The 144,179-nt window shown below is 44.5% G+C and overlaps 3 protein-coding genes across 8 annotated transcripts; 2 read left to right on the top strand and 1 right to left on the bottom strand.

Annotated features, from left to right (window-relative positions):
- The first annotated feature begins 64,540 nt into the window (after window positions 1-64,540).
- TCF21 (transcription factor 21) lies at window positions 64,541-69,471 on the top strand. The gene is made up of 2 exons (XM_077352377.1): window positions 64,541-65,104; window positions 67,534-69,471. Exons 1-2 carry the CDS (start codon window positions 64,655-64,657, stop codon window positions 67,621-67,623), a joined length of 540 nt encoding a protein of 179 aa, XP_077208492.1. The 5' UTR covers window positions 64,541-64,654; the 3' UTR covers window positions 67,624-69,471.
- A 7,307-nt stretch (window positions 69,472-76,778) lies between these two features.
- On the top strand, window positions 76,779-88,735 carry TBPL1 (TATA-box binding protein like 1). Of its 5 annotated transcripts, none has more exons than XM_077352335.1 (7): window positions 76,779-77,074; window positions 81,566-81,753; window positions 84,711-84,793; window positions 84,861-84,951; window positions 86,391-86,494; window positions 86,583-86,677; window positions 88,194-88,735. In XM_077352335.1, the coding sequence occupies exons 2-7, from the start codon at window positions 81,619-81,621 to the stop codon at window positions 88,271-88,273; spliced, it is 588 nt and encodes a 195-aa protein (XP_077208450.1). In that variant the 5' UTR covers window positions 76,779-77,074; window positions 81,566-81,618; the 3' UTR covers window positions 88,274-88,735. The 5 variants fall into 5 exon arrangements, with proteins under 5 accessions (XP_077208450.1, XP_077208443.1, XP_077208478.1 ...); XM_077352328.1 differs by having other exon boundaries at window positions 76,781-76,981; XM_077352363.1 differs by having other exon boundaries at window positions 76,787-76,981; window positions 84,888-84,951.
- Window positions 88,736-91,196: 2,461 nt separating this feature from the next.
- SLC2A12 (solute carrier family 2 member 12) lies at window positions 91,197-127,576 on the bottom strand. Of its 2 annotated transcripts, XM_077352304.1 has the most exons (5): window positions 127,126-127,571; window positions 110,459-111,769; window positions 98,084-98,206; window positions 95,770-95,902; window positions 91,197-91,418 (listed from the first exon to the last, which is right to left on the bottom strand). In XM_077352304.1, exons 1-5 carry the CDS (start codon window positions 127,235-127,237, stop codon window positions 91,319-91,321), a joined length of 1,779 nt encoding a protein of 592 aa, XP_077208419.1. In that variant the 5' UTR covers window positions 127,238-127,571; the 3' UTR covers window positions 91,197-91,318. The 2 variants fall into 2 exon arrangements, with proteins under 2 accessions (XP_077208419.1, XP_077208428.1); XM_077352313.1 differs by lacking the exon at window positions 95,770-95,902 and having other exon boundaries at window positions 127,126-127,576.
- Window positions 127,577-144,179: the final 16,603 nt, after the last annotated feature.

Raw genomic sequence — 144,179 nt, 5'->3', positions numbered from 1 at the left:
ATGCCTCCTACTAGGACCTGGTGGGACAGGAGGCTTTAACTTGCTTCCTACACATTGCTTAGGAGCTGTACTTGTAGATTCCTAAAGGAAAACAGTATTATTAATTCATTGATTCATTTGTTCAATTTATATACCGCTCCTCACTATGACATTTTTTGGCCTATGCCAGGATACTATCAGTTCTGCTCCATGAAGAACCATCCTGTCCAAAGTATACCATTATACAGTGAGCAAAATTAGAAGGACAATAATTCTTGATAAGAAGGATGGCTAGAGAGATATTTCTGATAAATATTACAAGATTACTACAAAATCTCAGGGCCATTCCGCACAACAACAAATGTTGCTAAATGTTTGCAGTATTCAGAAACTCTATATTTAATAGTGGAATTTTGTCATTCCACACAACTTCAATTCTAGAGGAATATTGAAGTCCCAGTAGTGGACTATTCATTCATCATAGGTTTCTGGTCTCGCTGGAATCGCAACAAAGGAGGCAATATATTTGCACGCTTCTTCCTGCCCCTGGCTGTCAATCAAACAGAACAACCAATGAAATGTTGTGTTCATGCTCCCGAAAAACCCCTTTGTCATGACCCCCCTGGTTCATGCCATCCTGTTCCCGAATACTCTTGCATATTTTACTTTCTCAGGCCTCTTCTCACCCAAGGCCATAAAGCAATAAACCTGTCCTCTGAGATGTTCCCTCCCTTCCTGTTCCCAGCGGGCGAGGAGGCCCAACAACTGTATCAATCTCACTGTAAGTGTCCTTGCGGAGACAGCCAAATCTCAACAATGTGCCATCTCCCCGATAAGGCACCTGGCCATCTGGTAGCCTGAGAACAGGACCCCTTTTTGTCTCTCTACCCACTCTCCCGCCGAATCTCCTGAGCACCCCTTTCTTATTTGGCGTGCCCTATATCTACCCCACCCGTTTCACTTGTACTTTGTTATTATCAAGATCTTTGCTTAGGAAGATCTTGGCCTGCTTTAGCTTTCTGTGGACTTTGCCTAATAAAGCTCTGCTTTGGAATTTGCAACCGACTGTTGGATTCTTGATGCGCTTTCATTTGGGACTCCACAGGCTGGGCTCAGCCTGATTCCTGACAAATTGATAATAACCACTTCTCCCTGTTAATCCATCCGTTGGTGCGCCTCGCTTCCCATGGCCGCGGCAGCCCCGGAGGACTCAGGGTTAGACATCGTGGAACAGTCCCCGGACGGGGGCCGGCAACGCCTGATCATCCACGTTCCCATCGAAGAGCGGGCGGAGGACGGCGCCACCACGGTACCGTTGACCACCCCCCCAGACGCCGGAGCCGGAGACGCCCCCCCCGACACCGAGGACCACCGATCCCCGCCATGCCAGAGCCCCACGAAGGAGTCTGCGAGTGCGGCGGGGAAATCGCCCCCACCCTCCCTCGAGGAAGAGGACGAGGACCCTCCCAGCGACCCAGGAGATGCGGACCGTCTGGTCGAAATGGGGCGCCAGGTGGGGGTCGACTTCACCAGAGAAGGACCCCAGCAATTTGTCCCGATCGAAGAACTCGAGAGCCTGATGCTACGCGTAGGGGACCAACGGCGAGAAAACGAAGCCCTTCGCCGGGCCCTGCGCCAAGCCGAATCCCGTCGGGAGCATTGGAGCGCCCCCCCCGACTCCGAGAGGGAAAAGAGAGGCGGACTCTCCCTTCCCGCATCACTACCAGGCAATCCAGCTGCCCAGGCCACCCGAGCTGCTATGCGCCCCCCTGTGGGCCCCGCTGTCAAGCCCAAACACCACAGCACCCTGTCTCTGGGGTACGGGACTCTAGACACCCTAGGGGGACCGCGACCACGGGTCTGATCTCGACGTTCGCCCCCCCCAAACACCTGACCTACTCCCGTCCAGCCGGAGCCATGACCTGGCTGGAGGAGGAAGATGTCGACACCGGACCCGAGCTCGAGCCGGGACCCGATCGGGGCGCAGCCTTCGCAGAGATCCCCCCTCACCACGAACCTCGTCGTCGGAGGAGGGATGCCTCACCATCACGTTCCCGGCCGGGGGGCCAGGATCCCGTCACGTTTCTGTCGGGCCCCTGGGGGGAACCCCCGACGAGAACCCCCACTCCCCCGAACCCGGCCCCACCGCCCCGCGATCGTCACCTGGCCGAGGATTGGACTCATCCGACAGCCCCGAGGAGGGGGACCTATGCTCCGCTTGCCGCAGCCGCCCCACCTCCCCAGCCCCAACCTCAACCGCCGCTCGCCCCGCCGCCCTCGCCGGTCCCCCTGCAGCCACCCAATCAGCCGAACAACGGGGCCGCCCGCGGCGGCCGCCACGACAATCTGGGGGGCCGGAAATTCAAGGTGAAGTTCGATGGTACTTCGGAGAGACTCACCTATTTTTTGATTATGGTGGATGGCTTCTTGGCGGAATGGGGAGATACGTTTACGGACGAGGCCGATTTAGTGCGCACGCTGGGCTGCAACCTAGAGGGCAAGGCAATGGACTGGTGGGTCACCCAGTACGAGAGGGGGACGGCGGCAGCCACCTCCTTAGAATCCTTCAGGGCCGCCCTCCGTACGGCTTTCCGCGACCCTTTCCGTGAACGGAAGGCGACGGAGGCACTAACCAAGCTGAAACAACGGGGGAGGCCCCTGATGGACTACGTAATTGACTTTCGGGCCATCTCGGACCGAATCACTACCTTAAACGAAACCCAGGTCATCAACGCCTTCCTGGATGGCCTGGACCGCCCAGTGGCCGACGGGATTTTCAACCGGGGGCCACCTGAGGACGGGGACCTCCAGCAGTGGATCGACGCCGCGGGAGTGATCGAAACAAACCTCGCGAATTACCGTGCCTACCAGCGTCGCCAGGAGGCGGCCCGCCTGCTCCGTTCGTCACGATCCGACAAGAACCCAAGTGCCCCGAAACTGTTGGCCTCGCAGCCTTCCCCGGCCAGTGCGCCAGACAGGGAGAGGCGCAAACAGTCGGGACTCTGCCACGAGTGTGGGGGGAAGGGACACTTCGCTTCGGTGTGCCCAACGCGCCTGGCGAGATCCAAAACCCCCTCCCAGCAGGATAAAGGCCAGCGCCCCTCGGACAAGCGCCCGGCCGACCGCCAACGTCCGTCCGACAAATCGGCGGGAAAGCCCGGAGGGACCCGGGCGCTCCTCGCTCCTGTCTCCCCCGCGACGGAGGCGGAGATTTCCTCCCAAACCAGCCCCGAGTCCTCCCAGTCGGACAGCTCGGGAAACGAGGACGGTCCGTCATGCCGGGCGCCCCTCGGCGGACCCTCCCTGTCGGCACTCCGGCGCCCCCAAGACGAATCCTACCCCCCATCCTCCTCCCGGCGGTACTAATCAACGAGGAGGCCGATACCCGGGTGGAGGTCCAGCTCTGCGTGGACTCCGGCTGTTCTACGTCTCTGGTGACCCCCGGAATCGCACAGGCCCTCGCCGCCCGCCAGGAGGACCTGGCCAAGCCGATAATAATGCGCCAAGTGGACGGCGCTCCGGTTGGGGGGGACGCCATTCGTCACGCCACCAGCGCCCTGGCCCTGAATCTGGGGTCCCACTGGGAACGAATCTCTCTCACGATCGCCCCCGTTGCCGGCTTCTCCATCCTACTCGGCATGGACTGGATGGACCTTCACCGCCCCGAGATCGATTGGGACGAGAAGCGCCTCGTTTTCTCCCACCCGAACTGCAAGCTGCACTTCTGGTATCGGGACCAACCCGACGCGCCGCCCGTGGCCGTCGCGGGGACCGTGGTCCCGTGGTCCGAGAGCCCAGCCATGCTCAACCCCTGGCTGCGGGCGATGGGCCTCTATTCGAACCCCGATGACGCCATCCCGGCCTGCTACCGCGACCTCGCTGAGGCTTTCTCGGAGGAGGAATGCAACCAGCTGCCCCCCCACCGCCCAACAGATTGTGCCATCGAACTGGTGCCGGGGGCCAAGCTCCCGAAGGCCAAACTCTACAACATGAGCCCGGCGGAACTTCGGGAGCTTCGCGCCTTCGTCGACAAGAACCTGGCCCGGGGCTTCATCCGCCCGGCCACCTCGTCCATGGCAGCGCCAGTCCTGTTCGCCAAAAAGACGGACGGCACCCTCAGGCTTTGCACCGACTACCGAGCGATCAACGCGGTCTCCAGGGTCAACGCCTACCCCCTTCCCCTCATCAAGGACCTGCTCAGCCGCTTGGGGGAGGGGCGCATCTTCACCAAACTGGACTTGCGAGACGCTTATTTCCGGGTCCGCATCGCCGAGGGGGACGAGTGGAAAACGGCTTTCAACACCCCATTGGGACAGTTCGAGTACCTCGTCATGCCGTTCGGGTTAAGCGGCTCTCCGGGCGTGTTCATGAACGTTATCAACGAAGTTTTGCATGATTTGCTGTACCGGGGGGTGGTGGTCTACCTGGATGATGTGTTGATTTATTCCCGGGGGGAGGAGGAACACACAGCTCTCGTCCGAGAAGTCTTACGCCGCCTGGCGAATCACAAGCTGTACGCCAAGCTCCCGAAATGTGAGTTTCACAAACCCCAGGTCGACTTCTTGGGCTACCGGGTTTCGGGGGAGGGAATTGGGATGGACCCCGCAAAGGTCCAAGCGGTCCTCGATTGGGAAATTCCCCGGACCCGTAGGCAGCTTCAATCCTTCCTCGGGTTTGCCAACTTCTATCGTGACTTCCTCCCAGGGTTCTCCAAGGTGACCCTACCCCTCACCGATCTCCTAAAGACCAAGGGGAAAGGGGCCAGGGACGGCCGTCCGGGGGCGCCACTACCGTGGACCCAGGACTGCACGCAAGCCTTCGAACGCCTCAAGCACCTATTCACCTCCGAGCCCATCCTGGCCCACCCTGAGATCGATAAGCCCTTCGTGGTGCAAGTCGACGCCTCCAACGAGGCGGTCGGGGGGGTTCTCCTCCAAAGGGGGGAGGGGGGCAAGCTCCAGCCCTGTGCCTACCTCTCCCGCAAGTTCTCCCCCACCGAGCGGAACTGGCCCATTTGGGAAAAAGAGGCGGCGGCGGTCAAAACCGCCCTATCCACTTGGCGGCACTTCCTAGAGGGTTCCCCCGTCCCCTTCGAAGTCTGGACCGACCACAAAAACCTCGAGGCCCTGCGGAAGCCCCGCACGCTCAGCGCGAAGCAAATTCGGTGGGCGGACTTTTTCTCCCGATTCGACTTCACCCTCGTCCACATCCCGGGGCGAAAGAATTTCATGGCGGACGCCCTCTCCCGCATGTTTCCGGGGGAACACCGCCCCTCCCGGGTGGACACGGTCTTTACCCCCAAGCAGCTGGGGCTCTTGGCTCAAACCCGCAGCCAGACCAAGGCGGGGCGCCCGGCCCAGGGCCCCCCCCCAGACCCGTCAGGACCCCCCACGGGGCCGCTCTCGATTCCCCTGTCGGAATTCCGCTCGGCCCTGGGCCCGGACCCGCAACTCGCCAACCTCCGTTCGCAGCTTCGTGCCCACGAGGGGGTCTGATACAAGGGGGATCGCCTGTACGTCCCCGCCTCGATGCGCAAGACAATCCTGGAATTGTGCCACGACAGCAAGGCTGCGGGCCATTTTGGATTCCTGAAAACTTGGGGGCTGCTTCGCCGCCAATTCTGGTGGCCGGGAGCCCGCCGTGACGTGGGAAAATACGTCGCGGGCTGCCCAGTGTGCCTCGCGCACAAGCGGGGGGTGGGTAAACCCCAGGGCCTCCTTAAACCCCTGGAGATCCCCGACCGCCCCTGGGAGATCATCTCCATGGACTTCATCACCGACTTGCCCCCCAGCCAGGGGAAAACGGTGATTTGGGTGGTGGTGGACCAATTTTCGAAGCAGGCCCACTTCGTCCCCTGCCCAGGGCTGCCCACTGCGCAGCGCCTGGCGGAGTTGTTCGTCACCCACGTGGTGCGCCTACATGGTTTCCCCCGCAAGGTGATTAGCGACCGGGGGGCACAGTTCGTCGCCAAGTTCTGGGGGGCCCTCATGGACCTGGCGGGAGTGTCTAGGGGGCTAAGCTCCGCGTATCACCCCGCCACAAATGGTCAAACCGAGAGGGTTAACCAAGTGCTCGAACAGTACCTCCGTTGCTTCCTGAACTACCATCAGGACGACTGGGTTTCCCTCCTGCCCCTCGCTGAGTATGCTTACAACAACGCCCCGCACTCGAGCACGGGGAAGGCCCCCTTTGAAGTGGTTCACGGCTACGCCTCGCCCCCCTTTCCCACTCTCGTGAAACCGCCGGGTGATCCCACAGCCTCCCCGCCTGGGGTGGACGAATGGGCAACCCGGGTGCGGGAGGCCTGGGGGGAGGTAACGGAATCCCTGAAAAAGGCCAAGGCTGATTTCAAGAAGTGGGCTGACCGCAAACGCCAGCACCCCCCCGCGTATGCGGTGGGGGATGAGGTATACATCTCCACAAAAAACCTCAAAAACAGGCGGCCGTGCAAAAAGCTGAGCTACCAGTTTGTGGGCCCCTTTAAGGTAACCCAAGTGCTGAACAAGGTCACCGTACGGGTGGAACTCCCGAAAACCTACCGCAAGGTTCACCCGGTTTTTCATGTCAGCCTGCTCAAAAAGGCTCCCCCACCTGATAAGTGGCACCCCCAGTCCCGTCCACCTCCCCCCGTCATGGTGGGGGAGGAAACGCACTACGAATTATCCGACATTGTCGATTCTCGCTTTTTCCGCAAGCAATTGCAGTACTTGGTTTCTTGGAAAGGCTTCCCTGACTCTGACAATGAATGGGTGGACGCGGAGGACGTCGCCGCCCCGATTCTCCTCCGCAAATTCCACTCCCGCTTCCCCGATAAACCGGGCCCTACCCCCGTAGCTGCAGGGGCTTGAGGGGGGGGGAGGCCTTAAGGGAGGGCGAGTGTCATGACCCCCCTGGTTCATGCCATCCTGTTCCCGAATACTCTTGCATATTTTACTTTCTCAGGCCTCTTCTCACCCAAGGCCATAAAGCAATAAACCTGTCCTCTGAGATGTTCCCTCCCTTCCTGTTCCCAGCGGGCGAGGAGGCCCAACAACTGTATCAATCTCACTGTAAGTGTCCTTGCGGAGACAGCCAAATCTCAACAATGTGCCATCTCCCCGATAAGGCACCTGGCCATCTGGTAGCCTGAGAACAGGACCCCTTTTTGTCTCTCTACCCACTCTCCCGCTGAATCTCCTGAGCACCCCTCCCTTATTTGGCGTGCCCTATATCTACCCCACCCGTTTCACTTGTACTTTGTTATTATCAAGATCTTTGCTTAGGAAGATCTTGGCCTGCTTTAGCTTTCTGTGGACTTTGCCTAATAAAGCTCTGCTTTGGAATTTGCAACCGACTGTTGGATTCTTGATGCGCTTTCATTTGGGACTCCACAGGCTGGGCTCAGCCTGATTCCTGACACCCTTTCCCTTTAAAAACCTGTAAACACCAGTAGCAACAAATATTTGTTCATTCAGTGTCTCAGAAAGGCCTTTTTCGCTGGTGTAGGAGCTGGCGCTTAATCGTTTACATGCTCTTCAAAAAAAAAATTCCCCCTGATGGGTGCAATTTCTGGCTGAAATTACGGGCAGTGTCGAACAGGGGGCTGTATTGCGCTCAGAAACTTTAAAGACAATTGCAGAAGGGAGCTTTGTTTTACTGTTAAGCACTTCTGTGGAGGGACTTCAGCCGAAGAAGTCTAGCTTATTTGTTGCTTTTGCCGGTTTAAGGAGAAAAAATGGCGAGAGCTAGGGAGGGGACATTCTTTCTACCACTATTTTGAGAATGCACATGTCTTTCACTGATGTGTTGCGGCTTGTGCTCAGAAGTGTAGTGGTTTTTTGGGGGGGAATCCACATTTCTGGATTTCCCCCTAAGTGCTATAAAATTCCGATTGTTGCTAGAGTTTGGCAGGAGTTTTGCAATTTGTTTACAACATCATGTGCAGCATTAAATTAATAGTGTTTACAAAAGGTAAGACTTCGGCTACATTTAAGTTGTGCGAAATGGCCCTTAGATTTCCTATGATATAAATGCTGGCATTATTACCCTGGGATCATTTTTTGTTTTCTTCTTGTGTCTTCAGTCAGATTTTCCAGGAAATGAAAGACAGGAAGTCATAGAAAAACGTACTACAATTGTAGCATAGTATATTCCTGAAGACTTGGGGATGGAGCCTGGGGAGGACAGAGACCACCCTCCAAAGCAACAACTTTCTTCAGGGGAACTGATCTCTGTAGTGTGGAGATAAGCTGTAATTCTGGGGACATCCCCAGGTCCCACCTAGAGGCTGGCATCTCTAAGGAAGACTCCTTAGACTGAAAGATTTACCTAAGTGGAGTGGTAATTACAGGTCTTGAGAGTACGTTTTCCATCTCCATTACTTTGGAAACTTAGAACCAGATAGATTATCTGTCTATTGCTAAGTTTCTATCATCAGGAGCAAGTAATTGTATTTGTCCGTGGTGTAGATCCCATGGCATGGTGACAATTTGGTTTCTGTCTGCACACAGCTAACTATGACACAAAGCAGACTGCATGCACCAGGGGCTGCATCAGCCAGGGTTAACAAACTCCAATTACCTATGCAAATAAACCATCAACATTAGCAGTGCTCATCTAGCAATGCTCCTATTGTGTGTGGAATTTCACCTGAGAATTATTGGTCAACCTAGGCTTTCAAGCCTTATAGAGGGAAGCAATCTTATGCATAACAGCTGTAGCCAATTTTCGCTAATATTTGACATTCTTGTTTGGATGGTAGCCAGTTTAAGCCATACCCAACACTTCTCCCCTGCTTCCTGTGGTTCCAAAATCCTTTGTAGCTGCTACTTGAGATTTAGATTCAGGGCAATCTGAGCCCCTTTCCTCCCCTTAATGTGCAGGCATCCCACCCTAATTAATTAACCCAACCGTGATTTCATCTTTATGTTTCCACAGCTTCCCACACTTTGCCCCCTCATTCAGCTCAAGGACATCAGCACATTCCTTACCTCATCACTTGTCAACTCCCTTCTGCCAAAGGCCAGTGTTCCCTTCCCGTGACCTACTTGTTGACTTGATCTTAATCAAAACTATCCTATTAGTGTTAGATGGCATAAATTTTTGCCTGCTGTAACTAAAGCAGAACAAACCTGTGCTGGTTTTTATTAATCTGTTTAGAAAAAGGATAGGTTCTATAAAATGAAACTGAGGCTGAAGCCATTAATCTGTTAATTGATTGATTGATTAATTGCCCTTTGTAAAACGAGTTCAGTCTTTTTATATTAAAACCACAGTCTTTAAACCACTCCTCCAACTAGTAAGTGCAAAGAAATTTCCCCCATCACAGTATAAACGGTTCCTGGAACTCTTGGCCATCTAGAAGTACAAAAACCAACATAGGGACGTGCATAAAAACACAATGCAACAAAGATCCCCAGAAACAATCTAGGCATTATTTTAAAAGCTGACAAATGATGAGCAGTGGTCATCATAGACAAAGCAGTACATTCAGGAAGCTAAAAGACAACTCGCCAATACTACTTTCTTCAAATTACTATTTTCAAACCCTACTCAGGAACACCAAAAAGAACTAAATAGGAAGATAAAGAATAATTTATCCTCAGACATACAGGAGCAGATCTGCGTATATGGCCATTCCGCATGACATTGCCCACATCCAGCATCTGGCCAGCTTACAGCTCGTTACATCTGCCATTTTAAAGCATGAATTCGGGAATCACATAAAGTGGATTCACCAACCTAAAAAGTGTGATTCACCAGCAGGCAATCAGCAGAAGGAAGATATGGAGGCTCAAATGCATTAAAATTGCCTGCTTCATCCCACCCTCACACCCGCCTCCCTCTCCCTTGTTCCTGGGGATGGGAACTTGTACAAGTACTCAAGAATGGTTCTGATTTCTGAATGGCTTTGCTGACCTGTGAAAATGACCTAGCACACAGGTACAAAATGCAGCATAAACACAAATTCCAGTTCTTCTATTTTCTGCAAAAGACTGTTAGCTTGAAGTCTGATATCACCTTTCCCATTAACATCAGAGTACGAATGACTGAGGGCCTCAGTGATAGCCCTGTAGCTTTCTAAAATCATTTCTGTGACTTTTCCATGTGCCTTTTGCCTAGTGTATTTAGGCACTTTTGACTGAGGTTGCAAATTTTAGAATCTCTTTGTGGAGGATGAAAAGAAGGTATATATTTCATTGATAATGCCAAAACAATTCACTGCATCAAGGCAGCAATCAAAAGCCGAGTGGCCCACCAAATTTAAAGAGTGACCAGCATATGGAATAAATCTTGCAAATTTGTTTTTTTTAAATAATTTTTGTTGCATACCACTAGGTTACAATACTTTTGAGTTTAAGCCAGTATTATACTGAAATGAAGTGCATGGAAAATTACTGAAGGGTTGTTTAGAGCAGTATATTATGACAGCATGTGTAAAAAACGGTCTATGGCAGTATCAGAAATATTATACACCTTGTCTGGAGGCCCCCTAGAATTTGAGGTCCTAGGCTTCAGCCTCCTTAGCCTATCAGTAAATAGGTAAAAGCCTCTTGTTGTGCAGGGTGGTAAGGTAGCAGACATGCAGTCTGAAGCTCTGCCCATGAGGCTGGGAGTTCAATCCCAGCAGCCGGCTCAAGGTTGACTCAGCCTTCCATCCTTCCAAGATCGGTAAAAGGAGTACCTAGCTTGCTGGGGGGTAAAAGGTAATGACTGGGGAAGGCACTGACAAACCACCCCGTATTGAGTCTGCCATGAAAACGCTAGAGGGTGTCACCCCAAGGGTCAGACATGACTCGGTGCTTGCACAGGGGATACCTTTACCTTTACCTTTACCTTTACCTTTACCTTTACCTTTACCTTTACCTTTACCTTTACCTTTACCTTTACCTTTACCTTTACCTAGGCTTCAGCCTCCTTAGCCTATCGGTAAATCTGGCCCTGCACCATGTATATGTGTGGCACCACAGGGTGTCTGAGAAAAATACCATCTTGCCTTAACACATACCCATTAACATATGACATGTGTGCTGTGATGTATTCCTACCCCCTTTGGAGAAGACAAACTGTGATAATTGGACATAGGAGTTTAGCTACTACACCATACACTGCTAGATTATCTCATTCTGACTCCTCCATCACGCACACTGTATCTTTGGCTAAGGAATAAGAAATAGCCTAGAGAACTGGAACCTCCAGGATTTACTGGGCTGAATAGCAGACTCTGCCCAGTCAATCTGACCAGTCAACCTGACCCAGACTGCAGTTCCATGGAGTACACTTATATTTGTGGGGGGGGGGAGTCTTAAATTGAGTAAACTGCATACAACAATTACATCTGACTTGTTTTAATGTTGCCCTGGTACTACATTCTTCTGGTTTAAATTAAGGTTTTTATAAGATCCCCAGGGCTACAAAACAAACACAGCACTGGACATTTGTTTTAATGAGGAGCATCCACAAGTGATGTGCAAATACAAGTGTTGGCAGAAAGCCAGCAGGAGAAGCATGAACATGTTTCACCAAGAATCTACTTAGGGCCCTTATAACCAGTCACAACAGATGATGAATGGAATCAGAAATATAAGTATGGACATAAATTTATAATGCAGGAGCCATTTTAGTTATAGAAAAAAATCAAGGTGTTTGCTCTGGTTACATCTGAACTAAACTACTGCAAAGTGCTCTACATGGGGCTTCCCTTGAGAAGCATTTGACGATCCTGCTGTTTTGTGATGTTTTACTGATGTTTTATGAGATGTATATTGATTTGTAAACTGCCACAAGCCAGCCATGCTGGGAGTGGCGGTAAAATAAATAAATAAATACGTCCCTTAAAAAAGAAATCTGGGCTTTACTCCCAAGAAAGTATCTTTGGAACTGGAGCCTAAAGATTCATGTAGGATTTTAAAAAGCTCAAAACCAACACCTTGACTTGGGCTCAGGAGTGGATTGCTAGCCAGTGTAATTGTTGTAATAGAAGGGTCACATGTTCCCATTAGCTGACTCCAAACACCAGTCCAGTAACAGCATTCTGCACTAGCTGCAGCCTCCAAAAAAATTTCAAGGGTGGCCCCAGGTATAGTGTATTGCAATAATTTGTCTACGTGTAGCTAAGACATGGATCATTGTGGCAAAATCTGCAGGAGCCAGGAATTGATACAGTTGATACAACAGCCAAAACAGAGCTAAAGGACTCTGAATTCTTGAATGCAAAGTTGTGATCATTTAACACTTGTTGAATATAATGAGACTTACTTTCAAATGACCAAGCATAAGATTGCATGCACAAATACTGTCTACAGTCCCAAGGAATGTAGGTAGCATAGTGGAACATGAAAAATAACTGTATTCACAATGAATCTTAATACATTTACAGGTCAAGTAATCATAGGTTCAGAAACTCCATTATATACACAGAGCTTTCCCAAATGTAATCATTTTTAATGTGGGACACATCTTCCAGTGTGCCTCATCAAACAGAAACGAATGTGGATGTGACGTCCATAGCCCTGCCCATGAAGTGTGCCAGAAGATGAAGAGGGGGCTAGGCAGCCACTACATACCCAGCAGGGGCCAATGCAGCGGCTTCCCCTCTCCCAAGGCCTTGGCAGTGACTGCACCAGCCCCAGGGACCTAGGCAGCTGCTGCTAAGGCCCCCACTGGTTACACAGTAGCTGTAAGGCCAGCTCCAAGGCCTTGGCAGCTGTCGTGCTGGCCTCAGGGGCCTAGGCAGTCACTCGCAGTGGTCGTGCTGGCCTCTGCACAACCAGCGGGAGCCTTAGCAGTGGCTGCCCCAACCCCAAGGCCTTGGCAGTGGTCGCGCCAGCCCTGGGGGCCCAGGCAGCCACTGTGTGACCAGTGGGAGCCGAGACAGTAGTGGAGAAGATAAGCAGAAAGAGGAAGGGGAAGGGGGAAGGGAAATATGTGTGTTTGTGTGTTTGCATGTTTGCTTGAGAGGGAGGGAGGTTGGGAAACTAACAGTTAAAGGGGGAAATGGGAGAGGGGAAGGGAGTCTGTGTTTGTGTGTGCATGTGTTTGTGAGTGAGGGACGGGGAAGGAACCAAGGAGGAGGTTGGGAAACCAACAGGTAAGGGGGGAAATGGGGGGAAAGGGAGTCTCTGTATGTCTGTGTGCATGTGTGTTTGCCAGGGAGGGAGTAGTCTCAGAGCAGGTATATGTCCCACATACCCTTTGAGAGTCAGGCTGTGAGTAAATTTTTTCTATTCATCTTAGGAGAACAACAAGTATGTAAGAACAATCTTCTTGTATCACACTAATAGCAATAAACGATGATTCGGGCTCACCTATGTGTAAGCATGATAGTAATGAAGTCATGTTTTACCCTCACCCATCTATAGTGATCTGTACCTAGTCTGTACTGCATTGATGCCTAGGCTCAGAGGAAATATGCTAAGGGTAAACTAAGGTAACCCATACAAGTGAGTCAAGGAATAATTTCTTATGCCTGATTGAGTTTGGAAGAATTCTGGTCTATGTTTTGGATCCTTGATACTATAATAAAATTGAAAGGGTACAGAGGAGAGCGACGAGGATGATCTGGGGTCAAGGGACCAAGCCCTATGAAGATAGGTTGAGGGACTTGGGAATGTTCAGCCTGGAGAAAAGGAGGTTGAGGGGGGACATGAAAGCCCTCTTTAAGTATTTGAAAGGTTGTCACTTGGAGGAGGGCAGGATGCTGTTTCGGTTGGCTGCAGAGGAGAGGACACGCAGTAATGGGTTTAAACTTCAAGTACAACGATATAGGCTAGATATCAGGAAAAAAAAATTCACAGTCAGAGTAGTTCAGCAGTGGAATAGGCTGCCTAAGGAGGTGGTGGGCTCCCCCTCACTGGCAGTCTTCAAGCAAAGGTTGGATACACACTTTTCTTGGATGCTTTAGGATGCTTAAGGCTAATTCTGCGTTGAGCAGAGGGTTGGACTAGATGGCCTGTATGGCCCCTTCCAACTCTATGATTCTATGATTCTATGATTCTAATAATAGTCCCAATAAAGAAAAAAACCTGTGATTTCAGTTATGGCTTAAGAGCAAATATATAAACAGAATTTTCTATCCACTAATTACAGGGCTGCAATTTCATAATAAATACATGTCAAAATTGGACAGAGACTTACATTATGTGCTGAAATAATTTCACACAGCTCAATAAGTAGTTATACAAAGTTTTTTTAATCAACTTTTTAACCAAGAGTTAACAATCAAAAACATCTTTATAGCCAAAAGTTATTAAAAATTATCTTATTTGCCTCAGCAACATAAAATTACTTGGTTTATATATATAATTGCATTTACTAGCAGTCCTGAAAATCAGCATTGGAGAATAATTACCTCAGGAAATAAGAGCTGGGCACTGGGGTTGTAATTGTTCTATCATAAACTTATTATTTGAAAGTGTAAGGGAGTTGTTTATAATAACCAGCTTAGATTACCAAACTGGTGGTTTAGTCATTCATCAGATGGCAACATGAAATGTGGAAGGCAGGGTGAATCTGTGTGATCCCTTCCCCCTCCCCCATCTGTGGGGTGTTCTAGTGGGTGACAGAGCATAGCAGTGCATTGCATTTGACATTATTAGGTTATCCTGAGAATAAATCACTTTGGATAGCCTAAAGAGTAAATAATTGAACACAGATTAGCGCTGACAAGTGAGAAGGAGGAATAAAATGAGTCTAGTCCAGGAGGCCACCAACATATAAAAGAGTCAAAAGTTTCCTCTCTGCTCGTGCTTTGGTCAATGAATATCATTCTTGGACTTATAAAAAATGTATCTTTGTGGTTCCTAAAAATTATTTCTGACACAATAAAAAACTGAAAATATAGCAGGCAATGTAATCTATGCCAAGAAAGTGATATCGCTTCCTAAAGCAATTTCAGTAAATTTTGAATAGGTGAAAGCAACCTACCTGTTCATCCATTCTTGCCCTCTTTCTAAGCATTTAAATAATCTGTAAAGCTCAGTACCCCAGATAACACATAGTGGATGGGTTGTTTTTTTTAAAGCTGTGTTAATTTATGACCATTATGATAACTATAATTACAAATTCATCCTACTTAGCAGAGATGAGTTTTGAAATTTTTCTGCCATTCATGGACATGTAACGATGCAGTCTTTTGATTTTTACACAGGACTGCAACACGAAAATCCTACAACTTTGCTTTGGATTAATTAATACAGAATATGTACCAGAATAACGACCTCATTCTGAATTAAGTAGCATAGAACATTCACAAATATGTCAACAAGCATTGGCATAGATAATGGCATTTGTTTTACTACTCTTACAGTGCAATCCTAAACAGAGTTATGCCTTTCTAAATCCATTGAAGTCAGTGGATTTAGAAGGCAGCAACTCTCCTTAGTGAGAATTAAATTACACTGATGTCCTTAAAGCATGTTTGAATGTTGTTTCAGTAGGAATTTCTGACCTATAAAACTCTGCTCCTTGGTTATGATCAATGCAGCTTCCCTTGCAAGGGCAATGATACAAGGCTTCTTTGGTTGTGGCACCAACTCTCGAACTGCTTCTTACAGTGATTTGCCAGCTGTGTTGTGTTTTGCATGCCAGAATAATACATTTTTAATCTTTCAGGACATTCGGATGAGTATTTTTCCCCTCTCTTTCCCTTGTTTTTTTTAAATCATATACTTGATAATATTTTAATTCATTTGATTTTGTTTTATGCTAGGTTTGTTATTGCTTTATCTTACTGTGATTCTATAGCAGTTATATTTTACTCTATATTTGTTTATCAATTTCAAGACTGATAGCTCAGGATTCAGGATATAATTGTGGAAGAAAGGAGGGAACCCACTGAAATCAGGTGCTCCCCATTCATTCTAAGGAAAGGAACTAATCCATATATGCAAAAATAAATATGTGATGTTTGGGTGCTAGTTGCTCGGGGTGGCGTGTAGCAGAAGGGGGAGGTTTCATTCTCTGTTCTCTTCCTATTCTTATTATTTCAGTCTGGGATCTATTGCTGGTTCTCTCTTGCCCTCTCCCCACCTATCAGTCCTGAGAACCTAGACCAAAAAAGTGTCATGGTGTTGGGCTCTGCAAGGCAAACTCAATCCTCTTCCCGACCAATTTCTTTGTTTGACTGTGTTTTCCTGTTCTGTATTATGTTCTGCTGAAAGAACAGAAGAATTTCCATATTCAAGTGGTGGCAGACAACTTACTGAGTATTGGATGCAAATGGCAACAACAAAATTGCTGCCAGAGCTCTAAGAGCATGTGCAAAGGAGAATTTTTAAAAGTTGGATTCAGGACTGGCTTTCATGGTACTTTGGATTATTTAATATTAAAATTAAAGAGTCTCTTCCATAGCTTGCAGTGAAAAGCACATTCTCGGGTACTACAGAATGTAGTTACACCCTTTAAGCCATTGGTTTTGATTGATTTAGAAGGATATAATTTGGATGGCACATCCTCCCACCACAACCCAATTGAGATAAAATTGTAATCCTGACCTATGACACCCTCTCTTCCAAACTTCAGGCAGTATTCCCATTGTTTAGTCAATTAAAACCCCACTCACACAGTGAGCAAAGGGAGGTATTAATTAGCATGTAAGCTCTTCCTCTTCCTTTCCTGGGATTCTCAAGCAGGGTGGGATGGGATCTCTCTTTTTTCTTTTTTTACTAGAATTGAGCAACTGAGAGAGGAAAACAAACCTCTCTCTTCCACTTTAACCTGTTTGGTTCTGGTCTTTCTAAATGTTCTCATGACCTGGCTGTCTTTCCGTAGACTAACCAGGAGTAAATAGGTTTCAGTTAGCGGATCACAGTGAGAAACAGTGGCATAAACTCCCTTCAGCTGTACATTCTAGCTCTGTTTATAAATAAACACAAACACTTCCTATTCAGTATGTGCATGAGCAGGTTTGTTCATAACACATCCCCCCATGGCTGCAACACTTTTAGGTACAATTTGTGTTCCCTTAGCCCGCTGAGGAGCCAACAGGGTCTGTCCAACAGCAGGGCCATGTGGACAGTGAAGAGCTGAGTCTTCCAGGGCCAGCTCCTCTCCTTCCTACGGTAGTGAAGAGGGGGCTAAAAATCCCCCGGATGTGTTTGCAGCATTTCACTATGGGGCGGAACAGGGCTTTTTTTATTTTGCAGGAAGGTGGGATTGTGTTCCACCATGCAAAATTGTCCTAAGAGAGTTCAGACTAGCATCAACAATATTGTCCTTCATAGACATCACTTCTAATGTCCTGCATAAGTCTCCTAAGTGTGTGTTTGCTTTTCACTCCCATGAGGTGACAAAGCCTTAAACTTCAGGTTCCTTTCGCCTTACTCTGAATGTTAGGCACTGGCAAAATGTGTATCAGTGAGGGGAGGGCAAAATCCTTGCATCTCTGTCCTTCATTTAGGGTTGCCAGCTCCAAATTGGGAAATTCCCCATGATGTTCTGATGGATAAATTGAAGGACTGCAATCTGGATTTTCAGATAGTCAGGTAGATAGGGAATTGGTTAGAGAACTGCACTCAAAGAGTTGTTGTCAATGGTGTTTCATCAGACTGGAGGGAGGTGAGTAGCAGGGTATCTCAGGGCTCAGTGCTTGGTCCGGTACTTTTTAACATATTTATTAATGATCTAGATGAGGGGGTGGAGGGACTACTTATCAAGATTGCAGATGACACCAAATTGGGAGGACTGGCAAATACTCCAGAAGATAGAGACAGAGTTCAACGAGATCTGAACACAATGGAAAAATGGGCAAATGAGAACAAGATGCAATTTAATAAATATAAGTGTAAAGTTCTGCATCTGGGTCAGAAAAATGAAAAGCATACCTACTGGATGGGGGATACGCTTCTAGGTAACACTGCGTGTGAACGAGACCTTGGGGTACTTGTGGGTTGTAAACTAAACATGAGCAGGCAGTGTGATGTGGCGGTAAAAAAGGCAAATGCCATTTTGGGCTGTATCAACAGGGGCATCACATCAAAATCACAAGATGTCATAGTCCCATTGTATACAGCATTGGTCAGACCACACGTGGAGTACTGTGTGCAGTTCTGGAGGCCTCACTTCAAGAAGGACGTAGATAAAATTGAAAGGGTACAGAGGAGAGCGACGAGGATGATCTGGGGCCAAGGGACCAAGCCCTATGAAGATAGGTTGAGGGACTTGGGAATGTTCAGCCTGGAGAAAAGGAGGTTGAGAGGGGACATGATAGCCCTCTTTAAGTATTTGAAACATTGTCATTTGGAGGAGGGCAGGATGCTGTTTCCATTGGCTACAGAGGAAAGGGCATGCAGTAATGGGTTTAAACTACAAGTACAACGATATAGGTTAGATATCAGGAAAAAATTTTTCACAGTCAGAGTAGTTCAGCAGTGGAATAGGCTGCCTAAGGAGGTGGTGAGCTCCCCCTAACTTACAGTCTTCAAGCAAAGGTTGGATACATACTTTTCTTGGATGATTTCTAGATGGCCTGTATGGCCCCTTCCAACTCTATGATTCTATGATTCTAAATATCTGGAGAGGAGGGGTGGAATCTGAGGGGGGCAGGACTTGGAGCATGATGCTACAGAGTCCAACTTCCAAAACAGGTGAACAGATCTCTGCTGCCTGCAGATCCATTGCAATAACAGGAGATCTACAGCCACCACCTGAAGATAACCCTGCCTTCAGTCCTGCCTGCCCACCAGCATGTACAGACAAAGCTTTTGCTTTGACTCGTGTAAGGTAAAGCAGGGAGATCAATAGGCCAATAGAATTGGAATGCTCCAAGTAAGCATCCAAAAACCAAGGGCAGACAATTGAGAGTTTTGTTGCAAAGCCCGGAAATCACAGTGGTTTAAATATCTGGAACCTGCTTTGCAGGCTGATGTAAAAGAAATAATGAAGGATCATATAGGCCATATTATTTACTCTAGTGACTTTGGCCTGTACATCCCTTATGTATGCATGTTTACACACATGTAATAAAGCGTGGCAAAGACTCACCGCAGCCGCTGGTTGACGCTGCGGAGGGCTGGCTGGAGGCAGGCACGACCTCCCCCGCAGCCATGGCGTGCTGCATGCTTGTAGTGCACAGAATGTAAAATGGAGAGGCGGGACCACGGTGCCTATAAAGACGCCACGTGTGCGAGTCCCAGCCTCTTCTCCAGGACGCTGTGGAACAGCTTCCCACCCTCCCACCCTATGTCAATGTTTGAGGTGAATGTTCTCTGTTAATATTTCATCACAGTTGCAGGCTTGCATGGGATGGAGCCTGTTGGCAGGGAGTCCGGTGTGCGAGCAGACTCCCTGGGGTTCGGGGCCTCCGTAAGAGGTGGCATATAAATGAGTGCGGCTTACCCTGCTGGGAGGCCAGGGGCTCGTTTAGCCAGGCGGCCTGGGGACAGCCGAATGAGGGGGACGCCTGTTGGCTCCCCTGAATAGGTCGCTTCCCTTAGGGCGAACTTCAGTAGGCAAGGGGATCTGCTCTCCCGGCTGGGAATGGTGTGGGTCCCCAGGGCGCCTCTGGACTTAACGGGTTGTGGGTGCAGTCTGCTGATTTCTAGGTCAGGCTCCCTCTCCCATGCTGCGCCAACCCTCCCGTGGGGAGGTAATAAAAGCTGTGGCCTTGTTTATCCCAACATTGGTGTGTCATGTCTTATTCCAGCCCAAAATGCCCTCCTGCAAGTCAACTAAATATATGGGTGTGCATATGAATAAAAGAATTGTTTATAATCCAGCTCCATTCACAGTTGCAATTTACAGCACTGTATACTGAGAGGTAGGAGACATTACAAACACATTATCTTTGACTGACCTAAAAATAGCCCAGGTCAACTGGAGCCCATTGCCTTAACATCTGACATGTGGGTCAGCACCCTGTTTAAAAATGCAGGCATACTGAAATCAACATTACAAAACACTTAAATGAAGCAGGAATCTCATTTCTGACCATTGCTTTGAAAAACCAGATCAAAATGCATATATTTTGCTATTTACTGATAGCAAGTTATTGGACTAGTAGTTTAACATAAATGGCAGTAACAGGTCATGAGGTGGGATATGAATGTTAATACATGTCCAACTCTCAACTCAAGCTTTAAAGAATACATATCAGCTCAAGTTCAAGTCCTTTATGGCATATGCCCATAACCTTTTAAGCACAAAATAGTGGGAAGCAGGACTACATGTAATTAATTAAGCAGCTCCAGAAATGTGTGAGCTTGCAATCACCAAGTCTATTAAATTGCTTTTAGGATTGATAATAAGTCCCGATGTTTTGGCTTGTCCAAGGCATAGGTTGGCAAGGCAGGAGAAAAGGGGAGATAACCTTGGAAACAAAATATTGGTTTTACACTGCAGGGTATCTATTACAAGAGAGTTTCCTCTGGCGCCATCAGGTATTTGAGCAGGCATTTGGATGGCTCCCCATGGGGGAAAAACTGAGATGGAATTTTGGGGCTCTTGGGATTAAGGCATTAAAGCCAGGATGAATATGTGAGAGTAAAGTGTTTGCTAAACCTATGGCAGTCAAAAGGTTTTGTCAAAAGGTTATTCTAAAATGAATGGAACAAGGAAAATAATGAACCACAATAATGTGGTATTCTAAATGCAAGAAAATCTTCATTGGATCAGTTTGTTAGTTCTGCCTTGCTAAAACAAAAAACATTCAAAATTTAATATGATTTCCAATTGTACAAAACTTAGAATTAGCAAGTTCAACTAGGAAATTTTAATTGTTTAATAGGCTTAATTTCCATTTGTATGAAAGTTGTTGAATCTCATTTTATGTTGACCAACAAAAAATACCATTGCCTGTCATCAAATATTAAATGCCATTGCATGTCAACTTTCCAATACTACCAAATATTAAATACCAGATAATACTATAGGATACTTTCATAAAACTAAATAAATGCATTGCACATTGACTAACAACATTTATGTCAGCATGAGCTTCTATAAATCAAAGCTGAGTTCTTCAGATCCTTCAGATAAGCTTTGACTCACAAAAGCTCCTGTTGATCTTTAAGGTGCCATTGGTCTTCTGTTTTACTATTTATAGCCGGTATACCATGGCAGCAAAAATTATACAAGGAAAGTAGTAGGGTCTCCACAGCAATTTTATCTAACAGACTACACCAAGCAAGCAGAGAATCATAGGAGGGATTAATTTAGCGCTACTATAAATGGACTCTTGTAGCCAGCATTTACTCCCTGTGGGTTTAGTGAAAAGGACCTTCATTGGAGGTCCAGAGGCTGATTCATTAGGGAAGAGCTGTCTGCTGATGAGCTCAGTAGAAACGTGTCTCTGATTTATTTGGGTTTGCCACTATAAAGGTCTGGGAGACAGTTCTTTATCTGATAAGATTTTGACAAATTGGGCACAGAGAGTTGGGGCTGGGCAGCACACAGGAAAGGCTGTCCCCGATTGCTCTTTGCTCAAGCTTAGAGGTAGAATAGTTAATAATGACTTCTTGCCCTGCCAGAATCACACAGCCTGACAAATCTCTGCTGTATAGCCTGCTCTGCCTACTAGTGCTTATATTGTACCACTGAATGTGCTTAACTCATATTCCATTTAGGTGGCAAGTCCAAGTGTTCAGAAAATGGTTAGCAGTGCAATAATTAATTACACCCAGAAAAGGAACTTGAAAATTGCTGATTAAAAATTGATTTTCCACATATGGCCAGCAGATTTTAGTCAAGGTTTTTAAAACTATTTCAGTGCAGTGCTACTTGAAACTTCCTATTTCACCTGCATTTTCAATGGAAATGGAAGGAGTTGAAACCACACAATAAGCTTTATTCAGTGGGCTTCAGGAAGTTTTTGCCATTTCTCAAGATGAGAATACAGATTTAAAAGAACTTGGTATCATACATAGAAATAACATATGGTGTTTCAAAAGAAACACATAGAATGTATTTGTTTTATTTATTTATTTTTCAGCTTTTATGAATAATATACTACCCTTCTTTGCAAGCAGATTTGGGCAGTGTACAACACTAAGTTAAAACAATTTGTAAAACAATTAAAACATCATAAAAACTAAAATTAACAACCCCCAGCACCACCATCTTCAATCCGGCCTGCAGAATTGGCAAGCTAACATATGCCAATCAAGAATGGGGGGGGGGGGACCTGAGATGAAAGGAGGGAGACACACATAATATTAGGCCACCATGGCCTCAACCATAAGCCTAGTGGGGCTGTCTTACAGGCCCTGGGGAACTGTGATAGTTCCATCAGGACCCTGATCTTGACCAGCAACTCAAAACTGCTAGAACCAGGTTAGAAAGCTGGGCTGGGATCTGGGAGACCTAAGTTTGAATTCCCACTTGCCACTCTGCCATTCTCTCACTATGGATAAAATGGAGAAGAATGATGTAAGCAGCATAGAAGGGAAAGGTTAATTCCGCTTATGCACAATTTATTGGGATTCACACAACTGTCTGTCTCCTACCAGTTTGGTGTAGTGGTTAGGAGTGCGGACTTCTAATCTGGCATGCTGGGTTCGATTCTGCACTCCCCCACATGCAGCCAGCTGGGTGACCTTGGGCTCGCCACGGCACTGATAAAACTGTTCTGACCGAGCAGTGATATCAGGGCTCTCTCAGCCTCACCCACCCCACAGGGTGTCTGTTGTGGGGAGAGGAATGGGAAGGCGACTGTAAGCCGCTTTGAGCCTCCTTCAGGTAGGGAAAAGCGGCATATAAGAACCAACTCTTCTTCTTCTTCTTCTTCTTCTTCTTCTTCTTCTTCTTCTTCTTCTTCTTCTTCTTCTTCTTCTTCTTCTTCTTCTTCTATCATGAAAAAGAACCATAAGGAGACATGCTCAATAACTATCCCTCATCATGTTTAGTTTGGCCCTTAGACTTAAATTATAGGTAATTAAACTTTGGTGTGTAATCAGTTAGCAGGTTCAGTAGACACAAACTACAAGTTCTTAAAAAACACAGGTCTTTTATTGAATCAAAAACTAACCAAATACCAAACAATAGCTTTTTTTGGGGGGGGGGGCACACAGACTTACATACAATTCAGTGGGCCCACCAAGAGCCCTATGCTTGGTCCATAGAGTCCAAGATTTAGAATCACTCATTGGTCCTTTTACAAGCTTTCAGTCGCATGATAGTTCATATTAGTACTGTTCTGTACATATCTGCACACAGCCCGTGGCGCCACGGGCGCCACGGACTGAATACAAGAGTAAGGGGTAGTGGGGAGGAGTTAGGGCGGGACCGGTCCGGGATAAAAACTCGGAGGGGCCAATCAGGAGCCGCGAAGCGGCTCCAGATTGGCCCCTCCGAGTGTCAATCCCGCTGCTTCACCCGCCCAGGGAATATGGCGGAGCGCCTCGGTGAGTGGCCCGGGAAGCCTTCTCTCAGCCGGCGGAGCGGCCTCGCAGCGTCGTAGACACTGCGAGGCCGCTCCGCTGGCCGGCAGAAGGCTCCAGAGAGCCTCGGGTGGGGGGTGGGCCGGGAAGCCTTCTCTCGGCCGGCAGAGCGGCCTCGCAGCGTGGTAGACGCTGCGAGGCCGCTCCGCCGGCCGAGAGAAGGCTCCAGGGAGCCTCGGGTGGGGGGTGGGCCGGGAAGCCTTCTCTCGGCCGGCAGAGCGGCCTCGCAGCGTCGTAGACGGGGCATCGTCGGCTCCTCGGGAAGGCCTCGGCGGCCATCTTCGATTCTTGCCGGGTCTGTCGTGCGGCTGGCAGGGGCTCCCTGCCCGGCGGCCTGACGACAGACCCGGCGCAGGCCCACCCGCCGCCCCGAAGCTCTCCCAAGCGTCCTCCCGGCCGGCGGAGCGGCCTCGTGGCGTCTTAGACGCCGCGAGGCCGCTCCGCCGGCCGGGAGGAGGCGGCCAGGCCCACCCGCCGCCCCGAGGCTCTCCCCAGCGTCCTCCCGGCCGGCGGAGTGGCCTTGCGGCGTGTAAGACGCCGCGAGGCCGCTCCGCTGGCCGGGAGGAGGCGGCCAGGCCAACCCACCACCCCAAGGCTCTCCCAAGGGCCCACCCCCCACCCGAGGCTCTCTGGAGCCTTATCTCCGCCGGCTGAGAGAAGGCTCCAGAGAGCCTCGGGTGGGGGGGTGGGCCGGGAAGCCTTCTCTCGCCCGGCGGAGATAAGGCTCCAGAGAGCCTCGTGTGGGGGGTGGGCGCTTGTTAGAGCCTTGGGGTGGTGGGTGGGCCTGGCTGCCTCTTCCCGGCCAGCGGAGCCGGCCGGGAGGACGCTGGGGAGAGCCTCGGGGCGGTGGGTGGGCCTGGCCGCCTCCTCCCGGCTGGCGGAGCGGCCTTGCGGCGTCTAAGACGCCGCGAGGCCGCTCCGCCGGCCGGGAGGACGCTTGGGAGAGCTTCGGGGCGGCGGGTGGGCCTGCGCCGGGTCTGTCGTCAGGCCGCCGGGCAGGGAGCCCCTGCCAGCCGCACGACAGGCCCGGCAAGAATCGAAGATGGCCGCCAAGGCCTTCCCGAGGAGCCGACGATGCCCCGCCGCCGCCGCCTGACCTCGACGATGCCTCCGCTACTCCCAAGGAGTCCCCGCCAGCGCCAAGACCCCGCCAGAATCGAAGATCACCGCCGCTGCCCGCCCTCTCTAAGGTCAGCTTCCTTGCACTGCCCTGTCCCTCCCTATCCCCCACATTCTAGCGCCCATTGTATTTTGCTTACAATGGGCTCTTTTACTAGTACATAATAATGTGGCTATTTGAAATAGAGCACTAACCTTTGTGGGCTATAAGTGAAATTGGCAAATGAAGGGAAAATTCAATATTGGACAGCAGCTGATCAAAGGCTGTTTTTTGGGGGGGGAGGGGGGTATATTAAAGGCTGCAAAAATGTTGTCGATTTTTAAAAGGATATATCATGCCTATTTTCTTTCTTATACCTCATAGTATCTTTAGCAATATCTCAATGTATTTGAAGAAAATGGTTTGTGTCTTCAGCTTGCAAACTTATTAATCCTTATATAAATATTTACAAAAACAGTTATTCATATCCAACAAGAAAGGGAAAAGATTGAGTTTACACTCATTTACAATACAATATTGGTGAAGTGCTGGGCTTAGGGGGGCAATTGACCCTTAAAACCAGTGTATCTTGCACCATATAATGGTCAGTTATACTGGTACAGGACTGCAGCACCACTATTCTACTTTGGGGCACTAGTACAATTCCACAGATGAGCTTGAAACATCATTTTGCCATTCAGTACATGATTCATAGCTGAACCATGAACCAAAACATGTTTCAGAGGAACCAGGAATACTCCTGTTTTCTGCTCTCCACCAAGCAATTTATACCTCTGCTTTCCATTCCCCATGGAAAGCTAGGGAAAGCAGAAAGCAGTGGTTTAAATGGCTGGGAGCCATTTAAACAAAACAGTGAGTGGCTGCTCAAGAAATCCTCTTTAAAGAGCTGAGTATGAGAGCAGTTTGCTCTGTGCAGCTCAGCTGTTTAAAGGGGTTTTCTTGGGCCCCAGGAGTATAGTTGGAACACTATGTCTGGGACAATGATGCTTTGTAGACTTGGTGCCTGTGGTCCACAGTTGGGCAGTAAATGGATGCATCTAATGCCTAGTAGAGGCAGGAGAGGCAGGACAGGCTGGACAGGGCTTGTGGAGAGAGGAGATTGCATTCAATATGATTAATGGTGGTGAGGCTCTTGTGATCCAGTCAGTCTCAAACTCACCACACATTTAATTACTCCCTGTCCCTGCAGTGGGCTCGCCTGTGTACGCGGCCCACTCCTGATGTGTTGTGCCCATCATGGGAGCAGGGAAAATGGGATGAAACCAGAGTTCCCCAGCTTCCCACAGTACTTTGCACTGTCTCCACAATCCCTTGTATGTGGATGGCATCTACACATCAACATCTGGCAATGGTAATTGCCACCATCAGCCTACCAAGGCCAAAGCTGAGAATATGCTGCTGTATATGTTGTTGAAGGAGCATGCAAGTAGAGCCCTACAGATATCAGAACTAGCTCTTCTACTTCATACTGCTGTGCCTTCAGGTATATGCCAGTGGAATGGATCTCTGCCCTGGAACATGCCACATATATGGAGATGTCCACCCTGAATAATTTATTTGGCCCTGCTGGGATTCTAAAAAAACAATATGGGGCCAGAATCAGGGGGAGGGCCATGCGGAAAGGCACCCTGGGAAGAAGAAACTGATCAATACACATATTTACAGAGACAATAGTACCAGTCTCCTGGTTAGCCGATAGTTTGAAGGCCATAGTTTTCCTTTTTAGGTTTATGTTTTAGATTTTGGGGAGGTCCATAAAATATCTAAGTACAGGTCTTCAAAAAAACATATCAATCATATAGATGACATACTCATAGGCTATTGTTTAGTAGAAAAATGGGCAAATGAGAACAAGATGCAATTTAATAAAGATAAGTGCAAAGTTCTGCATCTGGGTCAGAAAAAATGAAAAGCATGCCTACTGGATGGGGGATACGCTTCTAGGTAACCCTGTGTGTGAACGAGACCTTGGGGTACTTGTGGATTGTAAACTAAACATGAGCAGGCAGTGTGATGCAGCGGTAAAAAAGGCAAATGCCATTTTGGGCTGTATCAACAGGGGCATCACATCAAAATCACAAGACGTCATAGTCCCATTGTATACGGCACTGGTCAGACCACACGTGGAGTACTGTGTGCAGTTCTGGAGGCCTCACTTCAAGAAGGACAATAGGTTGTGGGACTTGGGAATGTTCAGCCTGGAGAAAAGGAATTTGAGAGGGGACATGATAGCCCTCTTTAAGTATTTGAAACGTTGTCACTTGGAGGAGGGCACTATGCTGTTTCCGTTGGCTGCAGAGGAAAGGATGCAGAGTAAAGGGTTTAAACTACAAGTACAACGATATAGGCTAGATATCAGGGGGGGGAAATTCACAGTCAGAGTAGTTCAGCAGTGGAATAGGCTGCCTAAGGAGGTGGTGAGCTCCCACTCACTGGCAGTCTTCAAGCAAAGGTTGGATACACACTTTTCTTGGATGCTTTAGGATGCTTTGGGCTGATCCTGCGTTGAGCAGGGGGTTGGACTAGATGGCCTGTATGGCCCCTTCCAACTCTATGATTCTATGATGCTAGAAGCACATATTCTTTGTATGTATAAAGTCCAAGGTTCAGTCTTTGGCATGGCTAGTTTAAAAAGATCTCCAATAACAATGATAGGAAAGGCTTCTACCTGGGATCTTGGGAAACCACTGCCAGCTAAAGAAGATCTTTCTTGGACTGCTTCCTTATGAGGGATTTGGCCACTATCACCGCCTCTTTGTGAGCAGGATTCATTCCCACTTCCTGATGGAATTGGGCTCAGTCCAGGGTGGTACCAGGCCGGGCCCAACTCAGGCCCTCAGTTGCCCAACTTTAAGGGGATGCAGATAAATTGGAATGTATGTCAGGCCTGGGCTGTGTATCAGTGGAAAACTAAGGCTGCCCCAGTCCTGCTTCTCCCACCTTGCTCCCTCACCCACCCCGAAATGCCTTCATACCCCTCCCCTATTGAGAGAACCCTATATCTGTTCTGAACTGACTATTGTTTGTGGTTACTATCAAGATCTTTGCTTAGGAAGATCTTGGCTCGCTTTAGCATTTCTGTAGACTCTGTTCTATAAAGCTCCCTTTGGATTTCAACTGACCGTTGGATCTTTATCACAGACTCTGCAGGCTGGGCTCAGCCTGATTCCTGACACCCCAAGAATCACTTCAGTCATCCTCCATTTTTAGGAAGAATTACTGTGTTATTATGCAGTAATTCTTTCTTTTAAAAAATTAAATGCACCTTGCAGCTCCCACACACAGATCTGACTGAAGCTGCATCCCGGCTTGCTTTCTATCCAAAGACTCCCCCCCCCCCAGGCTGACCCTCTCCTACCTGCTGTTTGAGGCAGCCAGTAGCCATAGTGGCATGTTCTCCAGGGGGGCCAGGCAGAACCTTCTTGAGGGAACAGATGATGTGTTGTATTCATGATGTAGCAGGGGCGACACTCTGCAGGTCCCCTGCAAAGCTCTAACCAAAGCCATGATGTGGAGCTGTGGGGGTCACAGGATGCATTTTTTTTTAAGAAATAGAAAGAGCTATTATGTGGCAGCACAATAACTCTTTCTAAAAAGCGGGGGTTTTTTTACAAAAAAATAAAATTTTGGACTTGGGAGTGCTCCGATGTGAAAAGATGGTGCTGGAAGGTGATTGGGAGTTTACACCACGTGACAATGAGATGTGGTCTGATTGACAAGTCAGTTTTTCAGGGCATAGATCTGGTAGCCCCCCCCCCCCAAGGAAAACACTTGCTACCAATTCTTTGACATCTTTGGTGGCAACCAGTTATTGCATCACCGTCACCCTCTAGATGGGCGTACCACTATAAAGGTAAAGGTAAAGGTATCCCCTGTGCAAGCACCGAGTCATGTCTGACCCTTGGGGTGACGCCCTCTAGCGTTTTCATGGCAGACTCAATACGGGGTGGTTTGCCAGTGCCTTCCCCAGTCATGACCGTTTACCCCCCAGCAAGCTGGGTACTCATTTTACCGACCTCGGAAGGATGGAAGGCTGAGTCAACCTTGAGCCGGCTGCTGGGATTGAACTCACAGCCTTATGGGCAAAGCTTTCAGACGGCTGCCTTACCACTCTGTGCCACAAGAGGCTCTGTACCACTATAGGATGGGGTTATTTTTATCACCATGTTGCCATTATATTGTTGTGCTTTTTAACGGGGTTTTAATGCGGGCTTTATTGGGGGTAGGGTTATATTGGAACCTATTTTTGTAACCCACCATGAGCTGGTTCGCCAGGAGTGGTGGGCAATAAATCCAATAAATAAACAATCAAACAAAGAGAAAAATCAGCTAGAACTCCTGACTTCTAGTCAATTGGCTGCCTCATGTGGGAGCACAAATCTGGGGCAAAATGGGGGAGGGGGTGAATCTAGCAAAAGGCTCCCTTTGCAGTCATGGGAAACATCAGGGCAACTAGCCCCAGACCAAAAACCAGGCAGCAGCATGGCATAACGCCTCCTGTGCAGTAGACATCTAGGTGTTAACATGGAATGAAGTAGGCAACTTAGAAGAGTGGTCAGGATAAAGTAGGTCAAATGTTCTCATTAGAAATACAAGACTGTACACAGTCCTCTATTGAGTATACAATCAGAGGTAAAATGGGATTTGGGGCTGTATCAAACGGAGTATCATGTCCAGATCAAGGGAGGTTATTATATTATTGTTGTTGTTGTTGTTGTTGTTGTTGTTGTTGTATTTATACCCCGCCTCCCCCCGAAGGCTCGAGGCGGCTTACATAACCCCGTCCCCTAAAACCATAAAATAACAATAAGATCCGATAAATTTACAATAGTGGCAACAACGATGGCTTAATCTACTCATTTGGCCTCCGCATCCCCAACTATACGGCTTTACTCTGCTCTGGTTTGGCTTCACTTGGAGTATTGTGTTCAGTTTAGGGGACCCCAGTTGAAGAGGGATGTAGACAAACTGGAGCGTGTCCGGAGGAGGGCAACAAAGATGGTGAGGGTTTGGAGACCAAGACGTATGAGGGAACTTGGGAGAGCTTGATCTGTGTAGCCTGGAGAGGAGACAACTGAGAGGGGATCTAATAACCATCTTCAAGTATTTAAAAGGCTGCCATGTAGAGGCTGTGGCAGAGTTTTTCTCTCTTGCCCCGAAGGGATGGACCAGAACCAATGGGATGAAATAAATTCAAAAGAAATTCCATCTAAACATCTGGAAGAAGTTCCTGACAGTTAGAGCGGTTTCTCAGTTGAACAGGCTTCCTTGGGAGGTGGTGGGTTTTCCATCTTTGGAAATTTTCAAACAGAGGCTGAATAGCCATCTGACAGACAGGCTGATTCTGTGAAGGCTCAACGGGGTGGCAGGTTACAGTGGACGAGCAATAGGGTTGTGAGAGTCCTGCATAGTGCAGGGAGTTGGACTAGATGGCCCATGAGGTCCCTTCCAACTCTATTATTCTATGGCTCTAGACTTAGAAACTGATGTGGGATTCTAGGATATTTTCTGCCATATCATATTTGGAATTATCCTTATCCTGCCACTGACCCTGTTTTGGTGTGAGCTACGGCTTCAAGTAAGTAAAGGTGGGGAAACCATTTGTAAATAACTCTGAGGACTTTTAATTAAAGCAGTGCCTCTCAAAATAAACAATTTATTTCTTAATCAGCACAACAATGCCTTATTGTGAAGAAGACTACAATTAGCAATTTCTACAGTGAATATCTTCTGTTACGTTAGACTTTTACTGGATTCAGCTTGGGGATTATATATTATGTTCCTAATATCAAGGGAAAGCTAAACTGTACTCAGAAAAAAAATAACATTCAGATGACTGCTAATTCATCATAGTACATTCCCTCCCCCACTCTGACACCACTACAATGTGTCACAGAGCCATTTTGCTTTTGGAATTTTTTTTTTTTGGGGGGGGGGGGGTTCTAATGAAAAACAATGAGTGTATTCTTCCAACCATTGCTTTTTTACTATTTATCTTTGGAGGGCAGAGAAGGGTTACTCTAAAGATAAAGGGTGAATGCACTACCCTATAGAGAATGTTGCACTTTTTGCAACCCATCTGTGATTCTCTACAAAGCCTTAGACATTAGAGATTTGGAAATGGATATACAAGCGAGTTTTAAATCAGACTAAAATGAGGTTTGCCTGTAGGTCCACTGCAAAGCCTTGTGCAAATAAACATGCTTGGCAGTAACGTTAAGGGTGCAATCAACAATTTCAGATTAATGGCATCTTTGAAAATGTAGCCCCAGTGAACTCAAGCTAGCAGTAAATTAGCAAAAGAAAAAATACAGGAAGTAAAGATGAAAGATGAAACTTTTTAAAATTTAAATTTTTAACAGATTATAATTTAACAATTCAAATTTTAAAAATTAACATTCTTATATGCATTTTTTCCTAAAGAGTGAAAACTTTAAATAAGCAATTTAAAGAAAGAACAAGAGGAAACAGAGGGGTAAGGCAAAGGGAAGAGTGGAAAAAGTAAGGAAATGGGGAATGGGAATGAAAGCAAGAGTGGAAGGAAAGAAAAAATAATCTGAGTCATAACTAGTTAAATTTTTGCCTGAGGGAATAATATATAATTGTGGCTCTTTATACTTTCATAGAAATTATTTTGGAAGAAAGGTGAATACGAAGATAAAAAGAGTAATAACGACACAAAATTTATTTTAGTCATGATATATTGCCCAAGATGAGTGCCTTACTTGTGTTATTCAAGTTATAGCTCTGACAAAAACTGTGATACAAGTTGACTACCAATTTGGTGTAGTGGTTAGGAGTGCGGACTAGTAATCTGGCATGCCAGGTTCGAATCTGCACTCCCCCGCATGCAGCCAGCTGGGTGACCTTGGGCTCACCACGGCACTGATAAAACTGTTCTGACCGGGCAGTGATATCAGGGCTCTCTCAGCCTCACCCACCCCACAGGGTGTCTGTTGTGGGGAGAGGAATGGGAAGGCGACTGTAAGCCAGTTTGAGACTCCTTCGGGTAGGGAAAAGCAGCATATAAGAACCAACTCTTCTTCTTCTTCTTCTTCTTCCTCTTCTTCTTCTTCTTCTTCTTCTTCTTCTACTTGGGATACAGAAGAGGACATTAATGGTGGATCATACTTGGGAGCAAGACAGCAAGCATAAGAGACTGGAAAACGATTGCCACCTACCCATTTTTCAGCCAGAAAGCACTGGAATTGAAGATCTGTGCCTGGTGCCTGGATCTGGAGGCTCAAATTCAGGAAAGTAACAGTGCAATCCTAAACAGTTACATCTGAGGATCATTTCTATACAAAAGCCATGTGGGGCAGGAACTACAGAAGGAGTAGGAATTGACTGAGATTCAGTGAAAAAAAGAACTGTCTGGATCCAGTCCAATGATAGTTCCTGATAGCAACAGATATGTGAGATTCATAAACTCCATAATGGACAATATTTAGACTGATGAACAAAGAATCTTCATGTTGATGCAATATATTAGCAAACTAAGATTTGCTATGACAAAAATTTGCTGCTTTGAAACTTTGATATGGTATAATGGTTACAGACTTCATTTTTGAAAAACCCAAACAATAATAATAACTTTGTTGTTGTAGCCTGCCCTTCCCAATTGGCTCAATAAAGTCAGAATATGCAAATAACATAAATTTCATAGATTAAAATAGTCATTACATATAAATTCAAACCTCACAGGGGGAGACTAGTTTATATGAGGCAGATCTGTTTTTTTGTGGGTGAGGTTCTTAGACGGAAGCCAGCCTTTCCTTTATGTTAATTTCCTGGCCTCAACCATAGGCCTTGCAGAACAGCATTTAAATTCTAGTTCATTTAAAAGATTAGCAGTAAAGCCCATGGTACAAAAAATACAATAGGCTGTAGGCTCCCCATACTTCCTTTCAGTACTCCCCCCCCTCCGCCCCCCGCCTGCCAAGGTAGGGAGGAATATTGAAAGGGACTACAGATTGCCTAACAGGTATAACACAGAGATGGGAAGTCCCTTTAAAAGCTTCCTGCCAGCCTGCCAAAACATTTAAACTGAGTAGGACCCCTGTGTTACAGTTTATCATGACAGCCCCACCTAGGCTGTCTTGAACAGCTGTAACACGGGGAATGGTCCCTTTAAACACTCCCCGCCAGGCTGCCAAGGTAGGCAGGGAGCTTTAAAAGAGAGGGGAACCCATGTTACACCTGATCATGACAGGCCCAGAGCTGTCATGATCGGCTGTAATAGGGTAGCACATTCCCTTTAAAAACCCCATATTGTCAATATATAAACAGTACAAATCTGAAAGATGACCAAGATTTCCCTCCCATGCTTAGAGAACACAGAACCTAAATATGTGGATAAGAAGAAATTGGTAGTAAAAGGACAGCTGGCCCGGAAGGAGTTCATGCTTAGACAGCTTCTTTTACTACAGTCCCACAAAAGTGAGATATGTCAACTTGGCTAATTCTTTTCTCTTTTCCTCTATAATTCTATCTCTTGCCTCAAACTTACTACAGGTCTTTTGCACCTTCTGGATTTGAATCATGCCCATAGTTTTTTTAAGGTTCATGACCAAGCTCTTGGAACAACTAAGGAACTCTAAATGCTATTGACTTTCCTATCAGTAGTCTTTTTTACTTTTGTTTATTCACGTGGAGGAGAGTGGAGTTCTATCTAGAGAGGAAAACAGAGAAACTGATGGTAAAGCAGGGGAAATATATGCTTCCATCCTGTCTGGTCCATCTTCTGCAAACCTTTCTTCTAGCTTTGGAAGATTTTTTTTTTTATATTTAAATCCCTAAATGATCTGGGTTCAATTATATTAAGAAGCAGATCCTCTTATAAACTATCACTCCCGCAATCAGAAATTTTCTGGAGAAATTCTGATCTGGATAACCACAATATTAACAGGGGCTCAACTGATAATTAAATATGTGGACTTTCTCACTGATGGTACCTTCATGTGGAATACACTGTTCTGAGAGCCATCAGACACAAGTTCCCTATACCTTCGCCATTCTCCTAAACAGTCTTTGGAATTGGAGGTTGATTTTAATGAGCTGCAAGTGCTTTGGGACACAAACTGATGTGATAAAGAATATTACTTTCATTCTGCGGCTTCCAGGATACCATGGGTGCCTGCAAGGGTTGGGGCAGGCTGCCGCTGTGCATAACTGACAGCACTGGGCCTTTCTGCCTGCCCGGCCCCAAACTACGGTATTCCTGTAGGGACACCACATGCCCCTGCCGGCTCCGCGGAGTAGCTGCCCCTGTGCATAATGGGTCAATGAGTTATAACAGGAGCTCAGAAGAAAAATAGGTCTGTAAATTTCTGCCTGATGTTTTAGCTTTCAGAATGGCAACTATTGTTGCTTCCTTGAATTATCCTGTCAGTGAGAAATTTTGCGAGCCAACTCCTAGTGAATGTGCTGTTGTTAACCAGGAACTCTTTATGGATGCAGTCAAGGCCTGGTGTGTTTCTACTTTTGATGTCTTTCTGTGCTTTGGAAATCTCATCAGCACTGAAATCCAATGACAGCTTGCAGTCTTCAGGGCAAGCGTGTTTCAAAATCTGGAATTTTTTAAAATCCTTTTTAAAATTCAGAGCTCTGGATAGGAATACCAATTGGCTAGGTACTTGGTTTGATGCTACCTGTGGAGTTTCTTGGAGATCAGGTGGGCTTACATCTAGTTTTTTCAACAGCCTACAGGTTTTTCTACTGGAATGCCTAACATCCAAATATGCAGTTCTTTCAGTCCATTTTTATATACATGCAGCAATTAGTTCAAGAAGTAGTTCATCTGCTATTTCTGGATCTTTTCTATTGAGGAAATTTGGATGAAGCCTCTCACTCTGATTAGCCTGGATCATATTCTTTCAGATAACCTTGAAGAATGGGAATCAGTAGTATTTATTACATGTTGGAAGGACACATCCAAGACACTTATCCAGATTTTCACTTAAACCTTCCCAATTTGCATTGTGGTCTTGGAAAATATCTGATAACTAGTATTTGAGTCCCTAGCTCGAGGATTAAAGGTCAATGCTGACTGTGTAGGAAGGCCTCAAGAATATTTCTGGATATAGGCAAGCTGGCTTCTCTGGTCAGATGAAAAGTGTTGAATGAGGATTGCACCCTCTATTTCATGCCACTGATCTGAAGGTGCTTCTGTCTTTCATCAAAGTACCTTGGCATAACCCTGGACATGACCTTGAGCTATAAACACCATCTTACAAATGTAGCAAAAAAAGGATACATGGAAAACTATATTCTCTAAAACAGGGGTCGCTTCACTCGCGGCCCAGCTAGCTTCTCGCTGTGGGGGGGGGGAAGGCAGGTGAGGTCGCCAGCACACCAGCGGACGCAAATGTGCATGTGCGGAGCTGCCACACATACACGTTTGCGGCCCCTGCTGATGCATACATGCATGTGCTGCAACTCTGCAGATGTGTGTTAGCGCCCCCTGCTGGCGCAAATACACATGCGCAGCAACTGCGCATGAGCGTTTGCATGCAGCTGCCACACGTGCACGGTGCCTGGGCCACCAACTCTCCCCCACCCCTAGAGGCGGTCCTCAACCACAAAAAGGTTGGGGGCCGCTGCTCTAAAAATTATGTGGTACAACTTGAAATGCATCTGTCACAACACTTAGATGGCTCAGCTTTGAAGTTGGTGTATAGTATTGCAGATTACAGTCTTTCAGTGTGGCTCAACAGCCCCCAAGTCTACAGACTTGATCTCCAACTCATTACAACAATGAAAACCATCATTAGTAAACCCACTCCAACCTATTGGCTGTATTAAACCCACTCTGGCCTGTTGGCTATCCATGTGCTAAATTGTTCCACTGTAATGCCAAAGACAAGATGTTCTTCTTTGTAAATATAGAAAGCTGGTCTGTCATACCCTTTGTTGAAACTTGGTTAGATATTTGATATTACTATGTGTGTCTCTGTAATATTCTGCCATACAGCAGTCCCCAACCTTTTTGCGTTTGAGGACCACCTCTGGGGGTGGGGGAGGGCCGGTGGCCTGGGCACCGCGCACGCATGGTAGCTGTGTGCAAATACGCACGCACGTTTGAATCAGCAGGGGCGCTAACGCGCATGCGTGGCAGTTCTAGGCATGTGCGTTTGCATCCGCCGGCATGCCAGCGGCCACACCTGCCTCTTCTCCCCCCCCCCTTGCAGCGAGAAGCTCGCCGAGCCGCGAGCGAAGCGGCCACTTTGCCGCTTCAGCGGCCGCTTCGCTCGCAACCAGGCAAGCTTCTCGCTGCGGGGGGGGGGGAGACAGGCATGGCTGCCAGTGTCCTGGTCCTGAGGCCTTCGCGGCCCGGTCTCGGGCTGTGGACCATGGGTTGACGACCCCCGCAATAAATAATAGTGTAGTCCTGTTAAACCAAATTGGTTTAAAGGGACTGCAGAAGTAGGTGGGAAGCAGTTTCTCCTCCTCTCAGTTATGATCTTTCCAGTTCCAAAAATATCCAGGTTTGGGGGGACGGTGGTTAAAAAAATCCTAGATACTTTTTGGATTCTGAAATATACCTGTAAAATACCAATAATGATTTTTTTTTCAGGTATATTTTTGGCTCAGGAAGATCCAAATGCACATTCCTAACAGACACTTCTGGCCAGGCAAAGGATTTTTAAAAAATATTACATCACATGTATTCCTTTTCCCCCCAGAAACAACATAATGCTGAGAAGTCAGCTTTTAGCATTTGCAAAAACTGACCCTGAAAATTCTGTCTCAGACATCTTGGAGTAGATGCTGTCAAATGAGCTTTGTTGCAGTTGCCACAACTAGTCAATACATCAGACGTGTTTTCTTATAGTACACATCTGGACCATTACGAGTACACAGAGACAAAAATATTCTTGGCCATCTTTGTACCCAATTAGGACCCTCAAGACAGTCAAACACTAAAAATATAACAAATCATTTTTTAAACAATACATATGTTTACAAACAACATTTAAAGATTCAGATTGTGATTTTTGTTGGAGCATTATGTGAGCTATATCAAAGATGCTACTCTTTGTTTTAAAAACTGAGTGATTCATTTCTCAGTATTAGTTTTATGTTGTTCTATTAGATAATTTATGGCTGTTTTGATTCAGTGCTGAGTGCTTAAATTAAGTTCCCTTATTTCTAGTTGCCAAATGAACATCTTCAGTATGTTAGGATTGTTGGATTGCTTAAAGATTCTGTATGAAGGTGGATTGGCTCTCTCACTTTCAGTGATGGGAATGGAGTAACTTTTCCACAGATCTTGGTCCTCACCTGATCCCCTCCCCTCCCACCCTGCAAAAGGATTCATCAGGATCCATGCCCAACAGCAGCCTCCAGGCAACCAGGCCTGGCAATGGCCATTGTATAACTCACATGAGTAACTTGATACTACAAAACTTATGTGACTTTCCCATACTTTCCCCAGGGGTAGGCTGCCAGGGGGAGGGAAGGAGGTAAACCTGATAAGCAGTATGGTGTACCGGTTAAAGTGTCAGACTAGGATCTGGGAGATTTCGATCCAAATCCCTACTCTGCCATGGAAGCCAGTCACTGACCCCAGCCTAACGTACATCAAAGGAGTGCTATGAGGATCATAAGGATAAGAAGTTGAGAATGCTACAAGCTGTTTTGGGTCTTCATTGAGAAAAGGTGGAGCACAAATGAAATTAAAAAAATTAATAAAGCTCCCACTGGGATGGGGCAGATCTTTAAAAGGTTGATTGATGAATGGGAATCAGAGAAGGAAGCAGAGAAAGGGGAGAGGATATGCGGCTGCCAGGCAAAGGAAAAAGGAAACGGTGTAAGGAGGATATACAGGGGGAAATGAGGTGACTCCCACAAACCCTTGAGAGTTGCCTGCTTGTAAAAAATATATATACTTCAACTTTAGCTTATCACAATGTCTTAGAAGGAATGAAATTAACACACCACTCACTAGGCAGGACTATCTTGTTCAGTTAATAAATGGCAAGATCATAGGACCAAGCCCTATGGGGAAAGGCTGAGGGAATGTTGGGATTGGGAATGTTCAGAAGAGGAGGTTGAGAGGGGACATGATGGCTCTCTGCAAGTATCTGAAAGGTTGTCACTTGGAGAGGGACAGGATTCCAGTGGGCTGCACAGGACAGGTCCTACAGTTATAGCTTTAAGCTATGTGTAGGACAGTACTGGCTAAATAGGGGGGGGGGAATTCACAGAGTAGTTCAACAGTGGAATAGGCTGCCTAAGGAGGTGGTGCCCTCACTGGCAGTCTTTAAACACTGGCTGGACAAATCTTTATCATGGATGCTTTAGGCTGATGCTGCACTGAGCAGTGGGTTGGTCCCTTCCAACTCGATGATTCTATTATTCTGTCTCTGGGATCTATAGGCATATGAACAATTTCAAAACGTGCTGGAAAAACAAAACAAAATTAGGTCTTCTGGGATGAGTTAATCTACAGTTACGCTGGTTGTATCAAAATTATTTTTAAAAGTCTTGTATTTTTCCACAGCTCCACCAGAAATGACAACACTTAATTTTTGACCACAGAATTTTCAGTATAAATAAGTATTAATTTTTTTTACCTTATCCTAAACTTTAGAGTTGAAACAGATTTAAAAGTCCTAAGAAATTGATAAAGTAATATAGCAAGAAGAAATGGGCATGCCTTCAGAGAGCTCAGGTACTCCCTTCTTTGTAGTTGCCATTTAAAGTCACTTTGTTGTATCAACTGTTCTCTTTGTCAGACTAAGTCCCTCTCTATACATTTCCACTATATCAGTTCAGTAACTTTCATTAAACCAACACAGTTAAACAATTGGTTTACATAATGAGTTTCCAGTCACTGACTGTTTCCAACATTGCACTAAAATTTGCACCACTTTACTTCTATAGGCAAGAAGAAAAGGGAACTTGAGCAGCAATCACAAAAGTATTGTAGGGTACATGTGTAAAACCTGAGAAGGGTGAGAATAGGCTGCATAATTATGTGTGCTGATGATGTACAAAACTCCTAAACTATCATTTGTAAAGTAACACTTTGATCATTATCCTGCGCAAACAGGCCTTATGCTGTGTGTCAGCTGTTCAGTCATTTGTAATGAGTGATTTTCCTTTGATATTGTGCAAAAAAATGCAGTGTTGAGTCTACTCTTACCAATAACTAATCTTCTTGAAAGCTTTCAATATTCTGCAAAATACTGTGGAGTAGAATCATGAGCTAAAAGATATTGCACTATTGTCTCTTATTTTAAATTCCCATTATCCTTTAGTTGGCAGTGGTTGGAGGGAACAGCACTATTTATGTTTGTTTGTAATTTATGTTTCTAAGACAAGATAGTGGGAGATCCATGGCTGAATCTCCTGCATCTTTTTAATAAGGAAAACAGAGTGGAGAAGCAGACTAATTTGCCCATCAGAGTGCTGTGGGGGAAAGGAAGTTAACCCTTTCATCTCACATCAGTTTCTAAGTCTAGAGCCATAGAATAATAGAGTTGGAAGGGACCTCCTGGGTCATCTAGTCCAACCCCCTGCACAATGCAGGACACTCACAACCCTATCACTCATCCACTGTAACCTGCCACCCCCTTGAACCTTCACAGAATCAGCCTCTCCATCAGATGGCTGTCCAGCCTCTCTTTAAAAATCTCCAAAGTTGGAGAACCCACCACCTCCCGAGGAAGCCTGTTCAACTGAGAAACCACTCTAACTGTCAGGAACTTCTTCCTGGTGTGTTTTTTTAAATATATATTTGTTTTATTTTTTATACAAGAGAAAGTAGAGGACACAGGGGTAGAATATCAAATATGGATGGGGGAAGGTAGAGGGGAGGATGCAGAACAAGTCCCCCATTTCTGATTTTAATCTTGAAATTAGTTGTTGATGCGTGAGCCAGTCTAAGTTCTTGTTTTCTTGTACTATCTGTGAATGACTCTTTATATGTCCTTGGGTAGTTATTAAATCTATATACTTCAATGCTCCCAGCTTCTGTTGTTGGCTCTGCTCCATGTTTGCCTCCACTGGTGATTTCAGTAGGGAGGTTCTGGAGGTTAGTCTTTCTTTATACTTTTTCCAAGTTTTCAGGAGGCTTACTCTTATCGGGTGAATTTGTTTTCTTGATTTTTCACGTCCTTGGGGCCAGAGCAAGTTATGTAGTCCTTGTTCTAGATTTATTCTCTCCAACAAGAGGTCTTTCTTTAGTGGATCATTAATCCAATCTATGACCCACATCAAGGCTGCAGCATGGCAATATAGTCTTAAATTGGGTATTCCGAGACCACCTCTTGATTTTTCATCCTGCAATATTTTGAATGCTATTCTAGGCTTCTTGTTGTTCCATATAAATTTATTTATCTCTTTTTGCCATGTTAGAATAGATTTTTTCCTTAATTTCCAAGGAGAGAGATTGAAAAAGAAAGTTCAGTTTGGATGAAACAGTCATTTTTATTGCTGCAATTCTTGCTCACCACATCAACCTCTGTTCATACCACCTGTCTAATTCCTGTTTGATTTGGTTCCAAATTTGGAGATAATTGTTCTGGATTACTTTCTTAAGATCCTTATCTAAATATACGCCCAAATACTTAATTTTTTCTGGATTAACATCACATGCTGTTGTTTCTTTCATTTCTGCAATTTTTTGGTTATTCTTTGTAAATAAATAGATCTTTGTTTTTGCCTTGTTGATTTTGTAGCCTGACACCCATCCAAAAATTTTAATATAGAATCATAGAATCATAGAAACATAGAATGATGGAAGGGGCCATACAGGCCATCTAGTCCAACCCCCTGCTCAATGCAGGATCAGCCCAAAGCATCCTAAAGCAATCAAGAAAAGTGTGTATCCAACCTTTGCTTGAAGACTGCCAGCGAGGGGGAGCTCACCACCTTCTTAGGCAGCCTATTCCACTGTTGAACTACTCTAACTGTGAAATTTTTTTTCCTGATATCTAGCCTATATCGTTGTACTTGTAGTTTAAACCCATTACTGCATGTCCTTTCCTCTGCAGCCAACGGGAACAGCATTCTGCCCTCCTCCAAGTGACAACCTTTCAAATACTTAAAGAGGGCTATCATGTCCCATCTCAACCTTCTTTTCTCCAGACTGAACATTCCCAAGTCCCTCAACCTATCTTCATAGGGCTTGGTCCCTTGGCCCCAGATCATCTTTGTCGCTCTCCTCTGTACCTTTTCAATTTTATCCACGTCCTTCTTGAAGTGAGGCCTCCAGAACTGCACACAATAATATGATTCATCACTGTTGGTTTTGATTTTTCTGGGTTTTGTAATGTTAATAATACATCATCTGCAAAACTTCTAATCTTGAATTCTTGTTTATTGGCTGTAATTCCGGTAATATTCTCATCCACTCTTACTTTATTTGCCAATATCTCCAATACGATGTTAAATAGTAATGGGGACAATGGGCATCCTTGTCTCGTTCCTTTGCCAATCATGATCTTTTCTTACGTCACCATCCCATTCACTAAAATTCTTGCTTCTTATTTGAGGTATATTTGTTGTATCCATTTTCCAAAGTTTGTTCCACATTCCATCTGCTGTAGGACAGTTAGTAGGAAACACCACCTAACATTATCAAAGGCTTTTTCTGCATCAAGAAATATGAACGCCGCTTCTTGGTCTTTTAGTATATCCATGGCTAGAGCATTTAAAGCCAATCAAATATTATCTTTCATTTGCCTTCCTGGTATAAAACCTGTTTGGTCTTCATAAATAATTTCTGTGATGCCTTTCATAAGTCTTTTTGCTAATATTTTCATGAATATATTGTAATCTGTGTTGAGTAACGAGATTGGCCTGTAAGACTGCGGACTTTGCATATCCACTCCCTTTTTTGGGACTAGGGATATATACGCCTGTTGCCAAGATTCTGGAAATGCTTTCACTTTATCGTCTATGATTTCTTTTATTGTCTGTTCTACAGGCAATGCTTCATCTTTTTTTAAAAATTCTGCTGGAAGTCCATCTATCCCGGTGCTTTCCAAATTTCAGAGATGATATGGCATCGTCAAGCTCTTGAGCTGATATTTTTTGATTTAGAAGTTTTTGGTATTCTTGTGTAAACTTTTTTATTGGGACTCCCTGCAAAAATTCAGTTATCCCAACATCTTCCACTTTTGGAGCTGCGTATAGTTCTTTGTAATAATCCAGGAGGCATTGCTGTATCTTTTCTTCTGTATTCTTTTCTTCTGTATTATATTCCTGGCCGACTCTCATTGATGGTATGGTTTTCTTAGCTATTTCTTTTCTTAGTCTATATGTAAGCAGTTTCCCAGGTTTCTCTGCAAATTCAAAGGTTTTTTGTTTCATAAAATTTAGCTTTTTCCTCATTTCCTCGGTCTCAAGGAGGTCTCTTTGAGTTCTGAGATTCTTAATTGATTTCATTATCTTTTTGGATGGAGTTTTTTGATGTTTAGTTTCCAAATTTTGTAATTGATCCAGGATGCCAGATATGATATGGCAGAAAATATCCTAGAATCATAGAATCATAGAGTCGGAAGGCACCTCATAGGCCATCTAGTCCAATCCCCTGCACTATGCAGGACTCTCACAAACCTATCGCTCATCCACTGTAACCTGCCACCCCATTGAGCCTTCACAGAATCAGCCTCTCCATCAGATGGCTATCCAGCCTCTGTTTGAAAATGTCCAATGATGGAGAACCCACCACCTCCCTTTTAAATACTTGAAGATGGTTATCAGATCCCTTCTCAGTTGTCTCCTCTCCAGGCTTAACAGACTATGCTCCCCCAACTTTTCTTCATACATCTTGGTCTCCAAACCCCTCACCATCTTTGTTGCCCTCCTTGGAGATGCTCCAGTTTGTGTACATCCCTCTTCAACTGAGATGCACAAAACTGAACACAGTACTCCAACTGAGGCCGAACCGGAGCAGACTAAAGGGGTACCATCACCTCCCCTTCTAAGATGAATCCTACATGTAGTTTTCCCTCTGTCAATAGATGTTATTGAACATGTACAGTATTGGAATGTATATAATATGCACATCCACATTGTTAATATTTTCCACAACATTCAAATACACAAAATGTGTCTGTATGTGTTATATTTTTATATATACCAGCCTTCCCTTGTGGGTTCGGGGCAGTTGACAAATATATAATAAAACATAGTCACAGTCCTAAAAACAGTATGTTGCAATGGTCAAAATTATTTAAATTATTAAAATAAAATCCTGCGTTGTAATATAATATCCCGGTACTAGTGTCATGTAGCCCCCTGGGCTACATGCCTGCTTCTTCTAGGGACCCTTACTTTAGTCTTGTGGTGGCTGTTAGCCACTTTCTGTTCCCTGCCCCCATTTTTGGTTCCCAGGTTGTTCAGCTCCTTTGTACTGTTATCTGTATTGGCTTTTCAGTTTTATTTAAAGGCCAAATGGTTGTACCAGTTCATTGGCACTGGGGTGTCAACTCTCTGCTCCTGGTTTACTTTGAAAATAAGGAACTGTGTTCTGTGGGCAAGTATTTTGGCATGCAAGATGTATGAATGGAGGGGGAGGTTGTCTATATGAACCCTAGGTTTTGCTTAGCAACTTGTTCTTAGCAATGCTTTGCTATCATGAAGTGACCTGTACAATCTCTGCAGAATTCAATAAACAACTTTTGGACTTTTAGAAGATGTGTCTCAGCTTGTTTTATGTCCTTTGGAAGTACATTCTGGGTTTGTGACAGCTAGTTCACATTTGCTTAGGAGTATATGCCTCCCTCAGGAGTAGGGATGGGAAGATGGTAACATGCCTGTAAAATACCTTAGTGGCATATGGTGTTATAATCTTATCTACCAATGTAGCTAAGTGCATGTGTGGAAGGAGGCCAGTACCTTTGATGTTATATGGACCTCAACCGTGGGCCTGACAAAGCAGCTTTATCTTGCAGGTCCTGCAGAACTGTTTAAAATCCTGCAGGGCCTTGATCTCACTTGGCAGGTTGTTCCACCAGGCTGATGCCAGGGCTGAAAGAGCCCTAGCTCTGGTGCCAGGGATCCTCAGCGTATTTTGTGAGCTGGATCAAAGGCTCCTTTGAGAGGCATAGTGGAGAAGGCAATCCTGTAATACAAAAGTTCCAAACCATTTAGGGCTTTAAATATGAGTACAAATACCTTGAACTTGATTTGGTCTTCAACTTGGAGCCAATGCAGTTGGGTGAGCACTGGTCAAATGTGCACTCTACATCCCATTCACATGAGTAGTCAGGCCACTACAGTTTGAACCAGTTGAAGTTTACAAATCAGATACAAGGGTAGCCCTGCACAGAGCTCTTTGCAGTAGTCCAGTCTAGAAGTGACTGATACCTGGATCACAGTGCCAAAGTCAGGTATCAGCAGATAAGGCACTTGCTGTCATACCTGGTGCAGATGATAAAATGCATGGTGTGCAGTAATTGTGACCTGGGCCTCCATAGATAATGTGACCCAAGCTCCTAACAGTGGTTAGATTTGTCAGTTGGACCCCATCAAGAGCTGGTAATTGTAGCTCACTGATCCAGCCAAAGAACCTCTGTCTTATCTGAATTTAATTTCAGCCAGTTCCACTTGAGCCAGTTCGTCACCACCTCACCAGCTGGCCAATACACGCGGGGGGTGCAGACAGTCCATTAACAGGTACAGCTGGGTGTCATCCACATACTGGTGACACCCTAGTCTGAAGCTCCTAATTAAGTGAGCAAGGGGCTGGATGTAGATGTTAAACGGTATTGGGGAGAAAATTTGACAGTGTCCAGGTTATATACAGCCTAGTTTTGATTACTCAGGATTTACTAATGATGCCACAGATGACAGTTCAAATTCCCTCCTTAGTTCCATAGCTGCTGGGGTGGGGTGGGGCCTTGGATTCAAAATTCTGGGCACCTGAGTTCACTTGGTGGCCTGGTGATTGGGCATGGTGTCCCTGAGAGATAGTAGCAGTACACTAGTTCTAATCAAGCATCTTGTATATGTTCTTTTGGGGGACCCAAAGGAAGTCTATGCCCAGAGTGTTGTGGTGGCTCTTTGAAACCCTTCTTAGTTCTCTGATGTAAGTTTTGTAACAGCATTTCTAGTTCTATGAACAAGTCATAATTATTTCTAGATCCAGCATCTCCTGTTGAATAAGACAACTATCATAATACCATATTTTCTCCTCAGATCAGATTTAAGGAATTATTTATATTTTAAAAAATAAGTGTTGACAGAAGAGGTTACTTCCTCTTTTCTTAATGGCGTCATAATCTAATTCATGATTTTCTGCAGTTGCTTTGTTAATTACCTGAAATAAGAGAAGGAGTGGGAAGGGAAGCTTTGAAAACACTTTGGAGCATCTGTGATTTTCAGCTGTGGTCAAAAGAAATTACGCAAAGGTTAATTTTGTACTGGGGTATAACAGCCTAAGAAGCAACTTTCCTGCCCCTTTAAAAGAGGCTTAATGTGTGGAAATCAGCACTTGAAGCTTTTCATTACATGGAGATAAATTATATCATCTGATGAATAACATTTCCACAAACCCTCTGTTAAGGCAACAGAACAATTTTCCTCCAGGTGGTTGGCAATCTTACCTGAGGGTTATTGCTATTACAGCATATTAGATATTAGCTGTATTTAGTTTTTTGTTGAATTTCTTTTACCTCCAATAATTTACTGCTTGTCATTGCTTCAAGATAGATTTGCATCTCCTTAATGATAAACATAGAAGTTACCTCTAGGTAAAGAGTAAAATGTGTATACAAACACTAAATTATATCCTAAAATTAAATCTCATTTTAAGACACTGTAGAGTCCCAGAATGAACAGTCTTGTAGGATAGAAACAGACTAAAAGAAAGTGAGAAAACACCATAAACTAGGACAGATTTCCTCTGGGATACCAGAGTCATCCGAGTAGAAGGACTGCAGGAAACTTTAAGTAGCATTTTCTTTTTCTTCCTGGGAAGCAGACGGACTTCACAGTAATTTAGGTTAAGTTTATTTGCTCTTTGTGCTATAATGTCTCTCTTATATCATTTTATTCAGTTATACATCCAGCTTTAGTCTAAGTATTCTAATTAGTTTGTGGCGTAGATCAACCTGATTTTTATTTAGGGTATTTATGCAGTTCTTGAGATTATATCTAGATCTATGTATATATTCAAACGTATTTTACTTAACACATTATCCTCAGAACCCAATATCAAAATACACATGTCCATAAATGAAACACTTCAACAATGCAGTCCTAAGCAGAGTCACGCCCTTCCATATTAATGAGCTTGGAATGGACTTAGAAGGACATGTCTCTGTTTAGGACTACACTGTAAATATATTCTCATCCTGTTTAATAATGATACTGTATTCAAAATCAGCCACCAGCGAGAAAAACCTTTCCTTCATAAAATGTACTTTAATTGGATTGATCGTTCAATTTTGAAGATGTTACTATTGCCATCTTGGTCCTCAACCACCCTGCATCAAGATCTACCAAACACCAAGAAGGGCTGGTTGTTTTACAAACCTTTACCTTCCCCACCATCCTTTCCTTTGAAATTGATTTTTAACCATTTTATGTCACCAGCAAAAGCCTCCCTTGCCACTCCTCCTCACATTTATACTTCTCCTCCCCAGCTCTTTTGTACAACAGAAGATGGGGGAACAAGTTTGCAGAGGGGGAAGAAAACAAAGTCTGTGAGCCTGTGTCTCCTCTCCCCCCATCTGTATCACTCAGCTTCATCTGTGCTGTCCTTCAGCACTGGCTCCCTTCAAGCAGCGAAGCAAATCAGCCTTCAGCCAATAGGTGTTTGAATAATATGAAGTCAGCTCACATGCCAAAATCATGAGTCAAGTGACACTAACTACAAAACATAACTCCTAGAAAGTTTGGAACTGTCAATAGAAAGGCCAGTCAAACAGAACACTAGAAAAAGAAAAGGTGAAGACGCATCTTGCTAGCTAATCCTGGACTTACAACAAGGCCTCATCATTCTTCTTCTTAAGAAATGGGTTCAAGATGGAGCATCCTAGTACACTTGAACAAGGCCTGCCATTGATGTGAGCTTTTTGATACTGAACTCTAGTCCCAGCTAACAGTTTGATAGGTTTTTTCTTTACTCTGATGTTTTCCTTGGTTATTCAATCAAGATATCTATTAGGCTCCTTCAACAGAATGGACAAATGGTGAGATGAGTCTAGGATATACCCCCTTGGGGGCTGGCAATCCCAAGCATCTGGGGTTCCAGCAGATATGTTAGTAAAAGGAAATTTGACAATAGAATTGGAACAAGTTATATATGTCCAAACAGTGTTGATGATTGGGCTTCCAAGACCCACCTGAAGTATGGACAGGCTCACTGACCCATCCTGTGGAATTCAGGGGCTGAGGCTAAGGGAGATAACCCATCTTCGACACTGACGTGTAACATCATTAACAAGTCTTGGACTCTACAATCATATTTTGCACAGCACAAGGTGGATTTGGCTTGTGTGACTGAGACTTAGGTAAGAGAGGGTGAAACACACACCTAAGTCAGCTAATTGGGCTTTTCCCCACCTCCCTCTTACTGCCCTCACAACTGCAGAAGACCAGAAAACAACATAATCTGTGCTGATACTTTGTTAACTTTGTCTTAAATGTGTTAATTTTAAATTATGTCATGTTATGGATTTTATTGTTTTAACTTTTATGTAATTAATGTCTTTGGACTCCATGTTGTGTACCGCCTTGAGATGGCTAGTTCAAGAGGGCAGTATAAAAGTCAAATTCTAAATAAATAATCAGGAAGGTTGTTCACAGAAGGACAACCATCTCATGCCAGGGGGGCTATAGGAAGGAGGAGGAATCCGTTACTGGCATGACACCAGAGAGAAGAGGAGGTATTTTTCTCTTGGAAGGGACTGCTATGGTCCTCTCCAAGGCAAAGAGCTATGTGGCCTTGAGGAGTTACAGAGCCATATAGTGGCCAGCAGAGGAACAGCAGCAGGCCCTATCAGGCTGTACAGCTTCTCATCAAGAGCAGCTGGATCTGGAGGAGTGGGAGGGTTGTTAGCCTTGGAGTGGTCCAGGAGGAGACCTTTGTCCCATTGTATACGGCACTGGTCAGACCACACCTGGAGTACTGTGTGCAGTTCTGGAGGCCTCACTTCAAGAAGGATGTAGATAAAATTGAAAGGGTACAGAGGAGAGCGACGAAGATGATCTGGGGCCAAGGGACCAAGCCCTATGAAGATAGGTTGAGGGACTTGGGAATGTTCAGCCTGGAGAAAAGGAGGTTGAGAGGGGACATGATAGCCCTCTTTAAGTATTTGAAAGGTTGTCACTTGGAGGCGGGCAGAATGCTGTTCCCGTTGGCTACAGAGGAAAGGGCGCGCAGTAATGGGTTTAAACTACAAGTACAACAATATAGGCTAGATATCAGGAAAAAAAATTTCACAGTCAGAATAGTTTAGCAGTGGAATAGCTTGCCTAAGGAGGTGGTGAGCTCCCCTTCACTGGCAGTCTTAAAGCAAGGTTGGATACACACTTTTCTTGGATGCTTTAGGATGCTTTGAGCTGATCCTGCATTGAGCAGGGGGTTGGACTAGATAACCTGTATGGCCCCTTCCAACTCTATGATTCTATAATTCTACCTGGAAGAACACCTCAAAGAGGGGGATCTTGGGAGTGGTCTCTTTCCTGGACTCATTTTTAGACCGTAGTTAGTTGGGAGGGTGGGTATTGGAGTGGGTCGGTTGGGTTGGAGGCAGAGAGGGTTGGGAGGGGTGGAGATTGTATTGCAGTTAGCTCTGGGGCTAGATTATTAGGATGCCCAGATCAGGTCATAGATGCTTCCCAGGGGATGGGGGAGCCAATAGAGGGGCCCTACCAGGGCTGGGGATCCCAACAATAATGGGACAAGGGAGATATCATGGTGGTTGGGACAGAAGAACAGGGAGCTACAGAGGTCCATTAAGGCCCTAACCATGGGGTTCCTATGGGTGGGTGCGTGGATACGCTAGCTGCTATTCTAACATCCATACCATCCCCAAGCATGTGAGGGTGGAGGCTAGGGAGGAGACAACACTGACCTTATGTAACATCAGTTCAATTAACAAGTCCTCTACCCTTCAAGATTATTTCATAGGGCAGGGAGTTGACCTGGCATGTGTGACCAAAACCTGGGCGCACAAGGGTGAGACAGTCGCCTTGAAAGATCTAGCAATGCCTGTTGTTTTTTTGTTTTTTTTTTACTAATTTGTTGGTAATCCCTAACACCACATATGTGTGCCTAGTCAAGGTCTTTTCAGTCCTGACTCCTACTTGGTGGAATGAGTTGCCAATGGAAATCCAGGCCCTGACAAAGCTGTCAAAGTTCTTCAGGGTCTGCAAAATGGACCTCTTCCATCAAGGTTTTGGCTTTGACCATGGCAGACTGAAATTAGATGGTCTCCCTCAATTTACTCGCCCCCCCCACACTCCCTGCATTTTATCTCCAGTCTAGGTAGCCAGTGGAGAATTTTTAGTTGGGGGGGAAAGGGACCTTTCCTGGATGGTCTGGAATATCTTTTAAATCAGTTTTAAACTGTATTTTATTATGATAGTTATTATTGTAAACTGCCATGAGCCTATTTGCAGGGAGGAGGAGTTTAAAAATCAAATACATACACCTATTTTTATATCTCTATACAAGACAAGGGATATCTTTATGGCCTGGCCCTACTAGATCAATCGTGCTGACAAGAATTCCATTCATTTGGCTTTTGGGTGTTTTATCATGTACTCCAGGGTTGAGTACTAAAAGCCAAATGTATTCATTACAGGGTCCAAATATTTTCCAGGATTTCAGAATTATTTGGCTTTCATTACTCCCTATGTGTGACTTTTTCTAGAAGGGAGTGGGATATGGAGTGGCTGCTCTTAACCAAGTGATACAAAAATTGCAGGGGAATTAGTGCTGCTTGTCCACTAAACAGTATCTCAAGTTTCAACTGAATTGGCCTAAGGGATCCAATTCTATGGGCTCCAAAAAAGGTGCCCCCAGCCATCCTCCTTGAAGGGGTGCAGACTGGGAGGAAAAAACAGATCTAGAAAAGGGCTCTATCCTGAAAAGGAGGCAATAAAGGGGAAGTAGCCAGATAGATCTGAAGCTCTGACAGGCTCTGCACCTGGCTTGCACCAGCCAGAGGTTATCTTCTCCAGAGTGGATATTCAGGATTAAAAGCAGTCTGAGCACAAAAGCACAATAAAGGTAGGGTTACACCGGATCAATCCTTCTTGCTGCAGAAGGAAAATTAAAATCGCCCAAAATCCAAACAGAAATCGCATCCTGTGTAGAGGCAGGGACTGAATCGATCTGGGGTTGGAATAAAAGCTCCGTGCAGTTTACACCCAGGTTTAGAGTTAGTATTTCTTTAGTGTTATTTAAGAAGCCAGAATTGTCTTTCCGAACCTTACTCAAGTCTAATTATTAGAAAGCAAACCAAAGGAATCATTATTTATCAAGCAGTTTCATCATGTTCTTTAACCACAAAAATGTAAAGGATTAGCTAATGAAGAAACAAATGTAAAACGATTAAAAATGAAAACACTTCAGTCTTTCAATGATAAACCCTTATGAAACATTGCTTTATTTCTACTACTCATCTGAATATTTGGAAAAGGGAACTACAACATTAACTTTCAATGAAAAATACATAAATGTGAACCACTTCTAGTTGTTGAAGCTGCACTCAGTATAATGCAGGACTGGAGGCAGGGAGACAACAGGCGCTAGCATGCACTCCTGCACTGTGGACTTCCTGTTGCTGCCCCTACTCCCCACTCGAGTTCCAGTGAGGTGTAGTGGTTAAAGAGTAGTAGGCTCTAATCTTGAGAGCCAGGTTTGATCCCCCAGTCCTCCTCCATGTACAGCCAGCTGGTTGCTAACCCCCACCTGGGAGCCTAGAAATCTTCAGGAATAATAAGTGATCTCCAGGCATCAGTTCCCCTGGAGAAAACAGCTGCTTTGGAAGGTGACTGGCTGCTGCTGCTGCTCTCTGGAGGCAGAGAGGGTGGGACATCTTTTGCCCACCCAAACAAAGAGCACCATGGCAGAAGGCCATCAGATCTTGCTGCAGCAGAGCAGACCCTTCCTTCCCTCCCCCCTCAAACCCATGCACCCCACCACTTTCAGGAGACCAGGAGGGATGGGAAACAAAGCCTTAGCAGGCCAGCAGGCCTTGCTGCAGCAAAATTAGCCCTTTTATCTCTCTCCCACCACCCAAGCACCCATGCATCCCATCCCTCCCAGGAGACCACGAGCAAAGGGAAATTATGTCATAGTAGCCCAGAAGGTCTTGCCTTAATGAGATGGGCCCTTTCCTCCCTCCCTCCCCACCCACACACCTAACCACTCCTGGGAGACTAGGAGGGGCAGGGAATAAAGCCATGGGAGACCAGGGTGTAAACTGCATGGAGCTTTTATTCCAACCCCAGATCGATTCAGTCCCTGCCCTCTACACAGAATGTGATTTCCGTTTGGATTTTGGGTGATTTAAATTTTCCTTCTGCAGCAAGAAGGATTGATCCAGAGTGTCCCTACCTTTATTGTGCTATATCTCAGACTGCTGTTAATCCTGAATAAAGAAAGCTCCGTGGTAGAGAACCTCTGATAGGCTACACCTGGTCATGTGACATGCTAGCCTTAAAGGAGAAGCCCCTAACTTCTCTCAACTTCTGTTGGTCCTGGATTTTTCCTCCCTCCTCTGCCTTTTTCGATCCTCTCCCCCTCCCCTCCAAGAAAAGAAAGAGGCTCCCTGCCTGGCTTCTCCCCCCCCCTTCAAGAAAAGAAACAAAGAGCCCCCCCCCCACCTTCTGAGCCTCCCTAACCATGTGCAGAAGACTTTCTTGTTTCAATGGGGAGGAGGGGGGAGAGGAAGACCCGAGCTCAAAGCTATCTGAATTCAACAGGATTGACAATGGAATAAAGAAAGTAAGTGCAGACTCTTCCAGGAGTTCTTGCCCTGGTTAAATGGGCCCACCCCTCCCCTCAATCCCCCCCCCAAGACTATCTATAGGCCGTAAGTGTAGCCAGGTAAGAAATAGTATCATGGCAGGCCCTCTGGCTGGGAAAATTCACCATCAATGGACTCTATTTCTGTCCTGTTTACTGGCCAGAAGTAAGTAAGCAGGAGTAGTGTGAGGAGTGTGGGGAAGCTCTGATATTGGCCCTCAGTGGGAGAGTGGCCACTCCGTCTTGAGGCATACCCCCACTGAGGTCCAATCAGGTAGGGTGTATGTCATTTACATACCACCCAACTTTATTATGGGATCAGATGTAATTCAGAACAGAACTGAAATAAACCTGCATTCCCAATTCACTATATTTACATCAGAATTTTCTGTGCACAAAGCATATTATTATTCACCACCACCACCCCATTTGCCAATCATCGTTAAGATTCCCACAGCTGGGGACAGGCTGTTCCCACATAACATGACTTCAAAGTAAAAGCCATGTTTATTTGAAACCTGAAAATATGGCTGGTCACAATGCCAACTTTACCATATTGATGAAGATTTCAGATATGGAATTGGCATGACAGGAAAAGATTTCCCATACCTAATTATGCCATTAGCCCTGTTCACACCCAATGCACATACACCCTGTTAAACAGAACCAACAAGTGTTCACTTTATAGATAAAATCAACAGGATTTCTCCAGCTGATTTTGCACCACCCTCCTGCTCTGCATGTCTCTTTCTGAAGCAAGGAATGTTACACAGGTGATAAGCATGAAAGCAAAGTTTATCTGCAAGTCTCTGTAAGAGAAAGCATCCATAGACAGGTCAACAAAACCCAACCCTGCTTCATATCAAACTAAGAAAGACAGAGAGGAGTGAAGTAGCGTTGTCAGGTCCTCCAGTGGAGGTGAGAATCTCCAACCACCAATCCCTGTTCCTTGGCTACTGATCAGCTGGTCATCAGGAGAACTTGCCAGAAAAAAGTGGAAAGCCCAGCCCACATTGCTGGTGTTGCACAGGAAGTGACATCATTGTGACAGTGACCTCTGGACAACACTGGAACCTGGGCAAAAGCTCTATGGTAGAAGCTGGTTTTACTGTAGAGTTTTTGCCCAAGTACCAGAGTACCACTCAGAAGGCACTGACATGATAACATCACTTCCTGTGTGATGCCAGCAAGGTGGCCTGGACCTGCCCTGTGCCTTTATCTGGTAGCCAATGCCATTGAAGTCAAGAGGCTGTGCTTCCTACAAAAGGTGTTTAGGGTTAGAGCTATTTCAGTCCTTTCTGTCTTCCTGCCAGCTTTTCTGTCTAATTAAGGCTTTGATTTTATCTTATAAATGCACTCATGGAAGTAACACATTGTCTCTTATCCCTACATCATCTGCTAACATTCCCATTAGACCTTATACTGTGATGAATACAGTCACTCTTGCTCAAAGTCATGAAGGACCTTGGTTGGATATTTCTGTCACCTCCCTCCCCACACACAAGCCAGGAGAGACTCCTTGCACAAGTTTATGCTATCAATCATTTGGACCATAAATCTTTGCTATGGAAACAGCCGTTTAGGAATCCACCTGCACAAACATCAGGCACAAAAAATAAGAAAGTCCATAAATCTCAGGTCTGATGATTAGAAATTTTGGGGATCTGTAACAAAGGATAAGCTAAAGTAACAAATCCAAATAATTAATTAAGCTTGAAATGCTGACAATTTGTTTAGTTTACAGGGCAGAAAAGTACAAACAGGACACAGTTCATGAAACATGAAATTAGGATAGTGAATTCCCAATAGGGCATAGGGCTGTAGATGTGCTTTCTTAATGTATATGTGTTTGAGAAAGTTCAAATTAATGGCTTCTTCAGCTTTCTAGAACTGAATGCAGACAGAAAGACTTCCATTAGTTATTACTAAGAAGGGGAGATCAATAGTATACAACAGTCTTTCTCTCAAAAACAGAAGGCTTTTCATTTATCCTAAGTCAAGATTCTCATGGAACTTGGTCTTAGAGAGCCTTAAAAGATCTTGCTCTGCCTTGGCCCTCGGTCCTTCCTCAGTCTTGGGCTTTAGTTGTGTGTGGGGAAGTGGCAATAGTGGTCCGTGATGATTTCACCTGCAGGGCTCTCCCAGCACTGCCAATCCCAGGGGTGGAGTGTATCAGTCTAGAATGGGACTTAGTTGAGAACTTGGCCATCTGGTTGATGTACTGTCCACTCAACACACCACCAGCTGCCCTGTCAGGCCTACTGGAGGCAATGATCACCTGGAGACTGCAGTTCCCCAAGCTTCTGGTCTTAAGAGACTTCAATGTCCAAACGGAGTTACAGGCTCCAGGACCAGGCTTGGACCTGGTGTCAACCACGGTGAGACTGGAGTTCTTGCAGTCTGCTTTCAGTTCCACCAATGAGGTTGGCCACACCCTCAACTTGAACTTTGGTGCCAGGATATAGGTAGATCTGATGGTGGTTACTCCCATTCCATGGTCAGATCACCATGTCCTGAAGACCCAGATTCAAGTTCCACCCCCTCCCTTTTTGGGCAGCCGGCATCTTTTAACCTACCTGCAGAATTATGGATCCTGATGGATTCCTGAATGCATTAAGATCAAGTGATCAGCACTTGTTCTTGGTTCCCTGCCCAAAAGAAATAAAACTGGCCTACCAGAGCCGCCTGGTAGAATGCTTTTCTTGGGGATATCAGGGCCCTCTGGGACCTCCAACAGTCCCGGAAGGCCTATAAGACAGAACTGTCCCACCAGGCCTATGGCTGAGGCCAAGAAATTAACACTGAGGAAACTGTTGGCCTCTCCACCCAAGAACTCCACTTATGAACCATCCATCTGCCCATTAAACCAACCCCCTCTCTGTAATGGTTTTTAGGAGATGGCTTTTAATATTTTAATTTTAAATTTATATATTACTTGTTTTAATTATGTAAGCTGTATTATTGTATATTTTATTTTAATGTCACCCCCCTGAGCCTATGGGGAAGGAGAGGCTACAAAAATAAATATCATTATTTTATGGTTATAGAAATGGGGCAGAATTATCAGCAAATACTGACTGAAAGGAAGCAAGGGTCTCTTCAGTGGGTAGGCAATACAGGATTACAGGAGGCTTCAACTGCTTAATTTATAGATGAATAAACACAGTTTGCAAAATACTGTACCTATGAACTTTGTGCAATGTTGTAGGCTGTGCAAAATAGAATTTCTTTTGAGCTTTGGGGGTAATTTAATGTTTATATTAGGAATGCAATATTCTTAACCAATGGTTTTTAAAAAATTAAATGAAAGTTGAAATTGTAAAAATCCCCAGGACTTTACCAGTTCCAGATCCTGAGAATTCCTATGTCTTTAGTAGAACTGAGAACTTGATTGCACAATTTCCCCAATACCACAGCTACAGTGACAGAAGCTACATTTACTGGACTTTTCCCTTTTATAGAATTTATCGATGCCTCTGGGATGCTGGATCTGGTCATACTATCTTATTTATGGAATTTAATCAATGGAAGGATTTTTATTTATTTAATAGTCACTGTTCTTGGAAGAAATTTTCCAGAGAGATAGATATTTTGATTTCTTACAGAAACTATAAACAGGCATCTAGTGGCACCTTAAAGGCTATGTTTAGCTTTTGTAGACTAGAGCTTACTTCATCAGATGCAACCTCCTGCTGGGCTTGAAAGTATATGTTGAAGTAGAATCTTGTTAGTCATTTAGATTTCTGTTTAATAATGGATAAGGAGGTATTTAAATCTAGCATTCACTGGGTTGTGTAATCTATTAGTTGTTACCTATGGACAATTTTTAAAATCTAATTTCTATTTCTCAGTGATTGGGGTGGGGGAGAAAATAATTCTGTAAGCCTAATTTCCCACAATCAGGTTGGTGAGAAAGAAATTGGGACAAATCATAGGTGGCATGATTTGAACCAAAGCATCTTCTTAGAACCAAAGCATCTCCAAGAACCAAAACATCTTCCTAGAAGAGATACAAGGAAGAGGTTGACTGGGAAGGGCAAAGAAGTATAATCTGACTGTTGTAAGAGATATCCTACTAAAACCAAGACACACCAGATCGCTGTTTAGATTGCTTGGAATAAGGGGACTGAATTTGGATTTGCCACACATAAAGCATGTCAGGCAACAGCATAGTCCAGCTTTATGCTGTTTCTCTGGTTGCCTTCAGAAACAAAAAAACCTCACAATATGTAGTGATTGACAAAGTCACCAAATATATTCAGGTGTCTGGGTCTTTGGCTACCTCTGGCATGTGAAGTTGTAAAAGGTCTTCAGCACAATCAAGACAGGAAGTTTCATCAGGACCTTGGACCACTCATAGAATCATAGAATCATAGAGTTGGAAGGGGCCATACAGGCCATCTAGTCCAACCCCCTGCTCAACGCAGGATTAAGCCCTAAGCATCCTAAAGCATCCAAGAAAAGTGTGTATCCAACCTTTGCTTGAAGACTGCCAGTGAGGGGGAGCTCACCACCTCCTTAGGCAGCCTATTCCACTGCTGAACTACTCTGACTGTGAAATTTTTCCCCCTGATATCTAGCCTATATTGTTGTACTTGAAGTTTAAACCCATTACTGCGCGTCCTCTCCTCTGCAGCCAACAGAAACAGCATCCTGCCCTCCTCCAAGTGACAACCTTTCAAATACTTAAAGAGGGCTATCATGTCCCCTCTCAACCTCCTTTTCTCCAGGCTGAACATTCCCAAGTCCCTCAACCTATCTTCATAGGGCTTGATCCCTTGGCCCCAGATCATCTTTGTCGCTCTCCTCTGTACCCTTTCAATTTTATCTACGTCCTTCTTGAAGTGAGGCCAACAGAACTGCACACAGCACTCCAGGTGTGGTCTGACCAGTGGTCTAAGCAGTGTATACAATGGGACTATGACATCTTGTGATTTTGATGTGATGCCTCTGTTGATACAGCCCAAAATGGCATTTGCCTTTTTTACCGCTGCATCACACTGCCTGCTCATGTTTAGTTTACAATCCACAAGTACCCTAAGGTCTCGTTCACAGACAGTATTACCTAGAAGCGTATCCCCCATCCAGTAGGCATGCTTTTCATTTTTCTGACCCAGATGCAGAACTTTACACTTATCTTTATTAAATTGCATCTTGTTCTCATTTGCTCATTTTTCCATTGTGTTCAGATCTCGTTGAACTCTGTCTCTATCTTCCGGAGTAATTGCCAGTCCTCCCAATTTGGTGTCATCTGCAAACTTGATGAGTAGTCCCTCCACCCCCTCATCTAGATCATTAATAAATATGTTAAAAAGTACCGGGCCGAGCCCCGAGCCCTGAGGTACCCCACTACTCATCTCTCTCTACTCTGATGAAACACCATTGACAACAACTCTTTGAGTGCGGTTCTCCAACCAATTCCCTATCCACCTAACTATCTGAAAATCCAGATTGCAGTCCTTCAACTTATCCATCAGAACATCATGGGGAACCTTGTCAAAAGCTTTACTAAAATCCAAGTAAATTACATCAACCGAATTTCCCCGATCCAGCAAACCTGTTACTTGGTCAAAAAAGGAAACTAGGTTGGTCTGGCAGGACCTGTTGGGGACAAATCCATGCTGACTTCCTTGGGTCACCAAATTGTCCTCCAGATGTTTGCAGATCTCTCCCTTTAATATCTGCTCCATTATCTCCCCCACAACAGAGGTCAGACTCACTGGTCTGTAGTTTCCCGGGTCATCCTTCCTCCCTTTTTTGAAGATCGGAATAATGTTTGCTCTCTTCCAGTCCTCCGGGACATCTCCAGTCTTTAAAGATGTTCCGAAGATGATGGACAAGGGCTGTGCAAGTTCTCTGGAAAGTTCCTTGAGTACTCTCGGGTGCATTTCATCTGGACCAGGGGATTTGAACTCATCTAGTGCAGCTAAATGCCTCTCGACAACCTCTCTATCCATGTTAACCTGCCACCCAGACACTATCCTTTGGCTACGGCCATCTCTAGATGTGCCTAAACACTTTGACCTGTGGGAAAAAACAGATGTAAAATAGGCACTAAGCCTTTCTGATTTCTCTGCATCTTCCGTTAGAGTTTGTCCATCCACACCCAACAGTGGGCCTATTGCCTCCTTTACTTTACGTTTGCTCCTCACATAACTGGAAAATCTTTTCTTGTTACAATGGGCTTCCCTGGCCAATCTTAGCTCACTCTCAGCTTTGGCCTTTCTGATGATTGATCTACAGTGCCTAGTAACCTGTAGGTACTCTTCTTTAGAGCTCTGTCCTTCCCTTCATTTCCTGAACGTTTTCCTATTCTTTCTTAGTTCCTCTTGAAGTTCTCTGTTCATCCAAATAGGCTTCTTAGAGCTCCTGCAGTGTTTTCGTCTTTCTGGGATAGTTATTGATTGAGCATGCAATAGCTCTTGTTTGAGTAGCGCCCACCCTTCACATGCTCCCTTCCCTTCCAGCATTCTCGTCCATGGTATGATACTCATCATGTCTCTGAGTTTATTAAAGTTTGCCCTACGAAAATCCAACATCCGCGTCTGGCTACAAGCTTCCTTGGCTCCCCATCTCAAAAGGAATTCTATGAGGACATGGTCACTTCCCCCTAGGGTCTGCACCTCCTTCACCTCATCCACCAACTCTTGCCTGTCCTGCCGCTTGGATATTTTCTCAGGCTGCTCACAAAGTGTAGCATCCACATCCTCTCGTTGGTCAGGCAGTCGGTAGCAGACACCAACCACCACACTGTTTGTTTTCCCCTCGCTTATTTTCACCCAGATGCTTTCCACTGTAGATATGCTCTCCTTCACTAAAATTTCCTGACAGGTAAGCCCTTTCCTCACATACAGTGCCACTCCGTACAAAGAAACTTGAGAACTAATCAGAGATTGGCAGAGCTAGTTGAGGGAAGGTATATTTCTCAGTACTGAAGAACTTCTTGGGTTTCCCCTGTATAATAGTACATCCCAAGAGTGGAAGCATCAGAGTGGGCACCATCCTTATTATTTACTTTCTTTATAGTTGATTCAAGTTGATTTTTAACAAAGCAGCCTGGCTTTATGTTTTAGCTGTGAATTCTCTAGGTGCTTTGTTCTCAGCTCCCTGTCTATACATTTACAACCTGCCTCATAGAATGTGGTGAGTATGAAGTCATAGTTGAACAGCATTTTGCACACTAAAATATGCTATCAGGAAATATTTGGTTACCAGTTTTTTATGTTGGGGGATTTTAAAATTCTGTCTAACTAACCCTATTATTCCTTAAGGGTACAGAAGCTCCAATGAATAAACCAAACTTGTCTCTTCAAATGAAAGATAGGGTCCATGCCTACAAAGGGATTGTTAGCCTTTTTCAACCTTTTGACTGTGGAGTAATCCCTGGAAAATTTTGCAGACTTCAAAGTAACTCTGAAGTCATGTCACCTGGCCACACCTCCATGCCACACCACTGATGACACCACCCCCTCAGTCTCCCTCCAATCCACCCACACAGAGTAAAAATACAATCCCCTACCCAACCAGCCCCATGGTTACCTAGCTGGAGAACAATGCCCTGCTCCACCCACCACTGGGACCAAAATTCTGGGCTACAGCAGCAGGCTGGAGCTAGGCTCTGGTACACCCCCACCCACCCCCAAAGCCCTGAAGCAGTTCAGTGGCCTGTCTTGCCAGGCCAAGACTGAGGCAATGGTAGACCTCTCCGTCCAACCCACCAACCTCTCCCTCTCCCTCCAACCCACTTAAAAAAAATAAACCCCCCCCAACCAACCCCAAGAGGACTCATCCTGCTGGACTTCAGCTGCCACTAACAGGTCAACCATGATAGAGGATCCTTGGCCAGCAAAGGTTTAAGACAATTATTGGCCATTTTGTGAGGAGAAGAGTTCAGTTTGCCTAAATAAGGTTCAAACCAGCCTGTCACCTTTAAAAAATATATTTTAAAAAAATCTCCCCCACCCACCCACCCACATAACCCCACTGGGGCTCTGGAGTAACCCTGAGGTTATGCATAACCCTGGTTGGGAAATGCTGGATTAGGTGAACGGGTTGTTCTTTATGCACAGAGAAGCTCATAATATGCATTTCAATTAGTATGCATGTATGATACTGATTATTTATTTATATCACTTATATACCACTGTTTTTGCTCAAACTCTCAAAGCAGATTGTTTTATTTATTGTATTTTTAGGCCACCCCTCCCTGTGTTCAGTTTTTAAACATCTAATATTTCCTATGGCAGGGAAGGAGAGAGGAGGGAAGGGGCCCCCAACTTAATTATTCTGCTTGCTCATTTTGACCTCAGTCTTACGCCTGGCAGAACAGCATCATTTTACAGGCCCTTTGGAATTTTGGTAGTTCTGAAAGGGCTTGGATTGCCACTGGCAGCCCATTCTCCCAGGCTGGAGCCAGGGCCAAGCGAGATGAATAAACACAAAAAGCATGTAGCACACACACAGAGTCTATACTGTATGTTATTAATTAAAACTAGTTCACAGCCCATTCCTAAGAACAGGCCTTGAAAGGGTCCCCTTCCCTGGCCCCCGGCCAGGCAGCTCAAGGTGGCTTTGGGCTGCAGCTCACAGCCAGATCAAATGGGGCAGGCGGAGGTTGGCCAGCTCATTAGCAGGGCCAGGACAGAGCTTGTTAGCAGGCAGTCAGCAGGCCAGGAGGCCCTCATTAGCAGGCCCTGCTTATCAGGCCGAGAGGCCCTCGTTAGCAGGCCCTCCACCACAACCCTTTGCCCAGGGCCCTCTCCCATTACCTGCTGCTGGCTCCAGGCACTGAGAGCAAAGAGACTAGAGTCCAGGGAGGCAGGGCAGGAGCTGCAGGGGCAGGGCCAATCAGGGTGCAGCCAGCTTTTCAGGGCTGCACCCTGATTGGCCCTATTCCAACAGCCGGCCACGTTCCACCCCCCCCAGCCTGTTTCACAGATATATAGAAGAACCATGGATAAGGATTGCAGCAAGGTTTGCTACAGTAGCTGAATGCTTTTGAGAGTCTCGCCATTTAGGATTCATAGTGTATAGAGCTGCTGGGAGTATAGACAGCAGGGTCAGGTTCTGAGGGCTGTGGTCACCATAAGGGCCTTCAAACCAGGAAGTTATGTTATTTGCTTTCATATGTCTGGGTTGGGTCTGGGTTGTGTGAGGTAGGAGTACAAAGGGAACCTTGGTTGGGGGCCCATGATGACTCTCAGCACCTGTGTCTGTATGCTACAGACTTCCACTAGTCTTCCATAGACACAGTGTATGTCCCTGGTTGAATTCTCATAAGGCATAGTCTCAACCCTGAATGTGTGGGCACGGGCATGCCAGAGGCAACATGCCAGACCTCAACACATGATAGGAAGCCTGCGCATGTTGCATTCCGTGACCAAGCAGAGAATGTCACTGGGATATAGATGGTGAATATTTACCTCCTGTTCCCTATGGTGGCTTATTATGTTGCTTATTTTCATGAAGAAGGATGTCCTCTCTGTTCAAGGATGTTTCATCAATATATGATCATTCAAGCATCTCCCCAATGAATGTCTTACAAGCACTTCTGTGGATGACTGGCATATAAAAGAATTAGACAAACATATCAATCTAAAATGTAGATATTGGAGGCTGTTACTCAGCATGAATATTTGATTTACATGCTTGTGATACAATATTTGACATTGACAGGAAAGGTCTGTTTTCAGTATTTTATTTAATCATAAGGACAGAGAAAAGTATTTAGAACTAAGAAAATGTTTAAATACTTCACACTGTCAGCACTACCAAGCAGAAAATCTCTGGGTTTTCAGCAAAGCAGTGATGAATTGCATCTTACACTACAGCTGTGAAGAAGAGACACTCCAGTATCTATCATTCCCATTTCACAGATGGGGAAACTCAAAATCCTGAGAAGTTAAACTGACGCCAAAGGTCACACAGGAAGTCCATAGCAGAATTGAAAACAGAATCCAGATCCCTTGGCTCTGCACTTTAGGACTTACTCTCAAGCCACACAAGCTTCTGTGTTTCAAACTTTTCTTCCTTGGGAACATGCTAGTAAACTAGGAGAGAAGCATTCCCTAATAATCAAGTTGAGTGAGAGAGAGATCTTATGAATGTCTCTTTAAATCTCACAGTCCCAACTCAATGAGATTTGCCTTCCACTAGCAGGAATGTTTAGGATTTGCAGCCTCGCCTCCACCCCCCCCCCCCAAACTCCCACCATGATTCCCAACATTTCAGAGCAATGGAGGTATTCAGGATTACAATGATACCAAAACGGAGCCCCCTTGTCCTCCTCAGATTAACAAATTCTGGGGAATATCACCAGCAGATGGCTAATATATTCATGTCCTACATGGAAGGTTCTGACAGGCATCTAGTTAGCTGCAGTTGAAAACTGGTTAGTTGGAGGCTTGGTCTGATCCAGAAAAGCTTCTTATATTACTGGTTTTAATTCTTTGATTCTTTATTTTCAGACTGCTTTTATATCAGAAAATACTCAAAGTGGTGTACAAAGTATACAAGGGGAGGGGGGAGGAAGATCATCAATTTACAAAAAAGAAACACAATACCCCCCTCTCCTATTTGCATACAAACTACATGAATGAAAACTACTAGGAAAACATCTCCCATATGGTAAAGCAATGCAGCTCCCTAGCCTCCAAAGGCAAGGTATTCTATAGTGTTGGGGTGATACTGAAAAGGCCCCTGCTCCTGATGACCACCAATCTAGCATTAGCTTGTAATGGCATTTGGAACAGGAGCACCACTGGAAAACTCCAAAAGCAGGCATGGCGGAGCAGATGCTTTCTCAAATATTCTACTGCCAGGCTCTATGACTTTAAAAGCTAAAAACAGCATTACAAATTGAACCTGGAAACACATTTATTTAGTTTCTATTCTATGCAATGAACTGCCAATAAAACTTCAGCACAAGTAATATGTACAGTATGTGCTCTCAGGTAAAAGAAAGTCCAAGTTTGCAGACAGCCTTCAAGGGCAACCCCATATGTAGGGAATTACACCAGCGTAATCTGAAAATGACAAAGACGTGGATGATAGTGGCCAAAGGGTTCTATTCCGGTAGTGGCCAGATTTGGTGAATCAGCAACAAAAGACTCTTTTTGTCTCTTCAGGGCTTTTTTTTTAAGTATTGTGAGCCAAGAAATTAGCTGGCAACCATTGCAATTCTTTGAGAATCAGACTTATATCATCTCTCATATAATTCACTTTCATCACTGCACAGAGGTCATCTATGTTTAGGCATGCTTCCCACAATCCTTTTTATAGGCATCCCAATCCTATGCATGTTTATTCTGAAGAAACTGCACCAAGTTCAATGGCACTAGCACCTGAGTAATTTTCTAGAAAAAGGCAGCTTTGGCCTGTGCAAAAAAAGGACTGACAACATGGGTTGTTGATTTTCAAGCTATTGTACAGTGTGTGCTTTTCCTAATCTGATAACCAGAAAACTGTGTTGGCTATGCACAGTTACTTGCATGGAACAGGTGTACTAGATGAGCATGTGGAAGCACTAATGCACCATGTGCTTAATCTCCTGCACTACTGGATTTCTGAAATCACACCTTGTCTACATAGTTCTACAAAATCACATGAGCAGATAAGGCTGTCTTAGACTGAACCAGACTATCAGCCCATCATGGTCACAGCTGTCTGCTCAGATTGGCAGCAGTTTTCCAGGGTCTCAGGTGGAAGACTTTCACATCCCCTACCACCTGGCTTGTTGGTGGAGAAGCCTGGGACCATTTGCATGCCAAGCACATGCCACAGACCCCCTATGACGAAGGAAATTCAATAACTGGACAATCTGGCCCCAGTGGTCCTAACTGCAGGGAGAAAGAGGTTCCTCATGACACTTTGTTAACTACAACCTGGCTGTCAGAAGATGCATCCTGTATCTTCTAAGCTGAAGTAAGTAGTAAGATGAGACACAAGATCCTGGTTCAAAGCTTAACCATTAACTGAATTTCCTTGGCAAATTACAGTACCTTCCAAGCTCAATCTTCATTACCCAACTATAATATAGGGATAAGATCGGTCTCCCTTACAAGGCTGAGGTAATTTCCATGGGAATTACTGTTTAAAAACTACTGACCATTACATTCTGTATGGGCAAAAACAGCAATACAGACACATCCATTAAAGTAAGATGCACCCCTTGGGACACCTACAGTCTAGGTCTTCTGGACAAATGCAGCACAATGAGAGGGTAGAATTCTGAGGTGGTAGGCAGAGCTGTACCATTTCAGGTAGGGTTCCCAACCTGCAGGTAGTGGCTGGAGATCTCCTGGGGTTTTAATTTATCTCCAGATGACAGACATCGATTATATAGAGGAAAGGGCTGTTTTTGAAGATGGACTCTATGCCATTACACTCCCTTGAAGTTCCTCTCCTCTCCAAACCCTATGCTTCTGAGGCTCCACCCCCAAATTGCCAAGTATTTCCCAACCTGGAGTTTCAGAGCACAAGTGGGGAGAACCATACTTGTAATGTCCTCTTCTGTGAAAACTTCCTCCAGATACAACAATACATATCAAATAGCACATAGCTCTTCACAGGAGATGCTAGTTTTCCACCCAGTGGGGATTATTAATTCAGGCAAACTTTGGCTAAGGTAACATACAGAGAGCCATTATGGTGTAGTGATTAAGAGCAGCAGCCTCTAATCTGCAGAACCGGGTTTGATCCCTCACTCCTTCTCCACATGCAGCTGGCTGGGTGACCTTGGGCTAATCACAGTTCTCTGAGAGCTGTTTTGCAGAGCAGTTCTCTCAGAACTCTCTCAGCCCCGACTGCCTAACGGGGTTGGGAGCGAGATGGAAAGGTGTTTGTAAGCCACTCTGGGTCTCCTTCGGTAATGAAAAGCGGCTCGTCGTCGTCGTCCTTCAGGCTGCAAGCCGCCTCCTTCAGTGGCACGTGTAGACTTGCCCTCGGTTGGGGCACCCCGCTTCCAGCCCGGAGAAGGCACAGGGCCAGCGGGGGAGCACAGCGCGAAGGGTGACTCTCGTGCCCCCGTGTCCCTGCCGCCCAACGTGCCGGAGGGGAAGCCGCGGGGAGCCGCCTCTGCAAAGCCCCTCCCCGGGGCTCCTGCCGGCCCCTCCTCCCCCCCCCCCCCCCCATAAATGCCGCCCGTGTCCTCCTCGCCGAGTTCCTGCCGGCTCGCTCGCTCTGTCCGAGCTGCGGAGGGGACCCCGCGGTGGGCTCGCTCGCCCTCCTGCCTCCCCGCCCCGCCGGGGGCCGCCAGGCGGGACCATGTCCACGGGCTCCCTGAGCGATGCAGAAGACCTGGCCGAGGGGGAGATGCTGGACGGCGAGGCTCTCAAGGGGGACGCCCGCTCGCCGCCCGCCGCCCGCCGCCCGGGCCCAGAGGAGGGCGCCCTGGCCTCGCCGGCCAAGGCGCGCGGGGCGGCTGCGGCGGGGGGCAAGAGGAGGAAGGGGCCGGGCAAGAAGAGCCCCGTGAGCGGCGCCGGCCAGGAGGGCAAGCAGGTCCAAAGGAACGCGGCCAACGCCCGGGAGCGGGCTCGCATGCGCGTGCTGAGCAAAGCCTTCTCCCGCCTCAAGACCACCTTGCCCTGGGTGCCGCCGGACACCAAGCTCTCCAAGCTGGACACCCTCCGCTTGGCCTCCAGCTACATCGCCCACCTCAGGCAGATCCTGGCCAGCGACAAGTACGAGAACGGCTACATCCACCCCGTCAACCTGGTAAGGCGGGCAGAAGGCGAGGGGCCGGCCGGGCATACCTCGCAGGGCGCTCGTAGCGAGCAAAGAGGGACGCGGAGCCGGAATTCCGTGGGAGGAGAGGCGGAACAAACGCTGCGTCGTGCACTGCCAGTGTGCTTTTGCAGCGGGGTTTTCCCGGGCGAAGCAGGCCACGGGGAAATGCAGGGACCGTGCCTGAGTCAACGTGTGCCGGCCGGGCGGGCGGGGGAGACCAGGCACCGCTCGGGCTCGTTGCTTCTCCGGGGACTCGGCGGATGAGCGGCGAGCAGGGAAGAGGGGACGGAGTTGGGGAGTCCGACGCGGGGTCGCCGAAGCGCGGAGATTTCCCCCGACGGTGGGCCGGGGAGGGAGGCCCCGTGGGCTGTGCCGCCGCCCAGAAATGTGGTGGGAAAGGCGACGGTGCGGGGTTGCTGACCGATGACGCTCCGCTGGGATTAATTCGGAGCCACTGCGACTTGTGTAATTTGAAGTCCTTGTAAACATGCATTTAAAGGAGGGGGGGGGATACAGTTTTGATTTGGTCATTCCCGTGCTCGATCCACGTTTAAAGCGGTCGCGAAGAGCTGTCGATTGTCCCCGCGGATCGCAAATCCGGGCAGAACGCTTGAGAAGCTTCGGGGTTGCCAATGGAGCGGGCGCCGTAGCCCTTTTCACACGCAGGGTTGGGGGTCCTCATCCAAAGATGCTCGGTGCATTGAGGCCAGCCTCCCTCGTTATTAGCCACGTATTGTACCTCTGCCTGAAGTTCAACATGCAGTTTTAGAAACAGAGCAAACGAATCCAAAATCAGTCAAGGGCTCCCAGACGTTCTTTTATGCCGTCAAAATCCATTTGTTGTTATAGCTGTACGGGAAGGAGTTTGTGTGTGCGTGTGTGTGGCAATTTACACACAATCTCGCCCAACGGAAACGAAGCCAATATTTCATAACTTTATCCGTGTCAGCGACTGAGGGATTAGTGGCTTGCAGGTAGTCTGCACTGCGGTGCACCATTGCTGGTTAGCCGCACAGGATGCCACTCAAATCAGTACTATAAGACAAAATTTAATTTTATGTCTTTGCGGGGGGGGGGGGGGGGTGCCCATAACATCTCAAGCATCCAGCGCTGATAATCAGTACACAACTCCAGTTAGTAGCAGCCAAAAGGGTTAAACAGATATATATAGTTCAATAAGTGACAGTGTGAGTTTACTTCTCCTGCTTTTTCATTTAAATCAAATACTTATTTTTTCTTTCATTTAAACAATTAAGTTTCTTAAGAAGGAAGTGGGGCCAGCCTGGGGCCAGCCAGCAATCTGGGTGGGACCCTTGTCTTTTCTTTGCTATTATTGTTATAGTTAATAACTGTACTTAAAGCCATTAATTCCACAAATACCAATAATACCATTGCCAATATATGGATTATTATTATTATTCTTCATTTACTGATTTATTAAATTGATTTATGATTAATTAGAAAATACCAGAAAATTGAAAATAAACACGATATGCCTATCTTTTCTCTTTTTTGTGTGATATAAACTAGGGCAACAATGATCATTGTTAATGTAAAAATATTGTTTTATTACATCATGTAACTTATTATAAATAAGTGACTTCTCTATTAATAGAGCAATATATTGACTGAGCATATTTTTGAAATAATCTTTTTTATAATTTTTAACAATATGTAATAATTGGGCTGCTTTTCCTTTAAAGACAAAATTAAATTGATATAATGGAATTTTTCAATTATAGAATTGTAAGCTTGGTGCAATCATCTGAAAGTCTTGACTGCAACAGAGCAAAAATCCAAAGTACTCAATATGAGAAACTGGATCTCCTGACTGAAGCACATTTAGAAACAGATAAAACTGTTATCGTTTTCAAAACAAAGCCACAGTGGAGAGGAGCCGTGCTTTGACATTGCCCAGTTGAGCCTGGACAGTTTTTGGTTTTTGTAATCAGTCTGACACAGTCTACCTTTTGTGACTTGTGCTAATTACGTTTAGGAAAACATTATCGTTTCTTTCAAATGTGACTCATAGTGGCATCTAGGATGAATAAAGCCTGGCCCAACACCTTGAGGATTACAGAGAAATATGATGGAAAGGGAGAGAAAGAAAGAAAAGAGGCAGAAAAATGCTTTTGTTCAGTGAAACATTTTAAGATTGCATGTTGACTCTGTGCAACACGGTGGAGCCATTTTAAACCTGGCTACACTCAGTAGCTGAGACTGTCCAGCCTAACCACTTCTTCTTATTGTTTAAAAAGAACACCTGGGTAGTCTGTGAAATTCTGGCAGTTGGTTCTGCTTTATCATAGTTCAAGTGCTACACCATTTGAAATATACTGATCTCTGGTTGTTTCCCCCCCCCCCACCTCTCCCGCCTCCCCCTTTCCCTTGTACTTTGTTTTTCTCCCTGGCTATAGACATGGCCCTTTATGGTTGCTGGCAAACCAGAGAGTGAGCTGAAAGAAGCAGTGAACACAACTCGGTTGTGTGGTCCGACAGCATCCTGACCCTGGATTTTCAAGCATGTGAATGCAGTCTCCCAGGTCTACGTGCTGGTGTGTGTGTATACGTGTGTAAGTATGAATGGAAGGAATGAAACAGAGTCAACGTTTTCTCACCATGAAAGAACAGTAAAGCTGAAAAGAAGACCAAATGCACCGTACAAAACCCAGATTTGGCACCCTGAGGAACATGTATTTAATGTCATTAACTTGTATATATTTGAACATCCCGCAATAAGGCCTTGCTGGTTCAAGTGCTGTTCTCTGGATTTGTCCAGACTTTGCCACTCTGTGCCTTTTTGTCCTCTACCTTGTGAAAGACAGTGATTCCTAGAATCGATGCTGATAATCACATCTCTCTAAAAGAATTACGTTAAAAGATACATTATGGATCTATTTTATTCATATAGGTTTTGCTATATTTTTTTGTGAATTAAGAGAAACCCTTAACAGGAACGAACAGTAAAACACAATTTTTAAAGAGGATTTTGTTGCTGAAAGACTATGCTGATTCACCTACAAGCAAGTTAAAATGAAATCATCATGATGCCAAACCAGTTGACCTCATATTATGAAATGTTTATTTTCTTAATTAAAGAGAGGTAGATTACATTCTTTTGGGGGATATTGGGTAGTATGGAAGAATAAAACAACAGTGGTTGCCAACATCTTCCCCAAGAAAGAAAGAAAAGTTTGAAATGCGAAGTTTCATTGAGAACTGGACAGCCTGTAAAGTTAGCAGACTAATCTATAAGCTGCCTAATGCAGAATAATTGTATTTTGGAGTATCTTCACATTTGATACTAAGAATGCCTTTTACAGTCTAATAATTACAAACACTATTAATATGGCATTAGAAGCCCATGAAAAGCAACTTTAAGTAGTCTGTACATATTTATTTAAATTGTTTAAACCATTTATTTTCTGCTTTTCTGGCCTCAATCCAGAATCAATTAAAATGAACATGAATCACTGAGGGCCAATGTAAGACAACCGACAGCACAGCAGCAGAAAGATAAGAGGGAGGGAAGAAGCTGCTTTTCAGTATGGAACATCCTGTCTAAATGCTGGTAATGCTGGAGAGATAACTGAATTGAACTGGATAGAAGGCCCCATATCTTTCTATGACACTAATGTAATAAGTTGTTTCTAGGATTATTTTACTCCCATCTGAAATTATCCTAGTGATTTCAGTAAATCCTACAGCCATATTAGTATGGAGATTTGGAGTGCTGGTTTGAATTGCTTCACTGGGATTTATGTTCTGGCCTTAAATATCTCTACTGGAACATAGGCTTCATTTTCAGTGGAATATATGTTCATGTATAATGTTTAGATCAGACATTAGTGGTAAATAAATCCGACTGAATTCAGTTTATATTCCAGTGTATTGGTTTAGCTGAGCTGTGGATCTGGCTTTTTATGAGTTTTCTTGCTGCTTGTAAAACCAAATATAAAATGCTGTATTATATATGTTGTACATGATTTAAACACACTAAGAAGAGCTATATGCAATGATATTTTGGGTCCAAGGAGGATGTAATCAACGACAGCAATTTATTAAGTCAGTAAGTTATTGCTAAATAGCGACTCTGTTATCTATGATATCAGATAGCAGCCTTCTGTGTCAACATTAAACAAGGAGGTGGGCTTGGTGTCCACTTGAGTATGTTTGAGCACTTTCTGGAAGTACTGCAAAATCTACCTGTTTGGATTGGTTTTTGAAACGACTAAATTAGGAAAGGATGGATACATTTCAGTGCATTTGATAAAAATGTTAATTGTTTTGTTTATGCTTGCCCTTCATTTGAGATATGAGATTGGGCAAGCAATAAATCTAAATTATAAACAAAATTTTGTTTTATTTAGCAATGTACTATATTATATACACCCATACATAAACACTGCTTGCATGCTGCATACATAGAAACATTCCTGTTTGCCACTTAACAGTCATTTTATCCTCGGATGAGAATCAGTGAAGTATGTAAAAGAGAAGGGTCCTGTCCATGGTTTTTTCCTGACCATGGTGATTCATTTTGTTGTCTGATGGGGAGCTGACTTACAAAGTAGGCTTTGCATCACACATTTGGGACAAGAGGCACAACAGTATTCCACTCTCAGAATCCTCTAGCCCTAAGGATGGGTTAAATTATTTATCACAGTTTTATCTGTGTTATGGAAGGACACTTTATTCTTTCTGATATGTAAATGCCTTCATTCAGCAAGTTTATTAATTCATTTTTGCCCTACCTTTCTGTGTGAAATACTCCAGGTATCTTAACAGTTAAAAGCAGTACAGTAATGCAAGCCGTATAACTGTAGTGCGATATAAGTTTATGGCCACTAGTTTATTGTAAATCCACTGTCACTAAAAGTCTAGCAATAAAGTCAGAATGGTGTTGTTGTTGTGAAGATAATTGGAAAGGGGGGGGGGAACACAAAGCTTCTTGGAAAGGAAGAACTATGTCATTATATTGCATCTCCTCCAAGGACCTTAGGGTAGCATGCATGGTTCTTTTCCACCACTTATTCTCACAACAATCCCCAGATTACATTAAGAGAAAAATCATCCACAATTACATGCGGTTTTGAATCCTGATTTCTCTAATCCAATATATTAACCAGTAGTCCAGAGTGCCTTTCTTTGTGTATTACTGCTTTTTAATATAATATATAAGCAATGCTTAATTTCTTAAAAGATTCTGGGACTCAAATTTATCTGCAAGTCATGACCTCAAATATTTCCCCCTAATCCTAGAACAGTAGCTGTAACATTCTTTTGTGCATGCTCAAAAGCATGTTTTTCTTTATTTTTTGTCATGTACACCAGTGCTGAGCCCTTGAAATTAAAACAGGTTTTGGGCCAAGCCATGAATTAGGTGTGAGTTAAATTCTGTTCAGCCTACCAGTGGCAAAAATATCTCACACAATAGTATTATATGGTGATGGAGTCCAGGGCAGTACCTAGAGAGAATTTGAGCAAGGTAGGATGATGTGATTATTTTAATGGGAAGATTCCCCTCCATAGTCCAGCCTTATGGTGCCTTGGCTTCTTAATTTAAACATCTTTCTTTCTATTGATCTGATTTGTTACTTTGTGTGAGATTAAACTGAGAGATAAACAGAAAGCACTGGGCTCTTTCCCCTGAACCAGCTCAGTCCAGAGGCAGCTGATGCGCCAGATCCCAGAGAACTGTTTAATGTTTCAAGGTTATGACCGCACTGTTTACAAGATGTCTTCAGTTATTTATACTGTTATTACCAGCAGAGGGGCTTTAAATTTCCATCTCAATTGCTCTTTCAATATAGATTTTTTTTTGTTCTGTTCAATTGGGTACCCAGGTATTTTATTGCATTTTTGCTTTTGGAAAATTGGGGGCTGTGAGAGAGCACAGAATAACAGTTCCGCAGAAGAAATCCCTGTTAAAAGGAAAGTCTTACTTGGAACAGCACCAAATTAAATTTAAGTTATGCAAATAAATAGAGGAAATTTGTTAAAGACATGGTAATGTCTGTGGGGGGATTGATATGCATAAAGTCACTTAGCAGAGATTAAAACAATAAAAAGTCTTGTGGCCTTTTAAAGACTAACAAATTTATTCCAGCATAAGATGGTATGGGGCAGAACATACATCATTAGTTCTATTAATACAGTAGATGTAAGTACCCTGGGTGCAGGGGTTTTTTTTTGGGGGGGGGAGTTGCAACAGTTCAGCAGTTCAGTAGTGGTATGTATCTTACAATATTATGCAGATTTGATCAGTAGAATGATACAAGGTACTCCCAGCCAGCAGCCTCTGGTGATGAATTGTAATATAATGTAAATAAACAGCTAAAGAAGGGTAATTACTTATGGAGCTAGAGTTAAAAATTCTTGTTGAGACCACATTCCATAGTTTCAGATTCACTAAATCCAATGTGTTGCTCCCTGCGGAAATTTGTTATCCTAAGTGGGGATTCTAAGTGGAACCTATGAACTTAACAATAGTTGTTACTCTGATTGTATTATGGCAAAGATGATGAATGTAATAGAATACACATCTGGTTGCTGGTTGGTAAAAAAGTAACCCTTGTACCTTGTGCTAACTAATCCAGAATTGCTGGTATATCCTGCTTCTCTGTTCATGAATACAGATACAAAACTGGACTTCCAGGTGCTTATATATCACTGCATGGTTAAAGGGTGTCACTAGATAAAGTAATCTTCTGTATATATCCTGATTTTCAGGGTCTTTTAAAGTAATTCTCAGTGAACTCTTACTTCCTCGGAAGTGTGCTTCGAGCTGCAGCTTTAGCAGCCCAATCCTAGACATGCATATATTCAATGTTTACAAAATGGTCTCTAGAACTACTGAAGGAGAAGACAAACTACAAACAATAAAAACATTCAGAAGTGCACTTGCTGCATTCTAGTCACACACACACACACCCAGCTGAGATCACAGAAAACTGGGTCCAATTATCTCATAAAATTATTTTGTAAACACAAATATATGGCATCCTATATTTTATATCTAGGCAGTTTTCAAAATCGTAAATACATTCACTGAGACTCTAAGGCTTCTTTCCATTGCACAAATGACCTCCAACCACAGGAGCTGAATTTCAAAGAATGCAGCAGTGAAACAGGGATATTGGAAAATCCTGTTCTGAAAATAGAATTTTGTTAGATTGGCATATGTGGATTCATGCAATACTACAAAAATAACAATGTTCTAAACTACATTAGATGTGATTATTTAAAATATGTTTTATTGTGTGTTAAACATCATTTGATTTTTTTGTGTTCCATTTTAGAGGAAGACAGTGCCATGAGATTATGCTAATAATGATAGCCTTAACAGTTCCCAAAAGGTTGGAAATTACTGGTTTAGAGGCAAACATGGAGCTATCAAAAACTAAAAGTAAAATGGGTTTAAACTATAAAATCCTGTGTTGATTCAAAGTCTGTGAATCTACACAGAGAGAAATTATGGAAAGCAGTGTGATACAGTGGTTGATGTGTCAGAGTAGTACACGAGAGACTTAGGTTCCGATCTCCACTCTGCTGTGTAGCTTGCTTGGTGACCTTGTGGCAGTTACCTCCGCCTAATGTAATTTACAGGGTGGTTGTTTTGAAGCCAAAGTGGAGAACCTGAGCTCACTGGAGAAAGGGTGGGACAAAAATGTTCCTAATAGTTTACAGGAACACTTCTTCAAACAAGTGACTTGATTTACAAGAATGCTGGAAAAGTAAAAGGCAGATAATGTTCCTAGATCCTGAACTATGAACCTACAAAGAAAAAAAACCCACTCAGGATTGAAGGTTTAACTTTCCAACAGGAGTTCTGGGATTTTCCTTAACAAATAAATCAGGCTAAAGCTAAGGTTGATATTTATGTATAAGTAGTGCCTGGCTAGTTAATTATTTGGGTTGCAATATTTCAGACTTATGAAGGTCTATTCCAACACAACACATGTGGCCAGGACACAATCATACTGCAAGTGCAAATTTCAAGGCTTTTAATTATTGGGAAATTCTCCTACAGTGATGGATTATCTTTTAAAAATTAATTTGCCTGAATGTTTGATAATACCTATTGCTGCCGTTATTGTTCATTTATTTATATATTCAAAGCACTGCACAATAAAGTAATTTAAAATATTTTAAAGATATAAAATGTTAGCAAGAAAAATTCTCATAGATTTATACATGACAGCAGGAGGGTAGAGAACTCCACTATTAATGTCCTCTGAGTTCTCAGCAACCAGACAAAGATATTGGTGATCTCCTGGAGTTTCTATAGCCTTTACATGGGCTGCGATTGGCTGCCGACCACAATGGGGAAGGCTTAGAATACTGGCTGAGCTCTACATGCTCATCACTGTCCAATTCTATACTTGGACTGAGGTTACACTGATGTGTTTTGGTACAGACATTCAGATATGCTAATATCTCTTTCACTTATAACAGCATATATTCCACTGATGCTGTATACAGGCATATGGTTTAGTTCTAAACCTTCAGAGATGAGGTTTAGGATTGTGCTGTTAGTGTAGAACAACACATACATGTATGTAGCCTATGTGTCATTTTCACCGAAAGCATCAATGCTCACTCATTAACCACTGAAGTAAAATGAATGACACACGTTTGCCCCACATTTCGTACACAATGGCCAATGGTTAAATGGGTAAACAGTGGCATCATGTTATGTGTTTTCCTTTACTGAATAGTACAGGAGATAGTAGGAGAATCCACATCAGTGCTTTAAAGTCTTGTCAAGTATTAGCCATAATGTGAAATTCCTGCCTCAGGTTCTAACTGTAAGGAACACATGAAAATCAATAGTGAAGGACAAGACAGAGCTCTCCATGCTTTTTTAATTGATTCTGATAATCACATAGGTTTCATATCTGAAGCAAGTAACCAAATGTCCCGTCACGCTTCTTCAGGAGCGAAGTTTGTTTTTCTTTAACAAATGCTGGGTTTGCACGTGCAGTGCCCCTTTCTGATTTGAAAATACTGTGAATGATTACGCTTGTACTTTCGCAAATGTATGTGCAAAAGCGGCTACTTGGCTACCTGTGAGAGCACCGTTGAGCAATATAAATGAATGCTTGTGATAAAAAGCTATAATCTATGAGTTACAACTTCATAAGAAATTTACTGGTGGAGTAAACAGTTTTTTAAAAGTCTGTGTAGTGAAATTCTCTATAATGTGAAACTAGCAGGGGTGAGGGAATACCCAAAAGTATACAAAAATTGATTGAATTCTGGGGGCTGTAACCCAATTTGTCTCCATCCTCTGCCCAGTAATTCAAAATAGATAACTAGAATAGCTTCCCGACAGGGATTTTGCCTTGAATGAAATGCTGCATAGTCTGCAGCTTCTAGACAACTAAGTACAGTTTGTGGGGTTCCCAGGGTTTTAGACTGTGAGCCAAACTACACATTTGTTCTTTTTTTTAATTCAGAAAGTTCAGGGAATTGATTTTAAAAAATAAGGAAAGCATAACTGGGCTCACCACTGCACAAGGAGAAGGGCTCCTGCTTCCCCTCCCCAAGACTAAAACAGCACGTTTCCCATTTTTGCTGCTCCAAATGAACATCAAGCTGTGAAGGGAGAAAGGAAGGCTTTTCAGGATGCAGGGAAGGCTGGTTTAATAGTTGATGCCTTGGCACTTCTGCACAAATGCAACAGATGGCAGGTGCAGCAGTGAGCAGCATGGTGGCATCTCTGCTTGCCTCCGCCAGCACTGGATTAACCAGGGCACCAAAGAAGGGGGGGGCTTTTATTATTATTATTATTGTTATTATTATTATTATTATTAATTAGATTTATTTCCCGCCACTCCCCGTAGGCTCGTGGCGGGTCACAACAGACCTATCCCCATTAAAATACCCATTAAAAGACTTTAAAACAATCCCAACATGGCGGAACTTATCATTCCCACCCCTGCTATCAGAGTGGCAGGGAGGGTGGGGAGGAGATGCTAGGTCCGGGGGGGGGGGGGAGAATGTTGGCACTCATTCGCTGACCCCGGCCTCAACCAAAAACCTGGCGGAAGAGCTCCATCTTGCAGGCCCTGCGGAAAGCTGGTAAATCCTGCACCCGGGCGCTCATTCCACCAGGTAGGGGCCAGGACCGAACAGGCCCTGGCCCTGGTCGAGGGCTTGTTTATACTGCTTACTGTGTTGAATTAGTGTTAAATACATTTTTAAAGTTTATATTTAATATAATTGTAGGGTCCGGATTGGAAGAAAACTGCATTTTCAACCTCTTATTTCACCTTTAGCACTTATTAAGTCCTAATGTTGTCAGTTAATCAATGGAAAGGACCAAGGGGCACCATTTGTTGGGCTGTGCTTACAGCATCAATTGGCCTTAATACAGGCCTGACTTCCACCCTGCTTACTGCACCTTCCAAATTAGGGGCATTTTTTCAGTTCGGTTTGGAGAAAGCCTAGAAAAGATTATCTCTGATTAGCTTCATGTATTTGAGTCCTTTGCTTCCAAGTTAATAGTCTATTTCTGTCATCGACCACAAGGTGGCAGCCCTTGGGAAATCGAGTTGTGTGTTAACCTTCAGTTTAAAGATTCTATTGAACAAAAAGTTCCATGTCAAAAAGAACAATGCTGCATGTATTTTGCTGTAAAATAGCCCATTGTTTTAAGGTAACCCGAAGTGAAAAGAAACCAAATCTACCTGTATGTCATTCTTTTGCTTAATGCTGTTTACTATGGCAAATCAGGGACTGAAAAATTAGAAATCTCATTTCACCCCTGCTTAATCTGCTTTTAAGTAAAGAGGGTGGAAGTTTCTCTCTCCAGATGTGAGATGTAAACTTGCTTTAAGAAAATGAAAACGCCAAAATTCGTTACTTACAAAAAACTAGAGATTGATAAATGCATCTTGTAATCTGGAAGCACAGATGTGCCTTACTCGAAATCCTCCATCAGAATTTTCAAGACCAAATACTATTTACACACCTGTATCAACACGTCGGGTCTCGGGGTCATCTGGGGGAAGCTTTGCTAAGACATGCCTTCTTAAGTTTGATTGGTGGGGACCTTACTTTACCTAAGGGTCTTTGCAGCTGCAGTTACCAAGCTGTTCATTACCGCCCTAGAATTTTCTGAAAACTGACTTCAGGTTCAATTTTCAAAAATTCTAGGCATCCAAAAGGTTTTAGACCACCCATCTAGCTACTGCAGAAACACTATTTCGATTGCCTGCAGATTCCTTTCTGTTGAACGAGTCCAGCAAAACTGTCCTATTCTGGATATGTATGTGCGTGTGGGGCGTGCCTTAGGCTTTTAGAGACACATGCACGGAAACATTTAATAACGGCTTCCAAGGCGATGTGCACCAAGAGCTGGGTTGCGCGGTGGTTGTGAAAGTAAGTGCCCAATCGCGATATCGAGCCAGACAGCTCGCCAACTTCTTCCTAGGATGCTTCCCTGCACGATGAAGAAGCCGCCATTCCTTTCAATGCACTCGGGGGGGACCCCTATGCGGCGTGGAACGGGAACCTCAGGACCCCTGCATGACGGCGGACCCGAGTAGAGGCATCAGCTCCGCTCGCGCCCAGTTCCGCCCCGTGGCCACGCCTCCAGCGGGCCACGCCAGCCTCCGCGTCCCTTGCCCTCAAGGCGGAAGTACATGGTGCCCAGCGAGAACATCCGGCTGCCGCTCTAGGCGGCGGCGACGGGATTGCGTCTATGGTGTCCGCGCGCTTTGTGATGTTTTATTGTGTCGCGGAGATCGGGGCGGCCTGGAGACCCGGAACAGTAACAGGAGGAGCAGGAGGCGGCGGCGGCGAGTCGCGCAGCAACCGGGTCGCGCGGGGGTGGGGGCGTGAGCCCGCTGGAACCCGGTGAGGAGGAGGAGAAGGAGGACCCAGGCGGAGTCAGCCGTTGGGCGGCTCCGTCATAACGGTCTCGGCACTCGCCGCCGCTCCGCGCGCTGGGTGAGGGACGGGTCGGGGGGGGAGAGGAGAGGAGACCCCCGCCCGGGGTGGACTCTGTTCTCCCGCGCCTGTGGCCGGGAAGGCGCTCAGGCCCTCCGGCTGGGAACGAAGGTCCGAGCGGTGCCTCTGGACGCATAATCGCCCCGTGCTCAAAATTGTGCGCCTCGTTTTAGGCACAATAAGAGGCTCGCTCCTCTCCCTCCCCTCCTCCTCCGCTTTCTCCTCCTGGCACCGGTTTGCTTCCACGCACAGAATGCCAATGCCACCAGCGACGCTCTTAGGGAAAGGAAGGGAAGGACGGGGGGGGGGGGGAAGGTGGGTCGGTCACCAGCCTCGTCTACTTTCTTCCTCCGCACCCACGGAGGCCCGTTTCCTGGCAACCACAGAGACGTCGGCTGTGTGTAATTTATGAATAACGGCCTGCTCTTTCAGTGCCAACCCATTTTTTATATATTTGTAGTTGTTAAAAATAGATAGAAGAAGAACAGAACAAGCAAGTCCCTGGGTAAATTAAATGCTACTTTAGTCTAATTGTGTTGTAAATCTGCATGATCAAGACTGGATAACAGATCAGTTAATCAATTTGTGTTTTCAGTAGAGTTCAAGCAATCTTTGTTTTAAAGAAAAGGAATTTGTATTTTGGGGATTATTGAATTTTGTCATCTCTTCTGAAATGATCCACTGTATGAAAATCACAGTTTATGTATCGTTGAAATTATAGTCGAGTGGTGCTTAGTTTTTGCCGAAGTATTCCATGGGTTTAGAGGTTTTTCTAAAAGAAAGATGAGGGTTTGGGTTTATAACTGCCTTGACCAAGACTCTGGAGAGGAGGCATAGGTATGGTATTGTTGCACCTGTAGCTGCAGCTACCTATATATAACCTTAACTTTAAAGCCATGTCTGCTGTCTTCCAGTTCTATAAGATGTGTGATCTACTCATATTACATTAAAATTAATCATTTAAAAATGACTGGAGCATCCAGTACATGCAATAGTCTTTGTTAATGAGCTGATGCCAAGTACTTCAACTTAACTGGAGTGTTGATCTTTGCTGTCCGCCACTGGGCCACAAGTTTTAGATAATTTCAGAGGTTGCCTACCAGCCCCCTCCCCCCTAAAGGATCACTTTTGTCATTGGTTTCTGTGGCTTGATATCTGTTAAGGCCTGTTTTTCTATACATTTTTAAATGCACAGCAGAATGAAGTTTAATTTATGTTTACAAGCTTGTAAGTCCGTGAGTGCACAATGTAATATCTTTAGTGAGCATTTCTTAGCTAATAGATAGGTACACTGGGATCTCTGCTTTCCTGGCCTTCTTGGTAGAATTCACAGTGCTGCTGACTTCAGAAAGGTTCTTTGCAGGGTAGATAAAAGGAAGGAAGAGTGCAAAGAAGAAAGAGGAAATGGTTGGCTGACTGTGAACAAGGGTGAAACAGAAGACAGAACAAGATAGAATGAGCGGGAAGGCTGATGGCTCATCTGTTTAAAATTCTGTACAATTTAAATGAAAATGACATTATAGCCAGGCTATCTGTATATGGTATGAAATCTACACATAGTGGGATTATAGTGTTACATCTGAATTAGAACACAATTTAAGAGAGGCTTATCTTGTGAGTATAAAACTCATAGACCTGATCCATTTATTCTTTACTGCTCAAAATGTTCACAGAACTGTGAAATATTTTGGGAACTTAGCATAACTTTGAGCAAACTGCCATGAATAAAATATTTTACTGACATCTCTGCATTTTTTATAGGAGCCACTATGATTTAACGTGGATTACTTTTAGTGTTCTTTGTCTTGTTTCTCTCCTTTGTGCAAATGAGTATAGGGTGCATAAGGCCAAAAGAGCAAGGGAAATAAGTTCCTTGCCGTTTTCAATTAACACTTTAAATTGTGCAGTTATTTATTCACTTTATTATTGGATTCAAGGCGGATTACACAGAGTGAGTCATTACAACTGATAGATGGGTCATTCCATAAACAATGTAATAGATTTACGGTTGTAGAATTTGTTTGCTTTACACACACACACTAAACATTGTGAAGTTTGGATATATTCTTAACAATGCTTCCATTGGATACATTTTGGTTGTGTTCTTAGTTGTTTTTTTGGGGGGGCGGTTTGGCAATAGCACCATTTCTTGAGCATATCAGTCCTTGATGTGTGCTGTGTTCTGAAAAAAATGAGTGGTATATGCTGCTTACCAAAATGGACTACCCTGGTTACTGTCAAAACTAGTTGATCACTTCCCCATGCCCAGAGTGTATAGTCTTTCTAAATGATGCAATAGTACGACTTCTACAAGTAAAACACCATATAGTACATAGCCTATTTTTTAGTTCTACTTTGCAAATAATTCTTCAAAAGCTACTTGCCCTGAAATATTTTAATAGACTTTGGCCTGTCATCTGTGATATTTTAATAGACTGTGATATTTTGATAGCCAGAATATATTAAGTCTCCCAGTTCACAAGGTTATTTTTTGCAATTTGCTTAAGCAAATTTCACTCATTGCCAATGAGTGACTATTTACTAGCTTGCTTTGAATGTATCGGTGGTAGCACTATTAAAATTGAAAACATTGTTTCAAAACTAGTTATGTTCACAAGGCAAGGAATGTCAGTCAGAAAATATTGTTCCACAATTTTAAAATATCCAAGTATTGGATGTCTTATTTGAAATGAAGTCCTGCTAACTTAAAGCCATCAATAGAAACATTATTCTTTGACTGAAGTTCACCTGCCACTGATTTTCAGAAGAAGTTGAGAATTTTGATCACATCCCCCAGTGGGAAATCAGGATAAAGAACTTTTTGCTCTGTCCTCTAGCTGTCAGACTGGGTTGCAAACTGGAATCTGTGAACTATTTTTGGAGGTTTTTGAAGAATCAGAGGAATATTCTGCGTTTCTCTTTTTGAACTTAATAGAAGGCGATAACTTTTTCACTTGCATTATCATTGTAACGATGTGGTGACTTGCCATGTATGCATGTAGCAGTCGTAGAGAATCCTGTTGATAAGATGAAGGGAAATGGCCAATATTTTAAAACTATGTGTGAGCAGAAGTAATTTAATTATTCCTTGCTTGCTGTCATTAAACTGCCATAATACAGTAAACCCATTTTTTATTATGGCAGGACTCGTGATTAATCAGATGTTCTCAATAATCATGCTTATTTCTCTTTCCTGCCCCTTCTGAGAGAAATCCACCCCATTCTACTTGAAATATCATGGCAAAAGCCCCTATACCTGGTTGGGACCCTTTTCTCTGAGCCAGAGTCCTGTTCAATATGCAGACTAGCTGCCCAGGAACTCTTTGGCAAAGCTGGCTTCCAGCAGCTGGATGTATGCTGAGGTGAGAAGGAGATACCTGAGAGTGATGTGATCTGGAAGTACCAGTTGTCAGTAGCCCAGCAACAGGAGAGGGGAGTGCATGGGGGCTGAGGGAGAAGAGCTTGCCCTCTGGGTGCTACTGGTTAACAGAGCATTCTGGATAATCAAATGCTGGATGATAGTTATCACTGTAATACCCACAAGAAACAGTGCTGTAATCTGAGGAATATTGGTAGATGTCATCCATTCCCAGAAGAACATCATGCTCTCCTGGTTAATATGCTTCAGTTCCTCCTGTGTAGTGCAGTCATGACGTATCCCTGAACTTCACACCATCAGCTATTAACATACTTCAGCTGGTTCCAAAAGCAATGACACAGTTCCTTCAGCACAGAGGGACAAGAATAAATATCAATTCACAGCTTTATTTAAATGTTTATATTCCAGTTTTCTTTGTGACTCTTCTTGTAGGAGTTCTCTGTGGCTTGTGAAGCTCATTATGGTGAAATTAATGCCTCACATTAATTGGAAGCAGACTCATGAAGAACTTACTCAGGCTGCTGTTTTTCTGCTTTGTAACATTCTGCGGGCTCCTTCAACCAGGACCTTAAGTCACAGCTGTGTCCCTCAGCCTGACTGCGCCTTAGAGCAAGTTCCTTTGCTTCAGGGACTAATCCTTTTTCAGGGACTTGTTATTGTCTACAGACTCTCAGAAACACAGACTGTAACAAATGTTTATCTACACTTAGCTAAGTATGGAAAATATGGCTTTTCTAACCATAGAGTACCAAAGGAGCTTTAATACCATGCAAGACACAACTGCTCATGTGCACAATTTGTTCTTTAGAAAACTCTAAAAGGGAATGAAGTATACTAGAAGGTAACAGTGCTTGTAAAGCTGAAGCCCAATCTCATTAATTTTATTAACTTTATAGCAATTAGATGACACAATACCTTGGACCCAAAATATGCTTATACTAAAATTCATTTGACAGAAGTTTCACTTGAGGTTCAAAGATGTATGTGATTAATCCCAATTTTTGCCATTGCAGTGTGGGGTTGGTATAGTCATTCTGCTTTTCAAAGGATATTGTCTTCTATGTTATGTTTTTCTAGGCAATTCTTTGACCTTTATTCCTTTTCTTTTCCAGGATGTGATCTTTCATGGTGACGTGCTGGAAGTCTGAGTTTTAAATTAACTCCAATGGATGCAGAGAGTGATGTTGCATTGGACATTTTAATCACAAATGTAGTATGTGTCTTCCGAACAAGATGTCATTTAAACTTGCGAAAGATTGCTTTAGAAGGAGCAAATGTAATATACAAGCGTGATGTTGGGGTAAGTGATTTATTACAACATTTGGAGTTAAATATCAATTAAATGAGACCCTGCTATGATTGTTATACCTTGAATCAAACTTGAAAGGGTCTCAGTTAATTACTTTCAGTATTCCACAATTAAGAATAGGATATCAGCCTGTCGATCTCCAATGCTTTATTTCCTTTGCTATGTTTTCCCTCTGAATTAAACCCAAAAAAATGGTGAACAATATAAAATCAGCTTGTTATTTCAGTTTGGTCCTTGTATCTGTCAAAAAACTTTAAAGGTAAAGGTAAAGGTATCCCCTGTGCAAGCACCGAGTCATGTCTGACCCTTGGGGTGACGCCCTCCAGCGTTTTCTTGGCAGACTCAATACGGGGTGATTTGCCAGTGCCTTCCCCAGTCATTACCGTTTACCCCCAAGCAAGCTGGGTACTCATTTTACCGACCTCGGAAGGATGGAAGGCTGAGTCAACCTTGAGCCGGCTGCTGGGATTGAACTCCCAGCCTCATGGGCAAAGTTTTCAGACGGCTGCCTTACCACTCTGCGCCACAAGAGGCTCATGTCAAACAACTTTATTAAGCTATATATGTTAATTTGCTGCTCACTCTCTATATGCATGGATTCGTGACTTCAGTTTTAATGTATGTGAGAAGTGTGCTTGCATGTGAAAGCTTATACCATAAATAAAACTGGGTCATAAAGGTGCCACTGGACTAAAACTTTTTTGGGCTGCTCCAGACCGATGCTACCCACCTGAATCTATCTTTTGCTTTATTTTAAAATGTTTAAACCGCTCCTGTGGAGCAGTATAAATAAAAGGCTAAGAGGTAAAGGGGAGGAAAAAGGGTGGCCTTTGTCTGTGATAAAAACTCGGCACTCAAGGGCCAAGTGGCCAATAGGGAGCCACGCACAGCATGGCTCCCCATTGGCTACTTGGCCCGTCTTTGGCTGAGTGCTCCAGTGAGTCGGCCGTCCGCAGAGTCAGCCATCCTCGCCTCTGCGCTCCCACCAAGGTAAGTCCTGGCCCCCGGGAAAGCGCCACCGGCCACCTAGGGACCTTGGCTGGGGGGGCTGCCCAGGGAGGGGGGTGGCGCCACAGGCCCACACCCCAGGAAAGAAGCAGGGTCGCCTCGTCAAAGACGCGGCGGCCCTGCTTCCTTCCCTCCACCAAGCTATGGGACTTGCGCAGGGAGGAGCTCGCCACAAGTCAGCAGGCCTGCCACGTCCATGCGGCAGCCGCTGCTGATGCGGCTGCCTGGCCCCACGAGGGCCACGGGCGCATGTGCGCCCGCCTCCATCAGAACCCTTCTTGGCATGCCGCCGCACGTCGCTGCGCCCGCCCACCCTTCTCCCCAGCCCTGCAAAGGCCTGAGCCCCAGGACTTGCCTGGCCGCAACCCACCAGCCCCGCCGTGTCCACACCGCGGTCCTGTTCCGCTGACGCTGTGCCCACCTGCACAGCCTTCTCCCCTGGCCCTGCAAAGGGCCGTGCCCTGGGACTTGCCTGGGGAGGGGCCTGGCTGCAACCCGCCAGCCCCGCTGCGTCCACACTGCGGCCCTGATCTGGTGCCACCGCTGACGCTGCGCCTGCCCGCACAGCATTCTCCCCCGGCCTACACATGCCCAGTTTTTACAAATGGGCTTTTTTACTAGTCATTTAAATAATACATCTGTTCCACATAATATATTTCTAGTACGACCTTGAAGGAGGAACATGTCTCATGGCTTAAGTGCCACTCAGTGTTTAACACCCACTCAGTGTGGCTGGCCTGCTCCTGAGTGCCTCCTCCTCCAAATGGCTTGCCTGTTTGTCCAGTGGCCAGCCAATTGCCTTCCGTCCCCCACCCCTGACCACCCCCTCCTCTTTCCACTTCCCTCCGAGGCTCAGAGTCACCAGATTCCTGCTGCATGATAGCTGCCCCTGCCGGTGAGTTCCCTTCCCAGGGGTCTCCAGCCTGCAGCCTTTCCAGGTCTTGAGGGGAGGGAGAGGCCATTCACAGAGTTCTTCCACCCCAGTTCTCCAATCTAGTACCCATTGTATTCCTGAATGCAACGGGCTTGTCTCATAGTTATATATATATATATGCAGAAAACTTGCTGACGTACACAGCATGTTGGTAAGATTCAAAGGAAGGAACTCAAAAGTTGAGCTCAACAATAAAATTAATGTAAAACTTGTTAATTATTTATTATAGTGCACAGTTAAAAACAGAATAAAAACATCTTAAAAACTATACCGAACTAACAACACATAGGACCAAACGCGTTTCGACCCTTCCGGGTCTTCCTCACACTATATAGCACTCTTTATAACATGTAGCTGAATGGTTGAGTGGGGACTGTAACTTATGGCTCCAACCAATATGTATAAATTATATGCTTTTTGGAGACCAATTCCTATGTTATGTCCCTAAAGTCACCACTCTTCGCTATCATTAAGTTCTGTACTCAGCGTGTATTCTCATGTGCGTCAGAAAAAGCTAATTGTCAGTGTCCTTAGTTTAATTATAAATATCCTTGCCTGGGGGTGATTCATCATTTGACATAATTCTTTGTGTTACTTTGGTTGCTTAAACAGTAAGTATTCTGTGCTTAATCAAACCTGCCCTTAGAATCATAGAATCGGAAGGGGCCATACAGGCCATCTAGTCCAACCCCCTGCTCAACGCAGGATCAGCCCTAAGCATCCAAGAAAAGTGTGTATCCAACCTTTGCTTAAAGACTGCCAGTGAGGGGGCAAAGCCAAAAAGAAAGTATAGTAGCCTTAATATTTCAGACAAGCATTTGATTCACTTAAGTTATGACTGCTTGTCTGGAAAGAGAAAGTGTGGTAAGATGTTTCGCATAGCATTAACTTGAACATAACAATAGATGTCTATGAACTTCAGTCCTATGATGGTGATATTAAGACTGCTTTTACATTAGAAAATTCTCAGTCTGAAATCTCAATCTGAATATTTTTATTATTTCAGAAAGTATTAATGAAACTTAGGAAGCCCAGAATTACAGCAACAATTTGGTCCTCAGGGAAAGTAATTTGCACAGGGGCTACAAGGTATATTTCACCTTTATTATTACTTCTTTCTTCTTGAATTTGAACAGGTCTGTAACTTTCTAACCAGTTGTTCATTTATTTTTTTCAACTCTAGCGAAGAAGAAGCTAAATTTGGTGCCAGACGATTAGCCCGTAGTCTGCAAAAACTAGGTTTTCAGGTAATTATTCACTGACATAAAATTAGAAGTCTTATTGTTAGGTATCTCTTATGCTTTCATGTAGAGAATTTTTGCTTTAATAAATTTTCTTCCAGCAAACATGCTGATTAATTTCACTGCTGAAGATCCCTCCAGGAAACCACAAAGATAATGAAGAGGAAGAGGAGAGATTCTTCCAGTGTGCGAGTGTTGATCCAGACTGCTTTCAATTCACTGATGACAGCAGTTTTATGAAGCTGCTATAAAGCAACATACCAATATTGGCTGAAGTGCCCCCAGCTTGTGCCATGGCAAAAAAACATTGTGGGAGGTGCTGTTTGTTAAATTGACTTAAGGGGACTTGGATTGTTTCCAGTATTGCAGCAAATGACTTGACAAATCTAGAAGGGGTGACTGGTTTCTATGATCAAGGTGAATTGCTGCATGTGTGCTATTTTTCAGACTATATTTTGTTTTTTGTCTTGGATTCTTGCTAGTTAGTACAGAAAAACATTGCTTTGTAGCCAATGGTGCACTAACAAAAGGCTATAGCAGCAGGATTTAGGATTGATTCCAAATACCAACCCCTGTGGTTTTTCCCTAAAAATGATATTGTTTAATGAGAAATTGGAATCCACGTGTTATTTGCAGCATGTCATAGGTGTGGAATTTGATATTCCTATTTTGATTCAGTTTTCAAATAACTTTAATGGAGCTCCTTATCTGAGCTTGCATTGAGAAACTGAGTGCAGTCAGTAGAAATTAATGAAAATAGTACCTGGTGGGCATGCAGATTTGTGACACATATTTCCCGTATTTTTTTTCCCCAACAAAGACCTTGCAACCTGGCTTTAGTTAGTTAATTGTCCTGATGAATTAATTGTAGATAGGAGACTTTTCTCCCTGCTTTGGACTTCCAGGCAACAACTAACAAGTGCAGGCTATTACTGTTATCTTAATAGGCATCCTTAAAACAGAAACAACAGGAGATAAAAGTAACCCTCCATACCAATCTGTCCTGTTCAGATTGCAGGAACCTTTTGTGAAACACCGGCTCAGTTCCTCATTTGCTTTGTTGCTTGTGCCTGCTCAAGGGCAAACTGTTTTAAAAGAAACCTATTAGGAACCATAGGACAAATCCTATCAAAGTTCCCGTTATCTAGTGGCTGTTGCCATTACCTTCTCTACCACTGAAATCAGTGATACTTACTCAATCTTGGATGGGCTGTACCTAAAGCTTGTGCCACGAAACCTATCATGATTTTATTTTTTATTAAGTAGTTTTTTTATTTAAAGAAAAACAAGAAAAAAAATACTATATATTATATGCTAAGCCTATCAGGGTTTTAGAAAGTCAGATTTTATTCAGTATTAGGTGGCTTTTTATATAATAAAGCAAAACATGTAAGCAATTCATCTTCAGGTTGGATATCTAACAGTTCCTCTTGTTCTTTCCTTAGGTTATTTTTACAGATTTTAAAGTTGTCAATGTTTTAGCAGTATGCAACATGCCCTTTGAAATCAGATTGCCAGAATTCACAAAAAATAACAGGCCTCATGCTAGGTATAGTATAAATCCTCTCTCATGTTTTGTATTCCATGTAGGTTCTTTTACTGTTTTTAGTGAGTGCTGCATTTTTCTTACTTCCTAGTTATGAACCTGAGCTTCATCCTGCTGTGTGCTACAGAATAAAATCTCTCAGAGCTACATTACAGATTTTTTCAACAGGAAGTATCACAGTTACAGGTATTTACTTTTTCAAAAGCAACTTTGTGTGGGAGTTTATATAATTAAATGCTTTTATAAAAGAAGGCATCAGCGTATGTTGGGTTTCTTCTTTAAAATGGTAACTATTTCCTTATGAATGATGCCCATCTGGCTCTGACAAGAACTGCAACAGTAAATAGAAGTTTAATAGATAAGAAACAACTGAAAATGTTTTATGGTCAGTGGGTGGGATGAATGACCGCATTTGCAAGTGAATCCCACAAGCTTACACCCAAGTACTTTGACTGAAGATGATTTCCACTTACTACAGTCCACAAAAGCGTTTATTATTGGTGTGGAAACACATCTCCTGGTGCGCCCCCTGAAACGGAAATGGACATGACATCCGTTGCCCTGCCCCAGGAAGCGTGCCAGTAGATGGCAGCTGGAGAGTCTTGGAATTGGAGCCCTGCTCACTGTGCTGCTGCTTATCTTCCGAGGCCGTTCCTGCCCTCAGGAGAACGGGGACTCCTTGGAAGATTGGCAGTGGCTGGTGAGTCCTCGCACTGAGCTTGGCTTGCTGCGCTGCCAGTCTTCCAAGGCTGTTCTCACCCACAGGAGAGCAGGGACAACCTCAGAAGATGGGCAGCAGCTGACAAGGCCTAGCGCTGAGCCCGACTCACTGATCCATTGCCACTGCCCATCTTCCATGGCTGCTTCCCCCCTCAGGAGAGTGGTGACAGCTTCGGAAGGTGGGTGGTGGGGATAGTGCAGCCAGCAGGACTCGGTACCAGCCGTCAGCAGCCCCCGCCTCAGCCATTATGTGGAATGCATTATGTGGAATGCTCAGAATCCCGTTGTCATATAATTTATTTTACTTAGATTAGGTTGTGACTTGCATTTATAGTTGTCAGTGACTACTTGGGAATATCCCAGGCCACTCCTTTTAAAATGCAAAGTGGGAGGCAGCCCTTGGAAAAGAAAACATAATTGTACTAATTGGGGGTCCCAGTGTTATATGGACCATGTCCACTATTGCTTGGTTTCTGTTGGATAAGTTGAAGATCAGCCAAGGAAGTGGTAGAGTGAGGTATGCCATATTGGGAATGGCATGAATGAATGCCAGTATGCCCTGGATGGATTCACTGCTTCAGCTAGTGTTACTTAAAATAGTTCCAACAAAATTGAATTCTCTCCCCAGGGAGATTTGTTTGCCCTGTCAACTGTCTTTTGCCAATCAGTGAAGACTTTTCTGTTCTGTTTTGCATCCCCCCCCCTGCTAACTCTCCCCATTTATGTGTATAGTTGTTTCATTTCTAATGGTTTGTATATCTGCATTTTAAAATTTGTTCTAATGTTTTACAGTTCACTGCTTGGGGAACCCTGAACTGGGTGGAAAAGCAGCATAAAAATGCTATAAATAGTCAATTTTTAGAATTACGGTGAGGGTTTGGATCATCACTGAACTCAAATATAGCCTTGATGATGGGAGTAGGGTTTTTGCTTTCTTGTGTAACCTGATTCTTTCTCATGTTCTGTTTTTATTTACCCCCAGGACCAAATGTAAAGGCTGTTGCCACTGCAGTGGAACAGATCTATCCATTTGTGTTTGAAAGCAGGAAAGAAATTTTATAACTTGCCACTTCGTGGTTAGGCAACCTAACCAAGCACCTTCTATAAGACTGCTGCACATTGGACTTAAAGCAAAAACAGGAGGGTGGGGGTGGGGAAAGGACAACTGGACCAACACAACTGAGGAGGTGCAAGCATTTGGCCGCAGTGAGAAACTCCAGTCCTTTTCAGATTTTGTTTTGAACAGTGCTGTATTGTAAAAACAAAAGTTTACAAGAGATGAAATTGCTGCTTTTTACAAGACATTCTATTTATTTCTGCAGTAATTTCTGTGTGTTCATAAGCAGAATTTGTCATGATATGCACTAACTTTGGAAACACTTCTTTAGTTTAAGCTTGTGTTTTATTTGTGAATAGTCTTTTACATTTTTGTACGCTGACTGTTGGGCACCAAAGAAGCTGTAGACATTACCCTTTTTCACCTGAGTAACGTGCACAAATAAAGGCCTGCAAAATCTCTCTTCATACTTGTTCCGTTACATTCCTTCTTCCTTTTCTATTAACCATTGTATATTGGCAAAGTAGCTTTAGAATTCTGTATGTGTAATCTTTTGCTTATTTTGTTCCAGTTCTAGTGTGTATGTAAAGTGATCGGTAGCAGACGAGACTGAAACTGGCAGATGCTTAAATTCCAAAGGCAAAATTTGGCTTGCTGTATTTTTTTCTTGTAACTAAATGCAGAATTTAGAAGATTGCCTTCCTGCCTTGTTAAATGAGAATGTACTCTGCGTCATAACGGACTATAGTGAAGAATGTTATCAATGAAGAGAGAAGCTTTCATTCTGAAGCACTTGTGGTTGTAAAATAAGCTATCTCTGTCTGCATTCCAGATGCTAGTTTTGGTTTTGGTTTTTAAGCCATGCTATGACCTACTTACACTGGCTGACCTTAATGTTCAGGAAAGACCGTCTTTTGCATTTGTTCAATCTTAATCTTCTCCTAAACAACTGTCTACATATTTGCCAAATGTTATTATAGTACTGTTATACAGTTAGAAAAAAATCGCTAACAAGCACGAAAGCTTGGCTTTGGCACGTAGACTGAAATGCCAATATTGAATTTCTCAATTCCTTTGCATCTGGAAAAGATGAGACGTAAATCATACTGAAAGTGCTATCCTTGCCATCTACAATAAATGTGTAAAATTGCACCTATGTCTCTTTCACGTATCTAAGCCTCAGGAAGGGGACTGCATGTGTGTATAAATGCTGCAAGTGACATGCATCCAGGTCCTGGTTTTGCACTTCACTCTGAAATCTGCTCAGTTGAGCAAAGTAAATAAAATCTTGGTGAAAGCATAGTATTTTTTTTCTGAGGTGCTGTATATCTTTACAAAATATGGTGGAAATGCTATAATTGCCTAGATGGAATAAGCAGAACACCACTGCTGATCCCAACCTATAAATCCTATTAAAAAACACATCCCAGGAGAAAGGTTTGTACCTCATGTTTTTCTTTCCAAACCATCAAGTCCCAGAAGTCCCATTCAACACCAGTTGTTTCTTTTTCATGTTTATTACCAAAGTTGTTTAGATCACGTTATAATATAGTTTCACCTTCTCCCACTCAGCCTTTATTGCAGGGTTAGTGCTGTAGTCCATGCCTCTTGCTGTGTTTACCCTAAGAGATGACCTGCACCATCCTCCTTTGGGGTCTAAAGCAATGTTTGTCTAACGTATGTTTTCAAATAGGCAGCCTGTAGGCACAGGATCAGAGCGTGAAGGGGAGACGCGAGTGTGCTAGTCTCATTCATATTGGGACTACCCATGCTAGAATTAAGGAGTGCAATTTTGGGGGCTTCAAAAGTGTTTTTAAAAAAATCAATATGCAGTTGTAACCAGTAATGAAATAAATCCTGTACCACGTGCAGATTTTCCTGAATTTCTCTCGTTACTTGTAGTCTCTTCTAGCTGCCAGAGATATCACTCCCAGAGTCACAGGACCTGTACAGAGGAATACCTTGGGAGAGGGGGATTTGGAGTGAAGGAGGATGAGTGGTAGAATCTCTCTATCTGCAAATACCATTCTGCTGAGGAAAGGAACTGATTTCCTCACCTTGTCCCTTCTGTATAGCTGCTCCTGTGCATGAATTCTGTGACTCCCAAGAACAAGATGGGAAGAGGTTGCAGGAGTGGAGAGAAGCACACAAAATTTCCATATGCCTTCTGTACACAGATACTAGCCTGTATTTCTGGATCAAATTTGATCTGCAGGTGTTAAGGTCACTAATATGGTCTAGGAAAGCAGTGGAAGATACAATGCTGGTGATCAGTGACAATGGACAAAGCCTGACCCATAGTGTCAACCTGCTAAATTTGTACTGTCCAAAGTCGGGGGATGGCCCTATATCAAATATTGTACTTCTTTCTAGCTGTTTCCCACCAAAGTGCAAATTGGAACCTGGCCCCCTCAGCATCTATGACTGGAAAGGATTAGGAATTGGGTGTCAAGTATGATTACAGGATTAATCTGCTGACATTTTTTTTAATGTTATTAGTAAAAAGGTGTAGTTAACCAGTCTTTAAAAGAATGTACTAGGTGATTATGTACTGTTTATCTTACCAGTTGTAAAAGCACTGCTAACTTGTCCTGTAGACATACCCCATTCTTTACAGCGAAGGATTAAATCAGAAGTTTGCATATTTCAAGCCAGTAGACTCTGAAGCCCATCTCTGCTTTAGAGAGCTGAAGTAGGAAAGCCTAGGAAAGCTTGTGAGTTGGACACAACTGACGAGGATGTGTTGAATGGAATACCTGGGGAAATCTTATAGCTCCTTATATTGCTCTTAATATTACTTATATTACTTAAAAGAGAAGTCCTCACAAATTTCTAGTGTTTATATCCTATAAAACATTGGTAAAGCTGTAGTACAACAGTATTTATGTGCAAAACTTTGTTTAAAAAAAGTCCTTTAGTAAAACAGAATATAGAGAAATGTATTTATGGTAAGCATGTGAACACAGTGACAGCAAAGGTGAGCACTGAGCCCTTTGTCCTCTTCAGGAAGTCAGTCCTCTTGCCATTGTTCCCATGCCCCCTCCCTCTCACTAGTAGAATTGCTCTTGGGGTTCTTTGTTGGAAAGCTCTATGGACATCAGTTGATCCTGGTGCTGGCTCATCCTGCAGAAGGTTCTCTTCCTGTGCTTTCTGAGGGGGAAAGGAAGCATGTCAAAGTAATATATATTTATTAAAACCATTTCTTCCCCCTAGGATAATGTTCATGTCAATCATAACTTCAGACAGTACTTGGTGAAGAAGGTCTAGACCAGTAGCTATTACCATTTATTAAATGGAATAGAATTTAACTTGAATGAAAAGTACACTTATCAGACATGGGGTGACCAGCAAGCAATTTTTATTTATTTTTGCATTGACCTCAATTTATTAACCAAGTATCCATATTAAGCCTTGCAGTGACTTTAAGGAAATGTAACTTGGTATCCATTATTTACAGAGAGCAAACAGTTCAGCATGGACAAGGGAAGCCTGTAGCAGAGGGATACACCCGCCCAAGAAGAGACCTGATTTCCTATTTCTGGAGAACTCCTCAGGCACTAGGATTGTGCCCCCAAAGATGGGGGGGGGGGGGAATGATCCTCTGCTGTTAGAACTCCAATTCAACAGAGTGAGCAAAATGTGGATTCCTTGAGATCCTAGGCTGTTAGGCTACTGTCCAGGGGAGAGACAGCCCATGATGTTGGCTTCAAAGAGCAACGAGCAAGCTTTCAGGACTAGGCGGGTACCTTGACTACTTTCTAGCAACTGTGGGTTTATCCTAGTGTCTGCTGAGGATCGCAAGTAGTTGTTAAACTTGCATAATATGTCTAAAACTTGTTTTAGCATAGGGTTTTTAAAATGTCTGTACAAGCTATTTATTTTTTCAGTTTTCACAGCAGTGGGATAAACAATATAATGTACTGTGTCAAGAAAGCCTGAAGTCCTAGAGTTGAGGTTGAAAGAGAGCCAATGTGTATTACAGAGCAGTGATATGTGACTCTTCTGACCAACCCCAGGCTTCAGAAAAGTGGGTGAGGCCATTGCATGGTAGGCATACTTGGTGGTTGCCACCGAGACGGTATTGGTACTGAAGGGCAGGCCGCCAGCCAGTTCTCTTGGTCTGTGGGCCAAGGATGGAAGTAAAGAGAACAAAAGCCAGTTTGGTGTAGTGGTTAGGAGTGCGGACTTCTGATCTGGCATGCTGGGTTTGATTCTGCGTTCCCCCACATGCAGCCAGCTAGGTGACCTTGGGCTCGCCATGGCACTGATAAAACTGTTCTGACCGGGCAGTGATATCAAGGCTCTCTCAGCCTCACCCACCTCACAGGGTGTCTGTTGTGGGGAGAGGAAAGGGAAGCCTCCTTCAAGTAGGGAAAAACGGCATATAAGAACCAACTCTTCTTCTAAAGGCCCATCCTCTCCAACCATATTCATACTGCCCTTTCCTACAACCTCTGTGTTCTCATCCTAGCACCCAGGTGGCTGTCAGAAGACAGAAAGCTGGCCACCAAGAAGGAAGAATAGTAGCCACCGAGGAGAAGAGTAGGGTCATGGTGGTTTCCTTTCTCCTCAGCCAGACTGCTCTCCTTAGGCACCTTGGCAATTGCACTTCACTCTGAGCTACTATTCCTCATGCTGAAAAGAGCAAGAAGGCAGAGGAAGAAGCCCTTTCCCTCCTGATATACGAGGTTCAAAAGTGCCAGGAGGGAGAGAATCCTTTGTGCCTCAGAAATACGCCAGTAATTTAAATAGTGGTAACATTCCCAATATTAACTTATATCTTAGATTATTGTATGTGTGTGTTTAGTGGAATGGCAATCTTGGTTGATGGTAAATGTGAAAGTCATTCTTCATAAGGCACAGAGTGAGGTACCACTCAATGTGTCAAACGAGATCTGGGAGAATACGGTTCAAATCCTCACCTAGTTGTAAAGTGTAAAACGGGTAAGACAGAGGCATGGCTTGGCTCTTAAATCTCGCTTGTGCTGCATTCAAGGATTGAGTTCCTTTGCCCTCACTTCAAATTGTTACAGCACTTGCCCACTAGATGGCAGGTTTTGCTTGTTTTTCTTAAGAGACCCATCCTCTCACTGACCATGCAGCCCTAAAAAGGTAAAGGTAAAGGTATCCCCTGTGCAAGCACCGAGTCATGTCTGACCCTTGGGGTGACGCCCTCCAGCGTTTTCATGGCAGACTCAATACAGGGTGGTTTGCCAGTGCCTTCCCCAGTCATTACCGTTTACCCCCCAGCAAGCTGGGTACTCATTTTACTGACCTCGGAAGGATGGAAGGCTGAGTCAACCTTGAGCCGGCTGCTGGGATTGAACTCCCAGCCTCATGGGCAAAGCTTTCAGACGGCTGCCTTACCACTCTGCGCCACAAGAGGCTCTTTTATGCAGCCCTACATACCAAGAAACTCCAGCAGTGGAGGAACCCCTTCTCCCCCATTCTAAAGACCATCACCAAACATTTGTGATGGGAATTAACATTTCATTTCAAAACACATTGTTGTGAAATAAATAGCAGTTGGCTCCAAAGATGTTTAAGAATTGTTTTAATAAGTCCAAGCCAAATGTGAGTATTGAAAAAATAATCTTTAACAAACGTATTTTGAGGACCCCTTATATGTAGAATTGCTGGAGAGTTTCAGATTTCAAAGTATTCTTTCTAATTAATTGTGTTCTGAGCAAAGGAGCACTGTGTGTGATTGCCTATCTTTTTGTACCCATTATGGCCCATTATGCACGGCCGCCGAAACGGCGATTTCGGGTCACATGGAAAACGCGGAAGGGGAAGACGCGACGCATACCGGTTATACACGGGGCGGGGCGCGACGGCGGCAAAACCCAGAGTAACCGATTATGCACGCGCCGATACGGGCGCCGCTTCTGGTTGCGCCCCGCTCACCCGGAAGCTGCGCTTTCTTCCGCGTTTCACTGACGCGGCTTTTTCGGCGGCATGCACCGAAGCTGCAGCCGGTTGCAGCCGGCTCCGTGCGTTATCCGTGATTTTAGTCGCCGCCATTCCACCCCGAATGTGCGCTAAAACCCCCGTGCATAATGGGTCTATGTGTAGCATTTTTAAAGGAGGTATAATTTACATCTCAGGGAATTGAGGGCATGCAGACACAATTTCTCTAATCTGGATTGTGGTGCGACTCTTATCTTTTGAAAAGGATTGATAAGAACTTTAGAAAATGAATTTTATCTTTAAATGCAGGCCTGGTAGGAGAAGGGATGACATGTATCTTTTTATGTATAATCTCCTTTACATGTGCTAATGTTTCCTGTAGAATTGTGTTTCTGGTTTATTTAATCAGTTTAAAATTAACTAAAGTGATTTTAAATAAAATTCTTAAAAGATAACTTGGAGTGATCCCTGGCTAAAACACAAAACCTGGAATACACCAATACCTGGAATAAACATGCATCTGACTTCTTACAGTCAGAACAGCAATACCTGGACTGAATGAGAGTCCAGTAGCACCTTTAAAACCAACAAAAATTTATTAAAAGCGTGAGCTTTTGGGTGCAAACAATCTTTATCAGATTATAAACTGACCATCATAACAGTAGGAATAAGGTGCTACTGGACGCTGATTTTATTGTGCTACTTCAGAGCAACATGGCTACTCACCTGCACTGAATAGTCATTGAAGAAATTGATCATTCTTCACACATTGTAGTTTAGTGATTAATGGGTTGCTTTAAACACAGTCCAAGGAACTTCCAGTTTCCATATGTTTGTTTGAAGTAATGCATTCCATCCCATAGGTAAAGGTAAAGGTATCCCCTGTGCAAGCACCGAGTCATGTCTGACCCTTGGGGTGACGCCCTCTAGCGTTTTCTTGGCAGACTCAATACGGGGTGGTTTGCCAGTGCCTTCCCCAGTCATTACCGTTTACCCCCCAGCAAGCTGGGTACTCATTTTACCGACCTCGGAAGGATGGAAGGCTGAGTCAACCTTGAGCCGGCTGCTGGGATTGAACTCCCAGCCTTATGGGCAAAGCTGTCAGACGGCTGCCTTACCACTCTGCGCCACAAGAGGCGCAGAGTGGTAAGGCAGAGTGGTAAGGCACATCCCATAGGTAGCAGTAACTCAGTAATATCCCCATGATAAATATAAAAGATCCCGAATGTGAAAAGGCAGAATTTCTGGAAGAAGATCCAGGCTTGGCTACAGAGTGACTCATGTGCGCTGAAATGCTGTTCTTGGTTGAAAGGAGAACCCGGGAACAACATTTGATATTTTAGACTGCAGTAGGAGGAGAGGGGAGACAGCTATGTTCTACGGGCAGAATGCTAGAAATGAAATTTTGCTGTATCATATCAATGTACAAAAACCTTCTGACATGGGGATGTATTTAAACCTGCAATTCTCCTTCCTTTCTATCCATCCACAACTTCAAATAATACAAAACAGGCTGTACTGTGTGCTGTTTCTTTTATGTTAAGACACTAGGACAGTGTCAGCCCCAATTCAAATACTGCCCTGTACTTACTGTTTTGCCAGTAGTATGGAGATTTGCTCTAAAGTAAACCCCTTTGTCTCAGGTATAAAGACAATGACAAATGCTAATGATGCTAGGCTCATCAGAGCATAAATAAAATACACCCATGGTAAACCGATTAGATCTGGGAAAGAAAGAGAAAGATTATCATTCAGACCATACAATGGAAGAGGGAAAATCATAGGCTAGAATCAGCAGTTGTGGAGGCAGACTTTCTACAGGTTACTTTTATACATAAATGCTAATCCTGGACATCTGCCAAACTTTATTTTTAGATTTTTTTCTCTTCTCCATCCCCGCACAATAAAATAGGTATGTTTAGTTGAAAATATAATCCGGTACAACTTCCCCCTTATAAAACAGTTTCCCCATCAGATCTGCCTTCTGACTGGGGGTGAGGCCAGGCCCACAGACAAAATGGCACAAAACGGGGCTGGCCTTCATCGATCTTTTGTCATGCCCCTCCAATCAGCACTCAGGGTTGATGTGAAATCTGTCACAATTCTTTCAAGAGAGGAGTTGAGGAAAAAAGATGTAAATTCCAATAATGATTTTTAATGCAGTATACTAGAATGGAATTAGCAGTTAGCAAGGCTGAAGAATCCCTAGTTTTTTGAAAGAAGAAAATGTAGAAGAATTGGATTTTATACCACATCTTTCACTGCCTGAAGGAGTCTCGAAGCAGCTTACAATCACCTTTCCTTCCCACAATAGACATGTTATGAGGTAGGTGGGACTGAGAAAGCTCCAACAGAACTCTTTGAGAACAGCTCTAAAAGGACTGCGACTAGCCCAAGGTCACCCAGCTGACTGCAAATGGAGGAGGGGGAATCAAACCCGGCTCTCCAGATTAGAAGCTGCTGCTCTTAACCACTACACCAAACTGGCTGTCTTGGCTGCAAGGCAGGATGGGGTGTCAAATCATCTTGAAGTAAAGCCAAGGAAATAAATAACATCAGCCTGGGTATGGCATGGCTTACACCTAGTATATCTCCTTTGTATACAGAAGATCCCAAATTCAATCCCCAGCACTTTCAGTTAAAAGGATCAGGTATTAGTGATGTGAAAGACCTCTGCTTTAGACCGTGAAGAGATGCTGTGAGTCAGAGTAGTCTATGCTGACCTTGACAGACCAAGGGTATGACTTGGCATATGTCTATGTGACATGGTTACAATGACAATTCCTAGTCAAATGTTTTGTTTTTAAATTCACAGTGTGCTTTTTCTGACTGAGACTGAAAGCAGCTTAAGTCAATGTGATCAATCAGATGAGACACCTAATAAGCAAGGTACTACAACTACATCCCAACCCCCCCCCCCCCCCCCACATCCCATGACAGGAATTTTATGGCCAATACTAAAGCTTAATTTATACTGGCAATTTTAATCTAAAGTAGATTTTATATTGTATTTTAGAATGGTATCTGATTTTAATCATATTGTGGATCCTGCTGAGTCTGCTGAGAGCAGAATAAAAGTTGAAATAATAAATAATAACTACAGGTATCTAAAACAAGCATAGATGTGAGGAATAATGCCAACAATAGAAAGTTACAGCAACATTTCCAGGAATGGTAGTGCTTGAAAGTCAGAACTTGCTGGTTCCTTGAGACATTAATATTATATCAATTGGCCCCCTGGTGAGCAAATTCTTCCATTAGAAAGCCTGTGGTGTAGAAAAGAGCCCCTCTCTGTTGTTTCATATTGGTATATTTTACAGACGCACCGTGAACATTTGATGTAAATATCTTTCTTTCTTTCTTTCTTTCTTTCTTTCTTTCTTTCTTTGCCAAATGCCCTTTCCTCAAACACATGGCAAAAAAGGAACCACATGTTCTGGCACTGTGGAAGTAGATAAAGTCCTATAACACATATCTACTACATATTCACTTTGTGGCTCAGTGAGAAACACAGAATATAAGTGAAGTAAATAAAAATGTGACATGACCAAGGTACTCTGGGAAAGACTGGCTGAGAAGGATAATCGCTGAGAGAATTGGTCTGAGTTTGCTTACTGCTAGCCTGTTTACTGGACAGATGAAACATATGCCACCGTAGTTGAGGCAGACTGCTGGTAAATGTTGAGCTATTCCTACTTTACATTCTACAATTTGAAGAAGGGAGGAAGTACACCACGGTTGCCAGGTAACCACTATGTCATTTGCAGGCAAATACATTACTGGGTGAAAACTATTTCTTCACATGTCTATTAATGCACAATATACTGAATCCTTTCCAAATTCTTCAGAATCATATATTTCAAAGGAATGCGCATTTTCAAGAAAAAATTATCTGTGTGCCTTACCTGTTATAGTCAAAAAAGTTGATGAGATCAAGAGATTCACTCCCCAGTTCACACTAGAAGTTAGAGCAATTGCTCTTCCTCTTATTCCACCAGGAAATATTTCACTCAGTACCAGCCAGGACACTGAAATAACAATAATAACAAAAATCTCAAGAAGGTTCAGTGACAAGAGCCCACATTGACCCATCATGGCTGGCCTACTTGCAGGATTGGTGCCACACATTGGAATAGGAGTCAGAATTTGTGTCCAGTTTGGACAGGAATAAAAGGGCTATGTATATTTAGGATTGCCAACAGGCCCAGGGGAAAATATCCCTATAACAATGGTTTCATGTGTGGAAATGAACAACGATTTCCCTACCCGGAGGCTCAAAGCGGCTTACAGTCGCCTTCCCATTCCTCTCCCCACAACAGACACCCTGTGGGGTGGGTGAGGCTGAGAGAGCCCTGATATCACTGCTCAGTCAGAACAATATTATCAGTGCTGCGGTGAGCCCAAGGTTACCCAGCTGAATGCATGTGGGGGAGTGGGGAATCAAACCCAGCTCACCAGACTGGAAGTCCATACTTCTAACCACTACACCAAACTGGCTCTAACCACTGCACCAAGAGGACAATTTTTTTCCTCCGGGTAGCTGGCAGCCCTTGCTGCACTCCTGCTTACCTCTGCAGTGCTATGCTATTGCCAGCTCTGAATTCTTTTTCATAAAGAATTAGACAAAAAGAAATTATGCTTCACAATTCAGGAACAATTATACATTGTATAATGCCAGAAATTATTAACATAGTTTACCCCATCTCATTCTCATCTAAATCTTAAGATTATTTAATATTTAACAAAGTTTATTGTTCTGTTGCTGCTATGCCAATACTTTCATTATTTCTACTAATTCCATTGTACATCTTATACTGTCTACAAATCCACATTAACAGTTGAACAAAAACATTATTATACGATTAAAATAATTATTCAGCATAAATCAGGTACCATGAGAAAGACAATAAATATAAATTGTTGTGATGTGATACAACTTCTAATTCTGTATATAGTTGCCGACTCTGAGCTTTGAAAGTTCAAAGTTAAACTGCCCCAAGGCGCAGGGGTCTGCTTGTGCCCTTGGTGATCAAGGGACCTTAGCTCCCTGGCAAGGAAGGCACTTGCCTTGTATGCAAATGATACTGCATTCCATCCTCAGTATCACCAGTCAAAAGGATCTCAAAAGCAGGGAAAGGACCATTGCTTGAGATCTTGAAGAGCCACAAAAACGCTAGAGGGACTTATAATCTGTGGAAGGTACTGTCTTATGTTTATACTAGAAAAGGCCATTGCATCCAGGAATACAACGGGCGCTAGAACTTGGTGGTGGGAAGAGGAAGATGAAGGGTTGTCCAGTCTGTAAGGGCATGGGGTTGAATATGTGTGTTGTGTGGGAGGTTGTGGTGGCATGGTGACAAATGAGGGCGTGGGTGTAGAGAGATGGGTGTCTAGAACCTGTGCTGTGACCTGCTGCTGGCAACTGCAGCACCTGTTGTTGTCTGCAAGGCTAAGTCATTGCCTAATAAAAGTGGATCACCTAATTTCCCCCAAAGTCTCACTGTCTACTTTCCTGTAAAGCTAACTCCACTTGAAATTCTGGGCCACTTATGCCTTTGAGTTCATAGGACCTTCCTGGCAAATAGTGTTTTTTTTTTATTTACCAGGCCAAGCTTGAAAAAAGTCACTTCAGTTCCCATGTATCTCCAGCCATTTACTTGTTCACTATTTAATGTTTCAGGCAGTAAATATTCTTTATTTTGATCTTCCTGCACTTTCCAGACTCTCAAGACTGATGCTGGTTTGTCTGTCTGTCTGTCACTCTGTGGCCCAAAATACAGTTGGTGGTAAGGGCTGGCCAAAGCCCATAGTCCAGGAGGGACACACCCAGACCACTCCACCCCAGCAGCAGTCTGCAAGTTTCTATTATCATCTTTAGTACTTCTGCTTATCTCTAGATTAGGCAGGCAAAAATGGCTACTTTGAAGGCCAGACTGAGGCATTGTATGATTTTGAAGTCCCACCTCCAAACCTCCATGAATATTTCCAACCCAGGGGTAGCCAACCTCCAGGTGGGGCCTGGAGAGCTCCTGGAATTACAGCTCATCTGCAGAGTATTAAGATCAGATCCCCAGGCAAAAAGGACTGCTTTGGACAGGGTTGTTGTGAAGAAGAAACATTTAAGGCCTCCCACACAGGTTGTTTTTGAGCTGAAACACTTGAGGCCTATTGCACAGGCCTTTCATGTCCAACAGCTTCCCTCACTTTGCCTCAGACCACTGATGGAGCTGGGAGCTGGCAGGTAGCCAATGAGTATGCTCCTCCCCCCTGCCTTCAGGCTTGCTCTGAAGGAGCCTCTAACAGACCCTGATTGAGGCAAGGGAGGTGTTTCCGAGAGCAACACAGTCTGTGGGCATGGGTGTGCTTTCCTTTTGAGGGGAGGGGGGAAGCATTTCCCTTCTGCTAAACAGTTGGCTGACAGAAAAGCCCCTTCTCACTTAAAATACTGCTCTAGCCAGCCTCACTGCTGGAGGGAAGAAACAGCCAAGCCATGTGTATTTCTTTTGCGTGACTCTCTGCAGATTTGAGGCCTACTGCACAGGTTATGTGGATGAAACAGGAAGCAAAAGAACCTACACAACAGCATCCGTTGGACCGGGAAGCCCTCACACCACCTCCAGGTCTAAGGGGAAAAGGAGGCCACTCCCACAGCCCACTAACTGTTTCCCTGTTAGCAGCCAGGGGCAAAATGGCTGCGAACTTGTCAGATTGCCCCTGGCCAGGTTGGGGGAGACAGGCTGTGTCGCCTCCCTATTGGCCCAAAGTCTAGGGGTGGGGCCACTCCGATCTCCACCCACCTAGGTCTTAGCTTTTTATATTATACAGCAATGCTGTTCCAGATGTTTTGCTAAAATGGCACTATTTTGACTTGTAGGCATGTTTGCTAAAACTGACATTGAATAACTGATTGGGGCAGGGTACAATGAGCGCTCGTTTGGTGTAGTAGTGGTTAGGAGTGCAGACTTCTAATCCGGCAAGCCGGGTTCGATTCTGCATTCCCCCACATGCAGCCAGCTGGGTGACCTTGGGCTCACCACAGCGCTGATAAAGCTGTTCTGACCGAGCAGTGATATCAGGGCTCTCTCAGCCTCACCCACCTCACAGGGTGTCTGTTTTAGGAAAGGGAAGGCGACTGTAAGCTGCTTTGAGACTCCTTTGGGTAAAGAAAAGGCGGCATATAAGAACCAACATCTTCTTCTACTAGAATCATATAATCATAGAGTTGGAAGGGACCTCATGGGTCATCTAGTCCAACCCCCTGCACTTTGCAGGACATCACAATCCTATTGGTCATCCACTGTAACCTGACAGCCCCTTAAGCTTTCACAGAATCAGCCTCTCCGTCAGATGGCTATCCAGCCTCTATTTAAAAATTTCCAAAGATGGAGAACCCACCACCTCCCGAGGATGCCTGTTCTACTGAGAAACCACTCTGTCAGGAACATCTTCCTGATGTTTAGACGGAATTTCTTTTGAATTAATTTTATCCCCTTGTTTCTGATCTGTCCCTCTGTGGAAAGAGAGAACAACTCTGCTGCAACCTCTATATGGCAGCCTTTTAAATATTTGAAGATGGTTATCAAATCCCCTCTCAGTTGTCTCCTCTCCAGGTTAAACAGACCAAGCTCTCCCAACCTTTCTTCATACATACTGGTCTCCAAACCCCTCACCATCTTTGTTGCTCTCCTCTGGACATGCTCCAGTTTGTCTACATCCCTCTTCAACTGGGATGCTCAAAACTGAACGCAGTATTCCAAGTGAGGCCGGACAAGAGCAGAGTAAAGCGGTGCCATCACCTCCTGTGATCTGGACACAATACTCCGTTTGATACAGCCCAAAATCCCATTTGCTTTTTTAGCCACTGAGGCACACTGTTGACTCATGTTCAATGTATGGTCTACTAAGACTCCTAGATCCTTTTCGCACATGCTACTGCCAAGACAAGTCTCCCCCATCCTATATTGGTGTGTTTGGTTTTTCCTACCTAAATGCAGAACTTTACATTTGTCCCTATTGAACATTTTATTCAGTTTAGCCCACTTCTCAAGCCTCTCAAGATCATCCTGTATTCTGATTCTGTCTTTGGTTGTGTTTGCCACCCTTCCCAGTTTAGTATTGTCTGCAAATTTAATATCCTCTCTAAACCCTCATCCAAATCATTTATAAATATGTTGAACAATACAGGTCCCAGGCAGATCCCTGGGGAACTCCACTTGTCACTCTTCTCCAAGAAGATGCTGAACCATTAAAAAGTACCCGTTGGGTATAATCTGTCAACCAGTTATCGATCCACCTGACAGAATTAGGATCCATACCACATTTTACCAACTTGTCAATGAGAATATCATGTGGAACTTTATCAAATGCTTTGCTGAAATCCAGATAAACTATGTCCACATAATTCCCCTGATCCAGCAAGGTAGTCACTTTCTCGAAAAAAGAGAAGGTTGGTCTGACATGATTTGTTCTTGAGAAACCCATGCTGAGTCTTAGAAATCACAGCTCTCTGTTCCAGCTGCTCAAGGACTGACTTTGATGATTTGTTCCAAAATTTTGCCAGCTACAGATGTCAAGCTGTACTTCTTCTTCTTCTTCTAATTGACTGTGTATCATAGCACAATATTATTAGCCTGGCTTTATAAGATGTTGCATCATTCCATCACTCCCATTTGCTTTAAAGCACCAATCACTAAGAAGTCAGAAAGACAAGCAGGGACATCTAATTTTTCTTTGTAGTGACCTTCCTCCTATTAAAATTCCTGGTGCTGCCACCAACTCTGTCATTACTTCCCAAGTCTTTAAAGAGATAAGCAGAGTCTCCAAGTCAAAACTTCATAACCCTGAACTAAGTTTGGTTGCTTTCTTGCTACAACCCTTTTGGTATTGTTGAAATATCCCTTGCACACAAATCAGAAAGTGAATGAATGTGGATGTGGATGTGGATGTGGATGCTGCACTTTGTGAGCAGCTTGAGAAAATATCCAAACGGCAGGACCTTGTCATCATGGGTGACTTCAATTTCCCAGATGTGTGCTGGGAAACAAACTCTGCGAAGCGTCCTCAGTCATGCAAGTTTCTGACCTGCCTGGCTGACAATTTCATTTATCAAATGGTAGATGAACCCACAAGAGGTTCAGCCATACTGGACTTAATACTGACCAACAGGCAAGAGTTGGTGGATGAGGTGAAGGAGGTGGGGACCCTAGGGGGAAGTGACCATGTCCTCATAGAATTCCTTTTGAGATGGGGAGCCAAGGAAGCTTGTAGCCAGACGCGGATGTTGGATTTTCGTAGGGCAAACTTTAATAAACTCAGAGACATGATGAGTGTCATACCATGGACGAGAATGCTGGAAGGGAAGGGAGCATGTGAAGGGTGGGCGCTACTCAAACAAGAGCTATTGCATGCTCAATCAATGACTATTCCAGAAAGACGAAAACACTGCAGGAGCTCTAAGAAGCCTATTTGGATGAACAGAGAACTTCAAGAGGAACTAAGAAAGAAAAGGAAAATGTTCAGGAAATGGAGGGAAGGACAGAGCTCTAAAGAAGAGTACCTACAGGTTACTAGGCACTGTAGATCAATCATCAGAAAGGCCAAAGCTGAGAGTGAGCTAAGATTGGCCAGGGAAGCCCATTGTAACAAGAAAAGATTTTTCAGTTACGTGAGGAGCAAACGTAAAGTAAAGGAGGCAATAGGCCCGCTGTTGGGTGCGGATGGACAAACTCTAACGAAAGATGCAGAGAAAGCAGAAAGGCTTAGTGCCTATTTTACATCTGTTTTTTCCCACAGGTCTAAGTGTTTAGGCACATCTAGAGATGGCTGTAGCCAAAGGATAGTGTCTGGGTGGCAGGTTAACATGGTTAGAGAGGTGGTCGAGAGGCATTTAGCTGCACTGGATGAGTTCAAATCCCCTGGTCCAGATGAAATGCACCCGAGAGTACTCAAAGAACTTTCCAGAGAACTTGCACAGCCCTTGTCCATCATCTTCGGAACCTCTTTAAGGACTGGAGATGTCCCGGAGGACTGGAAAAGAGCAAACGTTATTCCGATCTTCAAAAAAGAGAGGAAGGATGACCCGGGAAACTACAGACCAGTGAGTCTGACCTCTGTTGTGGGGAAGATAATGGAGCAGATATTAAAGGGAGCGATCTGCAAACATCTGGAGGACAATTTGGTGATCCAAGGAAGTCAGCATGGATTTGTCTCCAACAGGTCCTGCCAGACCAACCTAGTTTCCTTTTTTGACCAAGTAACAGGTTTGCTGGATCGGGGAAATTTGGTTGATGTCATTTACTTGGATTTTAGTAAAGCTTTTGACAAGGTTCCCCATGATGTTCTGATGGATAAGTTGAAGGACTGCAATCTGGATTTTCAGATCGTTAGGTGGATAGGGAATTGGTTAGAGAACCGCACTCAAAAAGTTGTTGTCAATGGTGTTTCATCAGACTGGAGAGAGGTGAGTAGCGGGGTACCTCAGGGTTCGGTGCTCGGCCCGGTACTTTTTAACATATTTATTAATGATCTAGATGAGGGGGTGGAGGGACTACTCATCAAGTTTGCAGATGACACCAAATTGGGAGGACTGGCAAATACTCCGGAAGATAGAGACAGAGTTCAACGAGATCTGAACACAATGGAAAAATGGGCAAATGAGAACAAGATGCAATTTAATAAAGATAAGTGTAAAGTTCTGCATCTGGGTCAGAAAAATGAAAAGCATGCCTACTGGATGGGGGATACGCTTCTAGGTAGCACTGTGTGTGAACGAGACCTTGGGGTACTTGTGGATTGTAAACTAAACATGAGCAGGCAGTGTGATGCAGCGGTAAAAAAGGCAAATGCCATTTTGGGCTGTATCAACAGAGGCATCACATCAAAATCACAAGATGTCATAGTCCCATTGTATACGGCACTGGTCAGACCACACCTGGAGTACTGTGTGCAGTTCTGGAGGCCTCACTTCAAGAAGGACATTGATAAAATTGAAAGGGTACAGAGGAGAGCGACGAAGATGATCTGGGGCCAAGGGACCAAGCCCTATGAAGATAGGTTGAGGGACTTGGGAATGTTCAGCCTGGAGAAAAGGAGGTTGAGAGGGGACATGATAGCCCTCTTTAAGTATTTGAAAGGTTGTCACTTGGAGGAGGGCAGGATGCTGTTTCTGCTGGCTGCAGAGGAAAGGACACGCAGTAATGGGTTTAAACTTCAAGTACAACGATATAGGCTAGATATCAGGAAAAAGTTTTTCTCAGTCAGAGTCGTTCAGCAGTGGAATAGGCTGCCTAAGGAGGTGGTGAGTGCCCCCTCACTGGAAGTCTTCAAGCAAAGGTTGGATACACACTTTTCTTGGATGCTTTAGGATGCTTAGGGCTAATCCTGCGTTGAGCAGGGGGTTGGACTAGATGGCCTGTATGGCCCCTTCCAACTCTATGATTCTATGATTCTATGATTCTATGATTCTATGAAAATGGTGGTTCCATACAAAGTTTAGCACTGTCATCCCTATAAATATCTTTTGCTGTATTTTTATTCAAAAGTAAATCCTATTCAAGGTCTCACTTTTCCTGATACTTTCCCTTTAATTAACTCTTTGAACCCTGCTGAAAGAAGTGTCTGGTTTTGGAATTAATCAACTCCTATTTTTTTAAAGGCTCTTCACAAAGCGTCCAAAATAGGCAATTAATGAGTAATTTTCTGTTACCTAAACAGAAGGAAGTGAATTTAAAGCCTTCCACCAAAATGATTGCTTCCTAATATTTTTTGCTTTGTTTTTTCATGACTGTGATTTTGCAGCCACTCCAGTCAGCAGAAAATACCTAGGGGCTTTCCGCACCGGGATCCTTGTAGCAAATTGTTTGCTGAACGAAAAATCGCCATTTAAAATAGTGGAATCCGTCATTATGCATACCTGCCTTTGTAGTGGAATCCAGTTGTGTTTTGTATCGTTTCCCACAGGCTTCCGGTCTCGGCAAAAATCGCTAAAAAGGAAGCGCTATTGCCAAGCTCGTCCCACCTCTGGCTGTCAAGCAGCCAATGGGTGGCCGTTAGCATGCTCCCAAACAGCCCCTTTCCCTTTAAGAAAGTTAAAAAAAAAAAAAAACACCCGTTGCAACGAATCTGTGTTGATTCGTTGCAACGGAGAGACCCATCCAGCTTGCAGGTATGTTTGAGCTGTCGTTTCATCGTTGCCACACTCCCCCCGAGTGAAAAAAAAATCCCCCCCCCTCACGGGCCCGATTTTCGGCCGAAAACAGTGTAAAAAATAAAGGGAAAATACATCAGCAAACAGGCTTCTCTGTTGTTTGTGCTTAGTGACTGTAAAGAGCTCTGGGGAGGGACTGCAGCCGGGGAAGCCTCACTGGGTAAACGAAGGCTTGCCGGTGCGTTGATCTCCGCTTGCTCGGAGAAAAAAAAAATGGCGATCGCTTCGCCGGAAGATCAGAGGAGAGAGCCAGGGGGAGGGACTTTGTAGAAACCACAACAATGGTAACGCACAGAACTTTCCCGCTAGTGTTGCAGATTGGTTGCAGGAGTGTAGCGCTTTCCGGAGGGTGAATCCACTTTTGGGGATTTCCCTGAAAGCGCTACAAGGAAGCGCTTTTTGCGGATCGGTTTCAGGTGTGGGCAGATTGTCAACGACGTTATGCATAATGGCAAAACTGCAGTGATTTCAATTGGCAACCATTGTGCGATTTTGAAGGAGTGCGGAAAGCCCCCTAGTTATGCCAAAATGCAGAAGCTGCACAAAGTAAGGAGGGAAATTTTAAGGCATGGGATCTGTTCAAGGTATTAGCAGCCCTTTGCTAGTCCACACTAAATAGACTGATAGTGCAATTATGCTTTAAGTTTCAAAAACCATATAAATGGTGTTTGATAAAAAGTGGGGGAGCAGGCATGGTTCTGGCATTGGCGATGATGTCATCTGGACTGTCCATACAAACTGAGTGACTAAATTATCGAATGACAGTCTAAACAGCAACCTGAGAGGCCGGATCTTGGAGTCTTTGCCTTGGAGTCTTTGCCTTGGAGTCCCCAATTGCCACAAGAGAAAGCAGCTGCCGCGGCCCTCGGCTTGCTGCTTTGCAGTCCCTACATCCAGCTTCATTCTTCTGAATGTGAGGAGCCGGCCAGCAGACTGGTATGGCAGGAAGTATCAAGGCAGCCTTGGGGCATTTAGAGGGGCTGGTTAACAAACTGGCAACCTGATTTTAAAAAAGAAAGCAATGTAGAATCCAGCGACTAAGATACAAAAGCACATTGTTTTATAAGTTGAATCTTGAACTAGACGTTTTAAGGAAACAAAACTGCCAACATCATAGGGCAACAAAAGTTTCACCTGCTTTCTTGCCACAAAGAAGGATTATTCAGAGTAATACAAACATGTTTTTGCTTGATCTTCAGAACTTGTGCACTGAGCTTTGGTTTAGTACTGCCAATGCTTCATTCTGAAACTAGGGACAGACTTCCCATAGTTCAAGCTTGGATTATTATGGGCTAGGAAGTTTTCATAGCAGCATTGGTGTAAATAAATATTAAACATAGACAAGTCTGAATTTCCTGTACCAAAATGAACTAGAGGTTCTTGAAAAACTGCCAGTGACCAAGGGTTCTTGCATTTCCTTCCTCCCACCAAAACAAACAAACAAACAAACAAAAAACTACTTGTCTGGCAAAAATATTTCTGGTACAGCTTTTCATGTCACTGCATTTCAATGCATGAAAAAACTGCATCAGAAGACTTTCTGTCCACCATGCAACTGCTATACAGGCAAAGAAGAATTCAGCAAATCTTGCATAATGATTCAAACATCCTATTGTTCACAAAATTGTAGGGACTAAAGCAAGGCTTTGGAAAAGGAAGGACCTGGTTCAGTTAGAAAAGATGGTCTGACCCTATATATATATCAATGGTCTGACTCAGTAATAGGCAATTTCATGAAATACTAAGAGGGTTTGGGGGGGGGGGGCAATCATCCATGAAGGACACAGAACAAGTCGCAGTGTTCTCAGATTCAGCACAAAATATGGTAAAACTGCTGAATCCTTCAGTGGCATAATATCATTTCTAGGTTCAACCAGGAGTTGATATCATACTGTCAATGTAAAATTCTCCCACCAACAATGTCTCTGTCCAACCCTTGTCTCCTGCTGGGAGTCAGCCAGCCATGGGAGAATCTTTGTTTGGTAGCCTGCAGTTCCTGTCAGCAGCACTAAAAAATACTAAAAGTAAAGATTTCCAGTTTCCTCAACAGAGGTATGAAGATTTCAATATACAGTCAGCCTTACAGATGGAGAACTTGATGAATACAGTATATGAAGAATATTTGTTCCACATTATATATTTCTGGGCTAGAAGGAGCGTGTCTCATGGCTTAAATGCCACTCAGTGCTTAACATCCACTCAGGGTGGCTATCCTGCCCCTGCTTCCTCCTCCAACCGGCTTGCCTGACTGTCCAGCAGCCAGCCAGTCGCCTTCCTTCCCCCAACCCTGAGCACCCCCTCCTCCTTCCACTTCCCTTTGAGGCTTGGAGGCTGCAGATCCCTGCCCTGTGAGAGCTGCCCCTGTGGGTGATTTCTATAACAGCTGCCTGCAGCCTTTACAGGTCCTGGGGGGAGGGAGAGGCCATCTGCAGAGTTCTTCCACTTCCACCCCCAATCTAGTGCACGTTGTATTGCTGAGTGCAACGGGCTTGGCCCCCAGTAAAATTATAAGTCTCTGATAGAAAACTTGTTGCTTATTCCTAGAAGGGGAAGTTTATTCCAGGTTGATTTTTAACCACCAAACTTAGTGGAATCAAAAGGTAATGTACAAGTTAATTGGATTTTAGAGCATGTAAACCAAATTGCCTAAAGCAAAGCAAGCAGAATATTTTTAAGTGTACAGCAACATTGATTTATTACACTGATAATGTATTATAGTAATTGCTTGAAACAGATAGCAAATGGGATGTTGAATTGCTTTTAATCAGACTTAATTAATGCAAAATAGACAGAAAAGCTGTTCTTTTTATCTCTGTTGGAGCCTCATTGTGTATGGTGTAAACTGGAGAGAAACAGAACAGATGCTCAATCATTCAGGACTCCTTTATAATGCATAAGGGGCTTCCATTGATCTTTTCATTTTTATTTGCTCTTATACACCCAATCTCTGTAATATCTGTAAGCTTTTGATCAATATTATTAATGGTGAAAATTAAAAATTAAGTAGTTCAAAGCAAGATAATTTTGTTTCTAATTTTTAAGAAAAGGACAAGGAGCCAACATTTTAGTTCAATGTCTTCATTCTAATGGCAACTATAAAATAATTGGGACACATTAGTACTCCAGATATATTGATTTTATGTCAATTTACAAGATAGCTTCTTCCAAAGAACGCTGGGAATTATTGTTTGTTGAGGAAGCTGAACATTCTGTATTAGAAAACTTTGGTCTTGGTTAGAATATCTCAATTCCCAGGGTTCCTTAGGTAAAGGCAATGGTATTAAACCAATTTTTAAAAAATAACAGTGGATGTGGTATTGAATAATCTATATGAAATTATATGATTTTTAAATTAAAGTTGTATTCTGCTTCTCAGCTCAGCTCAAGAATAGGTCTACCATATAAGCATGCACATGTACCAATATGGATTTAAAATCAGTTAGGAGGGGGAATAATGTAAATATATCTCCCACTGAGTTCTAGAAACTTTCATTATGCTCCCTATTCTAACCTTCCCTCCTTCCTTCCTTCCTTTTGCAGTTTGTACTGGTTTGCTGGAATGCCAGTACTATGAGGCAATAGCTCCATAAAAACTACTGAGTGAACCACACCAACCTGGGGTCCCCTATTGGGCTGTTTCCCTGCAAATGTTTTTCTCCATATGGACAACAAGAAGCCCCCACAAGAGAGCCCCTGATGATATCATGCCCAACTCAGGGTTACCAGTCTGGAGTTCTGATGGAATTACAACTGATCTCCATACAGCAGAGAGAAATCCCCCCTGGAGGCAACTTCAGAGGGTGAGCTCTGTGGCATCTGATCCCTGCTGAGCTCCCTACCCAGGAAGTAATTAAAGGGCTTTTTAAGAAGTTTACAAAGCCGGACTACACTAGGGCTTCTGTCATACTTGCTTCTTTATGATACATCCAAACAATATTTTTGCTTCTGCTTTGGCTTTGATATAAATTTTGAGCTTTCAAGTCCAGTGATGTGAGTGTGAAAATGTTTCTTAAGTGCTTAGTCAGTAACCAAATAACTTACAAAAGTAAGTTTGAAAATCATCTGCAACACTTACTTGGCCCAAGGCTTACAGAGAAAGCAGCGATGTAAAAAAGCAAGCTGGCCAAGGAAAGCCATTTCAGAGCTGCTGGGACTTCCACTGCTCCTGTTTCTATGTGAGATTCAGCCTGGCTTGTGACAGAGGCTGTCCTGTTTTGATCCCCTGTATTAGCAAGCTGAACCTTCCACTTTGAAATTCTGACAGATGAAGCCATGCCAGCAAATTGGTTCTCAAGGGTCTCATTGGTGAAGGTCAACTTTCGTACCTTCTGGAATGAAGAATCTTCCAAGGATTGGTTTTTACAAACAGCAGTGAAATTCATGTGTATGTTAAGTGTCACTACTCCCATGGTGACTAACGACACAGACATGATGGATGAACCAATACAGAGGAACGTCTTGCTTCCTATGTGGTCCACAAAGAGGGTAGCTGGAACTGTACTGATCACTTTGACCACTCCAACACCAGTTGAGGCCAGACTAGCTGCCTCATTGCTCTGAAATCCAGCTGATTTCAAAACAGTTGATGCATAAAATAAGATGTTTGGCTGTCCTGTTGTCTGTACAAAAAACACTAGAGTGATTCCTATCAGCATCCGGGCCCTCATGTTGTCTTTTGCACGGAACAGATCAAAGAAACTGTATTGGTGCTCATCTTTCAAGGAGGACTTGATCATGGCCAGTTCTTCAGTAGTGTCTGGGGTTCTCCTCAGCTTTTCAAGTACTTTGCTTGCAGCTTCATCCAAGCCTTTCATAACCAGGAACCGAGGACTGGGTAGAAGGAAGTACAGAGCAATGACTTGCAAGGTGCCCAGTGGAATAACAAGGCCAAACATGTACTTCCAGCCATGGTAAAAGCTGGCAAAGGCATAATTTGAAATGTAAGCAAAAAGAACACCCACTACAATCATGAGTTCATTCAAAGACACCAGCAAGCCTCTTCTGTGTGGTGGGGCAATCTCTGCGATATACACACATGTTGCAATTGAGGAGAGTGAAATGGAAACCCCTATCACAATCCGTCCTATTATAAGTAGTCCATACGAGGCAGAAAGAATTGATACTAGACTACCCAGTACAAGTAAACAAGATGCCATCATAATGGTAATTCGTCTTCCATATTTGTCTATCAGGAATCCGCCAGTCAATGAAGCTAGCAAAGCGCCAATTAGAAGAGCACTTACAATCATTTCCTGTTGTTGACATGAAAGTGCTAATATGCTAGTTAGCTGCAAAAGAGCTCCAGAGATAATTCCAAGTTCATAACCCATTAGAAGTCCACTGACAGCAGCAATGGTTGATGACAGAAGAGTAAACATTCCACAGCCTGGAACAAAAGGAAATCAAAAGAATAAAAAGCAATGAAAATAATCAGTTTATCATTAACATCAAGAACCAATGTTGTGTGGTGGTGATTCTGGAACTGGAGAATGATCCTCAACCACAAAGTGTGGTAGGCACAACCACAAAATGGTTATCACAGGGAGTGGAGCCAACCACACAATGTCAGGGGGTGAGGTTATTCATAAATCTCATTAACCCTTCAACATTCCAAGCAGAAGCTCTGTTTAATAGGATGCCTTTTAAAATAAATATGCTGTTCAAAAATATTTACTTGCATTCAGACAACTTACCTTGAGCTACATAGTCAAGACCCTCATGCTGTGCTCTGTACAACCAATCCGATCTCCACCGGCTAATCACAGATCCTGCTAGGCAAAAGCCCCATCTGTCCCTGCCCACTATCTAACATACTTGTTATGCACAGTGAAAGGTATTGGCAGGCCCCCATGGCATCTCACTTGGAACCCTGAAGATCCATGCTCAAATCCCCATTCTGCCATGAAATTTCCGGGGTAACCTTGGACGAATCGTTTTCTCCCAGTGTAGCTTCCTTCTTGATATTATTATAAGGGTAAAATGGGGAAGAACTGTGTTTATTGCCCCGAACTACTCACAGGAGGAGAAAAGGAAAATGGTGGCGAAGCCTAAGTCTGTAATTACAGCCTTAAAATGGAAAGCAGTCTAAGTGGGATTCGGTCACACTGGGTGCAAAAGAAGAGTTCAAGGGGCACAAAAAAATGGCATTCTTCTTTTGTGGATTTCAAAGGCAGCTGTTAGTCACATAATGCTGACAAACATTTTCCATCCACTGAACTTAACATGTATAGAAGAGTCAAGGTTAACTGTGCTACAATTATTTGCCTGCAGTACAGGCACAGCACACAGTAATAGCCAAAGCAATTTCCGCAATCAAAACTATTCAGATAACAAGAATGCCAGCTCTGGCAGCATTTGTTTGCGCTGAAACTAGATAAACTAGACACAGGATTATGACATTGTCTTTACAACGTATTCTACATAGAATGAACATTTTAGTTCTGAGGCTCAAATTACAGGTTACAATGCATGCTGCTGTTGATTCCCACCTTCCTGACTATACTTAAAGAAGATGCATGATGTAGTGGGGGATGCCATGCCATGGGTCATTGTTCCAGAATTCCTGAATAGGCTAGTCCATCCTAGGTCCATCCTAGGCTAGTCCATCCATTGGACTGAAATGACCAAATGGTTTCCTATGAGGAAAGTCTGAAGATTGGGACTTTGTAGTTTAGAAAAAATGAGTAACAAGGAACATGATAAGGGTTCATAAAATTATGCTTGAGGTAAAGCAAGTGGACAGAGGGAGCTTTTTCTTCTCTCCCATAATATGACTTCCACAGCTAAGGAAGTTGACAGGCAGTAGGACAGACAAAATGAAACATTTACTCAATGAGTGATTAAATTGTGGAATTTGGTACCACTGGATGTAGTGATGGCCACAAGCATGAAAAGGAGGTTAGACAGATTCTTGGAGGGGAGGTCAGCCTCTGAATCTCATTGCTAGAAAGCAACATCAGAGAAAGGTCCTGCTTGCTGACTCTGCAAGGCAACTGGTGGGCCTCTCTGTGGAACAGGACGCTGCACTAGATGGACCATTGGACTGATTCAGAAGGGCTCTACTTAAGTTTTTTATGATAAATGAGGTTTGGGGAGGAAAACTAAGCAGTCATTTGACTCTATATATAACCCATAAACTAACTGGTCTGTTTTAGATTCAAATGGGTAGCCGTGTTGGTCTGAAGTAGCACAATAAAATCAAAGTCCAGTAGCACCTTTAAGACCAACAAAGAATAAATCTTTGTTGGTCTTAAAGGTGGTACTGGACTTTGATTTTATTGGTCTATTTTAGCCATTTTAAACATCAGATTTGAGAGTTTCTAAGATTTCTAGTATATAATGATGCAACCAGTAACCAAAAGTACCCGAATGATTAACAAAGGCAGGGTAGACATTAGAGTTAGCATAGATAGGTACCTGCTGAGTAGGGTTGAAGCCCACAACACAGTAGATGGCCCACTACTGAGCAGAGATGCTATTTCCATCTGCTCTCACCTTAAAATGAACAATTGTCCAGTGTCTCCTGTGAAGCCATGAGGACTCTGGGATGACCTGACGGAGAGCTGGAATATGGTCCTCTCTCAAAGCTATGCTCTTCTACTAGCCACAGGCATCTCTTTTACCAAGAAATGACAGAAATTTTTGAAAGCCCATGCAATATTATATAGATTAGCATGTTCTACCATGTTTTAGTAGAAGAGGCACTTGGAGGACAGAATGATGTATAATTATTTCTTGCTCATTTAAAGTCTGTTAGTGGTGTCAAGGCTACAAAAAAGCTTCCAATTCCCTCCTGTGCTCCTCCCAGGTGTGTTTGGGGGATCCCAGAATATTGCCCAAGGAGCCTTTGAAACATTACTTCTAGAATAGTCTTTCATTTCCTGGACAAAGAGTTGCTTATGGGAATAGAATAACAACGAGCCCTGCAAACAGGAATTCAAGAACCTAAGGATTGCCTTTCTAGATCACGCAGTGGTTGGTGCAGTCCATCATTCTGTTTCCAAAATTTGTTATCCACATCCCTCTGGGAGCTCACAAGAAAGACACAGTGTTGATAGACATTCCCTGCTCTTTGTTCCCATTATTTGGTCCTCAGAGTTTTATGCCAATACAGGTATTGTGGATGGGGGGGGGGGAGGGCTCAGAGATGCACTGCTTCAAGCAGGAGCTCTGATTTAGCTGTCGTTATATAAGTCTTATATATACTTCCCCGATGATTTGTACAACTAGTTGTTACCTTTTGGTCTAGTGGTTAGGAAAGCCAGTTTGGTGTAGTGGTTAGGAGTGCGGACTTCTAATCTGGCATGCCGGGTTCGATTTTGCACTCCCCCAAATGCAGCCAGCTGGGTGACCTTGGGCTCACCACAGCACTGATAAAACTGTTCTGACCAAACAGTGATATCAGGGCTCTCTCAGCCTCACCCACCTCACAGGGTGTCTGTTGTGGGGAGAGGAATGGGAAGGCGACTGTAAGCCGCTTTGAGCCTCCTTTGGGTAGAGAAAAGCGGCATATAAGAACCAATTCTTCTTCTTCTTCTTCTTCTTCTTCTTCTTCTTCCTTGTGCTAGTGAGCTCTGTTAGTTAAGCATTCCTGTATAATGTCCTACTGAGTAAAGTGCATGTTTGTACACATTTACAGATCACTAATGTTTGGTCTCTCAGCCATTAATTAGTTTAAATAACTTTGTCTCTAAGAGTTTCACAGAGAAAAAGGAAACCTAACGGAGAACACATGCCATTTTAGTTCCAATTTGCCAATGTAAACTTAGACTTCTACAGCTGCAAACACTGTTTATTATCACAAGACAGAAGCAACTGTTCACATTCTGCCTCCAGTGCACTACTGCTCATTCTTGTTTATTACTGTGCTCTCTTTAATGGATAGTTGTTGCTTTCCTCTTTCCATCAGCATCTTTCCATCAGGGCTATTTGCTATTCCATTCCTACCAGCATCTCATTTTCCCAGCATGTTGCTGGTTGTCCCACAATAGGAGACCAAAGTCAGTTTTTTCAGCTGGTTTCCTAGCAGAAGACCCTGAAATCACACCTCTGTGACTCTGTGAAGGAAAATTCATTTATAATATTTGTACATGTCCTTTTGGTCCAAATGGCTTCACAAGGCAACTTGCAGCAACAGCTGAAACATTATAAAAGGCATCATAAAATAATACTAAGAGCAAACTCAGCATAGTACAATAACATTATTAAGAAACAAATATTGAAATCCTTCAGTCACAGAGTAATAAACCACAAATCCAATAATCTTCTTTTCTTAGACAATAGTATCCTTAACTACTGCATAACTGAGGACCAAAAGTTCATTCAAAGTTTACGGGGTAGGATTACAACTTGGGGTACTTTGAGAACTATGGCTACAGTCGGAAGCACCCAGTTTCTTTAACCCATTTTGGTTTATAGGCTTTACCATGCAGTTTCAGCCAATTCCTAAAGAGGCATTGATATAACTTCCAGGTTTTCCCAGACAGCAGTTTTTTAAAAAATGCCTCCTGCTGCCTACTGGAGCACGAATGAGCAAGGTCTGCAGGGGATGTAAGGTGGTAATATGAGCATCCTGGCTATAAATGGAGTAAATAAAAACCTTTTAAAAAACTGCTTACAGTATCAGATCTTCCATCTAACTGCCTTTGAGGGAAAGGTGACAGTACGGCCCCCTTCGCTGACCTGCCTGAAACCAACAGCCATTTTGGCTTTTCCTGCCTCAGAACAGTCTCCTGCAGCAGTCATTACATCTGGTCTTTATGAGAAAGTTCTATAAATTATCTAATAATCTACTTCCCTTTGCTTGTTTTCCTCTTCCCTTCTTGTCCTCTTCTCCTTTGTGGCATTATGTGTTGAGCAGTTGTTCCAAACTGTAAATTGCCTTAAAAGAAAGTCGAGCAGAATTGTGGAAGGGAATTTTTCTATAAAGATAATAGGTAGGGTAGCCAAGCATAGCCTGGCAATCACCTGGAGATGGTGGGAGGCAGGGATTTACCATGGAGGGTAGTGATCACTGTTGCCGTGCCATGATGTCACTTCCAGCATAACCCATAAGTGTCAGTATTGAGCCAGGCTCATGCTGTAACACCCACCTCCAAACTCAAAATGCTAAAAAATCACCGCGGCATGATGACAACACTTCCAGGTCACACTGGAAGTGACAGCATTGTATGGCAATGATGATCACTGGCCCCCACAATTTGGCCAGCTTGTGTTCACCTGCCGACTAGCTGAGCACCAGTGGGCAGCAGCAAAAATTGTCAGTTTACCCATCATAAGTAGGCACTTGGCAAACCAAGTAATAGGGGCATACTATTTTATTTATTCAAAATATTTATTAGCTGCCTTTCTGCCTACAGGAATTCAAGACAGCTTACAATGCAAGCACAAATGCATTAACTACCAAAAAATCCACAATTTACAACTGCCAGTAGCCGGAAAAACTAAAAATGATCAAATGCCATTGTGAAATTGTCTTCAGCTGCCTCCTAAAGAAAGAGAGTGAGGGGGCCAGGAGCATCTTGCTGGGTATGTTATTCCATAATTTGGGGGCTGTCAATTGAAACATTCTCTCTCATGTTTCTTTGGCCAAAAGGTGCCTCCAGGACAGTGGTCCCCAACCTTTCTGAGGTTGGGGACCGGCAGGGCATTGGGGCGTGGCCCCCGCATCGGACCGCGCCCGCGAGCCGCGCCCCCGCATCGGGCCGCGCCCCCGGGCCGCGCCCCCGCATCGAGCCGCGCCCGCGAGCCCGGCCCCGATTCTGCAGTAAGAAGCTTCCCGGGCTGCAAGCTTGCAGCCTGGGAAGTTTTTTACTGCGCGGGGGGGGCGGGGAGAGGGAGCCGCGGCCCGGCGCCATGGCCTTTGCGGCCCGGCACCGGGCCGCAGCCCGCAGGTTGGGGACCACTGCTCCAGGATACTATAACTGTAGAACACAAAGTTGAGAAAGGCATTTTATAAAGGGAACTAGAACATGGACTGAGGTATAAATAAAAGGCTAAGGGGGGTGGGGGTGGGCCGAGTCCGGGATCAAAATCCCTAGATTGGCCCCTTGGCCCCGGACTGATGGCAGAGGGCCACGCCCGGGAGCCACGCAGCTGAGGCAGACCTGGGGCGGGGGCGGCAACAAAGCCTGCTTGGCCGGGACAGCGCTGCCTCCCAGGGAGCCGTTGAGCAAGGCTCAGAAGCAGAGGGAGCGATCGAGCCAGCAGGCACGGGCGGCTGTGGTGGTGACAGAGGCTGTTCGCCCAGGAGACCGCTGCCTCCCAGGGAGGCATCGCGCTGGCCTCACCAGGTGAAGGGGGAGATCTGGCGATGACTCGGTCATGTCTAACTCCAGCTTGGGGTAGAAGTGCTCCAGGGAGCCAGTGTTCAAGATGCCTCGAGCGGGAGCTGAGTCATCAGCCGTGGTCAGCTGGGGCGGAGCCGGTAAGGGAGCCTGGTCAGCCGGGAGAGCACTGCCTCCCAGGGACCCATTGAGCCATGCTCTGAAGGTGCCGGTAGAAATCTGCCTGGCCAGCCCCAGGTGGTGTGACTAGGCCAGCAGCTACAGTGGCCCCTCCCACCGTGTCAAGCCCGAACTCCACTGCCACTTCTCCCCTCCTCCACGTCCTCACGGAACTATTTGCCCATCCCCCCGGGTGCCTGACCTACGGCCCCTTCGACTCGCCCCCCCTCCTTCCCCCCATACCCCGTTCCCTTTCAAAGCCCATTTATTTTAAATGGGCTTTGAAGCTAGTAGGATATATTTATTCAGATGCAAGACTCGTTTTCCCTCCAAGTATGCCATGAAAGAAGATACAACTTACAGTTTACATACAACTTACAGTTGTCCCCAGAAATAAAAATATTTTTGTGTATAATATATTTGGGGAGGGGAGGTCATCTTACATTTAGGGTCATCTTCTTTTCGCATAAATATGGTATTTGCTGCACTTTTTTATTTTATTAACTGTACCTCTCTGCATCAAGACTCAGGGCAGTGTACAACATATATTTCTACAATAGTGTTAAAAACAGAATATAAAAACCATAATAATAGATAATCATAAAAATTATATCCCAGTGCTCTGTCTCAGTATATCTGGGTGGCATGGGGGTGTCCTGGGGGGGGGGGAAGGGGAGAATACAGTTTGACTCTGAGTTCTGGCTTTCCTGTTGTCACTGCCTTATATTCTAATAGGGTTGTTAGCTGGGTTCTTCATGACAACAGAACCAAAAACAGTAGGAGGTGGAACAATGTCAGATAACATTGCAATGGTACTGTTTTGTACCAGAAGTCATGCCATGATGCTTTACAGATTCCCCATAGAGCTTTGGGGAATTCCAAAAGCATCACTTAAGATTGATTAATTAGGGAAGAAAAACCAGAAAGGATGGAGAAAACAGAGCACCTTGATAACATTTGAGAAACACTGCCTAAAATTGGCAAAGTGCCTTTACTCTAAAATTCACACTTTACACAATATGTCAGTCCTCCAAATAAATTGTGAGCTGAGAAAGATATGAAGACACTATAATCAATTATTCTTCAATACTATACAAGTGAGAATGAAGTGAAAACACACCACCAGGGTGGTTGCTTTTAAAGTCAAGAATAGGCCAACATTTTCGAAGGCTTTTATTCAAAAGGAATTTTTAATAGGTAATTGGTAAATCCCCAGCAATGTCACTGGATTTTTTAAAAATGAAAATAGGAGACCAGTGCCTGCTTGCACACAGAGTGATTCCCCCCCCCACTATAGTTTTCAAACTGGAGTATGATTTTATTCTTTCACACAACATCATGCTGTAATTATCCTGTTTCCTAGTTTTTCTCATACTCTGTATGATCTTTCCTAAACTCTTCTTAATTTTTCTGGAAAACATGTGGCCTACTCACATTACTGTGTCCACCAGAGTGAATGTTGTACATTTTCCTGCCTGCAATGTTCTCAGCCATATTGGCACAATTTTTCTACTATCACCTTTGCAGGTACTGTTTTCTTAATTGTTAATCGCTATAGCACTAGAGTACGATAATTAACTATTGCTATAGTAGTATAATTGTTCACGTACCGTATAGACTCGCATATAAGCCGACCCACATATAAGCCGCGGCACCTTATGTAACCCCAAAATGCTGGAAAACCTATTGACTCACATATAAGCCGAGGGTGGTGTTTGGATAGTGTTTTTTTCCTCCTTTTCTCCTCTCCCCCCCTGTTTTGGGCAGGATCTTTTTTTCCCTTTTCTTCCCACCTTCCTCCTCCCTCTTTCCCTCTGAACTGTCTTGCCTTTTGATATCCAATCCTGTGCTGCTTCCCTTCTTCTTAGCTCGGGGCCATTCCGCACAAGGACCAATGTTGCCAAATGCTTCCACAAAGCAGAAACGCTATTTTAAATAGTGGAATCTCGGCGTTCCGCATACTTTCATTTGTAGTGGAATCCAGTAGCGTTTCATTCATTCCCCACAGGTTTCCAGTCTCACAGGAATCGCAAGAAAGGAAGCGATTTTTTTCTGTGCTTGTTCCCGCCCCTGGCCATCAATCAAACACAACAGCCAATGGGCGGTTGTTATCATGCTCCCGAAAAACCCCTTTCCCTTTAAGCACAGGTTAAAAAAAACACACACGTTGCAATTAATCTGTGTTCAATTGTTGCATCGGGAAGACCTTTTTGCTGGCGATTAATCGTTTACATGCTCCTCAAGTAGAAAAAAAAATCCCCCCCCACCGGCGCGATTTGTAGCCGAAATTACAGGCAGTGCTGAACAGAGGGCTGTGTTGTGCTTGGGGACTTAGGGAAGATTTAAAGCACTTCTGTGGAGGAACTGTAGCCGGAGAAGCCTCGCTGGGTGAATGAAGCCCCAGGGGTTGGGGACCACTGAGTTACAGGATCCAGACAACAGTATGTTAAAACTGCAGAATCTTAAAAATGTTGAGCCAACAAAAAATGGATTGCTAATCTATGGACATTTACATAAGGGCCCATCTTAAGGCGCTTATGCTTCCAGTCTACTATATTAAAAACTACAAAAGTCTCAGTGGCACCTGATTTATTGCGGCAGAATAATTCTTCACTTGTCAAAAGTGTATGCCTTAGTACATCAGTTTGTTTTCAAGGTGTCAGTAAATTCTTTGCTGCTTTTGGTGTATAGGCAATCAGATATCACAGAATGGAAGACTACTATACATGGATATTTTAATTATACATAAAAGAATGGAGCAAGAGGAAATATTGTATGATGCAGGAACAAGGGATATGTTACACAGGAGGAAGGCTTCTTAGTAGAGCAATCTGGTAAGTACTTGCAGACCCATCCCTATCAGAGGACACCACACTTTGTTCCCCAATGTGGAAAAATGCAAGGTACAAAGGGAGTAAATAACTAATAAATATAGCTGAAGATGGGAGGCAGATAAAAGGTCGCTGAGACAGAGAGAATTCAGTAAAGAGAATTAGGCAGGGAAACAGGAGACAATATGGGGGTTGTGAGGAAAATTGGCAAAATATGGAGGGTAGAGGGATACAGGGGCAAGTGATATGCTCTTAACTGCTACACAAAGATGACTCTCACTACACCAAGCTGGTGTAGCACTTCTTTTTGTCCATCCTGAACCTATTACTCATAATTTTCACTGGGATCCCTTGAGTTCTAAGATTTGGGAAGAGGGAGGAAAGTGGCATGTAAGAACCAACTCTTCTTCTTCTTCTGACTGGAATGCAAATACAAAACGGAAGTCTTAATTTTTAACAATAGAACATATACCTTGTTTTAGCCTCACTTGGGATTTCCTTTAGATGCTGAGAGTTGACTCTAGCTTTTCCATATTTGGCCTTTCCTCCCCTCGTTTCCCAGGCTGAAATTCGTGATATGCTTTCTGCATCTGAGTCCAATGGAGACAGCCTTTCATCATGCCTTGCTACCTTCTCCTTTTCAATAATTTTACACAAAATCGTGCCTACTAGGGCTTGTGCGCTTTTGCGTGCTTCGACTGCCATTCAAGCCTGAGGCAGCCAGCGCCACAAAACGGGGAAGGGGCAGCGTGGCAGTGGTGCACCAGTTGGCACACGCACACATGGGCAGAGCTCTATGGGTGCCAGATTGTGCGCCGCCAATGGGACTGTCCCTCCCCCCCGTGCCGCAGTGCTGGACACCTCGAGCTTGAATGGCTGCTGAAGCACCCTGAATCACACTAGCCTAGTCTGCCTACTTGCACCTTTGTTCTTGTTGCGCCCCTTAATTCCACCAGTCTGTGCTCTGGATCGCCTCCTCTCTTCCCCTCAAAATGTACTGAATGTAATTTTTAAAAACTCTACGTTACTGTGTTACAATGCTGCTGTCCAAGACTGCTTTTGAAAATATACTTAGAAACAGTGTTGTGACACTATCACCACTTTTATTTAAGGCAGATTTTTTGAAAGGGAGGGAGGGGGGAGCTAAGATGGTGATGAGGAAAGGGGCGTGCACTCAAAATGTCAGGTGTGGGACAAAATCCCAATGCATGTGTTTCCCCTTGGGCAGCCCCAAATTAGATTTCTGCCTTGACAGATGAAATCGCTGTAACTGGGAATTTCCAAAACATGCAGTAAGTCAGAGGGCAGTTTGAGACTGCACCTGGAAAGGTGAAGAAGAAGAATAGATGGCTCTTATATGCTGCTTTTCTCTACCAGAAGGAGTCTCAAAGCAGCTTACAGTTGCCTTCCCTTTCCTCTCCCCAGAACAGACACCCTGTGAGGTGGGTGAGGCTGAGAGAGCCCTGATATCACTGCTTGGTCAGAACAGCTTTATCAGTGCGGTGGCGAGCCCAAGGTCACCCAGCTGGCTGCATGTGGGGGAGTGCAGAATTGAACCCAGCATGCCATATTAGAAGTTTGCATTCCTAACCACAACACCAAACTGGATTTTAATGCAGAAATGGACAGAAAAGTGAGCTCTTTAAATTGCAAATGTGAACAATATCATTCGTACAGAAACAGTGTCTCTTTTCCTTCTCTTGATCATTTTCATCTTCCATCCTTATCCACTATCTCTGATTGGATTCTTGTACTTCCTAGCCTTCACCCCATTCTGCTGCCCTCAAAGATGATCCTTCAGTGGCAGTGGGGCAGGGTGAAAATACCGATAAGACTGCCTACAGATGTCTGACATTCCACTGCATGTACAATACATGTGGCATTTACGGCCCAGGAAGTGACTAAAGGGGAACTTGTTATTCTTCTTTGAGAGAAGCTGGCTTTGCATAGTTCCAACTGGCTGGCCCTTGCCTTAATTGTGAAGCTACCTCCCTCACCCCTTCAAAGCACAACTGTGTACAGAGCTAATTGGTTGGCCTTTGCGTCAGTCATGAAGCGATATCCCGCTTGTATTGTCAGAGAAGAGTGCAAAGTAAAAAAAAAAACAAAGAACCATAAAATAGTAAATTGTTGAACTTTTAATTGGGCAACCATGCAGGCACTTTGAAAATAACCACAAGTGAAGCAGGGAACCCGGCAGAAGTGCGGGAAGATGGGCAACAATTGGAATCAGAACTAAGTACAGGAGACAATGCAGGACGGAGGTGGGGGGGGGAGCAGAATTTGTCCCTCTCCATTCTTTCTCCTGTTTCTATTAAGGTTTCCAGCCTCAGATTCTCCAGGAGGAAAAAAGATCTTGTCATTTTCCTTTCTACCCCCCCCCCAGAGGCACATAAATAGCTGGCAGCAGAATTCTAGAAAGCCTCTTGCATGCTGCTTTCAAGGCCAGGCCTATATAGCTGGGACTTGCTAAGTAGAATGACACCCATCAGCAACATCCTGTGACCTCCCTAAGTGTCTGGCATCATCACCCTACCCACACTTTTAGTAGACAGGAAGCAGGAACAGGAGGTTTGTCAAACCCCTGTAGAGCTAACAGGCATGGCTGGCCACCTGCTTTTGGTCATGTAGCTCCTTAGGTATGCGGCCTTCTCAAATCAAAACAGACACCGTGCATTGCCTATTCCCTTGGCATTATTGCCACAACCTATCCTTATGTACTTATAGATGAGGGAGGTTAGATCTGTGTAAAGCTATATACCCCAGATTTTTATATATCTGAAGATTCCACAGAAAATGCACTGAGAGCATGAACAATAGGCATTTCTTGTTCTGTACTCTGAGGTCAGAATGTACATTTAAGGTCAGAATGTAGGGCTGTTTTCACACACAGGCTGCTTTCACAGAGTTTTTGCTCTGCTTTCAGGTCTAAAATGGAGTTTATTGGAACACCTGCATGATGTCTTTCCCTCAATGTCCATTTTTTTGCATTTCCTCCTACTGAGCAGGTGATCTTAGTCAAGGTGCCTTTGCATACAATCTGGATGGGAAGGTGCCCATTTTTGCAGGTCCTGCACACATCAGTGCCATTTTATGGACATCATTCACCTACCTCACCAGAGTGCTTCCTTTTGTTTTTTGTTGCTCTAGTATTAAGTTATAGCAATATGTCAGTTTATCAGCTATATCTTAAAATCAGTAGTGGCTATATCATTTACAATTGTAACAATAAGTCAGTTACCTGGGACAAGGGGCCATGGGGGGGGGGCAAGGCAAGGAGAGTATGGGGGAAATTGCCATCTAGCCCTGACTGCTCCTTAGAAGGCCAGATCCTGAAGATGAAACTCAAATACTTTGGCCACCTCATGAGAAGGAAGGACTCCCTGGAGAAGAGCCTAATGCTGGGAGCGACTGAGGGCAAAAAAAGAAGGGGACGACAGAGAATGAGGTGGCTGGATGAAGTCACTGAAGCAGTCAGTGCGACCTTAACTGGACTTCGGGGAATGGTAGAGGACAGGAAGGCCTGGAGGATCATTGTCCATGGGGTCGCATCGGGTCGGACACGACTTCGTACCTAACAACAACAACAACAACAACAGATGCTCCATTGCTTCTGCAAATATTGGCGCCAGCAAGGCCTGCTCGTAGCCTTAAGCTGATGCAATTCTTATGGCTAGGGGTGCCAGTCTCCAAGAAGGACCTGGGGATTCCCTGGAATTATAGCTCATCTCCAGACTAAAGACATCAGTTTATCTGGAGTAAATGGCTGCTTTGGTGGGTGGACTCCATAGTATTATATTCCACTGAGGTCTCTCCCTGCCCCAAATTACACCCACTTCTGGCTTCACATCCAAAGTCTGGCTTCACTTCCAGGTATTTTCCAACCCAGAACCCCTAATTATGCCTGGGTAGACAGAGTGGGAGAGTCAAAGACCCTGGGCAATTGGGCCCAGCATTGGCTCAGTCAGGGGGCTCTCCTACAGCTTTCTGCAGTCTATTCCCATTGCACCAGTTATACATTGGAGAAGAGTACGGAGCTAGCAGTCCTGATGGTCTGGATCCAATCTGATCTGTGCTGCATGTTTAAAAATCGAGGGTTGGAGACAGGCTGGGCATTTGGAGCAGCCTGCCAGCAAAACCCCAGCCCAATCATTCATATTTTAATTTTTCTGATAGTCATCTTTGCTATATCAGCAGGGTGTGTGTGTTACAGATTAGGGCCAGGAAGGAATAGGCTTTGGGGAGTTTTGCCTTCCTCATAGCAGGAGTTTGTATTCTGCATATGTTCATACCATTGAATGAGCATAACTATCATAACTGGTTGCTAGCATTTAGGCATTGGCTGCGTACGTGCTGTAAGGAACCTGTAATCAATAATGTTGTGACCTGATTGTTCTTCTCTCCCTCCCCTTCAGGCTGGTCTCCACTCAGGAGGACACAATGGAAGGAACACACAAAAAGTTGCTGTATAAATTGCAGCCTTAACTTGTTTGCTGGATTTTCCACACTTGCAGTTCCATATGTCATTTCTACATTGGAAAAAACCTGTAAATGAGACATTCTTCTCCATCTTGCATTGCAACACTTGCACGGGCACAAAAATAGTGTGCAACTCTGAGTTGTCATGTAAAAATGTCACCAACTCAGTGATTATTACCACCAACCTCTTGCTTATTCTGCATCAGCACATTCTGTACAAATATTTAACATCATGTAGCTGTTTTGTGTTACTTTTGGAACTCACTAGAAGTTCAAGAATGTATAATGGAAGGGATAAACTAAGTGAAGCAACAATAACAAGGTCATGCCTTTTATTGTTCTGAAATAATTGTACTAATCTTGCTGTGATCAGAATTTAAAGCCAAAATCATCAGTAGCCCTTGCCACATTCAGAATATCTTCATACCCAGGCAGAAACAGAATCAGTTCTGCGGGGGCTTCTGGACACGTCAGTATAGAACTCCCAATCCTGCAAAAGCTTTCAAATGGCAAACAAGACCGCATTCATCACAACTGATTTCACTTGGACACATAGTAGTAGTAGTAGTAGTAGTAGTAGTAGTAGTAGCAGCAGCAGCAATAGAAGAAGAGTTGGTTTTTACATCCCACTTTTCACAACTCAAATAGGATTGCCAGCTGATCTCTGAAGCCTGGAGATGACTTGTAAGATGACTTGGAGATGACCCGAGGTCACCCAGCTTGCTTCATGTGGAAGAGTAGTGGAGAAATCTCCAGATTAGAGTCTACCATTCTTACCCACTACACCACACTGACTCTCTAGTAAGCACACCTGAAAGTTTACATGGTCCCTACAAAAGCTGGTATTTCCCACTCCACTCAGTGCTTAACCTAATGGAATCTTATTTGAAAAACAAAATATGTATGAAGGGGAATGGGCAAAATCTAGCAAGTATCCTCCACCATGTGAAAACTCATAGATATTTAAAAGAGAGGTACTCTTTGGAAAAACAAAAATGCACGGTAGCAGTTCTGTGGTGGTACCTCAAAATTTCAACAATGCTTCCATGTTCAGCAAGGGGATCCCTGCTCTGGACTTTTCACCCCCCCCCCCTCTCTCTCACACACACATACACACACTAACTCTATCCCCAAGTACAGTATCCTAACTCATTTTAAAAAAAATGTATTTCTGGATGACAAAAATACAAATCATGGCAACCAGCCTGCAGCCTGGCCTCCAGTCTTCATCCCACCCCCATCTTTCTGGCTTAAACCCTATTAATATCACAATAGCATTTATAGGTGATGACTGGTCTTGTGATTTTTTATTGCAACCAGGCAGCAAATTTGGGATTTAATTTTTTCCTTTAAAACCACAAGCTACACAATCAACCAGTTTGAGCAGTGCGGCTAGGATCTGAGAGACCCAGGTCTGAGTCTCCACTCTGCCATGGAAGTTAACTGGGTGACCTTGGGCCAGCCACACCCTCTCCACCTATCCTATCTCACAGGGCAGTCATGGGGATAAAATGGAGAAGAGAAAAGCAGGATATCAGCCCCTTGGGGTCCCCACTGTGGAGAAAGGTAGGGCAGATAGGAAACAAATAAACAGATAACTTCTAAAATCTCTCATTCAGAGATGAAACTCGGTATGATTAGTGAATGTTATTGGTCAAGGATTAAAGAGAACTGTCTAGTCAGTTTAAACTGTCCAGTCAGTTGTGATGTTCTCTAACTGGGTAATCCTAAACAGAATTCTAACATCCAATACCTTATAGACTTAGAAGGATGTAACTGTACTTGGGAGCGTACTCTTTGTGCCAGATGCAAAATCCTGGTCTAATCCACCTCACAGAGGCAAAAAAGGATCACCTTCCCCGGGCAGGTTTGCTTGCTTTTTGTCCTTTTGACTGTGGCACTTCTTAACCCCAGAATATTATTAGTCGTAAATATTTGCAGGCATTGTCCTGCAGGCATCGTTGTCATTCAAAGCGGCTGTGCTCTACCTGTTTGAGCCGGAAGCTTCCTCAGGTTGTCGAGGCTGCTGCCTCGGTTGCCTTCGTCTGGTATTCGCTGGCACTGCTGGTGGAGGTCTTCCGTGCTCCGCGCAGGTCTCATGGCTGCGTGGAAACAGTGCTAACGGCTGCGCCTCGGGGCTCCGGCGTCTTCACGGGATGCCCAGCCAGCCCCGGCTGTCAACAGAGGCGCCGCTTAGTGCGCTCCGGGTCATGGCTGGCGGCGGCCGTCGCAGGAGCCGGCTGCAATAGGGAAAGGTACGAAGTGAGGCGCGCACAACTTTTCCTTCTGTTGCAAGCAAGCGGGAGGCTTTGCCCTTTGCGGTGACACCGCCTGTTGCTATTCTGGGTGAGCCTATCACAAGCCGGAGGGAGGGCCTTCTCTCCCCAAGTATTGTTTTTGCCTCGGAAGCAAGGAGCTGGAGACCGTCGAAGGGTGGACAGAGCGCCCAGAGCTCTCCCCTCGCCCCCTGCCGTTGCGTTTTCCCTTCTTTGTCAAGGGAAAGGGTCGGCGGGTTTGCTGTGTCAGCAAAAGAGAGGGCGCTCACTGGCCGGCTCCACAACAGATGGCAGGCGTTCTTTTGCCATTGGGAGCAGTGACTGGAGAAGACCTGCTGGGGAAATAGGCGTGTTCCTAAGAGAAAATCAAATCCCCACATGCCCGGGTTTGTTTTTAAATTTATTTATGAACGATTTCATCCGTGCCACGCAAAGGCGAAAGATAGGAACGGCCCAGATAGGGCCTTAAACAAACAAGAGTAGCACAAAAAACCGTGGGATGCATTAGGACAACAGAGAACAATATTTTACAACTGAAGCAGTGGAACTCTCACCCTTTTATTAACCCGTTCCATGTCAAAATGCCTCTTGAACAACAATGATGAGCATTAAACACACAAGAGAACCACAAAAAACAGCTAGATGTATTACAGACCAGGAGAACAATATTTTAGAAATGAAGAAGTATAACTCACATCTTTATTAACCTGCTCTGGGCCACAATGCCTCTGGAACATGTCTGTAATGCATCCTTTGTGTGTGTGTGTGTGTGACACTCTTGTTTAATGCCCGGTTCAGCCTGTTCTGGGTCTGGAACACTTTCAACCTTTAGAGCAGTGGTTTGCCGCCCCACTGGCTCCCAGGCCACATTCCTGTGCAGTGGACTTATTTTAATCTGGAAAAACCACTTTTTGTAAAATCTGCTTTTGGGTCCTCACTGGGGAGAAAGACAGACAGGGAAACAAAGAAAGAAGCAAGCAATGAAAAATCCCATGGCTAGGAGCAAGCAGGAGAAGGCTTTTCTGGCCTCCCAAAGATTGAGAGTTTTATTTTTATTTATTTTTTATTTCTTAGATTTTTTTCTACCACCCTCCCATACAGCTGAGGATGGTTTACATGGAACGTCTTGGGGGTATTACACAGAACACTGTAGATATAAAGAACAGTCATAACATAACATTGGCAACAATTTCAACAGTGGTCATACGTTTAAGAGAATATTACAACTGGTTCAATTGAACAATAATTTTGATAGCAACAACTTTAACAGAACCTCAAGAGAGGTCAGATTCATTAAGGTCATGGGGGTATGTCTGGAACGGGGGGGGGGATCCAGAGGTTTTGTTGGGTCAGATTAGCTACAATCAAATGCCTGGTGGAGGAGCTCCCTCTTGCAAACCCTGCAGAATTATGGGAGTTCAGGCAAGGCCCTGATCTTTTGGGGAAGAGTTGCCAACCCTGGGTTAAGAAATTTCTGGAGATCTGGGGTAGAGGTTGGGAAGAATCTGAGGAGGAGAAGTAGCTCAGCAGGAATACGATCTTCTCCAGCCCACCTTCTGAAGCTGTCATTTCCATCAGTAAGCTAAGCAGGGTTGGCCCTGGTCAGCACTGGGATGGGAGACCACCAAGGAAGTTGAGGGTCACCACTGCCAATAGGGAGGCAATGGCAAGCCTCTTTGGAATGTCTCTAGGAAAACACAGCTGCAGCAGGAAGAGTCAGATGGCTGCCCCATACTACCCCCAAATTCCTCACTGCTCCCTACTACCCCAAATTTCTCACTGCCCCCCTACTGCCCCCAGGATTCTTCCACTCCCCCTAAGTGGGGCGTACCACCTACTTTGGGAACCTCTACTCTAGAGTATTGGCATTGTGTGGAATAAACATGGGCTAGTTCACTGTGGTTTTTTTAATGCCTGTTCTGTGGGCTCCAGAGGATTTTTGGCATGGTAAAGGTTAATAAAGGTGCAGAATTTTTGCATTTTCATTTCTAAAATATTGTTCCCAAGTGTCTGTTTTTTGTGGTACTCTTTTTTGTGTAATGCCTGTTCCAGCCTGTTCTGGGTCATTCAGGCTTTTACCCTGTCCCTGAAAGATGAACTTTGGCTATATAAAAGAGAAAATGGATACCCTTGAGTCCAGTTTGTATGTTATTGTAAGTGCTCGTATATCCTGTCTGTACATGCATACTTCTGTTTGTAAGAAGAGCTGGGTTTTGTACCCTACCTTTTACTATCCGAAGCAGTCTTATAGTGGCATACAATTACCATCCCTTCCTCCACCCACAACAAACATCCAGTGAAGTATGTGAGTATGAGAAAACTCTGAGAACTATGACTTGCCCAAGATCACCCAGCAGGTTGCATGTGGAGGAGGAGTGGGGAATCAAGCCCAGTTCTATACATCATACACAGATTGTACTGTACACAGATTGTACATGGCCCATTGTAACTTGTAGAGCAGGCTATACATTGCTGGGGATGGGAGGAGAAATGGCTCAGTGGCAGAATAGATGGTATTCATGCAGAAGGTCCTAGGTTCCATTCCTCTTATCTTCACTTAAAGGATCTCAGCTAGTAGATTCTGAGAAAGGATTTTGCCTGCCTGACGTTGGTGCTAGTGAAAATAATGAGCTTGATGGATGAATGTCTGACATTCTGTACATTTAATCAGTCAACAATCATTTTTCAAGACAGCTGAGAGTGTTTAAAGAGAGACATAATTTACCCATCTACTTCTTTGGACCACTTCTAGCCAGAAAGGTTTTACTGGTTTTGATACCATGAAAATCCTGAAAAATTAGTTCACTTTAGCAAAAGTGGAATGAATATATATACAACAGCAATCCCTCATGGTACATAGAAAAATAAGTAACTGCTGCAGTGTAGTTGTTAGAGACTTGGAGGAGCTAGGAGACCCATGTTCATATCTACAATTTGCCACAAACTTTGCTGGGTGACTTTTAGGTCAGTAACACAGACCCAGCTAGTGATGGACAGAAACCTGCTCATGAGCTAAAGTTCATCACCAGTTTGTTTTTTTGGTGTTTGTTTGTTTGTTTGTTTATGGTTTGTGAAGTACTGTTCATGGTGGAGCAACTGGTGTAAACATTCCACAAACTTTCGTGCTGTCTGTGATGGTTTGTGAATGGATACATTTCCAGACAGTTTCCACTCATTTAAATTGTTTACAAAACTTCAAAACAACAAGGGGATAGAATTCTCCAGCCTTGGAAACCCCAACAGAGGCCCTCCAAAGCTTAACAGGCATTGCTGGCTGCCAACAAGAGTTCCCATTCTGCTCTATAGGATCAGAAGGCTATAGATTCATTTATTCCCTCCTGACTATGTTCTCCCCTGCTGGGGTCTGCCTGTTAGGTGGACTCAAGACTCTGAGAAACCCATCTGTCTTCTCACACAAAGTACCTTGGCTGAAGATGTATATTTTACATCCTCCTGATTGTGCTTTCTGGCTTGGGTTTGGCTGTTAGATAGACTCAAGGCACACCCACTCTGTCTCTCACCCACACAATGGCAGTGTTTTGTGCCATCTGGTCTGTATCCATCCCCTGAACATGGAGCATAGCTACTTCATAGCCCAATAGCAGGACTGTCCCCTTCTGGAGCTTGGCTGGTGCCCTGACAATCTAGCTGGCTGCTCCAGTGGTCTGCCATGAAGTGCACAGTTCTGCCTTGCACTGTGGAGACCTGAGACTTAACCATTACCCCTGCAAGCAGTGAAAGCCTGCATTCCCCACAAGGGAGAAGGGCTTGCCATTCACAGCACTCATCTCACTGACAATGTGGGAAGTGACTGCTTCCTGGGCTCTCCATGTCGTGCTTTTGACCTCTTGGAGGGTGGCCCACCTTGGTGTCCTACCCACTGCATCTTGAGTGTAGAGAGCCTTTCTTGAAGGGGCCTCCTGCCTCCCTCTACTTTGTCCTGCTGAGAGGGAGTGAGCCTCTTCTTCCTCCTGCTGGCTACTACTCTTTTCTCCAGTGGCTGGTCTAGATTTGGGTGTAGCACACCAGGCACTCTGCCACACAGGGATCACTAAGGAGGGTGTGGAAATGTTTCCAAACTGTGGGCTTCCCTCCACCCTTTGAATCACTGCTATCAGAGTCTTCCTCTCCAAAGAGGGTTAGCCACTGCTGACATCTCTGGGTGTCTCTGCTAACAAATCTTTTGCCACTGTGGAGAGCCTCAGGAACAAATCAGGAGAAGGAAGTTCTCAGTCCCCTAGTGATGCCCTGTTAGGGCAGCATTCCAGTGGCCTGGCAGGATGAATCTGGTGCCCTGGGATTAGGGAGGATTTCTTCCTCCCATGATAAGAACTCTTTGCACCCACTTTCACCTTCATGGCACACAGATGTATTCACACACAGGTGGGGTGGGAGGGTATAAATGTGGGAGACCTTTTGGGGAGTCCATAAATGGGACCCCAGAAATGTAATCCACCGCCAGCATGAGGTTCCCTGTGTGTTTGGTGTATATAATTTGCTAGGGTGGTGGTCATTCTCTATATTGTTGAACCTGTGACAAATATTTTTCCCAAAAGTACTTTCCTAGCTTGATTTACTACCATAAAATGTGTGAGCCACCAGCAACCAGGGCAAAGAACATATGGAGGGGAAAAGGTGTGATAGACTCAGCAGCTTTGTCCCACCCTCTGTCCTGCCCTCCCACTTCCATTTCCTGCCCAGGGAGGGAGGCAGATTCCTACCCCCATGTCAGTTCAACCTCTATTAAGTCTCTCTGTAGTGGTTTTCTTAATAACTGTTTCCTTCCCTTCCTCCTGTTGGTTTTCAGACCCCCATCCCTTCTCCTCCTTCCTCCTGCCCCCCCATTGGTCTGCATGCCTGCCACTCAGCCATTTCCTTCTACAATTGCCTAGGACTCCTGTCCTCCCTCTCCCTCCCTGAGCATTTCTTAAGTGTGGCACTGCCTCCGTGCTGCTCGTTCTGCTTCTGTGCCGCCTCCACGCTGCTGTGCCACCACTGCTCCGCCTCCATGCTGCCCATGCTGCCTCCGCACTGCCAGAGCTGCTCCTTGGGCAGTGGCAGCGGTGTGGTGGTAGCAGCACAGGCAGTGTGGAGGCAGCATAGGCAGTGTGGAACCAGCATGGGTGGCATGGAGGTGGCACAGTGTGGAGGCAACCTGATTAGTCAGTAAACAGTAAGGCCCAACTCCTCCTAGGACCCCTTACCGCCTTTATTATAATGCTCATGGTTACAGATGATTCTATGATTCTACTAGCCCTCCAAATCTTGTGCCAAAGGGCAAATTCAGTATATGACACAACATATAATTGTGAAACTATCTTTGCATAGGCTGCAGTGGCTGGAACTATGGTTGCCAGCTGCGGATTGGGAAATTCCTGGAGATTTAGGGGTATAGTCTGGAGAGATCACAGTTTGGGGTGAGGCCTCAGTCGGATATAATGCCATACAGTCTACCCTCCAATGCAGCCATTTTCTACTGGGAATTATTTGGAGTTCAGAAGTAATTCAGAGGTATCTTCGGTTGTCACCTGGACGATAGCAACCCCACCTGGATTTAACCCATGCTAGGCCTTTTCCATAATTTTACTAAAACATAGGTCTCAAAGGTCCCAAACATTTTTGAGTGTTTGTAGAGGCATGCACAACTCTAAAATTCCTGCTTCAGGAGGCAGAGACAGTCATAAAATATCAGGGGATGATCATGCACAGCTCTTCAACATTGCATGCAGAAGCTCTTTTTAACAATATACCTTTTCAAATGAACATACTGTTTACAAATATTTTCTTGCATATACAGTTCCCTTCAGTCACATGGAGAAGGACTTTGTACTGTAGGGGCAGTTGCTTCAAAGCAACATTTTAAAAATCTGCCCAGCTGATATGCCCCAGGTATGCCATTTGATGTACAAAGAGGAATGTGGCGGCAATCCTCCATGTTTATTTCTGGTTCATGATAAGCTAGACAGATCAGGCCAAACACAAGGCTACCCATAATGTTTTGTGTGATAAAAATAAACCCCACAAAAGCAAGTTCTGGGTGAGATCAAGGGGCTTTCCGCACCGGGATCCTTGTAGCAAATTGTTTGCTGAACAAAAAATCGCCATTTAAAATAGTGGAATTCGTTGTTATGCATACCTGACTTTGTAGTGGAATCCAGTTGCGTTTCCATCATTTCCCACAAGCTTCCGGTCTCAGCAAAAATCGCTAGAAAGGAAGCGCTATTGCCGAGCTCGTCCCGCCCCTGGCCGTCAAGCAGCCAATGGGCGGCCGTTAGCATACTCCCAAACAGCCCCTTTCCCTTTAAGAAAGGTTTTAAAAAAAACACACACACACACACCCGTTGCAACGAATATGCGTTGATTCGTTGCAACTGAGAGACCCATTCAGCTTGCAGGTGTGTTTGAGCTGCCGTTTCATCGTTGCCACGCTCCCCCCGAGTGAAAAAAAAATCCCCCCCCTCACGGGCCCGATTTTCGGCCGAAAACAGTGTGAAAAATAAAGGGAAAATACATCAGCAAACGGGCTTCTCTGTTGTTTGTGCTTAGTGATTAAACAGCTCTGGGGAGGGACTGAAGCCGGGGAAGCCTCTAAACAGGCTCGCTGGTGAGTTGATCTCTGCTCACTCGGAGAAAAAAAAATGGCGATCGCTTTGCTGGGAGATCAGAGGAGAGAGCCAGGGGGAGGGACTTTGTAGAAACCACAACAATGGTAACACAGAGAACTTTCCCGCTAGTGTTACAGATTGGTTGCAGGAGTGTAGCGCTTTCCGGAGGGTGAATCCACTTTTGGGGATTTCCCTGAAAGCGCTACAAGGAAGCGCTTTTTGCGGATCGGTTTCAGGTGTGTGGCAGATTGTCAACGACGTTGTGCATAATGGCAAAACTAGCGTTTTCAATTGGCAACCATTGTGCGATTTTGAAGGAGTGCGGAAAGCCCCGAAGTCTCCAGCAAGAAACCTCCTGGCTGTCACAGGAGTGATGCAATTATCTGCACAAAAAGGGCTGGGTAGTATATTCTTCCCTACCTGAGCACAATAGGAACAATGGAACAGGAGCAGTGACTAATATGATCAACGACTCTTTATTGTTTCATTCTAATGTCTTTTCCTGGTGAAGTAATCCTTCCAGCAACTTCCTCCTGTCCTTTAATTACTGGCACATCAAATTCCCACTAGCAGAGGCTTCTCCACACCTGGGGCCCCCCTCCCAGGTAGGAAGGTAACCACTCCCAAGGACTTGCCCAAAGTCTTTTACCAGCTCCAGAGGTTCCTCTAATGGCCCACTAGAAGTTTCTTTATCAAAGTGTGGTTCATCCATTAACAAAGCTGTTTCTTTGACATTGCCTCATTGATCACATTAAGATTTTGTCTTAGGGCTTCTGTGCCTGCTCTTAGCCCCCAAGGTACAAAACTGCTATAAAAAGAGAGCAGAGAAAATCCATCTCTGTTCTCATGTTTGTCTTTACCTTATACGAGACTGAGCTTGCTGGCTGGGCTACGGCTTCTGGATCCCCCTCCCTCTCTTTGCATCAGATGGTATATATACCCTTTATTGACTCAAAATAAAATCTCTATTGCACCCAATTACCTTTTACTTTCCTCTGTACGGTTTATTTAGAATAACTGTATCTATTTTCTTAGGGACCACTTTTATTTGTTTTCCAATTAAATTCCTTTTTATTAATTTTTAGAACTGCTTCTGTCTAAGATTTCTGACCAGGTACTCTTTTCATATACCTAGGTGGAATATCTCATTCATTACTGCCTCTCACATTCCTTATTTGTTTCCTAGAATTGTTAATTCCCCCATCATAACTTCAAGAGACAGGTCTATTTCTGATAACACAGCCAATCAGATCTCTAAAAGCCAAGCAGAAACCATGTTGGTCAAAAGCCCTATTTAGCCTTGCCCACTTTCTAAAACCTTTTAAAAACTAAAAAAATGGGTCAATATAGGCTTTAGGTTTGCCATGAGTAGTGGCACTGCATCTGAAACCCTATACTAGAGAAAGTGCTGACAGGGCACCATGTTGAGGATCCCAACATAAGTGATTCTGAGTCCATTATCTATCCAGCATCAAATTCTATATTTGGATCATGATGTCAGAAATTAAGTACTGGTACTACCAGTTAAATGGAAAACTGGGTTGTCAAAAGCCTGGAGGGAAAAAAATCTACCTTTAATAAAGGTTTAATGTGTGGAAATGGGCAGCTGAAATTTTTCTGGTAAATAATATCAGCTGGGAAAAAATATATTATTAGGCCTCTATTAAAAGGCTAAGGTTCTCCATGTTATTGGCAAGCCTGAAGTAAAAAGAAATTGATAAAATTTTCTGCTCTTACGTTTTCTTTGACTTTTCAGAGGCAATTCAAAGGAATACTCCCTGCTTTACATTTATGTCCAATAAATCACTCAGGAAATAAATAGTTTATTTCTATACCACTCTTTCCTGGTGGACAACAAAGTTTAAAACATTCATAATAAAACATTTTTTTCACAAATATCAAATAATAAAAACTACCTCCTTTAAAAGTTTGCTCCATATATAAATTGTGTATGAATAACAGTGCAATGACAGGTAGAGTCACACCCTCCTTAACCCATTGACATGCTAGGATTACATTGTTCATCACTTTGACAGATTTTAATTTCACCAGTGAACTACAATAATATTCATTTTTTCCTGATAAATCAATGCTCAGGAATAAAACAACAGATTATTTTGCTTGCTTACTACTAGCATTAAACAGAAAAAGCATCTGTAACTCACTGTGCCACCCTTAACAGAGTTGCACCCTTCTAAATCCATTGAGGTCAATGGGCTTAGCAGAGTATAACTTTAGGATAACACTGTCAGTAGCAGAGGGAACCTATTTGCATAATACTGTGCAAAAAGCTGAGGCATCAATATTTTTTCATGTATAGTCACAATTCTAGTATAGAAAGGAACTGGAAAGGAGTCTGGCATGTATGGGCAAATGCACAAGCAGTTCCACATTGTTCAGTTAAGCTTTTTGGGGAGAGTATCAGGAACACAGAGACCATTTCCACATGGAGGGATAAAATGCACGTGGCCTCCTGCTTTCAAACGCAGGATGGTAAACCTTGCATTTGCAGCCCTCCATATGGGAGATCCCTCCTGCATTTCTCTGTTCCCATGTCACGCCTCTGTACAAGGTAGCAGCTAAGGCAGAAGAGAGAGCAACACAAATTTTACTTCCCGCTCCTCTGCTTGTCAATCATCTGAGGCAACCAATCCCCTCTCAGTAGTGCTTTGTGGGATTACAAAGTTCTCCCAAGTACCAACATTAATTATTTTTTAAAAAAGGATACTTATGCATTGCTATGCGTTAACACAATAACAGTGAAACAGTGATTTGTTTTATCATAGGGATTCACTTTCTCAGTGCATTTTTGTGCTTCATGTTTGGACGAGAGCACATACACACCCCGAACACACCTATATGCGACTTCTGTAACCAGCTAAGCAACACACCTTTCCACCATTTTCCATCGATCTTTGAGAGCGGTCATTTCAGGAGTCTATTGAGAATGACGAATCTCTTGATAGCCATGCTGACAAGGGTGGCAGCCCTCATCCAAATAATCTCTGCCACCCTCGCTTGCATCAGTGAGGACATGGCTCACTTCTCTGCATGGATGACCCTTCGAAGGTGCCTGCGGACCTGGCACCCACCTATGTGTCCAGGTGTGTCCAGCACTGCCAGTATATGAGGAACTCCCTAAGGTCAAGGAGGGCCATCAGGCACAGATGGTTCGCTCTCATAGAGGTGAACTTCCCAAAACAGGTGTGGGTGGAAGGGCCATATGGAGTGACAATGAATGGATCCTGAACTTCAGGATGACCAGAGGCACCTTCGGGGAGCTTGTTTCTGTGCTCAGGGGGAAGTTACAGTGTCAGGCCACCAACATGTGCCTGCTCATCATGGTGGAGAAGAAAGTGGCTATGGCTCTATGGTACCTGGCCAACACCACCTGCTACAGACTGGTCTGCCAGCAGTTTGAGCTAGGCATATCTACTGTGAAAGAGATTATGCTGGAGGTCTGCTTAGCCATGGAGGCAGAACTCTACAGCACGGTAATCTGCCTGGGAGAAGAGATTGAGAAGGTAGGTAGGCCATGGTCATGGCGTGCTTGGAAATTTCCTTTTTTTACCCAAAAGCCATGCAGCAACATGGGCGTGTTGCTATGCCCTGTTAGGTATCTGCAGGAAACACCAGCGTGGTTTGCGGTGCAAGGCTGCTTTTGGCTCAAGGGTATGTTTTGTGTCTTTGTCTCTCACAGAACATGGATGGGCTCGGGCGTTTGGACTCCCCACTGCATTGGCACTGTGGAGGGTTTCCACATCCCCATACGTGCCCTGAACAGGAGCACAAGGGAGTATGGCAACAGAAAGTCCTTATGCTCTGTGCTCCTGCAAGGGACTGTGGACCACACTGTATGGATCATGGGCTGGAGTGGCTGAAGACATTATGCCTTTGTCTTTCAAGAGTCCCACCTGTGCGCCGCCAAGGACACTGGGGTCTTTGTTTCAGGGAACCTGACAGTAACTGCACTGGATTTAGCTGCACTGGATGAGTTCAAATCCCCTGGGCTGGATGAAATGCACCTGAGAGTGCTCAAAGAACTTTCCGGAGAACTTGCACAACCCTTATCCATCATCTTCGGGACCTCTTTAAGGACTGGAGATGTCTTGGAGGACTGGAAGAGAGCAAATGTTATTCCGATCTTCAAAAAAGGGAGGAAGGATGTCCCGGGAAACTACAGACCAGTGAGTCTGTTGTGGGGAAGATAATGGAGCAGATATTAAAGGGAGCGATCTGCAAATATCTGGAGGACAATTTGGTGATCCAAGGAAGTCAGCATGGATTTGTCTCCAACAGGTCCTGCCAGACCAACCTGGTTTCCTTTTTTGACCAAGTAACAGTTTGCTGGATCGTGGAAATTCGGTTGATGTCGTTTACTTGGATTTTAGTAAAGCTTTTAATAAGGTTCCCCATGATGTTCTGATGGATAAATTGAAGGACTGCAATCTGGATTTTCAGATAGTTAGGTGGATAGGGAATTGGTTAGAGAACCGCACTCAAAGAGTTGTTGTCAATGGTGCTTCATCAGACTGGAGGGAGGTGAGTAGCAGGGTACTCAGGGCTCGGTGCTCGGCCCGGTACTTTTTAACATATTTATTAATGATCTAGATGAGGGGGTGGAGGGACTACTCATCAAGTTTGCAGATGACACCAAATTAGGAGGACTGGCAAATACTCCAGAAGATAGAGACAGAGTTCAAAGAGATCTGAACACAATGGAAAAATGGGGAAATGAGAACAAAATGTAATTTAATAAAGATAAGTGTAAAGTTCTGCATCTGGGTCAGAAAAATGAAAAGCATGCCTACTGGATGGGGGATATGCTTCTAGGTAACACTGTGTGTGAACGAGACCTTGGGGTACTTGTGGATTGTAAGCTAAACATGAGCAGGCAGTGTGATGCAGCGGTAAAAAAGGCAAATGTCATTTTGGGCTGTATCAACAGGGGCATCACATCAAAATCACAAGATATCATAGTCCCATTGTATACGGCACTGGTCAGACCACATCTGGAGTACTGTGTGCCGTTCTGGAAACCTCACTTCAAGAAGGACGTGGATAAAATTGAAAGGGTACAGAGGAGAGTGACGAGGATGATCTGGGGCCAAGGGACCAAGCCCTGTGAAGATAGGTTGAGGGACTTGGGAATGTTCAGCCTAGAGAAAAGGAGGTTGAGAGGGGACATGATAGCCCTCTTTAAATATTTGAAAGGTTGTCACTTGGAGGAGGGCAGGATGCTGTTTCTGTTGGCTGCAGAGGAAAGGATGCTCAGTAATGGGTTTAAACTACAAGTACAACGATATAGGCTAGATATCAGGAAAAACATTTTTCACAGTCAGAGTAGTTCAGCAGTGGAATAGGCTGCCTAAGGAGGTGGTGAGCTCCCCCTCACTGGCAGTCTTTAAGCAAAGGTTGGATACACACTTTTCTTGGATGCTTTAGAACAGCGGTCCCCAACCTTCATCTGGTCGGGGACCGCCTCCGGGGGTGGGGAAGAGCCAGCGGCCCGGCTGCCGCAGTTGCTCAAAAACGTGCACGTGCGGAACTGCCGCACATGCGCGTTTTGGCCACCAGGTGGCGCTAACACGCATGCGCAGAGTCGCGCATGCGCGTTTTGGCCACCAGGAGGTGCAAACGTGCATGCGCGGCAGTTCCGCGCGTGTGCGTTAGCGTCGCTGCTGCGCCGGCTGCCGCGCCGGCCTCTTTCCCCCCCTCTCGCTGCAGGGGGGGAGGCAGGCGCGGCCGCTGGCGGCCCGGTACGATGGCCTTTGCAGACCGGTACCGGGCTGCGGACCGGGGGTTGGGGACCCCTGCTTTAGAATGCCTTGGCTGATCCTGCATTGAGCAGGGGGTTGGATTAGATGGCCTGTATGGCCCCTTCCAACTCTATGATTCTATGATTCTAACAATAGAATGAGTTCAGGTGCTTAAGGCATGCTGGAAGTGCCTTCTTGCATGGATTCATGTACTCATGAACAATGTCACCCCAGTGATCATTGCATGTGTCTTATTCCGCAACATCTGCGAGAAGGGGCATGAGATACCAGTGCACAGTGAGGAGTGGAACACAATGGTCGTGGATGAGTAGGAGCCAATCACGGACCAAACTAAAAATAGGATTTATATGGAGGGATATAGGGTTAGAGATGCCATAGCTAGATTCCTCTATAGGCAGTCTTGGGGGAGATAACAGCTGACCTATATGCCTTGCAAAAAAATTAAGTAAACTTGGCATTGCCTGTGTGGTTCTCTTATTTTACATAGCTCGAATGGTGGGGAAGAAAAGGAGAAGGAAGGCTGGAGAGGGCAGTCATGGCCACTTCCAATGATCCTTCTCATTCCCTGTAGGGCCTCTTGGGCAAGAGGGCTGGCATCCTTAATTGGACAACAGCTGCAACTGGCCCAGCCTCTGGATGAATTTTTTTAAATCGTGGGTAGGGCGCTTATGTGTTGATTTCCAAAAAACTGCCATTCACCAGCATGCCAGGGCCACGTAGAGGTGCCTTTTTGCAGCGGGCATAAATTGAGGCACTGTTAAACATGGTCCGCTATTCTAGGAGCCGCCCAAGGTTATGGCCAGCACACATTTGCAGACCAAGAGGGCATATGTGGTTGTGTTGAGGAAGCTGGCACAGAGGGGTTTCCACCGGACCTGGAAGCAATGCAGGACCAAGTTTAAATGGCCCAAACTTGACCTCCTGAACTGTCTGGAGGCCTGGCACGGTGTCCCAAGGGAGAGTGGGTGCACTGCATTCCATGATCTGCTGCATTCCATGCACTGCACTGCATTCCATGATATGGGAGGCAGTGGGACACCCTTGATGGGAGGACCGAAGACACCTTTGTGAGTGCTAACAATGTTTCCCCTTATATGCTCAGTGTTGAAGCACCCTTTAAAACCACCACCACCATCACCACCACCACCACCACCTCCTTACTCTACTACAGTTATGAGTAGCTTTTCCTTGATGGGAGACAATGTTAAGTGTCCAATCACCTTTCAAATCACCCTGTCTCATCCCCCCTCACTCTCCCACAGGTCTGAGCAGCCATTCCTTTAAGGGGGACAGTCCCTTTGTGCCAGAGGTTGAAGGGAAGGTGGAAGCCTGCAAGATCGAGGGAAAGGAGGAATCCTGTGAGCTCAACTTCATTACACCTGGGCAAGGTGCTTTCAGAAAATGGCTGGCAAGGTGAGCTTGTAGGCTCTTCTCGGTCCGCCCAAGGAGATTCTGGAGTCATGATTGGTTTAAGAGACTCACTGGCCAAGTTAATTGGGCCCCAAGAATCATGTGTTGGCCTTCTTTGGCCCCGGCAACGTTTCTGTCCTCCATGGAGCATGCAGCCGCTACCATGTCATAGTGCCAGAGCAATGCGTACACATTGCCATGGTCATCAAAGTGAAAAAGAAGCATTTTGTGCACAAAGCACCAAAACCACACACATAGTAATGTTGCCCTGCTAAAGGCTAGAAGTCTCCCAAATGAACCCCCACCCCAACCATTCATCACTACCCAATGTGATCACTACCCAAGAAAAAAATTAATAGATGTGTCTTGTGGGTTGCTGCTGCCTGCTCCCACTATATACATGTGCCATTTTATGAGAACACATCTGTAAATGTTTTTTATTAACACCACAATGTCTGAATGTGCACCTTGTGTACTTGTGTAATTTTATAATATTTTAATTAGCCGGGTGTACGAATGTGCATACTAATTGCTCCACATATGGCACAATTTAAAAAAAAATTCCCATGGTCAGGAAATGGGGAGAGGGTGGCAGGTGAAAGGGAGGGACAATGATGGCAATACTATTGCATGTTTCCCTCTCCATACAGGATTGTCCCCTGGTTGCTCACCAATGGGATGCAAGATTAAAAGTGGCAAATCCTCTTTTTATGATTTTTCACATCCCAAGGCAAATCTGTCCAAAACTTGAGCCAGCCCCTGGACAGTCTTGGGATGTGGATGACATCATGTGGAGGGGGCTCTAAAACCCACCAACAAATGGAGGCTATCGTGGGGCTGAAACGTTGTGTGGAAATGGTCAGAATAAACCTGAGTACTTGCAGGTAGCTGAAACGCCATGCATTTGCTCTCCATTTCAGGGAAGGAAAGTGCAATTACAAAGAAGAAGAAGAGTTGGTTCTTATATGCCACTTTTCTCTACCCGAAGGAATCTCAAAGCAGCTTAAAGTCACCTTCCCTTTCCGCTCCCTACAACAGATACCCTGTGAGGTAGGTGAAGCTGAGAGAGCCCTGATATTACTGCCCGGACAGAACAGCTTTATCAGTGTTGTGGCAAGCCCAATGTCACCCAGCTGGTTGCATTATGTGTAGAATCAAACAAAGATATGCCCCTATGAGAAATATGTTCCACAGTGAGCTAAGTATCCTATATCTGAAGTATCTTCAGATATTTCATACAGGGTATTTATGGATGTATACCAATTACAACTTTGTAGGGTTATATTGCTGTTCTAAGTTATATGCTTCCTTCAGAAATCACCCATCTTTTGCCCTGGAGCAATACTGGCCCTGGATGTTGTTGTCTGCTGCAATCTTGGACTATGGAATGTACTTGTGAGGTGGACTTTTTATCATCATCATCATCAATTCAATTTTATGCCACCCTTCTGCAATAGTGGCACAATTTGAACTGCCACAATAATTGACCATGAGCTTTTAGCTCACCGCCCCGCCGATGCCGGGATCAGAGGGACTGCTCTTCAGTGGCTGATCTCCTCTCTCCAGGATCACAAGCGTGAGGACCATTGGACTACTGGCATTGGGAGGCTTCACATAAAGTGAGGAAAAAAAGAATGCAAGAGTGATCCTTTATGGGAAAAGGGATCTCTGAACCATCCTGTATGGCAGTGATCCCCAACCTTTTTATCACCGGGGACCACTCAACGCTTGACAATTTTACTGAGGCCCGGGGAGGGGGTAGTTTACTCCTCTACTCTCAACCACTGCCCTAACGCTCTCTGATTGCTATGGTAATGTTTAAACATCCCTTCAAAATAAGATACAGACACGCCACAACAATGAACATAAGGAACATTTTATTTTCATGGAAATTTTAACTCATGACAATGACAAATCAATGGGAACCCTGAGCTTGTTTCTCTGCAATGAGATAGTCCCATCTGGGAGTGATGGGAGACAATGACACCCGAAGTGTGTTGTAAAAGGCCGGGGGGTTGAAGTAAAGGGCCGGGAGAAAGCGTCCTTCAGGGCCCACCTCCAGTTAGTCGAAGGACCACATTTGGTCCGCAGACCACAGGTTGGGGATCGCTACTGTATGGGTTTGACCCTCACTATGGAACACCTCCTGGTGACAGTTCATGTTTCCAGTCCCCAGCTTTCTTGGGTTGTTACTCACAGTCCTGGACATAACCATTCTATCATGTTATCCTGATACCACATGGTGTAGCAGTTAGAACTTCAGAGTAGGGTCTGGGAAACTCAGGTTGAAAAGCCCAATTTGCTGAGAGGTTTGCTGGGTGATTTTGGAGCATGCAGATATTCTCACCCTAACATATCTCACAGGGTTGTTGTGCAGATAAAAATGAGGAGAATAATGTAAGCTGCTTTAGTCCCCACTGTGGAGAGAGGTGGGGTATAGATGAAGTAACAATATAATAAATAAAGCTGAAGATGGGAGGAAGATGAAATGTAGGTTGGTGAATGACTAAGAAGGGGGGAATTTTTTAGTATATTAATTTTAAAGCTTCTATACCATCCCCCCATGATAATGTTGTCTTGGGCTGCTGCACAGCATTAGGCAGGGAAAGTATATGGAGTTTTCCAGGGGGAAGGAAAGAGGAAATAATGTGGGGAGGCTGATAGAGAGGAGAATGAGGTTCCATCCCAAAAGTGCTTGAGAGTTTCTTACTATGCAACAGGCCAACAGTTTTCTTAGGCAAAAGCTGCTGGGGAGGGAAAGGGAAAGCTTAAGGCAGAAGGGCAGAAAGGGTAGATTGGCTCTTGGGAGGGAATTTCCATGTTAAGAAATTCCGAGAGATTTGGGAGATGGAGCTTGGAGAGCTTAGGGTTTGAGGAGGGGAGGGACCTCAGAAAGATATAATGCCAAAGAGTCCATCCTCCAAAGCAGCCACTTCCTCCATGGGAACTAGAGTTGCCAACTTCTAGACAA

The sequence above is a fragment of the Paroedura picta genome, chromosome 1 (assembly GCF_049243985.1).
Source record: "Paroedura picta isolate Pp20150507F chromosome 1, Ppicta_v3.0, whole genome shotgun sequence".
Lineage (NCBI taxonomy): Eukaryota > Metazoa > Chordata > Lepidosauria > Squamata > Gekkonidae > Paroedura > Paroedura picta.
The sequence above is the reverse complement of the archived record's forward strand: the minus strand, read 5'-3'. Positions and strand labels throughout refer to the sequence as shown.

Bases quoted from the DNA above. Each gene is read 5' to 3' on its own strand.
- TCF21 (XM_077352377.1), top strand. From the start codon at position 64,655: ATGTCCACGGGCTCCCTGAGCGATGCAGAAGACCTGGCCGAGGGGGAG. The intron at 65,105-67,533 runs GTAAGGCGGGCA...CCCTGGCTATAG, and splicing joins ACATCCACCCCGTCAACCTG to ACATGGCCCTTTATGGTTGC.
- TBPL1 (XM_077352335.1), top strand. From the start codon at position 81,619: ATGGATGCAGAGAGTGATGTTGCATTGGACATTTTAATCACAAATGTA. The intron at 81,754-84,710 runs GTAAGTGATTTA...TTATTATTTCAG, and splicing joins TATACAAGCGTGATGTTGGG to AAAGTATTAATGAAACTTAG. The intron at 84,794-84,860 runs GTATATTTCACC...CTTTCTAACCAG, and splicing joins ATTTGCACAGGGGCTACAAG to TTGTTCATTTATTTTTTTCA.
- SLC2A12 (XM_077352304.1), bottom strand. From the start codon at position 127,237: ATGAGACCTGCGCGGAGCACGGAAGACCTCCACCAGCAGTGCCAGCGA. The intron at 95,903-98,083 runs GTAAGGCACACA...TTTCTTTCCCAG, and splicing joins AACTTTTTTGACTATAACAG to ATCTAATCGGTTTACCATGG. The intron at 91,419-95,769 runs GTAAGTACAGGG...TTTCCCCCTCAG, and splicing joins TCCATACTACTGGCAAAACA to AAAGCACAGGAAGAGAACCT.